The 114,294-nt window shown below is 34.9% G+C and overlaps 9 protein-coding genes, 1 non-coding gene and 1 pseudogene across 10 annotated transcripts; 8 read left to right on the top strand and 3 right to left on the bottom strand.

Annotated features, from left to right (window-relative positions):
• Positions 1 to 17,781: 17,781 nt before the first annotated feature.
• Positions 17,782 to 19,654, top strand: LOC109006044 (F-box/kelch-repeat protein At3g24760-like). The gene is made up of 2 exons (XM_035689954.1): positions 17,782 to 18,995; positions 19,193 to 19,654. Exon 1 carries the CDS (start codon positions 17,798 to 17,800, stop codon positions 18,944 to 18,946), a length of 1,149 nt encoding a protein of 382 aa, XP_035545847.1. The 5' UTR covers positions 17,782 to 17,797; the 3' UTR covers positions 18,947 to 18,995; positions 19,193 to 19,654.
• A 67-nt stretch (positions 19,655 to 19,721) lies between these two features.
• On the top strand, positions 19,722 to 23,620 carry LOC109006045 (ribonuclease P protein subunit p25-like). The gene is made up of 8 exons (XM_018985192.2): positions 19,722 to 19,994; positions 21,475 to 21,555; positions 21,638 to 21,726; positions 21,980 to 22,054; positions 22,256 to 22,359; positions 22,514 to 22,675; positions 22,789 to 22,851; positions 23,096 to 23,620. The coding sequence occupies exons 1-8, from the start codon at positions 19,872 to 19,874 to the stop codon at positions 23,197 to 23,199; spliced, it is 801 nt and encodes a 266-aa protein (XP_018840737.1). The 5' UTR covers positions 19,722 to 19,871; the 3' UTR covers positions 23,200 to 23,620.
• Positions 23,621 to 29,638: 6,018 nt separating this feature from the next.
• Positions 29,639 to 36,139, top strand: LOC109006043 (protein SULFUR DEFICIENCY-INDUCED 1-like). The gene is made up of 4 exons (XM_018985190.2): positions 29,639 to 29,873; positions 34,155 to 34,367; positions 34,469 to 34,624; positions 35,453 to 36,139. Exons 1-4 carry the CDS (start codon positions 29,757 to 29,759, stop codon positions 35,855 to 35,857), a joined length of 891 nt encoding a protein of 296 aa, XP_018840735.2. The 5' UTR covers positions 29,639 to 29,756; the 3' UTR covers positions 35,858 to 36,139.
• Positions 36,140 to 36,719: 580 nt separating this feature from the next.
• On the bottom strand, positions 36,720 to 40,403 carry LOC109006042 (vesicle-associated membrane protein 722-like). Its single transcript, XM_018985189.2, has 5 exons — positions 40,051 to 40,403; positions 38,020 to 38,161; positions 37,781 to 37,901; positions 37,633 to 37,695; positions 36,720 to 37,152 (listed from the first exon to the last, which is right to left on the bottom strand). Exons 1-5 carry the CDS (start codon positions 40,238 to 40,240, stop codon positions 37,000 to 37,002), a joined length of 669 nt encoding a protein of 222 aa, XP_018840734.2. The 5' UTR covers positions 40,241 to 40,403; the 3' UTR covers positions 36,720 to 36,999.
• Positions 40,404 to 50,866: 10,463 nt separating this feature from the next.
• Positions 50,867 to 54,704, bottom strand: LOC109006041 (uncharacterized protein At4g13200, chloroplastic-like). The gene is made up of 3 exons (XM_018985188.2): positions 54,407 to 54,704; positions 52,312 to 52,466; positions 50,867 to 51,328 (listed from the first exon to the last, which is right to left on the bottom strand). The coding sequence occupies exons 1-3, from the start codon at positions 54,633 to 54,635 to the stop codon at positions 51,095 to 51,097; spliced, it is 618 nt and encodes a 205-aa protein (XP_018840733.2). The 5' UTR covers positions 54,636 to 54,704; the 3' UTR covers positions 50,867 to 51,094.
• Positions 54,705 to 62,625: 7,921 nt separating this feature from the next.
• On the top strand, positions 62,626 to 86,405 carry LOC109006007 (annotated as a pseudogene).
• TRNAM-CAU lies at positions 78,899 to 78,984 on the top strand. The gene is given in 2 exon segments: positions 78,899 to 78,936; positions 78,949 to 78,984. It is a non-coding gene; the product is annotated as a tRNA-Met (tRNA).
• LOC109006039 (basic blue protein-like) lies at positions 85,895 to 86,387 on the top strand. The gene is made up of 2 exons (XM_035689981.1): positions 85,895 to 86,078; positions 86,185 to 86,387. The coding sequence occupies exons 1-2, from the start codon at positions 85,895 to 85,897 to the stop codon at positions 86,385 to 86,387; spliced, it is 387 nt and encodes a 128-aa protein (XP_035545874.1).
• Positions 86,406 to 87,045: 640 nt separating the features above from the next.
• On the top strand, positions 87,046 to 89,758 carry LOC109006037 (probable serine/threonine-protein kinase PBL26). The gene is made up of 5 exons (XM_035692902.1): positions 87,046 to 87,635; positions 87,832 to 88,034; positions 88,213 to 88,402; positions 88,619 to 89,010; positions 89,151 to 89,758. The coding sequence occupies exons 1-5, from the start codon at positions 87,515 to 87,517 to the stop codon at positions 89,526 to 89,528; spliced, it is 1,284 nt and encodes a 427-aa protein (XP_035548795.1). The 5' UTR covers positions 87,046 to 87,514; the 3' UTR covers positions 89,529 to 89,758.
• A 1,987-nt stretch (positions 89,759 to 91,745) lies between these two features.
• On the top strand, positions 91,746 to 97,574 carry LOC109006036 (thiamine-repressible mitochondrial transport protein THI74). Its single transcript, XM_018985181.2, has 4 exons — positions 91,746 to 91,966; positions 92,248 to 93,003; positions 93,098 to 93,515; positions 96,974 to 97,574. Exons 2-4 carry the CDS (start codon positions 92,437 to 92,439, stop codon positions 97,291 to 97,293), a joined length of 1,305 nt encoding a protein of 434 aa, XP_018840726.2. The 5' UTR covers positions 91,746 to 91,966; positions 92,248 to 92,436; the 3' UTR covers positions 97,294 to 97,574.
• A 378-nt stretch (positions 97,575 to 97,952) lies between these two features.
• On the bottom strand, positions 97,953 to 100,944 carry LOC109006038 (desumoylating isopeptidase 1-like). The gene is made up of 5 exons (XM_035684220.1): positions 100,795 to 100,944; positions 100,314 to 100,380; positions 100,118 to 100,215; positions 99,242 to 99,558; positions 97,953 to 98,604 (listed from the first exon to the last, which is right to left on the bottom strand). The coding sequence occupies exons 2-5, from the start codon at positions 100,320 to 100,322 to the stop codon at positions 98,192 to 98,194; spliced, it is 837 nt and encodes a 278-aa protein (XP_035540113.1). The 5' UTR covers positions 100,323 to 100,380; positions 100,795 to 100,944; the 3' UTR covers positions 97,953 to 98,191.
• Positions 100,945 to 114,294: the final 13,350 nt, after the last annotated feature.

Raw genomic sequence — 114,294 nt, 5'->3', positions numbered from 1 at the left:
ATAAACATGTACTTGACACATGACATGACCAAAACTTGACTTATGCACTTGACATTTTTTAAAAGACATGTAACAGATTCTTTGACTTTTTAGAAAAATATTCTCTTGTCATCATTTCATATCTTGTTAATCACATGATCTGGAACGTATCATATCATATCACGTGATCCGTATCATGTAGGCTCATTGCCTCGTTCTTATAACACATGTGGACACATCCCGGCTCTTTTATGCACTATATGTTCTTGCTAGTTACCACACCACTAACAGTCCGTACACCATGGTGAATGCGTCTTATTCATATTCATATCATGATAACATGACAATATTTCGTCGAGTTATTTATCTTAGTCATGGCACCCACTAGCATTAGGTGCTACATTGCTCTGGCATCCTTTCCAAAAAGATACATTCGAGGCACGCCAATGGCTCTTTGTTGACCTAGGGGTTACCACTCTATTCTTAAGTACCCCAGAGTGGAAATATGAGTTACACTAGGAAATTCTCCCGTCCTAACATTTGGGGTCGTGATAAAATATTTTAGATACTTTTTATGTTCTTTTTAAAAAGACAATTTACACAAATGCATGTGACATAAGACTTAAGAAGTGTTCCTTCTCATACTAGACACGTGACACGTGAGATGCCTTGCATGGAACTCATTAAGCATAACGTATGCAATTCATGGCATGATAGCATATGTAAAACATCAAAATAATTTCATGAACATGAGCAAATAAAACTTCAAAGGCATGTAACATAGAGAATTTTCACTTAATCATGTTCCATACTTGAAGCATAATAGACAATATTCATGGCATCGATGAATCGAACATGAAATCATGGAAACATCATATAAATCCGAAACTTACAACATCACAATAGCCAAAAACTTCAAGCAAAACCAAATTATGAGCATGTGATTCATGGCATTTTCAACATAGTTCCGAAACATATAACATTTCCTCATGATCTTATACAAATCGAAGCAATATATTCAACCAAGCAAAGACATAGATTAACATTCAAAGATGAGAATAACAATGAAATATTTATACAAATATATACGTATGTTAGCCAAACTAGGTTGAGTGTATACTTACAAAAATCTTTCGGGAAAACAAATAGCAAGCTATAAATGGGATGTGCAAATTGTTAGAACAAGGGTTTTAAAAACCCGAATCTATGTGTATGAGTGTGTGTGGTTTCGGGTTGTCTCTTGTTCTTGGAGTTCCAAGACCATTTGGTTCTAGGGTTTCTAGACATGAAGACCCTTCAAAATTCGTGGCTCTTGATTAGATCTTGAACATGTGTGTGTGGTTCATGTGGGTGGCCGAATGTGTGGAGGTTCTAAATCCTCAAGGTCTCGACTCCCTCTCTTTTCTCGAAAACCCTAGGTTATTTCAAGATGAAACAACCTTGAACTAAAGTGTGCTTTTCAAAAATCTAGAACTCTTTAGAGATTCATCATCTCCTTAAGTTAAACGTGAGTGATGTGAAGAAAAATAGAAAGTAAGAGATCATCACCGTAGCCTCCTTCTTGCTAGTGTCGTGGTCCTCTCTTGAATGTAGATAAGAGTAGCCTCTCTTGTTTGGATGGAAGGAAAGTGAGAGAAATGTGATAAATATTCAAGTGTTGGTGTGAAGTGGTATGGAGGATTGAGAGCATAGGCAAATTTCAAAAAATGATAAGGGAAGAAGAACCCTTGGGCGTGTGTCTCTCTTCCCCTTTTATAGAATTCATCTCAAGCTCTCATTGGTTGCTTGTGGTCCAATGCATGAAGGACAAGTGTAATCTCTTTTCTCCCTTCTAGCTGAATGTCTCTTCCTCTTCCATATCCTTGGATTGTTTTGGGAAGGTGGAAAGATTACTTGGGAGTGTGGCCCTTGACCTAGCCGAATGTTTTGTTCTTTATGCCCTTTCTTTTTTTGTCTAGATACAATGCATTTTAAGGTAAAAAGGTAATTAAATCTCTATGTCTCTTCATTTTCCAAAAGTAAAGCTTTGCATGTGTGACACTTGGCATAGGCGTGTGGTTTGCCCTAGCCATCCATCTCCTTTCTCAATTCTCATGTGTTCCTTCATTTTCTAGTGCCCCTTCCCTATGTGACTTTTCACTTTTCCAAGAATCTCTTTAGTAACCCTAAGGTGACAAGTGGCGTGTGTGAGTGTGCATTTGGATCTAGTGGCCAAAAAAGTAAAGGTACATTGGTCATTTTGCATAGTTGTCCCTTCATATTCATTCTAGAAAATCCTTACATGCTTGACAAGTGGCAATATTTGAAGAGAATCTCTTGGATGGGTGTGTGGGGTGGAAACCGAACCCTCCTTTTTGTCCCTTGGGCTTCCTCATGCAAATCCTTCTTGGAAATCCCCTTGTTCTTCCCTAGGTGCCACTTCCCTATGCAAGTTCATCTTAAAACTTCAAACTCATGCCAAATGGCATGGTGTAGGCGTGTGGGTGAGTTGGCCGAAAGTCTCTTGGCCTTCTCTAGGTTATTTCTTCTTCCTTTCATCTAGAAGATCTCTTGCATGTATAACATGTGGCATCCAAGCTAGGGTTGGCGTGCATGCCTTCCCAAACATGTTTCTCTCTCCCCCTTAGCCCACTATCACGTCCAGGTACATGGCGCTATGATGCATGACACATGGCACTTGTGACAAGGGCTTTTGGTCATGGGCCAAATGTTTTTAGGGTTTTTGGGCTTGGGTTTCTCATGGTGACCGAAATATACATGGGCTTAGTTGGCCTTCTCTTGGGCTTGGGTTGCTATCTACAAAACCAAGGCCTAAATCCAACTAGACATATTCTCCTGGTCCTAAAATAATACTAAGGCAACAAAACTAAACACGAATGTAATCTAATAATGTTCCGGGTTATCACACTGATGAACAACCTTGATTTGTTGACAGTGGAGCCAAAAACCATGTCACTGTTACCTTGGAGAATCTCACCTTTCAAGAGTTATTCAAGGGTGATGAAGAAGTAGTTGTGGGAAATTGTTCAAGTTTATCAATTCTAAACACTAGTTCCTTAATCTTATTTCACTCTCACAAACCTTTCAAACTTAATAATATTCTCACTGTCCAAAGTCTTGTGCTGATAACAGTTGATGGTTTAAGCTAACTGACACTCAGTTTTTTTATGAAGGACAACCTCAAAGGACAGATTCTTATCCAAGGACAAAGTAGAGATGGACTCTACTCTATTTTTCATTCCAAGCCATAAAATTTACTGCTTTTCTTGGAGTCTTAGCCAATGCCAATGTTTGGCACCATACGTTAGGGCATCCAGCACCTCCAATAGAGAGAAACTGAAAAAATATGCACACCTTCCAATTATTGAGTCTTTTAAGCATGTAGCAATTTGTGAGGCTTGTCAATTGGCTAAGGCCAAAACTCTCCCATTTCCAGCTTCTAATATTGTAACCATGGAGCCATGCTCTTCTAGCACAATCTAAACTTCCAAACACCTACTGGGTTGATGTCTTTAACACCTCTGTGCATCTCATAAATCGTCTTCCTAGTCAGTATTGAGTAATGAATATCCCTACTTCAAACTACTTCACAAGGCTCCTGACTAGTCCTCACTAAAAGTTTTTGGTTGTACTTGTTGCCCTCTTCTTAAACTCTACAACACTCATAAACTCATGTACATGCCCAAGAAATGCATCTTCTTAGGTTATTGTTCCAACTATCGAGGTTATAGGTGCCTTAATTCAATGTCTGGAAAATTATCATCAATCTAAATGTAGCATTTGATGAGCATTTATTCCCTGCTCAGGATTAGAATTCATCTCTACTGGTGTCCTCTGCAAGAGATCTGCCTCCTCTACATGTTAGTACTTCACAAACACTTGGTGTCAGCTCACCTTTACACCACACTTCAACAACACAAAGCCTTGATACTTTACTCACCATTAGCCTTACACCTGCTGCACTCAAGTCTCCTCCACCCCAAGACAATTTATCTTCTACTTCCAATCCAGAACCACCTTTAATAGCCACCATAGCAAAGGAACCAGTAGCCTCTACTGCATCTTCTTCTGATCTTGCGATAGCCACTAGACATCCAATGACCACTAGGTCCATGGATGGCTCTTGTTGACCCAAAAGCTTTTCAGACTACAAGTTTTACTCAACCACTAAACATCCTCCAATGGCCTTGCACTCCATGGCCTCTAACACAACTCTTCCAGCTACACCCTCCCTTTTCTCATAGGCCATCAAATCTCTCCAATGGACTCAAGCCATGAAAGAAGAGTTTGAGGCTCTACAAACCAACTACATTTAGACTTTGCGCCTGAGACCCTCTCACAAGAATGTAATCCACAACAAGTGGGTGTTCAAAACCAAGCAAAAAGCTGACGGGTCCCTTGACAAATTTAAAGCAAGACTTGTAGCCAAGGGATATGAACAAAAAGATGGAATAGACTACACTGAAACATTCAATCCAGTAGTCAAAACTTCCACCATTATAACCATATTGACCATTGTCGTACATTTCAAATGGCATTTGAGACAAGTTGATGTTTCTAATGCTTTCCTTCATGGCATTTTTGAAGAGAAGGTCTACACGGAGCAGGCACCTGATTTTGTTGACACACAGCATCCCAACCATGTTTGCAAGGTTAAAAAATCAATTTATGGCCTTAAACAGGCCCATCGGGCCTGGTCCAATAAGCTTGCTACGACACTCCTTGCTCTCGGCTTCCATGAGTCCAAAGTGGATTACTCCATTTTTTCCTTTTTAATCACTCTAATGTTCATATATTTGTTTTGATCTATGTAGATGATATCATCCTCACAGGGAACAATATCTCTACCATGACCAACTTGATCACTTGCCTCAAGAGTAGCTTTGCTATAAAAGATCTCAGTCCCATCAACTTTTACTTGTCATTCATGCATAGTCCCTATTCAAGATGAAAGAAGCTAAGCCAGCAAAGACACCCATTCCAGCAAGAGCTTAACTCTCCCAACACAATGGAGACCCCATCGAAAATGCTACTGAGTATAGGCAACTTGTTGGTGCCTTGCAATATCTCACCTTAACAAGACCAATTGTGTCAATTTATACACAACCCCACAACCCCACAACTATCCACTGGACAATAGCAAAATGAGTATTGTGCTACCTCAAAGGCTCACTCAACCATGGTCTTTTGTTTACTCAAGGTTTACTTGCTTTCAATCCCTACAGTGACTTAGATTGGGCTGAAAATCCTGATGATAGAAGATCCACCACTGGCTATGCCATCTATATTGGGCCTTACTTAATTAGGTGAAGTGTAAAGAAACAATCAGTAGTTTCCAAATCTAGTACAGAGGTTGAATATCGCTCATTTTCCCTCACCATCGCTGAGTTGTACTAGATCATAATGCTCTTCCAAGAATTTCGAATTCCCATTACCACGACTCCTACACTGTGGTGTGAAATTTTAAGAGCTTTATCCTTGCCCACAAATCCAGTTTTTCATACTAGAACTAAGAACATAGAGGTTGACTACCATTTCATAAGAGAAAAAATCGTCAACCGAGACATTAACACTCCGTACATCTCCACCATTGACTAAGTGGCTAACATCTTCACTAAAGGACTTACTTCAACTCGATTCTTGTTGCTATGTGCAAGCTCAGGATGACCACCTCACCCATTAGCTTGCGGGGGGATGTTAGAGGTATATCAGCATCAGATTCTGGCATGAATGTAGGCTTGATTGATGTCATTCCATCTGGTCATACACAACTAGAGAGCAACCTCACAACTAGAATGCTTGCATATAAGGAAATTTAGACCAATCCAAATGATATAAATATTATACGGTCATCCATTGCAATCACATAATTGATTCTCTTGAGAATTGAATATTTGAATACTTTCCCTTGTAATCCCTTTAATCATGGGCATACCTTAAATGCTAGTTCATATGTAACATGTATATATACTCAATGAGGATGTACTGTAATATTGTGAAGATTAATATATATCAGTTTCTTCCTTTGTTTTTGTAGTACAATAGATTTTGATTGAAAAATTGTTGGATTTGTAGCTTGAAATAGAACCAACCATAATTTGTATGTAAAAATCTCTATCGTCAATGACCACCACTCATCATTAACCATCTAATGTCGTTTGGATTAATAAAGTAGGTGAGGAGCATGCTACTCAACCATGAACCAAAGCTATATTAGGATCTTTTATATGTATATATATATGAATTATGATTGATAATCATATATTTTCGTATATATATATATATATATATATCTACGTATCTAGATTTGTTGATTACTTGCCAATTATTCCTTATTTATACGTAATTTTATGCGTAGGACATACGTTATATTGGCTTAAAAAAATTAAGCGAGCAAGACCAATTATATGAATATGATATTGTAGCACTATGATATATATCCAATTGCCCCCAACTAGGCCCATTTATTTTTGTGGATCCAACCATGTTGACAATTCTCATTTAAATTTTTGTGAAAGATTTAATGAAGAGAGTCCCAAACCCACTTGATTCATGCACGTGTAATTAAAAAATCAACCTGTCACGTAGCCACCCTGTCCTCTTCCCTTCAAGGCTTGTAAGGACTTCTTTAAGGGTCATCCGTCTTTTCGACACAAACTGCATTGTATTCTCCTCATCATGAGGCTATAAAATAATAGGGCTCTTTGTGCAAATTTCAGTTCTGAATCTCCCAATCTGTCTGACAAGAAGTCCCTTACAAAGTCCCATCAATTTTGTTGACCGAAAATCTCAATTATTTTGTAAATACTCACCCTCAAAATTTGGTTGAATTTCATTTTTTTTTTCTGCTTAATCATCTACCTGAATCTATTTTAGTTTGATCTTTGTTGGATCGAATGCCTTGGTTATGAACTTTTTATGATGCATTATTTTCTTAAATATTTATTTACAATGATTTTTGGGGAATTTTTATGGATTTGAGTTACATATTAGATATCATTTTCTATGAGATCATGTGCAAAATGGTTATATTATACTAGATTTCAGAAGCACAGATAACTAGTTAGAGGATATTTACACAATCTCTCTGTTAGAAGATAGATTATGCATAATCAAAAGAGAATTAGGAATGATGCATGCTATGAATATTTTTTAAATACTTTTTATTATCTCAAAATTTCTTACAAAAACTTGAGGTTCATAGCCTAATTTTTTAAGCACTCTTGTTCTTCAAATATCATTATGATATCCTTATCTAAAGAATTAGGCAATCGAAAGTAAAAACCCAATAATGACTTCAACTCCTTATTTTTTTTGTTTTAAGGCCCCTATCTTTATATTAGACTGCTGAACAATCCATTAGAGTAGAGAAATCTTTTCATTAAGTTTTTCAACTTCACCTATTCTAGATTGCAATTGCCGAGAAACTATGACAATGGATAATGAGTACTGAGTACCAAGAGTCACCAATTCATAAATGGTTTTGTCATCTAACTTATTAGTCAGATCTCTATCCCACTGCACCATGATACTTATGGTAGATGTCGAGAAAATTGTCGATTGAGGTGTAGAGAATCTCATATATTGATCAAAATGGTTGTTGGAAGAAGTTTGTTGAGTGATTGCTAAAAGATAAAATGTGCAAAATAAGAATGCTGAATGATTATAGATATGCAAAGAAGAAGACTAAATGCAAATTGGATAAGCTGGGGACTGCTTTTTAAAGACAAACATGAGAACAAGAAAAAACATCATATCTCTCATATCTTACTTGGTCAACATTACAAGATATATTGGACTCATTTAGTCAAAAGTTATTTTACTAGGCGAGCGAGATTAAGGCCCTATTTGGGCACTCAGATGAAACACAAGTGAAAAGAGTGTGTTTATGTATGCAAACATAAAACTAAACATATCTAATCTCATCCCAGTAGATTTCAAGTCATCGCACCTTTGTTCATTGATACATAAACATCTAGAGCTTTAAAAAATCTTTACAAAATATCATTTGTCAAAAATATCAAGTGGATTTGAAACTCTTGTTGCATTTAGTCGACAGAGCTAACCTCATAGATCTGCAACACTTACTTGGACCAGAGCAGCTCCAATTATTCAGCTCTCTATAGTTTCTACAAAATCCCCCTTCCTCTGTGCGCTACTTATTGTGATCATTTTTAATGATTCCAAAAAGGGAGAAGTTTAGAATTGACAATTAACATTATTTATGCTTTTGATATCAAGATATTTGTTAATACTTGATTTAATTTAATGTCCCTTGAATGATTAAGCTTGATGTATATATGCTTGGAGTTAAATTTATCTTATATCTATTGCTTGAAATACTAGCATACATTCTCAAAGGAGCTTAAGCATTATTATTGATATAAAAGTTTAAACAAGTATAACAGAGTCTCAAGTTGTCCACACAGTAGAGTCTTGAAGACCAAAGACATCAACAAATCAAACATGAGCAAGAAAATGAATAGGCTTACAATTGAAGTTCTAAGAGTATTTTTGTACATTTCTTTCAAAATTCGAAAAATGTTTAAGGTTCAAGATTCTTTTATATACTCATGAAAAATCAAATTGCATTTTTCACATGTGTATAATATGTTTCAAAATTTGAGATTTGAAAATTTGTAAGATGATTGATTGTCTTCTTACATATGCATAATATGTTGAAAGTTTTGAAAAGTGAATGATGTTCTTTTTAATGTATGCAAAATGTAGAGATTTTTGTTTGAAAAGTGATTGATGCTCTTTTTGACATATACAAAAATAGAAGATTTTGTTTGAAAATTTTGAAAAGTAATTGATACTCTTATCAACTTATGAAAAAGGTAGAAAAGTTTTGTTTGAAAAATTTGAAAAATGAATTATGTTCATTTTTTACATTTGAATATTTTTAGATTTGAAAATGAAGTCTCATATATTTATAAATACTCATTGGATATCTTCAAAATTACACAATAACTACAAGTCTTACAATATTCATTCATTGAAAGCTCTCAATCTCTATTTTCTAACATTGAGCCCCAATACTGGTTCAATTTGGGAGATATATAGTTTGCATTGTATTGTTATCCATTGAGTGTACTTTGATAGCCTATCCTATCAGCTCTTGTATAAACAGTAAAATGATGTGTGTAACCCTTGTGAGTGTAAATGGAGTTTTATATAGGGAATAACTAAATCATTACATGTAAGGTGATTGTAAGTGTAGAAGGTGTTTTACACAAATTATTTGAAGCAATTTTGCTCAAATGTGTAATAGGTTTTTATATCCACCTAAAAGATGTTGAATAGTGAATTTGGAAATCCTCAAGAGGTAGCTTAAGGCGAGGACGTAGGCAGTGAGGCTGAATCTTGTTAAAATATTGAGTTTGTATCTCTTTTATCTTTGCTCTTTATATTTATTGTTATTTAATATTCTATTCACATTTTATATTGTGTATTTGATATAATATTGAGAGAGAGAGAGAGAGATGACACGTGGATTTCCATTGTACCATGCAAGAGATCCAAACCAAATTACAACAATAGAAAAAAAAAATCTTTGCTCTTTATATTTATTGTTGTTTAATATTATGTTCATATTTTATATTGTGTATTTGATATAGTAGAGAGAGAGAGAGAGAGAGAGAGATTACACGTGGATTTCCATCTTACCATGCAAGAGATACAAACCAGATTACAACAACAGAAAAAAAAAAATCTTTGCTCATTATATTTACTATTTGTTTAGTATTCTGTTCATATTTTATATTGTGTATTTGATATAGTATTGAGAGAGAGAGAGAGAGAGAGATGACACGTGGATTTCCATCCTACCATGCAAGAGACGCAAACCATATTACCACAGCAGGAAAAAAAAAGAGTAAATAAAATGGCCAAAAGATTAGTGCCACTAAATCCTTAACATTGGTCTTATTAGATAGACATATTCCCCGACTCCAAATAATAAACATTAAAGGGACGTATCCCTTCATGGGGACAGCCAGACACGCAACACACATTCTCCCTAAAAAAAAAAGCAATGGATGTCATAGTAACACATCAGTTTGCTTGGTATTCAATGTTTTCATCAGATCCTATAAGAGAAGGAAATGTGAGATAAGCTTACACACATAAATAATGCACAACAAAAGCAGGCATCTTTGTTCATAAAACTCCCTTGTAGTGTTCAAGGAATTATGATTTTAATAACATGTCTCTTGCTTAGCCCCATGTGAGGTCTACAAGTCTTTCTATGCTCTAAAATATCTCCTTCCACACATGCCCAACCTTAATTTACAATTAATATTCGTACCATTTTGATAGATATATGCAGATAAAGAGACAGAACATCTGCTTCAATATCACTAAAAAGATGCATTATTTTTTGGATGAAGATGGAGTTTGCCTGGCTGGCCTAGAATAGGAAACAAGCTTGGTGGCTAATAATATTAAGAGGCTTTTACTTTAACAGAATTATAACGAAAATTAAATGCTAATTTATACTTAGTTCTCCTTAATAGGTGACTTACTCTTTTGAATAGAGCTAATAAACAAAGCTAGCTAGGCTTAGGATTTTAGTAACTTGGCTTATTACAGTTTCAAAGTTTTCAATAAATGTCCTCCATTCTAAATCCTAAGTCCTTGAATTCTCTAGAAGTTATAGAACACCCAAGTAATTCTTGGGTTGTTAAGTCCTAATCAAACAATGACCTATAAGACGGGGACCAACCAGATCAATGAACAGTGGACATACAAGTGTATGGAAAAGAAACATGCCACTAAGACTAAGCAGTAAGCACATTTTGGGACTGTCTTAAACCATATTGTTTCCCTTAACACTAACACCACATGGTCATCTTATATACCACTGAACCATCCCATGTTACAATGAATCACATGCCAACCCTTGTCCACTCACTGCCCGCTTGTCTCACCATCCCTTGGATTCTCTGTTCCATTTCATTTGTCTTCATCTCCAGAAAGGCCTCATAAACTAAAAAGGAATTTGTAGCAAGCAGACAACATAGATAGATCTCTTAGGGCTGTCATTTTGACCAAGATACTCATCTCTCTCTTCCGCTCCCCCGGCCCACTCACACACTCACATACACAAATACTATATAAAGGAGGCTTCTAAGAATTAGACATAGACATGCAGGTAAACTTAGCTCTTTCTTGACCAAATAGTCTGAAGTGTAGCATCCACGCCGCAAAGCTAATGTCCCTCTTGGTGATTGTAGCAAATTCTCCAATGGCTCTTTAAGGTAACATGTGAACTAGAAAGGCAGAGCACTTCTATTCCTTCCAACGAGAAGGAAATGATTAATGGTGAGCCAAAACTTTCAGATCCTTTACATACTTTACACTAATCAAGCACGCTTCCTAGGACTAATTTACATTTTTTCTGACAGATTGTGAAGCTAAATTGAAACATATACTATTGTTTAAGCATTTTAGATTGCGTGGAAGATTTGCAAGCAAGATTTTCAAGCCATTTATGATTTATATAGAAGAAACATTTCAAAAGATTACTTCCATAGCACCCTCAATTTAAAAAAGAAAAATACTTGGAAGTTTTAACAGAAGGCAGTTGGATCTACTCGATGAAAATGAAGAAAGAAGATGTTGATCGAGGACTAGGAGTCAGTCACAAGGTGGATTCTGCATCTCATGTAGGAAACAAAGTTCTACCAATTATAAGTGAGACCACATTGTCAACCTCCACTAACACAAATGACCAATGTTGCTCGGCGAAAAAGAAAGACAGGCTTAAAGGGGACAAAGCCAACACCATGTCAAGAATAAAGGAGCTGTTGAGATGGACTGCTATTCCAAAATCAGATAAGGGAGGAAAATTCATTGTTCAAAAGGTCAGTTAGCTAACCTCATGATTCAAGACAAGCCATTTTCTTTGCTCACTTTTTAGATTTGGTCTCACTTTGTCACATCCAAAAATTAATTCCTTGGAGAAATTTAGGAAATTTCTTTAATCATGAATCAATAGAATGACTTTTACAAGCATATGGACTTTAAAAAGGTCAAGGTATTTTCATTTGAAAACTGAATAATGTGAAAATCACATCATTTGTATAAAATCTCTGAACTTGTACACCGTTTTATGGGTTAAAAAAAAAAAAATCTTGGCTCCTAGAATGGATGGTCACAAGCCTAGACTAAAAGCTAAACAATGTCAACATCTTTCAGGTTCTTCACTTCCAAAATCGTGGAACCCCAAAAGCAGTGAACTAACCATGTATATATCTTTGTTTATTCCCATTGGCAGTCGTGGTGCTAGAGCTTTGAAGAAAGAGAGATAGATGAACTTCCAAGGTTAAATCCAATCAAAACTGCTTAGGCATTGTATTACACCTATTGATAGGTTGTTCTTCATTCATTCTAATTTCTCCTAAATTTCATAGGAATTTATTCTACATCAATGTAAGGCTCTGATGTGTACCTGCGCCGTAATGAAGATGGCCTACAGGGTGAGCTGCCTATTGTGATTAGAGACTGTCTGCCATCCATCTTACTAATGATTAGACATGGATAATCTTTAACTAATTTTTTTTTAACAAAAGACGAGGTTTATCCCTCTTATTATAAAAATTCTCGCTAAGGCGGAGGAACAACCATGAGTACAATGTGGTCAAAAAAATAAATGTTACATCAAGTTCGAATATAAGGAATCCCCAATTTATCCAAGCAAACTAAACCCCGTAGTTTTCCTTGCACATAACCTTCTCCCATAAAATCTATAATCATTCCATTTGTCCCTTATTTAGCCAGAAAATCCGCAACCATATTAGCTTCTCTAAAAATATGTCGAAACTGAACCTTAAGCAAACAAACAAGCATATTTACTTCCTCCCAGAAATCCCATAAAAACCAATATTTACTAATACCATAATTCAGTTATCCAACCACTATACTAGAATTGAACTCCACCAAAAAATCCCTTAATCCAAGCAAACAACACAACCGTAACCCATCAAGTAAAGCACGACACTCCGCAATTGTGTTCGTCGCTTGGCCATAAAAATGAGCAAATCCTGCCAAGACTCTTCCCTGTGAATCTCGAATAACACCTCCACCACCCAACATCCCCGGATTGTCACAAGACCCACCATCTACATTCAGCTTTAACCTTCCCACATACGGCGCCTTCCACTTTATCATGCTCGGCACTTTTGCAAGAATTGGTACAATGGGGCAATTTAATTCCTGCATCACTCATTAGTCTTTTAACTTCCATTTTTCTGAAGTGCCACCACCTACTAGTAATCTCTATCAACGTAACTTTCACAACCCGAATAATACTCCTCCAATTATAGTGTATATTTTCCATCTAAGATGTACGTCGAAATCTCCAAAGATCCCAAGAAATAATAATTGGAATGACCCCTCGAATCCAACCAACCTGAGAGGAACTAGTTGCACAACCCCACCATAAATTCATCCCTCCTTCCTAGTTTCGAATTCTTGGCACTTGCACCCCACAACTAGCAGCAAAATAACGCCAGGTTCTAGTCACACCCTCACTTTCCCAAAGAACATGATTTAATGTCTCAACTTGGGGTTCAACACAACAGCAACATTTTGAAACAAACAGAATTCCAAGCTATTGGATCACTGCATCCACAGGCAATGCTTTCCTTCTAGCCCTCCAACACATGAAAGACATCTTTGTCGACACGTAATCTTGCCACTACCACCTCCTCCATGGACAAATAATCCCCTGTTTTTTAATTAAATTTCAGCCTGACTTCGTTGTGAATTTCCCATTTGCGGAATGCACCCAAACACACATATCTTCCCCTTCCCTTAATCTAACGCATGCCTGCAATATCTTTTCCACCACAGATTCTTCAACAAAAGATCTCAATAACACCAACTTCCGCCCGTTTTCATCCAGCACATTACGCAACTTCAATTTCTCATCCCCAACCACCAAATGCTCCTCTGCCAGTGGCCAATCTCCCAACCAGTTGTCATACCAAAAATTTAGATTCCCATTCCGGATCTTCCATCTCGAATTACATAACATAGTTGGCATTAACCGCATGACTCCTTTCCAAAACCGAGTTCCTTTCCCCAAGGGCATAATCGATGAAATGTGTGAATTCCCCACATATTTGGCAGAGAAAAAAATTTGACCACAATGAACCTCCCATAATTAATTTCCAGGCGAACTTCATAAGCAAATAATTTTGAACCTCGACAAGATCCCTTATTCCAAGTCCACCTTCCTCCACCAGGAAACAAATATTCCTCCAAGAGATCCACTTTCTCTTTTTATTTTCCATAGAAGAATCCCATGAAAAAGTTTGATAAAATTCTTTTAATCGTTGACATAACCCCCGTTGGCAAATTCAACACTGAAAACATATGAATGGGCATAATGTTCAAAACATGCATGATTGGAATAATTTTACCTCCAAAAGAAAGCAATTTGCTTTTCCAACCCAGTAATTGTTTTTGAATTTTTTCCAACAACGGATCAAACATCTGTAATCTCATTTGCCCCACATGCAATGGAATCTCCAAGTATGTACATGAACAAGCGTCTGCCTCAAAGCCAGAAAATTGTTTTAAAACCTGTTTTCGTTTAATCGAGATATGCTTAGAGAAAAACAAGATTTATAAGGGCTAACCAACTGACCATACGTATTTTCATATTTGTGCAGCACATCCATCAACTTCTGAAAAGATGCCTTGCCACCATTAACAAAAATCAAGAGATTATACGCATACAACAAGTGACTAATCATGATTCCTCACTAGAATTAAATGGCTTGATTCTTCCCAACTGAAACTCCTTATGCAGCATTTGCGACAGTACTTCCTCTAATAAAATAAACAAATAAGGTGATTAAGGATCACCTTGCAGAAGTCCCCGAGAAGACTTAAAAAAAAACCCTGGCACAACCATTCAACATCACCGAATAGAATGGAGAAGAAATACAATTAAAAATCAAATTTCTCCATTTTTTTGAAAAACCTAATCTTCTCACAACCTCTAATAAAAATCGTCAATTCACTAGATCATAAGCTTTGGTCATATCAATTTTCAGCATAACATTTCATCCCCCTACCTTCCGATTAATTCCCTAAACCAACTCATGTGCAAGAGCCATATTATCAAAAATACTTTTGCCTCCAATGAATGCGAATTGTTCAAGAGAAATAAACCAATGGAGAAGAGGCGCCAATTGAAATACCATAACCTTTGCTATGATTTTATAGACCATCGAACATAAACTAATTACCCAAAATTGCCCAAACCCCACAGGTTCATCTACCTTTGGGATGGGCACTAAATTTGTCACCCCAAAAAGAGTCGTAAAAGGCTTCCTCTCAAAAAGTTCTTGAGCCATCTCCAAAATATCCTACTTAACAATATCCCAGGCAAGTATAAAGAAACTTGCAGAGAAGCCATTTGGCCTCGAGCTACCATCCGCCGAAATGAACCAAAGAGCTGCTTTAACCTCCTCCATCAATGGTGCTGCACATAAGTCCTCGTTCTCTTGTATAGAAACCGACATAATTTGTAAAGAAAACGAAGCCTTGTCAAACTGCATGTTGGTCACTGATATGAACCCGCAAGAATGAAATCCCTTGAACCTACAATCAATTTGAAAACTCTCCAAGAAAGTCAAAATCAAGTCAATTGATGGAGAATCTAGACCCGATGAGAACTCGTTTCAAGAACCTAGATTATATAAAAATTTAGACCCATTGAAGAACCCGTCTCAAGAACCCAGATTACAAAGGAGGAACGTCACAAATGTTGTGATTTACCTTTGATAAGTTCAATTAAGAACAAGAGGAGTAAAACTTAACTCACAATGAATAAATTCATCAAATTTCATAAAACTTTTTAACATGAGGCAATAAAGAACATTTAAATTAAAACCGGTCTAGGTTCTCCATCAATTGACTTGATTTTGGCTTTCTTAGAGAGTTTTCAAATTGATTGTGGGTTCAAGGGATTCCATTCCTGTGGGTTCATATCAATCACCATTAATAGCTCTTGAAAAAGTCCACAACACCTTGATGAACCTCCTCCGCAGACTGTAATATTTGTCCATTTTTTCAACCTCATGCGATCCACTAGCTTTTTTTTTCTTTACTCTCATCATCGCATGAAAAAATGTTGTGTTAGAATCGCCCTCCGTAAGCCATTTCACTCTAGGTTTTTGGCAACTCAAAATTTCCTCAAGATGCAACCACTGCAAATGCATTTGTTTATACTGCAATAATTCATTTTTATTGTACTGACTATACTCCACACTAACCGATTGCTCCAACCCACAAATTCGATCTTCAACTTTTCGAATTTCCACATCAACTCTCCCGAAGACTTCTAAATTCCACTTTCTCAAAACTTCTTTCAACAATTTCAATTTTTTACTCATGCGCACCATTGGACAACCTTCCACTCTCCCACTCCATACCTCTTTCACCAACGCCAAAAAATTATCATGAGAGCCCCACATGCGTTGAAAACGAAAAGGCCTAGCCACAAACCTCCTTTCACGAACTACAGAAACCATCGTTGGAGAGTGATCCGAAGATGTTCTCAGCAAATATACCACCCAAATATAACCAAATAAATTTAAAAATTCTATATTCACCAACACACGATCCAACCTTGCCCAAATCCATCTCCCCCTAACCTACCATTACACCATGACAAACGCTGCCCCTCATAAGGCATACCTTTTTTGTTTTGGTTGGAAAACATGGCTTATGAGAGAAGATTTTTCTTCTTTCAATTTTCAATCGCACGACTCCTCCCTATTCTTGACTGAAACATGCATGGGTAAAAAGAAAGAAATGCTCCGAATGAAGCGAACAGGCCGGGAGACCCAAGACAAGTGTCATGCAAGCATGCATGGGCCATGACATAAGCCCAAGGCGTCCAGAAGCTTTCACCAATGACATGTGCTTCTCAGTTCTCACGCTACCCCTAGCATATACTTCACAACCCAGTCGGCTATCGCACTTATTGCAATCCACTCCGCAATAGATTAGATCTCCTGCAAGCATGGGTGCAGGAAACCCCCGAACAGGCGATCACTCGTCTAAGTTCAGGAGTTGCGAGTTTCACAGACTCTTGTCCTACACTCGAGTAGGGGATTATAAAGGATCTATATTCAACTAATTAGGTTACCTTTGTGTCATGTAGGCAATTACGTATCCTAGTACGTACGCATGTTTGATATCCATATCACAAAGTAGAAGAACATGCCCCCAATGAATGGCTAACCAACTTGCCTCAAGTGAACGCTTCCCTCCAAAACTTTATTATGAGTTATGGTATATTTGTTATGTGGACTAATTAATGAGCAGGCTTTCTGTTTTGGACTGGAGTTCAGAATTGAAAGAATGTTTTGCATTCTGATTTCGTCTGCACATATCTTAAACAGGCTTTCCCTCTTTCGATTATAAGCATTATTCTACCATATTGTTAGGAGGTCGGCAAAAAACATATAAAATGAGGCTCAACAGCTGTGAGCTTGAGAGATTGATATAGGCAACATGCTGAAAATCGATGGAGAGTGGTTGAATGTTGTTGGCATGGCTAGTTAAACCACCTTGAAAGCACCGGGACCAATCAAAAGAAGAAGAATTACGAGGATACGTTGACTAGTTCAATATATAGCATTCTGCAATGGCCGAGAAAACCGATGCAAGTAGGGACCTGCGAATGCGACGCAGGGGTCAGCCAAACCTATCCACGCATTATATATTCTATTCATGCATATATATGCACCGACTCCTCCTCCCCTCCTCTTCAAACTCTATTCGCCTCCCGAAAATGACTGAATTTAGCATTCTGGGCTTCGACCTCACTGAGCATATCCTCTCCTTCCTCCCAATCCCGACCCTCCTCAGAGCAGCCTCCGTCTGCAAGCTCTGGCATTCCATCATCTCCTCCCCTACCTTCTCCTCTCCCTCCGCACGTCCCCATGCCTTAAGCCAGCCATGGTTCTTCCTCTACGGCCTCCACAACACCTCCTCTAAGAACCACCAGTCCTTCGCCTTCGACCCTCTTTCCAACCTCTGGTTCCGCCTCCCTTCCTCTTCCTCCTTCCCTTTCCTTTCTCCCACCTCCTCCTCCTTAATCGGCTCCCAAGGCTTTCTCTTCACCACTGCCCCCTTCTCCTTCTCCCCCATCCTCCACCGCTTCTCCTACAATATCTTCACCACCTCCCCTCTCAACTACTCCCGCGACAACCCCCTCCTCGGCGTCTTCCACGCCAATTCCGACAAACCCACATTCATTGTTGTCGGGGGTGTCAAGTTCATCGGCAACCTCGTTGATATCGAGGACCGTTTGGCCGTTGAGATATACGATCCCCATCTGGATTCCTGGGAGATTTGTCCCCCTTTGCCCGCCAATTTCAGCTCGGGTAACTCCTCATCCTTGTCCTCGGCCTTGTTCGGAGGCAAGTTCTACGTGCTTGGTATCTATTCTTGTTTCGTTTCGTCCTTCGATTTGGAAAATCATATCTGGAGCGACGTCCAGACGCTACGTCCTCCTGGGGTTAACTTCTCCTTCTTGCTCTCGTGCCGGGACCGGCTTGTTCTAGCCGGAATATGTAATTCTCCACTTGGGTCGTCGTTTAATCTGTGGAGGATTGACGAGAACACCATGGAGTTTAGCGAGATTGCAATCATGCCTCAGGATTTGCTTTACAGCTTGTTTGATAGTGATGAGGACGATAAATTTGCGAGCTTGAAATGCGTTGGGTTGGGTGATCTTGTCTATGTTTTTAACGAAGAGTACCATAAGAGATACCCAGCTTGTGTTTGTGAGATTAGTAGTGAGTCTGGCAAGTGTAAGTGGAGGAGAGTGCCTCCATTGCCTTCACCTGTTAATAAGTTTCACAAGGTCATTAGCTTCTGTTCCACCGTCTCGCTGCATAATATGCTTCGGGTTGGAGAGGAATTAAGTGATCGGTGAGGTGCATGCATGCTATGCCTGAGTACTGATCAATTCCTCATTTTACTTGGTTAGTATGAATGCATCCTTAAATTCCTTCTTGGCTTCTTTTTGATCTCATGCTTACAGGATCGTATTGGCTCCTGTGTTACAATTGATATCCATCATTACTACTTTCAACATTTTATATGCATTGAAGTTCTATCACTGTTGGATTTTGAGTTCTTTCTAACTTATAGTTTGTCACCTTTTCTCACTTCAATGCAGATAATGGATTTGCAAGATTCAAATACTTCAATGAGGGATAGATGATGTCTTGGTCAAAACAAATATGTAATGAAGCTGGAGCTGCTGGGTCATTTTATCCGCCTACCACCTGCATTTTGTTCTCATTCATTCAGCATTCCTAATAGATACTCATCGTTTACAGAGAAGGAAATCGGACCGAAGCAGGTGTTCGGACTGGTGCTTTTGTTTAATTCTATTGGCCTCTGTATAACTATAGTTACCACTGCAATTGTAATGTAATTACTCTCTCAAAAAATGCAATTAGTCTCTAAAAATTATACTGTAAGTATTTACGTATTTGATTTGATTTGATTGGTTGATTTTAAAATTTGAATATTAAAGAAGATCTTTTTTCCAATCTTTTGAATCTTCCACCGTTGGTGTACTTCACGTCCATTAGAAAAGCGCGTTGGCCAGGCCAAAGTTACTGTTACCCAAACGGGACGTAGGGAGTGAAATGAAAAAGCCTAACCAACTAAAAACAAGTGACCCTCAACTTTACTACAACAAACCTATCTCTGTCGCTGTGATTTTGATTTGATAAATTTAAAAAGCAAAACCCCCAAGCTTTTACTCTCCCTCTCTCTGCTCTAGGGTTTTAGGGCTTTTAAGTTTTAAGGGTTTCTCTTCCTGAAATCTGCAAGTCCAGAAATCTGTCATGGATAGGTATCAGAGGGTCCAAAAGCCCAAGCTCGAGTCGCCGATAAACGAGAATGAGATCCGAATCACCACCCAAGGTGCCATCAGGAACTACATCAGCTATGCCACCACTCTTCTCCAGGTAGGTACCATTTTTCACTTTTTGTTTTCTGGGATTGGATTTTTGCTGATTTTCGGAGGTTTTTTGTTTCTTTGTAGGATTTTGTTGTACTATTCGTTTAATTTCTGAGAGTTGTGGTTTTATGTGGCTACCCTCTATACATTGGCTGTTGCGGTTGCTGATAATGTATGAGATTGTGTTTCTTTCTGTTAGATAGACTATCAGATTCCTTTTTATTGTATTGTGGGAATGGGGATTCCTGGAATGGTGTGATATTTGTTTCCGTACTTGATGGTTTTTTACTGAGATTTTAATGGTTTGGTGAGAGATATGGTACGGTGGCCTATTTAGTTTCTGTGTATTTATATATTTGACTGGCTCTATTTGGTTTCTGCGGTTGATAATACATATCAAATTGTGGAATGTTTGTTTTTTGCGTGAGTCTGATTTAAATGATTTTAGTACATACCAGATTACTTTGTAGCCTCGACTGTCATTAAATGGTTTGTGCAAGTTAGGTGACACTAACATACATCTTTTGTTGATATTTAACATCGCTTGACTATATATTTGGATCTTTGTTCTTTTGGATTGATTATATTGTTGTCTGTTCTATCATTGAGGGTGATATTTCTGTTTAGTTAGACGAGAATCACTGGTGTTGTATATGATTTAAAGTGGCTCAATCTGTACTTTGGATTTCTACCTTTAAATGCAATGCCAACCTTACTAGAGCCATCCTGTTTTCCTGAGATAATCATGCGCTCTTGATGAGTTCCTCTCTCTGAATTGGAATGGAGGAATGACTTAATAAAGAGCCTTTCTCTTTTTACAGCAGAGTTTTTATCCAGTGCCATCACTGAAAAACTTTCCAACTGCTAGTAACAGAAGTCCAATCTTATCATTTATTGAGCAACCTGTCATACAAATGTTACTTCTGATATATATATATATTTAACTCAACCATGTGGGCAAGAACAACAATGTGGATTTCAACCCTGGCAGAATGACTAATATTGGTTTTGAGGAGTAAAGAGTCAACAGTGCGTTTCAATTTGAAGGAAACCAAGTGCATATACTCATTATTGGCTTGCTCTAGTGGTAGTTGTGATTTGCTATTGATTTTATGTATGATGGTCTGTAATTTTTTAATGAGACCTGTCACGATGGTGATATTTTGGTGTATTTTACCCACAAAAACCATGGTTTTGTCCTGGCTTTTGAAAACTGCAAGATTGAGAAACAGAGATGATACACACTGCAAAAGAGTTGGTTTCAGTTTATACAGACAGGATGCGATCAATCAATTATTTGTTGAAGCTTTTGTCTTCTGTTCCTTCTAAGGTCATTATATTTTTTAGTAATAAAAAAAAAGTTCATTATATTTCGGCAACTTGAAAGTAACACTTTCTAAGCCTTATCTATGTGAAGGTTTCTTAGTGCGTTATTCTTCTCTTAAAAATCTTGTGTATTTATTAAATTTGTGAGATTTTGTAACTAGGAAAAACGTGTTAGAGAGATTGTTTTGAAAGCAATGGGACAGGCAATCAGCAAGACAGTAGCCATTGCAGAGATTTTAAAGGTTGGTGTAATTAGCAAGATCTCTCTCTCTCTCTCTCTCTCTCTCTCTCTCTCACTAATTAGCTATTCATGTCCTGAAACAGAAGAGAATCCCCAGGTTGCATCAAGAAATTGCCATTAGCTCAGAAAGCATAACTGACATATGGGAACCCATTGAAGAGGGTCTTGTACCGTAAGTTTTTAAGTCGTCTTATTTTATATTCACTGTTCTTGAATTTGCATGCTTATGATTAATAATTCTTTTTTTTTTTTTTTTTTTTTGGGGGGGGGGGTGGGGGTTAGTAGTTTCTATCTTAATACTCTATAACTGAGCATTAATACTCTATGTTTTGGTAAGCTGAAATTGTGTACTTAAGGTTTCCACACTCTCGATAAACTTCTTTTATTACCTATAGAAAATGACTGAGCATTAATAACTGATGCAGTGTGGAGATGACTCGCCATGTCTCAATGATTGCAATCACCTTATCTCCTAGAGAGCTAAACAAAAATTCCCCCGGGTAAGTTTATATAAATCTTTGGGTCTCTGCTCAATGTATTTTTTCATGGACCAACCATTAGTATTTTATCCTATACTTCCTGATGTGATTTTTCAGAAGCCCATGCTGCCTCAAAGGCATATTATGTATAATATTTCTCATCTTGTTTTTCAACTTGGCTTTTATCAAGTGTCATGAGGATGTCTTAAATTTTGTCCACAGGTACCAAGCTCCACATTATGCTGAACAAACGAAGCCACAATCTACTTATCAGCAGCAACAGCCAGCTAAACAAGCACGTGCCACATACAATGCTGTTAATGAAGGTGATGCCAGCATCAAGTGAATATTTTGCATTACTTCTTGAGATAACCTTTTCTTTTTCTTTTTAATTTTTTCTCCCTTGTGGGTGAGGACTTCTTTTGTTTTAATTTCTCTCCTGATGTAAAACATAACGTGTTTCTTGCTCTTGATTTCTAGATTCATATGGCCGAGGACAGGGTCGTGGGAGAGGGAGAGGACGGAGTTGGGGCAGGGGTGGATACGGAAACTATCAAGGTGGATACGGAAACCATCAAGGTGGATACGGAAACCATCAAGGTGGATATGGATACCATCAAGGTGGATATGGAAATTATCAAGGTATACATTTAGAATATTGGACTATTTTATGGAAGTGGATGGATTATATATTGTTTTTTTTTTTTTTTTTTATTGGAAGTGTGACCTTTTTTCACCTGTGCTCTTATTAATAGATAATGGTGGATATTCAAACCGTGGCCGAGGTGGTGGGCGAGGCAGAGGTTGGGGTTATCACAGTACGTATCTTTATTTAAATGCGCAAGCATAACTTGTTAGTGCACCTTGTATATCGATCGATTTGTGCAGTTATGAACTTATTGGTGAGATTAATTTCTGCCAAGTATATATCCATGGATGTGCCACTTTTTGATTTTGTTGCAGGTCTTTTTTTTTTTTTGTGATATCAGATCATGATAGTTTACATGCTTGTACAAATTAAAATGATGGCTAATCATTTCGTGCACCTTGATTTTCCTATAGGTACTGGGTATGAAAAAGGTAGAGGTGGAGGGGGCAGAGGATATGGTGGGCGTGGCCGGGGACTGATGGGTGGCCGTGGACGGGGTGGCGGGAACCAGGCATAAAAAGAACTGTTCTCCTTGCTTTACCTGAATGCTTGCCTTGGCCTATGGGTTCAATCTATAATGGTTACAGTTCTAATAGCATGCAATGTGGCTCACAGTGTCCAGCATTATTGTGCAGTGTCTGTGTTTTCACTATATGGATATGGGCAAGGTTGTTCTGTTCATATTTTGCGTACAGCGGAAGATCAATATGGTTGGTTTATGATTGCCATAATTCATGTGGTTGCCAATACCCGTTTGTATTTATTCCATGTCTTTATTTCTTTTCTTCTCCATTGGTCTCCTTGTACTCCGTGCCATGAAGTCCGCTAAAGCCCAATAAAACTAGGCCTCTTGTGTCTACTTTATTAAGTGATGAACAAAGAGGAGTACCTTTGGACATGATGTGGTGTACACCATATAAAATTATTGAGTTTTACTATTCATTATCTCTGCATTTCATACATCATATTTTTTCTTAAAATATTTTTTGATTTTACTCTTTTTAAACTAATTAAATTCTTGTACTCATCATCCATATTTCATTTATTTATTTTTTTCTTAAAATAATCATAAAAACCATCAATTTAATAAGATAATAATCATAAAAAGTAAAAACCATCAAAAAGATAGGTTGTGATATTTAGAGCTATCTCAAAATTCCAACGAGAATTACGTTGATGGCAAATAATTCTCTGAGATGCCTTTATTCACTTAGTAAGATAATATTTATACTTACATCTAGGGGAAAAGTTTCGATCCGGATTGAAAAAACTGAATGGTTTGGTCCGGACCAAAACTATGAGTGGTCGATTTCGGTCTCACAAATGGTGGATCGAATGGGTTTTGGTCCGATCTCGGGGTCTATGATTTTTGGATCGAACTGGATCGGACCGAATTAGTATATATATTTTTAAAATATTTTTTTATATATTATATTTTTTTATATAGTAGTTGCATAAGTTAATTATGTAATTTACATCTAATCTATTATCATTAACCATATTAAATGTTAAATAATATCTGGTATCAATTAATAATGTATCATAAATCGTATGATAATATATGAAGATACATAATACATTCATACATATTCTACTATTTACACTTCATAAAAGTAATTAAGTAATTTTAAATACTTAAGTTGCAAGCAAGTATTAATAATCTATGTACAATGAAATCATTTGATATTTATTAACTATATATAAAATGTGAGAGTTTTTGTTTTTAATATAGGACATTATTAATAATTATGTATATTAAAGTCTAGGTTAGTAAGTAGTAGCTATTAACATCATAAATATAATTATAGTTAAATATTTTCTTTAATGAGTTAATTACATAATTCACATTAATAATTCACTTAGCTTTAATTTTAGTAATTTAAATATTTTTTTATTAATTTATTTGCAAAGAAAATGAAATAAAATAACTGGACTGGACCGATATCTAACGATCCGGTCCAGTCCACTAGGGGTGATCGGGCCGATCCGGTCCAAGAAAATGATGCATCATCCCCTAAACTAGACCAGACTGATTTACACCCCCACTTACATCTCAACTTTGTAAGTAAACGAGAACACAATTTCTACTTGAACTAAAACTCACAAATGACTACCACTTCAACAACTAGACACCAACTAGATAGGGACTGTTAATGTCATGTTTCGCACACTTTTAGATCAGACTCTGACAACTCAGATTTTTCAAAATGAGCCTGCAAAATATATGAGGAAAGACAACTAAGAGAGGGCGGCCTTAAGGTCGAAGAGTCTCCGATGCAAAAGTTAGTAAATTTTATTGGAAGTTTGTAAATAAGTGAAAAAGATTAGGAATCAGAGAGAGAGTTTTCTGGTACTTTGGACTTGTTATTTATACTATAAGTCTAGGGGACAGATATTGTCTGCCCCATGAAGTTCGCGTCCTTCGTACTGTTCCGTCCTTTAATACAATATGGCTCTGCAACAACGTCATTAATGTGGTGTGTAACTCGAGTAATGATGCTATTAATGCGGCTTGATTTTTCGATTTCCTTCTCCCAGATAGTATCCTTGGTGGTCCGTCGATATCCTTTTTGTCAAAAGATCAAGGGTTCCCTGCATATTATGCCCACTACGCGACGAGCACTCGAGAGCTAGATATAGGGGTGTAATCGGTCCGGTTTTGGACAAAATCTAGGACCGAACCGGTATGTACCGGTTTTGTATTTTTCAAAACCGATTACGCACCGGTTACCCTCCTAAACCGGTATTTCCGGTTTTACCGGTTTCCGATCCGGTCCGGTCCGGTTTTCCGATTTTTTTAAAATGTAAGTTTCACAATTTGTCATTATAAATTTGTTTATAAAAAATAAAAATAAAAAAAACTAATTTAAAATATATTATTTTATACTTTTATTATAAGTTATATATTAGTATTAGTTATAAACTATATATTTAATATTAGTATTAGTTATAAACTTTTAGTAATTTAGTATTAACATTTTATGTAATAATTTATAAATTATAATAAGAAATTATTTCATATATAAATATATATAATTATATATAAAACTTTCACATAAAAAATTATAATTATACATAATATATAAAACTTATATATATTAATATATATATATAATATTTTGTATAAAACTTATATATACAATAATATAAATATTTTTTTTATCAACCGGTCCGGTCAGGTCCGGTCCGAAAAATCTTAAAACCGGAACCGGCCGGTTTTCACATTCTAAGAACCGGTCCCGGACCGGACCGGTTTTTCAATTTCAACTTACACCCCTAGCTAGATACGACTCGAGGGGCATTTAGATCGGCGAGTCTCATCTCCTACAGCACACTCCCTACTGTAGGTTACGTCCAGAAGACCCTGCCCATGGGTCGGGTTGGAGACCTTGTTCGTTCTGGGCTAGGCCTTTGATTTTAATTCCCTTAGTTGTTATTCACAGGCCCACTAGGTCTGAGGGGGGAAAAATCTCTTTACATGACAATCACTAACGTTAATTGAAATCAATAAACATACAATCACTTACATTTATGATGGCTACATTGATACATGATATAAATAATAATAATTATCTTATAAATGAGAGAAAAATAATTATATTTGAACACTTTTACACTACACACTATTCATGTGACATAATTTTATTTAGAAAAATAAATTTTACAAATCAACAAAAAACACCATCATTTTTGCTGAAAACCAATCAAAGATCATCATAAATTTAAGAAATTAAAATGGAAAATAGAATCTATATTTTATTGTCACTCTAATTATTTTAAAACACAAAAATCAAAATCATCTTATTTTCCACAAGAAATTATGATGAAATTATATATTACCACACTGGCCTAGATCAGCTCAAATTAATTGGGACAACCTAAGATCATCTATATATAATATTATATATAGGTGGATGAAGTCTCAATATTATTTGAATAAACAACTTTGGATTGTGCATGGAGTTGAGTGTACATTAATTAATTAAGGAGGTTGGATGTTTATGGTTGGAGACGTTGATTATTTTAGCATATTTTAGTTACTTACTTCGTGGCTAGCTATTTCTTATCTAGTAAATAAATAAATAACGTCATGTCAATGATGATTGATGACTTAATATGTAAAGAAAAATACAGATTAATGAATATCTTTTAATTTAGTATCATAATAATTAAGTTCTTTTTTGGAAATTGTTCCACAGAATCATAAATATTAATTAGATTCTATTTATAACAAAGTAATATTTATTTTTTGGAGTCAAGATGATCAGGCCGGCTTGATCCTGATCTATTCCTCTCTCTCCTTCACATTTAATAAACAACATTTTAGCTAACTATCTATCATTAATTAAAAATGTTATTTTTTAGAGACCCCCGCCCTTTCATTTTATTAGTGCTATTCAAACGTTCATGTTTTCATCATCCTTTTAAATATTGTGTATTAAATGATTGTAAAACTATTTATCATTCGTCCAATTATTTGATGCCAAATAAAAAAGTGAAGAGATAATAACTAAAAAGATGGTAGATATAATTTTTCTTTTTAAAGATCTCTAGCAAATTTTTCAAAATTTGTAGTTTTTTTTTTTTTCAAGAAAGTCTCTCAAGAGAAACCGTATTAAAGAGGAAACAAGCTTAATATTATCATATATAGTGGTGTAATCTATCTAGTCTAGTTACGGATATTTGGATTGGATAAAAAATTTCGATCCAACCTTTTTTAGACTGAGGCCGGACTGATTACCCCTATAAACCAGACCATACCGTTAGCTATCGGTCCATTAGATCCAATTTGGTTCAGGCCAATGTAAAATAGGCCAAATATACAAAAAGTCCAAAATCACTTCGACTAATGTGTATTTTCGGCCCATCTATACAAAAAAAATTAAAACCACAATGTTTACATTTTTTAATATCAACTATTTATCTTTATAATTAACACATTTTGTACTTAAAAATAGGAAAAATTATCAAAATTGTCCACATCTATCCATGAAAATTAGCAATAATCATGATAAAGTTAAAAAAAATAGAGAAAATGAAAATAGGCAGATCATTCCAAAAGCTAATAGAATCGGTAGGTAATAATATATGAATAATACTACATACAATTGTGAAATGTGTAAACGTCGTATAATTATTTTGAACAAGAGTAGAATCTATTATTAAAAAATTAATTTTTTTATGTAAATTTTATATTTATTTATTTTTTTTAAAATAATTATACAGTATTTACATACTCAATACTATAAATATTATTTTATATTATATATAATAGTTGGAGAGAGAGAGAATCAAACTTTTGGAAGTATAGGAGGTTAATTTGCACATGTCTTTGCCTGCATGTCTCGGAGGCCATGAAAGATGTCTAGGTTCTGGCTAAAACAAATTAAAGATGTCCAGATTCATTTCTTCAGAAGGCAGAAAGAGACAGAGGGGCACCAAGACCAAGCCACACTTTTCTGATTTTCAAACGACAGCTTTCTCTTCCTATAGCTAGTTATTTATGCAATCATGCATGTGTCATTAATAATGCTCGTATTTTATGAAAAAAATGAACATATATATATATATATTAATTGATTGTGTTATGAAACTAATTAAATACTTTCAATAATTAATAATATATGCTTTTATTTTTAAAAACATAACAGTACGCATCTTGATGAATGAATGCTTATAAATATTATATATATATATATAAATACTTTGGATATTATACTGAGCTTTGCTGATATATAGATGATTTTCATATTAAGTAGTTGTATTAATATTCTTATTCTTATTATTATTATTATTACTTACGATTGCTCATGTTGTCTCGTTATTATTACTGTCATTATTAATTATTATCGACAAGATGATCAAGCTGCAGTTCGATCGACGGCAGAGGTTGATCCTCAAAATAGCCGGCATGCATGCATGGCATGATGATCCGTTTTGGAAACTTATTAGACTTTGACACGTACAATTCTCATACTCCATGCAAGCTGCATGCATGCTTCTCATGATGATCAACACATTAATTCAAGGTACTTACGTACGTAATTGCTCAATCTTTAAGAATTCCTAATCACTACCAAACCAACGAAAAAAAAAGGCCTAATTAAATACTTGAAGGATGCTGTCAAGAACAAGACCAACTTGTTTCAGCTACTTTAATTTTAGATTTTTCTACATATCTTTAATTAATTGTCGTCTTGCTATAAATTATTGGATGCTGATTAATGTGTATATCTACGGAAATCTTAAATTCAACATTAATTAATATTATTGAATTCAAACCAATTATACAAATTAAGAAAATAAATAGTTTTACATTCGTATTTATAATGGATGTTCTTTCACCAAATTAATATGAAATGGCGGATATTTTGATAATCAGAAGAAAATTCTATACTTCATATTATTATCTTATTTTTATCTCATTAAGTATGATGTGTCATATTTATTATTATTAAATAATTATTTATTATATATATTTTTTTTATTTAATAGTAATAAATTAGTTAAATATTATTTAATATGATTAAAATAAAATGAGAATATAATGTATAATATTACTCTGATAAGAAGGTTGAAGGCTAGGCAAGGCAAGCTTTAGAACCGTGTAAAATGCTAGAAAACTCGCACATATAAATTTCTTCAATGAGATCACATGAGAAACTGATCGTGTAAGATCCAAGTTTGACTAAATATAGAAGCCCAACTAAGTGATTGGTGCGTGGCGAGTGGTGACGTAAAGAGGAAAGATATACATGAAGGAAACTAGAGCTTCAACGTCATTTTGAGAAGATTGAATGATGGGAAGACACGTGTTCTCACAGACGAATCTGAGAGCAGTTCATTGGCTGTTAGTTCGGTACACAACCTTGTAAAGGTTTGGAACTTTGGCTCAAAACTGGTCCAGGTTCATTTTCGTTTCCCTCTACACTATTATTTCATCTACATGTTGGCTTCCCCACTCTCTCTCTCTCTCTCTCTCTCTCTAGGGAGTAAGACTAAGACCAGCTTTCATTTCTCTCTCTTTTATAATTCGTGTCTGGGAAAGGAAAACAGAGATAATAGCACAGAAAAATGGAAGGATGCTCGAAGAAGATCAGCTCCAAAGGGAAAAAAGAGAAAGACTTGTATCATATTATACACAAGGTTCCTTGTGGCGATAGTCCTTATGTTAAAGCTAAACATGCTCAGGTATGTGCTTCCAAGATCCCAACTTCATTTCTGTCTTCCATCGAAACCCATGATTCTTTTTTTGGTTCTTTCTTTGAGATTTGCTTTGTATTTTAAGTTTGCTTGAAGAGAAATCTTAAAACTGCACTCATTATTGGATTTGGAATTATTTCTGATGGCTCATTTGGTCGATTGCACATTGTTTCTCTCTTTCGTGTTAACTTCATTATACAAGTAATAAAGCAAAAATTGGCTTCATGAACAGTTGCCGACCTTTCCCAAACTTTTCCAGAACATATAGAAAAATCTCATTGCTCGGCATGGCAAGTGCATGTATATTACAGATTGCACACAATTTTGCAAACAGAGTAGAATTGTCGACATAATCAGCTTATTGTTTTTCAACTTCGTGTTAAATAATCCTCAGATTTCTAACATGAGAATCAGATCCATTGTTTTCATTTTCTTTAATGTTCGTTATTCTCTGTAGAACACAAAATTGATGAACTTCTTTCGGTTTTAAGCTTCTTAGAATACTGTTTTTTAATTGAAAACTTAACAACTTTGTCTTTTAGATGATCGTATTTTTCATGACAATTGTACTCTCAAACTTTTTACACTAACTGAAAAAAATAACCTTTTAGATCCGTGAAACTAGACACCAGAAGTTGTAAGGGAATAACATTATTGTATTCTTTCTTATAGAAGCAATACTTTTTTTTTTTTGTAAGTACAAATATTATATTTAGTAATAACAATAGGAGTAACCAAGTACACTGGACATATACAAGAAAGCACTTAACCCATACTAGAGAGCCCCTAATGACCAATAAGCCTGTGAAAATTAGAAATCTATCCAAAATACACCAAGCCCGAATGGGAATAGAACACATCTCCCCAACCTCAATCCCTTGTTTCCCATAAGACTAATACTCCACCCAAAACTCCCTCTACGAGACGAGGACGGATTCATAATAGGGCCCTTTAGTCTTCCCTCGACTTAAACCACCTCCCTTAGCGTCGTAGTTGATTGCCTAAGAAAGACGCCTGAACTCCTTGCTTTTCTTAAATCTTGATTTGGTTTCAAGCAAGTGGCCCGCCTCAATCGCAGTAAGTAGTGCTTTAAATTGGTCTTCACATCCTTCATATGAAATTTTCACACAATGCTAAATCTCATTAACCTTATGCAGAACCCAATCCGATGATGAACCCTCTATATTGTTTATCGGAGGAAGAGAAATTAAGGGAACAACATTATCCCCAGACACAATCCCCAACTGCACTCCTGACCCTTAACATTCATCCTCACAAGGCACCACTAACAAACCCATAATATTCTCCCCACCATATTCTATATTCAAATCCTGAACCTCCTCAACAGCTATATTGTTGTTGTCACCATTAACGGTTCCTTCACCTCCGGCATATGTGTTGTAGTTCCATCGACGAGACAATGCTTGTAGGTGCTCCACCCCCCGACTACCCTTTCTGTGCCACTTTGTTAGACCCTATTGCTCCCTTAGGAGGCATAAAACAGGTAAGGAAAGCACTACCTTCTGTTACCCCATTTTAATCTTCTGAAAGAGTCTCGTTTGCTTCTTCCAAAGTACTCAAAACCTTAGAAGGACCTCCATCTTCAACTGATAGTGAACCCTGGAAAAAGGTACCAACCTCATTTGCCACTAGTGACTGAGGGCAATCAGACGGCAAGTTGCTGATGTCCTGAGTGACATTGGCCTGAACAGTGATGCCGACGTCCGACAACCCTATCTGTGACGACGTCAATGCCCTTTGCCGGCAAACTTCAGGTCTTCAAACTCGTAGGATCTACCCCCCACCCCCCTTCGTCAGTTTTCGACCCACCACCCAAACCTGTGACCAGGTCCAACCCTCATCTACTTTAATCATAAGATCTCTCACATACTCCATAACTTCCGTCAATTGAGTTCTAACAGCCCACAAGACCCCCTCCACTTCTCCCACCCTCAAAACACTCGACAAAGGCACCCATTCCACCGTGCAACACATGAGGAGCATGCTTTCCCTCCACTTCTCCCAGTGTCACCTGACAGCCTTTGTCTCCTACAAGTGCCTTACCCTTTCCTTCCACTACGAAGCTATTCTCGGCCCTGAATACATGCTGGTGACCTCAACACCGAGGCGTACGAGGCACCTTTGACCAAGTAAGGCCTTCCCACTGTCTTTCCATCAACAAACTCTCATCTGTTTGCATGCTTCATAATAGAGGTTTTGGACCCAGTGACACTTCGAATGGAATGCAAAAAACCTTTCTATCCAATGTCATTTGCGCCTTTAGGGATCACCAACAAACCTTTACTCCTTCCATTTTAGAATTCTTAGAGTTGCAAAGAACTGGCCCTTGCAGCGTTAATATGATATTGAATGATGAGTACTCATTTGCCCATCCTTAGTTCCCTGAAGATTCCATCATGATAGAGGAGTTCTAAACAATCCTCTATCCCCTTAGCAACCCATGAAGTTGCCGTCTCACATAGACACATGAACTTAGTCATCCTGAGATGCGAAAGCTATTTCCTCTCTCTTTTGTAAAAATGAAAGTTCTTGATTCCACCTTCAACCACCTTTCACCTTCCATCTGAGAAGATTCAGTGTCGCATGTCATCATTCTCTAATCCGAAATCATAGGATCATCACCCAAGATCATCTCGCTTCGTCATCTCAAGGAGAAAAAATGTTATACGGGAATAAAATGCATATCTGATTTAGGTTTGCTACTAGACTACACTAGATCTGCGTCGACGAAACCTAAGGAGTGGTTTCTTGAGAAAATATTGGTTGCCAGAGGGAGGACCGATGCTGGAGTGCCCTCAGAGGAGTCGCCGGAGCCCGTCGGTCTTGTCTATGTTGGTGGCGGGGATCTGCAACTGTCTTACCTGAGCAAAACTGCCTGCATCGACGAAACCAAAAGGATCCTGAGAAATCTCGATCACCGAAGGGGGACTGAAGCCGGAATGCCCTCAGCGGAGTTGCCGAAACCCGTCGATCTAGTTTGTGGCGGTGATGGGGTGTCTAACTTGAGTGCCACACACCGGTCAATGCCTTTAAGCAATACTTCTAGTTCTTAGAAATTCTAGCTTGTCCCCTCAAAAAAGAGATTGTAGCTTGTCTATGTTGATGTTCCTTTCATGTGATACGGTTTGTTGGACTACAAACAGCTAATTGCTTATGAATCCAGCTCCTACATTTCTATACACTTACTTCTTTCACATCATTTTATGCTTATGGTTGGTCAAATAAGCGAATTTCAAGAAGTTAATATAGCATCTCCTTTCATTCATATTATGTAGGTAAATTAGCATTAGGTGACACTTTTCTTGGGCCAGATAACTATTTTATTTAAACGACTAGCCATGATACGAACAGTGGGGATAGAAACCCCAACAAACACCCTGAATCATCAACTATAAGGTAAAAAGAAGAAGTAGGAATTGTGCCAACAAGTTATCTCATGTTTTATTTGCCAAAGAGCAAAGAAAGGGTCGCCATTAAGGCGGTTGTCGTAACAATTCAGGAAATGGAATGGTGTGAGTCTTCTGCTACTGAGTCTTGTTGGCCTTTTTGTGTAGAGCCTAGTTTTGTTTGTGGCGGCTCGGTTTATGACCCAACCCAACAATGATCCATTGTGGCTTTTTGGTGGATTTTCAATGAGGCTTGGGCCTGCTTTTAGCTCTTGATTTGACCTGATTCACTTATTAGGGTTTACTCGTATATTGTATTATACCCTTGTACTGTCGCCGTACTGTTTTTGGTTATCATCTAAAATAAAATTCTCTGCAACTTTATGGACGTAGGCACATTACTGAACTACGTAAGTCTTGTGTCGTGTGTTTGATTCTACTTTCTGAATTTCTTTTTCTCTTATCATTCCTAACAAGCCTCCCTAGAGGACTAGAAAGCGGTGAGAGAGAGTGAGTGGTACTTTGTAAAGGGCTAGGTTGAAGCAAGCATTGATGAAGCCCAATCCCACTTGGCGAATTGCAGGAGCATGGAGGTTTTGGCAAGAGCTGGGTCTTTTGATCATAACTCACATTAAGTTTCTCCTTTTATAGGGTGGATGAGTGTTTTGATCGGTGCTCTCTTTTATCTACAAGAGTCCCTTAATCGATAATATGCATGCTAAACCTAGAACTTCACCAAGTTTTGAAAGAGAAATTTATGTCTTCTGGTCATGGTTTGTGTCATACACTTAATAAAAACAACATTAATTAATTAATTTAATTGGTTATTTTAGTTACATCAATTGACATGCGTAATTTGCAGCTGGTTGAAAAGGATCCAGAAGCAGCCATAGTATTGTTTTGGAAAGCGATAAATGCAGGAGATAGAGTCGACAGTGCGCTAAAGGACATGGCAGTGGTGATGAAGCAACTTGACAGAACTGAAGAAGCGGTTGAAGCCATCAAGTCTTTCAGAGGCTGTTGCTCCAAACAGGCCCAGGAATCCCTTGATAACGTTCTCATTGACCTATACAAGGTATCTATCTATCTATCTATCTATCTATATATATATACATATGATGCTATCCCTAATTATTAGAATGATCAGTGATCTTGGGTTTCCACTGATTAATGCAGAAATGTGGGAAAATAGAGGAGCAGATCGATCTGCTAAAGCGGAAGCTAAGATTGATCTATCAAGGAGAGGCCTTCAATGGAAGACCAACGAAGACTGCACGCTCTCATGGCAAGAAATTCCAAGTTTCCGTTAAACAAGAAACTTCAAGATTATTGGTATGGGTCTATTAATTTCTTGTTAATTTCATGATCATACCTTCATTGACGGCCTGATCACTTTCATTTTCTCAGGCTCCTAGTTCTTCTGTATGAGCATCTCGATAATTAGATCGACATCATGAAATAATAATATAAAGAAAATTGTTTTCGGATGAAACCATTTGTACAGTAGTGTAGCTTCCAACATAATGGTACTGAAAGACATGATCCAATAAGAGACAATAAGGTTAGAGACATCAAGTGGTAGTAGTATATGGTTCATGTGCTCGACATCTTCATACAGAATTTCATAGCCATGCCATTTAATACTCTCACCAAAATTTACAGTCAAATCTTATGTATTTATATCTGAGTGATTTTTTTTTTTTAAAATTATGTTATATATTACACTCTCGTATCTTACTTCCCTCGAATTATACTAATGTCATTGTCCATCAATCCTTAAATTAGTTCTTATTTTTCCATATAACAAATTTAAAATCTGATGGATAATGTTACATCAACGCAACATAACATGAGATAATACACTGATCATTTTTTTTATACGACGGAGATGGGAGATTTCGAATCAGGTTTTCTATTTGGAGAACCGGGTCACATGCTTTCAGGCTCTTGGCCACTCTAATCATTTTATGTACTATATATTGCACTCTCATTTTGCTCATGGCATTGGCATTGTCTATCAACCATTTGATTAGTTCTTATTTTTTTCAAATAACAATCTCAAATATGAGATGGTATTTTACTAATTTAAAAAAAAAAAAAAAAATCTAGTCACTTTAGTTTGGGCCATCATTAACCAGTTCTAAGTGATAAATTTCACAGGGAAATTTGGGTTGGGCCTACATGCAGAAATCGAATTTTATGATGGCAGAGGTAGTGTACCAGAAAGCCCAGATGATCGATCCAGATGCAAACAAAGCCTTGAATCTGGGCCTATGCCTGATCAAACAGGCTCGATATGATGAAGCATATGCTGTGATTCAAGATGTATTACAAGGTAGACTTCCGGGTTCTGATGATTGCAAGTCAAGGAAACGTGGCGAGGAGTTGATAATAGAGCTAAAATCCAGGCAGTCTTCACTGGATTCATCAGAGAAAATAGTGGGCCTTGATGATGATTTTGTCAAGGGGCTTGAGCAGTTGATGAATGAATGGGGCGCAGTTAGATCAAAGAGACTACCCATCTTTGAAGAGATTTCTTCATTTAGAGATCAATTGGCTTGTTAAAATATTTCCTTTGGTTATTTTTTTTAGTGGGGGGGTCTTGTTTTGTTCATATAAGGTGGGGCCGGGGGTGTGAGAGAAGAAAAGTATAGTACTTTGGGGGTAGAATAGAATAAGGTTAAGTTGTAAGTAATGGGCCAAAAGAAAGTATTAAGGCTCGATCTGTATGTTAGTCTAAAGAGAGGAGTTGTTTGCTAAACCAAGCTACTTAATTTGGTTTGGGTTTATTTGGGCTGTTCTGCTAATAAAATAAAAAGAAGTTCCAACATTCAAATATGCAGAGAAGAATGCATGCATGCTATTGTTTTATAGTTTCTAAGTGTGTTTAATTAGTTTGAAACCCAATTTAGGTGTTTGCAGGCAAAGGCATATCAAACTAATTGTTGCTTTGAGAGAAGGACTTGGGATATTCTGATCTAATTTATTTTAAGGCATGAATAGGGGTTGTTTATGCAAATATGGAAAATGAGAGAACTCTTTTTACAAACTTTTTATACAACTATGTTTTGAATTATAAGCATTTGTGTAACATAACTTATAAAAGTATCATCGTTTTACCTGAATACTCTAATTTTACAACATGGTTGAGCATTATGCCGTATAGGCTATGATGTGTATTAATTGGGTACGCTTCATGCTATCAGATGTAGACCAAGAATAAAGCTAAAATTCAACTTGCTAAGGAGCAAAAGTAGAGATCACTCATATTTTCGACTGGTGTTAAGAAAAATATGTGAAAATAATGTTTGAAGTGGAAAAGAGACTTATCAACTACTTTATAGCTTAGTAATGTTTATCCTCTTTTTAAAGGAAATATGAGAATAAATATTCTCAGTATATATATGTAAAGATCATAAGCTCCATGTGCCATTTGAAACAATCATCAAATGCAACGCAGTGGTTGACTCCATTTCATTGCTTCAACCTCAATACTAAAAAATGATGCTCCTCAACCGGATATGTAATGTAACACATGAATGACCTGCGACAAGCTTAACACACGACATGCGACAGACTTGCTTGAAAAACACTCGGGGATACAAACTATACAGGCATCATCGTACAACATACAGCAGAAAGTGGACCATGTAACCAAAAACAAAACCATAGGTAAACCAGCATTAATCAAATCGTAGAGCACCAATTCACTTGTGACCACAATTGAAACCACCACAAACGGCAAGAATAATGATTAGAATCAAGGCAATCAGGATACCAAGAACTATCAGCTTTATCTTCATGTTCTGCAACCACATCTTTCTTCTCATCTTGGTTCCTTGCTGCCTGAAATCCTGTGCCTGCAAAAACCACATAGATCAACAATCATATTACAACTGAAGTAAATGGGAGAAAAAAAAATCAAGTCAATTCAATATTAATAGATCCCGACGTTATGGAAATTAAAGTCCACCTTTTAGAGAGTTTCTGTCTCCCAAGGAAAAAAAAAAAGTTGTGGGAAAAGGAAGTATTTATGTTTAGATACACAGACTGAACAGAAAGTTAACAACGCAAAACGACAGGAATGATTGTTGCAGTTATAGATAAGGCATTGATATACAGATTAAAACAAAAGAAGAGCAATACCCATTACCAAAGACATCTTAACTTGGATTGCTCTTTCCATTAATTATATGTTCGTGAACCGTTGTAAACTAGAAATTAAGCCTCTCGATAAGTCGTTTCCAGTATATCTTTTCACATACCACCATCATTCCAAGATAAGGTGGTTAAAAACAAGATAAAAGGGGGAGAAGAAATGATGATATACAGTTGCTGACCTGAGAACGAAGGTTCTCTGTTTTATCCACCAGAAGCTCGATCTTTTCTCCACGATCAAGAACCTATGCAGAAACTTGGTTAATAAAATGACATGGACCATATAACCTTTGCAACTGGCAAAAGGAAGAGAAAGCAACCCTGCCTTACCTTCTCAATATTTTCCATCATAACTCCTTTAACTTCTGAGACCTGAGCTTTCACTTTGGCCAGCTTGCTGATCTCCTCCGGGTGATCTACACAATACTGCATCTGCTCCTTCAATTTGGGCCTATATCATTAGGCATTAAAGTAATTTATGACATCTAAAGTGAACATCCTATTTTACAGTACATATGTGATATAATTTAAAGGGAAAAAAGCAATGGAGAACAAGAAGACTTGATTACCCAAACTCCTTGTTGAGGCTACTGGCAACTGCAGTTGCAGCCTTTCCCCCACCATATCTTTGGGTAAAATCCTCCTTGATTCGCTCAAGGAAGGCAATTGGAATTTGTCTCCCAACAGCCTCAACTGCAACCACACAGTAAGCTGCAATATTCAAAAGATGAGGTTAGCTCCAATAAAATTATTGTGGCTACAATTAACGTCCAGAAGTGAGATAAAAGGGAAATAATTATTTTGAACACCAAAACATTACCTCAAAGGAAAACATTACAGAATGAGATATTACTATATAGCTGATCCCTTAAGATTCAAGTATCAAGTCTGTTCTGTCTTCTCCTTTTCACTTGTTACATATACTTTCTTCTTTTTCTTTTTTTTTTGTAAATCAGAGATTTTCCTTAGCTGGCACAAATATTTACCCAATTGAAAACAAAAGAAGACTTGTAAGAAAAGGAAATAGAAAAGATGTTTTGGGGGGGGGAGGTGAAGCTACAAACCCTTCTTGTTAAAACATGAAAATCTTTAAATAAGAGAACCTGATGAACAAAGCATTTTTACAACAGGGGAATGCCTGCAAGGAAGATATTTCTCTTTCCCTCTCCTGGTGGGTGGGTGGGTGAGGATACATGATTTTATAGTTAAGCTAACCTACATGTTCTGAAAGTAACAAACTTACCAACCCTTGAAACATATGTATATTAATATACATACATATATTTATATATATACATAACATTTAGAAACTATATAGTAGTACATATTAAAGAAACACTCCCCAGCCAAGTATTAATTTTTATTTCACTTCCTCATTCAGAAGATGGATTCAGAATTTACCAAGTCACCAGAATTCACTAAGAAGCAAAAACAAATATAATATGAACGTATGGAGAGAGAGGCGGGGGGACGTCTTCGCATGAATAGCATCACTAACAATTAAAAGGCTCACAATCAAGGACAGAAATAGGGCAGGAGGACTCTGTACATTTACCTCCTTAAAAGGTACCAAACATAGAATGTTATTATAACACGCATCTAATTTGCAACCAAACTCACGTGCAAACACAGGAATTTTTATGCACTGGATTTATGAGGATATTGATTTATATGGGTTTTTTGTCATAAACTTCATGTCTCAAACAAAGATTATAATGCAAAGGAGCACTGAATTTGACTTCAACCCACTATATTCCTCCTCTCAAATTGTCCAATGACCAATAAAGGTCACTGGATTCTAAAGAATAATGACACCAATAGCACGACATTATTACTTGTGTATGTGCATCACTTCAGTAGAAACCGTTTTTCCTGTTATAGTCTCCAAATTTGTTTTGAAGGATCAATATCCTTTAGAATTCTTGATATCTTCCTAACACTTCGAATTTCTCAAGTATCAACCATTATTTTCAAGATAGAACGATTGGATCCCGTTCTATGAGCATTTACGATTTTCACCAAATCAGCATTTACCACCTCGATATTTATAACATCTTAAAAGTGAGAAATACTGGTATGGCAATGTTTGAGATTCAAGAAGTTCACATGATAGGATACCCCAGGTTTGCTAAACGATTTTAATAGAAATGAATTAAAAGGAAAATGATACCTATTTAAAAAAATTTCTTTAAAAGTTGATCGGCAGGGGAAGTTGTTTCTCCTAATTGTTCTGGTAGCCTTAACTCTGAAAACTTGTCCATTCAGAAACTCCGAATGAACAGTTTCATTTTGGAGATATTTAAATGGCCAGATTAAAATTGATAAGCTCTAGCGGCAACGAAACAGCACCAAGAGTAAGTGTTAAATTCCCGATTTTACGATAATGACAGCCTCACTTACTCTAAAACAGAAGCTAGCATAAACAGATTCCACGTCTGTCACACAAATGAAACGCAGAGATCACCAAAGAATTCTAAATAAAAAACATATAAATATATGTCTGCACATAGAGGAAACCACAGAGAAATGAAACAAGGAGATGAAGGCGTAGTAGATCGGAGGGAAAGGAATCGAAATGAGGGATAAGAGAGGGGAAATACTGAAGCCGTTGTCGACGAGATAATTGAAAGTGTGTCCGTCACAGTTGTAGGTGAACCTGTTGTTGGAAGCGGGGAGTTTCTGGAGGCACTGGGAGGCTATGCTGGTGAAGTTGCCGCTGAATTCCGTGTATTCGGCTAGGATCACCGTCCCCCGCGCGACGAAGCTGTAGATCAACGATTGCTGCCCCATGGAATCGATAACCTCAACCCTAATCCTAGGAAAGAAAAGAGAAAGAGAGAGGGAGAGCGAGGTGGAGTAGACAAATCAATGGTTTTATTGTCGAAATCGAGAGAGAGAGAGAGAGATATGGTTTTTGCTTTTTGCTGAAGGTAGAGAATAGAGATGGTAGCGTGATTTTGTTTCTTTTCAAATTAGTTTAGCCAACCCTGTAATTAGAGATGAAATTACTGAAATGCCACGCACTTTCTCGTTGATATCTTCACTATCAACAGTAACAGTCTTTGTCGACTTCTTTGTGTTTTTATTCTAAAAAATGATCATTAATTTAATTTAATTATAAATGGGGAAATCCTTTCCTTTTCTATTAAAACTATTTGGACGTAACACTTCGTAGCTCTATGAATAAGTAAGTTTAAGGTTGATTTGGATGTTGAATTGAATTAAGTTAAAATGATAAAATATTGTTAAAATATTTATTTTTAATATTATTATTATTTTGAGATTTAAAAAAGTTGAATTGTTTATTATATTTTATTTTAAAATTTAAAAAAATTATAATTATATGTTTAGATGAATTGAGTTAAGTTGAGATGAATTTATGAAACAAACAAAGTCTAAATGCTACTCGTGTATTTTTTTTTTCCCCTATTATAATTATGGTTAGATAGTAAATACTAGTTTAATAGTTTGAATTAAGATATTTTATTAGATTTTGAGAAATGATAGAAAAAATTTTGAATAAAAATATTATAAAGTTAAAAAAATTATTTGAATATAAATTTTTAATATTATTTTTATTTGAAAAAATAGTATTATTTTTTGTGTTTTGTTTGAGAGTTTGGAAAAATATTAATAATTATACGAAAAAGTTGAAAATTTAAAATTGAAAGTGTTTTATATTTGAGTGATGTTTAAAAAATGAAAAATACTTTAGCAACAAAGTTATTACATAAAAGTAATCTCACAAACTAATATAACTTGATGTGATTCGTCAAATTATAAAGTTATTTTAATTATAAAGTAAATCTAACATATCAGATAAAATTACCTCAATTTATAAAAAAATTTTGTGAATATAGTAGTCTTTTTAAAAAATATCTGAGAATATCTATAAATACTTAAAAACAATTGTGTTACCAAGATGGGAAAAACCTACCATCATTTCAAAATTTTTAAGCTCAAGCATTAAACAGTTAGAAATGATTAAAAAAAAAAAAAAAAGATATAGAGAATGAAAAGTTGGGACTGTCACAATAATCCAGCTCCCTTGTTCTCTCTGCAAAAAAATTATTAGACGTTCTTATTAGCTCAACATTTTCACTATAGCAATGAAATGCTGCAGTAGATGAGATTGTAATATTTCTGAATAATCTGTATCAATTGGAGATCTCCTGCTCCGTTGCCTTGGATATATAAGACAATTGGATGAGAGAGAGGGATGAATGAGCCTAATTTTGCTCTTTCAGTAATTATACTCATACAACATATTTTATAATATATTTCACAATACATATAGTAAAATAAAGATATTTTTATAAAAATATTTCTCTTTTCAAAATATTATTATATAAAATATTGTGAAAAGTGATACGTGTTTATCATTTTTCATAAAAAAAAAAAAAATAGTAGCATTCTAATTTCTATGTAATTGAGATTTTATGCATATGATCCATTTTGGGCTCCACTAGTATTTAAGTCATAACCTGATCTTAATTTTTTTAGGAAAAAATTAATTATAAGTGATTATGCGCACTAATACGCGCACACATTCAATATGATTGGTCAGAAAATAGATTTTATTGAAAACAGTGCTAATTTGAATTTAGAATATGAAAGCAACAATATTAATACGCAGATTGGTATGTAAACTTACTTGTACATAGCAAAACTCATTTTTCTAACCGTAATATGAATTATGAAATGGTGATACTTGGTGGGTAGGGATGATGGTTAGGGCTGTACAAAAAACTGTGCCCCCGACCGATCCAATTTTTCGATCTGACACAAAATACCCAACCATTTTCAATGTTTCTGGTTCGGAAATTTTTACCCGTTTCAATGTTGGTGGGTAGGGATGACGGTTATGATTCTCATGTTCATGACCAAACCATGTAGGAATAAGCTGGACAAAATGTATTCTCAGAAATAATATTTATAGTCATGAAATATGAAAGTGCCGTACAATTTCTTTGAAAAAAAATGAGTAAATTAGAACTCACATAAAAAAAATTAATTTTTTAATAGTAAACCTTACTTTTTTTAAAACGATTGCGTGATGTTTACACATTTCACGACTATATATAACATTACTCTTCCTGTTATTACATCCCAATCAAGATGATTGGAGTGAACCAGACACTCCTCTCTTTCGAGGGGCCCATCCTTGACCACAGTGATGGAACCATAAATTGTGTGAAGGGGAGCCAACTTTTTTTACTGTGTGATACATTTATGTAACGAGTAATATTAGATATAGTCTTAGGGTGTGCAAGCTATACACACTCCTTTTAAAAAAAATGGGATCCATTATTAAAAAATTATTTTTTTTATGTGAGTCTTAGATTTACCTCTTTTTTCAAATTGAGTGGGCGGGACTTACACATCCTAGGACTGAAAACATCATTCTCTTATCTAAATTAAAAAGAGATTGAAAATTCATAAAAACATAACTACAAACTATTTTTTATATAGATCATTAACCTTAGATAATTTTTCCTGTATTTTCACTTTGGATTCCATGTTAAGAAGCTCAATATTGTATAACAAAAAATTTTGGGATCTATATTAATAAGTTTATTATTTCGTATAAATTTAGTTTTAATTGTAATTTTGGAGAGACCAGATCTTTAAAAATAAATAATATAAAGAAATTAAACAAAATTTTGAAACTAAAAAAAAATGGAGAGAGAGATTTCTAGGTATATTAAAATTTAAAAAAAAATTAGAGAGATATGAAGATTATAAATTTTTTGAGAGGGTCATTTTCTATATTTGTAGAATTCAAAAAGCTTTGGGGGGCCAATATCACTTGGGTACCATCCATTTATTTTTTTTTTCAGCTTTTTTGCTGAATTATTATAAAAATATATTGTATTAGGTGTGTGTTGGTTTATTTTATTTTATTTTTCAGAAAACATTGTAAGGTTGATAAGTCAATCATCCAATGGATGTTCACGTGAAACTTAGATTTACACGAGAATGTAACGAGCGTGACAGTGATATTCTACCAATCATATTGCATTTCGAAGATCATGTAATTTCCAGCAACAATTATTTTTCAAATATAGGTAGGTTGGAAAAATGTCAATAATTCAGAGTATTAATTCAGGTAGGTAGGTTATGTTTAGGTACTGAGGTATTTTTAGGTATTTTATAAATCAGTAATAAAAAAATAATGATATAATATTAAATAATAATAAATAATAGTAAAAAATAGATAAAAATAATAATAAATAATAATGAAATAATAATATTCTTTTTTTAAAATATAAAATAAAATAAATTCAAAACATAAAACATGTTCTGCATGTACTTGTGTTCTTGTTTTTACAACCTTTTCAATCGCAGGACGATTAGCACATGATTTCTGAAACTGGTGCCAGATTGGCAGCCAGGGAGGATAAGATTGTAGTACCTAGTCGAGGCTTTCCCTCGCATTTAACAAAAATCCTGTCTTTATGTCTAATCTAACGTCTATGTACCAGTTTTAAATATTGCCAAGAAACCATCAACACTGATACACTCACTATCAAGAAATTATAGTGAGCCTTTTATTATGATCTGATAATCAAAATTATATCATGTCATATATTCTTCATAATTTTTTTTTAATAAATAATATTAAATATATACAATTTTAAGATGTGCATGACCCGTTACTCATTTTAAGAAAAATAGTAAAATCAGATAATATATTTATTATTTTTAAGGATTACACGAGACTTACATATACTTTTTTTTATTCATTGTCAGAATCAAAATTAAGATACTCATGTTTATCAATTTTTAATAATGGAAGATTAAACAGTGTCATTAATTCGATGTGTAAAAAATATAATATATATATATATATATATATATTTTCTTTCAATATTTTTATGATGCCGTTGTTGATGAGTTGGTATCTGCGTGCGAAGTAAAGTGTCCAATTTAATTTGTTGTCGTTTTCACGATATCGCGCATAAGGTGAGAGTTTGGGGCGACGTCTACTTTAACCAGGTTTAATATTAGTTGTTGCCTTTGCAGCATAAGATTCCAGCCAGCTCACAAAGACTCAACCAAGGAATAATTAAAGATATCATTTTCCTCAAAAAAAAAAAAAACAGATATAAATTATCTTTATCTGAAATTAAATTAATCTGTCACACATTTCTAATTAAAATACATAGATACAAATGCTTTATTAGTATAAACTAAATAATATATGTGATTAGGTAAATCTTCTCAACCATAAAGTTTGGAGTTTCGCAATCAATGGAGTCATATAAATTATTGAATTTTAGAAGTTTCTTTTTTTTATAGTATAAATAGAAGAAAACCGTGATTACAAACTTCAACTATTGCACCAAGCCTTATTACAAAATTGAATATGACCTCATATACGACATAACTAAGGGATACCAGCTTTGTCTTCCGCCAAAACACGCCTCACCATTTGTGGTAACTCATTCAAATTATAAAAAATATGAAACTCTCCTTGAGCTCCTATTTTGCCAAGCTATCAACAATTTGATTGACCTCTCTTCTACTTTTTAGTTCTTCAAACTGTTCACATAACTCTCTAAACTGCCACGGACAATGCTCTATATTTTGAAGCCATCGGACCACCACTTGGGAATCAGAATTAACCTCTATAAGCAAATGGTTTAGTTGAATGCAAAGTTTTAGTCCTTCCACAAGTGCTCTAGTTCAGCCCTATTATTAGTGTCATCCCCAATGAAAGAAGAGAAAGCAACTAGTAGTTTCTCATGCTCATTTCTCACCACTCCTCCTCCACCACATTTATCCTGGTTCTCCAAACAACAGTCATCAACATTTAGTTTAACCATATCCTCCATTGGTCAGTTCCAGAACAAAAGTCTAATAGCTGGTTTTATGACTTCCACAAGAGGTAATTCAAGTTGTTCCATAAGAGCATTCACATTGGGTTCCCCATCAAATTTCCTATAATTTAACTAAAAATCACATTTTTTAAAAGTTTTTCTAAATTTTATTCATCTTTTAAAAACCTCTTATATCTCATTCCCCATCTCTATATCTATTTTATTATATAATATTTCTCTATTATTTCTTTATTACTTTTTTTCTCTCACTTCTATTCACAATCTTTATTACTAACTCTTTTGTCTTATTATCTTCTTTTCAAATATCACATTCTACTAAATAGTTATATGATTTTGACTATCGGATACAATATTATTTTTCAAAACAAAATCCGTATTATAAAAATAGTAATTTTTTTTAATATGTGCATTTTCTAACGTGATGGTATTTTTTAATATAAACTATTTATCAGTTTCTCTAATGGTCATATCTAGTCACGTATTAGTGATAAAAACATTTTTTATTTCTATAACGGTAACAATTTTTCTCCTTCCTCTAACGGTAAAATTTTGAAAACTTTCTCAAACGGTCACATTTTGAACTCCTACTTCCAACGGTAATATTATTTGTCTTTTCTAGAACAGTAAATTTTTTTGTCTAGTCTCAAACGATAATATTTTTTATCCTATATGTAATGGTAACTTTTTTCTCTATAAATACGCATTATGCTTTCATTCACATTCTCATTATCTCAAGTCTCATTTGATCTAAAGAACCGAAATGCAATAGTCTCCCCTAATCTCCCACTCCCTTCATCAAATAACTCGTACATTCTTTCACAAATTGCTCACATACTTATCATCTGAAGATGAGTTGGATGTTGTGATATCCCGTATTTTAGTGTATTTTAATTGAATGATTATTTTTAATTAATTTAAATATTGGATCTCTTGTTTCAAATTTATCAGATTTCTCATTGGATTTATTTTATAATTTTTTAGGTTGTGAAATTTATTATAATATGCTTTCTTGGTATTAATTATTGTTTGCATTTAAATTGCTCTTCACTTTAAATTAGTTTAATGTTGGACTTTAAAATTATTGTATTGTTGGATTATTATTATTATTTTATTTTAGCTAGTTACTGCGTTTTAATTATTTTATTCAACTTATTGTTTTGAAATTCTTTTCGTTGGATCAATTTTATAACCTAAATTGTGAGGATTGGACCTCATTTCTTTCCCTCACTTTTTTTTTTCACTTTATCCCTTTTCCCTCTTTTTCTTTTCCTTCTTCTCTTCTGTTTCCCCTGCTTTTCCCTCCCGCACACAAAGCTCTCCACCCCTCTCTTTCGGTCCGTTTTTTTGACCACCCACAGCGCCGTCGTGCACCGCCCGTTGCCGTCACCACCCTTCTCATTTTCTTCCCTTACGGCTGGCGACCTTCCCCCTCCATTTTCAACTCCTCCCTCGCCGCTATTAGCCTCCACGCAAGGCTTCAAGCCGCGCAGTCTTTGTGTTCCAGTGTCGCCATGGCGTCACCTTCGGCCGCCATTCTTTCACCACCTCACTGGCGACCTCCCAGCTACCTAACCCACCATTCCTTAGCTTCAATCCGCCACCCTTGAAGCCCCTCCATCCTCATTTTCGATATGAGTATTTTGGCCTCCAACCGCCACCAGCCACAGCCAACCGCCACCACCACTAGTCTCACCAACACCTCTAAACCCTTCCCTAGCCGTCCCAAATCTTCGTTTGTCCTCGTTCAAAATCTAGCATTTTGAGACCCACGGCCATAGTGCAATTTGCACTATTGCATGGTTGTGCTGCCACCTCTTACATCTCCTTGATCCTTCAAAAATTATATTTTAGTACTGTAAGTAATTTTTCAAATAATTTCTTGAGATTTAAATATATTTTTGTACTAACAAATCTTCTGCAGTCTAGTTGATTGTACCAAACTTTGAGTCCGAGGAGTATGAGGATTGATTGGAGGTGAGGATGAGTTGTATATTTAATTGAATTATGCTTGCATGCATTTATGTTGTGTTTGGCATTATGGAATTTATTGTGTCATTTCATGCATGCTCATGTATTGTGAATAAAAACTGAGTTTTCATGTGAGAAATGATTTTGGGTATGTTTGAAATGAATGGATTGAACGGTTTGAGAGAAAGGAAAAAGGAGACTGTAGGGAATGTGGTAAGCAGGGATGGTGGTAGAGTCCCACCTATGGTGCATGTGGTAGGGATGGTGGAAGAGTCCCGCCTATGATTCCTGCCTACAGTGCTTTGATAGCTACCCTTTGTGTGAAAATGAATTATAGGGATGGTGGTAAACAAGGATGATGGTAGAGTCCCGCCTACGGTGCACGTAATATGGATGGTGGTAGTCCCGCCTGCGATTCCCACCTACAACGCGAGCTGTAGGAATGGTGGTAGTCTCGCCTGTGATTCCTACCTACAATGCGCGCAGTAGGGATGGTGGTAGAGTCCCGTATATGATTCCCGCCTACAGTGTTCGATAAATGATTATGTTTTCGGTTTATGATTTAATGGTTACAAGCACCATTTTTCTGGAAAAATGGTTGGTTTATGTTTAGGCCATTTTCTGGTAAAATGACGGATATTATTCATGGCGTGTTTTGGGTCAAATTAAATTTTTGGCCTGCGTTGGAAAATAATCATTTTAGGGGAAAATGAGGTTTTTGGGTCACATTTGTGTTTCGTCACGTGCACACATATTTGTTGGTTGCATTAATACATTTTTATCTCTTGGGTTGTTTGGTTGATTACTTGTTGAGATTCATAATCTCACAGTATTCGATACCCTGCGGTACCGTTTTATGGTACCGTAAATTTTGATGCAGATGATGTTAATATAGAGCCTGAGGATTTGGCTTCGCCGGAGAAATGATTTGGAATCACTTGCTTGTGTATTGGAATTTATCTCCCACTTTTTGGCTATATATTTTGTTTGTATTATATTTATATTGGATAACTATTAAACTTTTTAAAGGCATTTTATATTTGGATATCTGTATTTAAATTTCTGGTACTTAGTTGGCTAACTTTTGATTAATTGCTGCGAATTTAACTTTTTGCATGTTGCACACCCTTGAGAACTTATCGTTGGGATGCGTGACCCGTGTTGTCATTATCCCAATATCATGATTCCCGCATTTCTGTACGTGGGAGTCGGGGCGTCATAGATATTGTTCTTAATGACGAGGCCGATGGATAGTCATCGAGGCATCGTGGCAATCGCCAACATCGTAAATTTATTTGGCGTGATCATATTCAAGGGAACAAGTGTCTGTTTCGCGAATATTTCGCAGAAAATTCAGTATATCCCTCGAATCTATTTCGAATGAGATTTCAAATGAGTCATCCACTATTTTTCCGTATTCTAAATAAGGTAGAGTCTTATGAGCCATACTTTGTCCAGATAAGAGATAATGCCGAAAGACTCGGTTTATCTTCTATGCAAAAGATAACTGTAGCACTTAGAATGCTGGTGTATGGGGTTATTGGAGAGTACTACAAACCTCCATTGCCTTTTCTGGAAAGTATCACAAACTGTAATATGATAATCTGGGTGAGGACTACCCCGCCATATCGATGGGGCCCTATTAACACTTGTGAATTAATCCGCACTATAACACCATCATCACAGCCTAATAACAGCCCCCTCCTCTGAGAGATACGAAACACTGCAAAGGACCCAACAATACAGAACAAATTACTATTGAAAAGAGTAATAAAACTGAATTGGTTTAAAGAATTGACTATGCATTGTTTGGATATAAAAAAAGCAATGTTGGGAAGCAATAAAATCACCCAACACAACCAAAAATATACAGACAAACTTAATGAATGAATAACCACAAACAATGATTCGACAAACTTAATGAGAAGCGGTTTCTCAAACAAAGCCCAAAATCAAAATTTTAAACGAGAGTGACAAAAAAAAAAAAAAAAAGTTGGTAAAAACATCTCAACTTTCTCGGCAGCTAAACAACGAAGAGATTGCCGATGCAGAGAGAGAGTTGTAAGCTCTCCATTGCATACTAATACCTTGATCATGGTGTTGGGAAGAAGAAAAAGGGGAAGATAGGAACAGAGAATGAGAGAGATAGGAAAAGAAAAATACAAGAAAATGAGGAAAGAGAGAAACGGTAACAATTTTGAAGAAAACCAAACTCAAACTTATAAAAATTGCTGATTGAGAGAGGCTGCGATTGTTGGTGTTGCGAGGGAGGGGCCAACCGAGAGAGAAGACACGGGATGAAGGTCAAACCGAATGCAATGGGATGTATATGGGGAATGACTATACACACCATAAACCCTAACCGGAAAATGGGGATTGGGATGGGGAGGAATTTTTCTTCAAAACTCTAAAATTTTTCCTAAATTATAAGGATAGAGAATATATGGGAAACTTAATGAGAATGCTCTAATACATTTATCAAAGCAAGATAGTTGATTAACCTTACTTATTTTAGACACAACCTCAACCAACATCCAGCTGATCTTATCACAGATGCTTTCGTGTTAGAAAAATTTCCTTCCAGCCTGGCCTGGCACCTGCGCACCCATAGTTGCCAGCTTATAATGGAGGGTAAGATCCCAGTTAGTATGCCCAGTTGGGAAGTCTGCTTAGCTTTATGGAACCACGAGTCCACCAAGTAAGTCCTGGTAGAGTCTCAAAACCAAGGTTAACACAAAAAAAAATTCCAAACTCGATATGCCATCTCTCCTAAGCTGAGAACATGATCCAGAGATTCAGCTTGTGGTTTGGAACAGCAGTCACATCTTGAGGCTAAACAAATCTTGAACTTGTTGCAGTCTTAGATCGAAAGGAAGGGCCTTATTAATGCCTTTCCACGTAAATACAGAAACTTTGATAGGCAAGTGTTTATACCATACCCATTTACACCACTCCCTCTCATCAGCTGCCAGGCTGATTTAACAGAGAATACCCCAGATTTTGAAGCTGCCCAAATCGGAATATCCTTCCCTTGTTTCAAAGTTGACTTTTGAGAAGCTATTTCATTTGCTTTGCCTTCTCCTAACAGAAATTGCAGCTTCTGTAAATCCCATTCATCATCCTTCACCACTTCACATAGTCTGAAATCTGGAATTGTAGTATTTTCCACTTCATTTGCAAGCCAGTCCTTGCCTCTCCAATCATCAAACCAAAAGGAGACATTACCCTCTCTAACTAACCATTTAGTACCTTTCAACACCTTAGGAAGGAGGGATATTATAGATTTCCAAAGACTTGTATCTTGTTTTGATTGCTTAATGAGAGAAGGATGTTTACCATTGTTATATTTGGCTCTAAAATACTCTGCCCATAGAGATTTAGAATGTAAAACCTGCCACCCTAAGCTATGATTCTTGATGACCCAAGCAAAGATTTTAGAGTTTCACATCAGTGATATTGAATGCAAAGAAGTTATAGAGAGAAGATGAAGATGCTCAATAAAATTTTGGAGATCAATGTACTAAAACCTACATTTTAGTGAGGTTTTCAAAGTTTTACATCACTAACATAGAACCAAAAGAAATTAAAGAAAGAGAAGATCAAGGAACTGAATGAATTTTGGAGATTAATGCACTAAAATTGGTTTTTTTAAGTTCTATTTTTTGCATAATAAATAATACATCGTATATAACTAATTTAGTTATACATAATTTTTTTATTTGATAAATTTAACTATTCCCGCGCATTGGACAGGTCGGCGACAAGTTTATTAACAAGATGGCCTAGATCAGAAGGAAAAATTCATTATACCATATTCCAGCTAGAGATGCACTCATAAATCATCATCATTTGACTTCCCTAAAACAGGTTCTACCCCATCGGAAGCACCAGGATCCGACTCGGCTGTCAGGGTATTCAGACCCGGTGGTGAAGTGACTGAACTAATTGAATCCGTGGCTGGGGCTATATCTATTGTAGTAGACTTCGATGTAAGGAGGCCTTGTGCCTCCATGGCCTCCCTTGCTGCTTTCTCCTTGGCTCTTTTGGCTCTTTCCAACACCTCTTCCTGCGAATAATAAACGAATAAATAGGCCATTTCAAACATTGAGGGATAGGTGTTATGCTTCTAATTCAAAACTAATAAAAAAAAGTGCCCTTAAGAAGTTGTTTCAAATAAAATGGTTGATCTCACGATTCTCATTGACCAACAAAGATTTCTTTAACCCCAATGATTTTTCAAATAAATGATAGGCATATGGCAAAATGGAGTTCTTGAGCAGTGATAAAGGTATTTTTCACATGTATAGCTATTGTTTGCTCATTCAGAATCCAATTACACAACTTCAAAAATAAATGGTTTTAGTTTGAAGTGGACTGGCATACAAAGTCGACTGATTACAACATTCCTAACAGAAACTCGAGTGAGAAATTTATCAAGGTCGGTTGTTCTACATTTGTGGCGGACTTTCAGCAGGGAATTGATAAACACAATCAAATTCGCAATTCTAAACCCCAAGATCATTTGGTGTCTCAATAAATCTAAGAGGGGAAAAAGTTCCTCATCTTGGCGAGTTATAATATCAGATTAATAGATTTAAAATAGAGCCCCCATAAAACACAGAAATCAAAATCCATTTCTGTAGCACAAGAAAGTCAATAACAACCAATTTCATCATGATGGTTAAAAATGGATTCTTTCATCACTTCTACATGCTGTTTCCAAGCTAAAGATACGGTTCTTTGCCAGAAACCACTATTATGGTCACCTTGCTATGCAAGTTCGTCCAAGGGATGGGTGTAATTAATTTTCCTTCTTTTTCCAACTTTGGTTTCCAATGGAATAACACCTGGTAAAGTGTAAGCTTTCTTCTCCGAAATATACAACAGCTTTTTATAATTACTACATACTTTTACTTGTCTACAATAGAAAACAAGCTATATGTGATTCCCAAGAGATTTGAACTGTAATAAAGCAAACAACATAAAAGAAGATAGAATATAGCTTAAAACAAGCAATGAATCTATGGCATAACTTGAATTGCACACTACCTGGAAATCCTGCACTTGCTTTTGTTGCTCGGCTTGCAGCCGACTAATTGCACCCAAAATCTCTCCCACTGTAGACTCAATTCGTTCATTTAGGGCTTCTGCTAGAGCTTTTCCCAAGAAAAATGCATCCAAAACACTCCTGCTGTCACTATCACCTGCAGGATTCAGTACCTCACTTGTTTGCAAGAGAACAGAAGAAAAAATAGCGTGCACTATAAATGTTATATAAACAGTCAAATCGTTTTTGAGAAAAGAAAAATTCTTCCAATTAATTTAAGTTTCCGTATTTATCACATCCTCTCTTCCTGGGAAGTGACTCATCTAAAGATAAAAACATCACCAACATATTTGCTGAGGCATTAAATCCAGGGCAGCTAAAAGCAAAAAACCTTTTTGCATCATGATTCATGAAAACAAAACAGCTGGCCACATGGGTGAAGTTGCAAGGTTTATACTACTATCCTTCCCCCTCCCCCCTCTCCTGTAGATCCACTTCCTTGAATGACATCCCAGCTTATTAATTCTACAAATTTCTTTCCCTCCACCTCTACTTGTCTATGAATTTAAAAGTTCATCATTCACAAAGTACAAGATTTACGAACTCCATACGAAGCTAAACTTTCAGGTTACTCAGAGCACTAGTAGTGAACTAGCCATAGTCAAATTTTGGCCAAGCTTTAGTTAGTGAACTTAAAAGACATCTACATCAAACTAGGCAAGTGTACAGTAATTTTAACCATCATGATTTTGGCTGGCCAAATCTATCCTGCCCAAATCCCTGGCCAAATTATTTTTTGGCCATAAAATATTCTTTCCACTGGAATTCACTCACTCCCGCGCAAAGCCTCCTTCTTCACAAAATGGGTTCCTTGCTCTGTGAAAACACTACACCATTGTTGCCCAATGTCACGGATTGAACACAGAACCAACTTTGCACAAAGTCAAGCGGGATCCTTTCTTTTGCCACCGTTGCCGCCGAACACATTCAGGTAATGTCCGTCGTCGCCGAACGCTGTTTCTTTTCCTTTGTCAATTCGTTTGCATTAGGACCCAGATTTCTATACATTACTCTTTTTTTCTTTTCCATTTCGTTGCTTGGTTGCAGTACTTCAAGTTCTTTTCCATTTCTTTGTCGATTTTGGGTCCACTTCAAGTTCCGCCAAACGCCTTCCATTTCAATGTCGATTTTGGGTCCAGCACTTCAAGTTCTAGATTTTGGTCATTTTGGTTCAGCAAGTTGGTACTATATTTTGGTTTCCAGTCGTTGAGTTGAGGTTTTCTTGGTTTCCAGTTGCTAGTGATATAGATCGTAGAAGTGTTTATATGTAAAATGAAAAGAAAGAAGGAAGCTTTATCTGATTTGGGGTTTTTTATTTAATTGTCCTCCTCCATTTATTACTGAGGATTCAGATCTTATAGACTTATACCATTAGCCATTCGGTTGTCCTAGAGTAAGTTCAATATTTTAATAGAATTAAAATAAATAAAAATGTCAAAATTAATATTTTACTAAAATAGTAATAGATTTAGAGAGTTTGTTATTTGGTATTCTTGAATTTATAAAAAAAAAAAAAAGTTATTTGGTGTGGTTGAAAAATGGCTAGCTAAATTTATAAAAGTAAATTTCCTAGTCAGAATTTGGCCAAACTTTTAGCTAGGCCACTACTAGTGCTCCTCCCACATTCAAAAACAAAAAACACAAAAAAAGGAAAACAACTTTCAGATATTACACAACAAAGTGAGCAGAAGATAAATACAGAGAAAGGAAGAAATCTAAGATGGAAAACTGTAATGAACCAACCTCTTAAAGTTTAGGAATTGGAATACAAAGTAATGTATCCCATCCTTGAAATCAAAGAGCAATTACCATATAATTATCGAACACACATGAAACATCAAGTTGTCTCATAGACTCAATCACAGAAACAACTCCCCTTAAATAGTTTCGTAAGAAACCTCCTCCAGATAGTTTAACAACTCACTACTTTTAACTTATGTCACCACACCAAAGCAACCAATTAATAGCCATTTTTATTTTTTACCGTTATTTTTTTCCAAAAAAAAAAAAAAATTGAAGAAGCAAAGGATATTGTACCAGAGCCAGAACCCCCGGGTCGGGTGCTGCTATTGCAACATATTCTGATTCTATGAGGTTCTATCGCTGCAGAAAATCTGAGACCTCTGGTCTTGAGATTTGAGGAAGATAGAGCACGAGGAAAGAGTGAATTGGAGGCATAGTAATGATGGGTAGTTTGTGGTATAGACGGTGAAGAAGAAAACGAGGGTGGGGAAGCTGAAGCTGAAGCCGAAACCCCACTACTCATTTTTTCCCACAGTATGTAAAAATCCCTGCTTCCTGTTCTCAGTCTCTCGATGTTTCTCCTCAAATCAAACGCAATAAAAGAGCATTTTTTTTTTAAAGAATTATTTTTTAAAGCAGAAATAAACATCATTGGATGGCCGCTCGTAGTAGAGGGTTGAATGGTCCACGAACAATGCCCAATAAAATAAAATAAAACGAACCCTCGTTATGGACTCTGTTTTCCTTTTGGAACCTGAGTGGATTTTGGTAGATCAGCGTTGGAGTTCTTGATGATTGGGCCTGAGTCAGATGAGAGTGCTTGCTAAGTTTAGGACCCATGCATTTGTGTACATGGGCATGAATAATAACAATTTCATGACTCTTTCGCAAACTTACTTTAGTAATGCTATACAACCTCCCCAACCTCCACACACTATCTTTTTTTTTAAATTTTTAAATTTTTTAATATTTTTTTTTAATTTTTTTTTGAGTTTATTCTTTTTAAAATAATTTTATTTTTCTATTCATTATTCATATATTAAAAATTTGATGAAAGAAAAAAATAATAAAATTTAAAAAATGTGTGGTGTGTGAAAGATGAGAGGTTGCGTAGATTTTTTCCTTTTAAAAATGTATAGGATTAAAACATGGGAGGTCAACCCCACGGTGAGCATGGCAGCCCAGCCCAAACAGAGCACTAAAGAATGGAAGAATAAGCATATATTGAGAATACGTACGTACGGGGAGATACGTATTTTCTGACTCGTTCACCTTCTCCATTTTTTTTTTCCACGCGTGGCGGCTGGAAACCCCTTCTGATGCAGAGGCGTGTGAGACCTACGCCATTATAAGCCGTGCGTGAGCCAAATGCGCCATTGATTTGGACAGTTTTCTTCCTTCATTTGACATATCATTTTGCATTTTGCCTTCACCTTCTCCATGCTTAATGCATATCTGCCTCCTTTCTAATTCCCCATTCCTTCAAATTTTCATTTTTTTTTTTCTTTCATTCTTCTGTTTTTGGCAATTTGTATAAAACGAAAAGGTAAAAGTTTGCCCTTACGAGTTTGGCATATCATTAGGGGTGTAAATTCAAACCGGAAAATCGAAAAACCGGACCGGACCGGAATGAACCTGACCGATTTTATCGGTTTTGAACCGGTTCGGTCCGGAACCGGTTTTTAAAACGTAAAAACCGGCCGGTTCCGATTCGGTTTCGGGATTTTTTGGACCGGACCGGACCGGTTGATTAAAAAAAATAAAAAATAATATTTTTATATATAAGTTTTATACAAAATATTTTTTATATATTAAATATTAACATATATAAGTTTTATATATAATGTATAATTATAAATTTTTATGTGAAATTTTATATATAACATATATATTCATATATGAAATAATTTCTTATTATAATTTATAAATTATTACATAAAATGTTAATACTAAATCACTAAAAGTTTATAACTAATACTAATATATAACTTATAACTATACCAATAGTCTAATATTAATACTATTATATAGTCTAATATATTAATAAAAGTATAAAACAGTTTTTTTTAAATTAATTTTTTTTATATATAAACAAATTTTTAATGACAAATTGTGAAATTTACATTTTAAAAAAATAGAAAACCGGACCGGACCGGACCGGAAATCGGTAAAACCGAAAGTACCGGTTTAGGAGGGTAACCGGTGCGTAATCGGTTTTGAAAAATATAAAATTGGTACATACCGATTCGGTCCTAGATTTTATCCAAAACCGGACCGGACCGGACCAGTTACACCCCTACATATCATGAAAGGCAAGCAGGTTAATTAATTAGTTGATTAAGATATTAATTCGATTTATAAAGTCATACATGCTACATATAGTCGTAGAGTACGTAAACGTCGTGCAGTCATTTTAAAAAATAATATGATCTATTATTAAAAAAATAATTTTTTTATATAAATCTCATATTTATTTATTTTTTTCAAAATAATTACAAGATACTTTGCATACTCACAATTATAATTACTATTTTTTTTTTTTGTTAGAAATTATGTAAAATAGTATGAGTTTTCTTAGTAAAAACAATAAACTACTGTTGATAAAAAATTCTCAAGAAATTAAAAATGGGACTTATAGCTAGGTAGGTAGGTAGGGACATGATTTGACCCCAATCACCCACCTAACAATAAAATTACGTACAAAGCAAGCCACGTACCTTGCCTATATATGCTAGGGTTTTAATAGGGCCACATACATTAACTTTTAATTATAAGCTCTTATCTTAATCTCCTTATACAGCTTCTCCATTCTCCTTATAATAAATATTATTATTTATATTGTTAATTTCCAATATATATACGTTCTAATATTGATACGATCGAAAAGCTACATGCACGTACAAGAAATATTACCAATGAGGATCAGATCACTCTATATATGCTCCATAAAATTAAATATTAAGCTGTCTCCACGATTACAAAAGTCGATGGAGGTCCTCATTGTCGGATCATGCATATATCCACCCACTTTTGCTTACCTCGATCCGTATCTCATGTTATATATATATATATATATATATATATATAAAAGGTCTCTTTGAATAATTCATGAGGGTATTGGCCAGCAATATATGTTCGATGATCAAAGCAAAATTAGCCTAAATCTCTCTCTCTCTCTCTCTCTCTCTCTATATATATATATAATATAATGCCTCAAATATCTATCTTTTCTTAGTTTCTAATTTCCTTCCTTCTTTTTGGGTACGGTTAGTTCGTGTTTTGTCGACTATTTTCCACCTTTATTATTTTGGTTTGACGTCTTTGCGTGTTTGGCTGGCAATATTTATTTGAGAAACGCTTTAATGATTTGGATATCATATATAGTACATGATGTCTCTTTTTCTAATTCTGATCTGCTTTCACTCAATATCATTCATCATCTCTCCCTTTCAATGGTTGAAAGTATCGGCACAAAAAGAGGCACCATGGGAGCTAGGGTTTTGGGTGCATGCACGAGTAACTTTGTTGTTTTCTTTTCGGAGATTAATAGTTCTAAAATAAAATACTTTTTCTTTTTTAATTACTCAAATTTTTCAATGAGTAATTACAACAAAAACACCTAATATTTAATAGGTTTACAAGAATTTCCCAAGAACATTATCTGAAAAAACTATCTGGAGGCTGTCCATATTACATGCAATTAAGCCTAATAAAAAATAAAAACCAACTTGCAGGGAATTGGTCAATTTTCACGGTTTAAATGCATGAAAGTTTTCCACCCAATACAATCATCATATGATCATGAATCGATGGAGGAATGAACATGCAACAAAATTGAAATTACACTGTAATTTTACCATGGCAATATGCTCCATTTATGGACATGATCATCGATCGGCATATACAATTTTATATATAATGCATGCATGCAAGATGTCTACTAGCGCTCCACACTATATATGTACAGCATCACCTGACCTGACACAAGTCAAGATCGATCGAATACTATGCACTTTGGTTTCAATATTTTCTTCCTTTTTCTTTTTCCCCCCTTCATCAAAAGCACCGACGTTATATTATATGCATGACATATGATTGGTAGCTAGTTGCAGATAGACAGATAGATTATTCAAACAGCAGGAAAAGATACTGTTATTATTATGAAATCATAGGGTGGAGGGGAGGGTACTCCCTCATGACTTTTGCTTGGTTTCAGCTTTATTGGATGGTGTGTCTGACAAGACAAAAGCAAAGTCCAAAGGCCACGAAATAATTTATGAGACAAAACAAAGCGTCCTCTCTCTCTCTCTCACACAGAGATGAGTAAAAACTGCTGCCATCTGCTCCTAACTGTGCCTCTCAGATTCCGTTCTTATCAGCGTCTTTTCCCTGCGTGAGCTCTGAAACTCAAATTGGAATGAAGTGAACTCCATGCAGCTATCTCTCCCATGCCAGATGATCTTCTTCGTCTTTCTTTTCAATCTTTTAATAGATTTATCTTCTTCTTTTCTTCTCTTTGACATTATTATAACACGGCCGGGTTTTCTTGTTTTAGGCTGTACGTGCTGGGATATTGTGCTGAGTTAAATTGAATTCGGTTCCTTATAAATAACAATGAATTAAATAGTAGATGGAGTCATGTGAGATCTATTTAAATTGAGTTTAAAATACATTTGAATATTAAGATGAGTTTAATACTTTTTATGAGAAGTTGAAAAAAGGTTATAGGTCTTACCTATAAAGATGTGTTAAGTTAAAAAAAAGTTGCGAGTCCTACGTATAAAGATGTTTTGAGTTGAAATAATTTTAATAATTTTGAGAGTTGTATATTTGGATGTTAGACTCAGCTTAAAATTAGATTAAGCTTAGCTGAGTTTAGCTGAGTCTTGCAACCAAACGCAGCCTTACAGTATTAAAATATGCATCAGTCACTATTTACTCACACACTCAACACCTGACAACTTTTTCTTTATTCTTTCATAGGTGTGGTGTATGCAAGTGGAGAAGATCAATTTTTCCTAAAATTAACCCACCAAGAAACTTAAAAAAAAAAGATCAATATATCTGTTGTTACTCGATCCCGTCTTTATTACAAGATATTATGAGTACTTCAATAAACAATTTTAACAATATATATATATATATATAGCATTTTGTGATATATAATTGAATATCATATTATTCATGCATATTCGAGAGCATTTAATATATAATTTTCCAAACAAATTGCATACGCAATTTTTGGACTCAGTCTCTCTAGATTTCAGGCCAGTTCTCTGACATCCACAATATCTTAAGCCAAAAACAAAAATAAAACATCATACAAGCCAAACAAATAATACACATAATATTTTTATATGTTTCATGTTAATTACTTCCATACCAACGATATTAATTACACATTAATCCTCATCAACATATGGAACAAATAGAAGGAAACATACACATGATGATAATAAAATAGAGTATCTTGCTATACATTTCTAGCAAAAAAGAAAGGACGAAAGATAAGATAAAAGGAAAAAATAAAAAAAGGCAACTAAAAATTATATATGAAGACGACGACAGAAGAAACAAACCCTGTCACTGAGGACAAGTAGTATTAAATGTGAACTTCAACAGCATCCATAAAGATGAAAACAATTATAAATTTGCCGTTACATACTCTATCGATCGATCCCATCCATCATTTCATACAGATGTGGCTGATGATGATGCATGCTTCAGACTTTTCCTAGTTTGATATGGGGTTTGGACCACTGGGAACCTCGTGAGCTTCAGCTCCAAACTCCCTTTTAGTAGTACTGGAAGAACTTGGGGAGGAAGTATGCCTGTTTCTGGTCTGCTTCGGGTGCACGTTTGTGGTAGATTTAGCTGATGCTGATGAGGGATATTCCAGCAGAAGCCTGATCTTCACAGGGACCGAGGAGGAGGAGGAGGCCGCCGTCATGGATGGATTCATTGAGTTGGATAAATTAACGAGCAGAAAGAAAATGAAGAGAATTGCAAGGAAGAGAACAAAAGGTTGAGATTTTGCTTGGATTTCAGAGATTGATGATGATGTTTTAGGCACTGCCATGCAATTATTTGGAAAAATTAACCACCCCCCAAGAGCCCACAAGGGTTCAAAATCCATGAACCAGCACCAAGGCTAAGAAGGGAGACAAACTGACAAAGAAAAAATGAAGAGAGAGACAGACAGAGGGAAAGTGAAGGAAAGAGAGAGAGAGAGGAGAAGAAGCTTCAGCAAAAGTGAATGGAAAGGAGGTTTTGAAATTCGATGCACATTTGTCTGAGAACCAAGAATCAATTTAACATGCATGGAAGTATATAATATTGGAAGCTACGGGAAATGGGTTGCGAAATTTACTAGAAAGACCATATATATCAGGCCAGGTTAGGGTTAAATTTTGAAAAAAAGAAAAATGATTCGAGATTTCTTGTTCTTATTGACCATGCACGTGACCAAAATGCCCTACTAGAAGTACTTTTTATTCAAAATACATGATCGATCTTTTAGGAACCTAGTAAATATTTCAAAATATTTTTTAGTATTTTTTCTTATTAATCAAACTGCGCGCATGCCATCAATCATGTGTACGTACAGTACTATATTGATCAATATCACAGCTATAATATTGGAGATTGCGATTAAATATATTTTTCAAGTCCCCCACTAATTTAGAATTAGCAAAAACATACTTATATCATTCATGCTGCATTATGTCGTTATCATTATATTTTCACTATGAATTTGGTGATTATTCATAACCATATACCAGCTGGGTGCATGCAGCTAGCTACTACTAAGTCTCATGAGCTTGTCTTCGATCTCAAACTTACCACTAATATGCAATTACTCTTTCTTTTTTTCTTTTTTTGTTTTCTTTCAAATATTTTTAAATATTTAGAAAAAATACACCACTTCATGACTAATAGTCACTTTCTTAATCATTAAGAAAAAAATTAATTAAAATATCCAAGTAGTAACTTTGAGGGAGTAAAATCATGAGACCATGTATCATTTTCCTATATCATATATATATATATATATATATATATGTATGATTTTGAGTTTCTCCATTTGTGTTGGTTAAACATCAATATTATGCATGAGTTAATATTAATTAAGCCAAATAGTTTAAGAAACAAGCATTAGTTAACGATCGATCGAGGACAATACTGTCATCATGCATGCATCTTGTGAAACTCGTACTAAGTACGCCAGCTCCATAAATATAAAAATCATGGGGCCATGATATATATATATATATATATATATATATATATATATTGCAAATTATCAAATACTAAAGAATCTTGAAAGGGAAAAAAGGAGATAGCACCAACTTGAGAGAAAAGGGGACGTGTTGGAATAAGGTTTGTGTGGCCTTAATTTCTTGCTTGGCCGGTTTCCCAAGAAATCTTTCTTTGACTTCTTCATCATCGGAAAAATAGCTCTGCATCATGATCATCTTTTAATTCTATAATTATTAATTAATTTCTTACTCTTCTTTTAATTTCTTCTTTCAGTAGTACTGCGTGATTAATTTACAGATCATTCATTCACACGGTAAGAATATTAATTATTAATCCATGCACGAATTAATTCAGCAATGTTTAGTGTCCAAGTTCTACACATGAAATTCACCATAAAATTAATTAGGGTTCAGAATATTCTTATTTATAAGATGATCAACAACGAATTAAATAGATTTGAGAAATATTAATATTGATGCATGATCTGGACTGACCGTTTTATAACATCGTTTTTTTATTATATATATTATTCTCTTTCGAAAGAAAATTCTCAATGATTCATGAGAATATTCGACTAAGAACAAATTAATGAGCATTATTTCTAGGAAAATCTTCAAAAATTCATGTCAATTTAGCATATATATATAGTAAACTTTAAAAAAAAATGGAAAAATAGTTCGAATATTATAAGAATAGTTTCTACTTTTATTTTCTCCCATTAGTTAATTAGAATCATCTTTGATAACTTTGGTCGAGGAAATTAAACAGAAGTATATATAACTTGTAACTCCTCCTCCTCGACTTTCACAAAATGCAAAATAATTAATTCATGCTTTTGATCAAAGCTAGCTGGGAGCTGCGCGCATGCATGCGCCAAAATCCATAGGCCAGGTGACTTTTAGAATTATATTATTCCGAGCAAAAGAAAGAAAGAAAATATTAGATAAAAATAAATTAATTAATTAATGCATGCAATAATAGATATATATTATAAATGTGTCATGTGGATATATGTGTGAGGAAAGCAAGCGAACGAAGCTTGAAAGGATCGAGATCATGTATTGGGTCTACGGGAATTTTGGTTTTCTTTTCACTCAGGCAATTAATTACAACAACACTTGGGAATTAAAGATAAAAATAATAGTAATAATTAAAAACAGCACACTGAAAGCAAATTAGCATTCAGATCAGCGCATGGAGCTGCTGCTCTCTTTGTGAAAAGAGGCCAAAGACAAATTTCTATGTCTCCCATGATGGGTGATGCATGGGTCCCCACTGCCTCGGTTTCCATGACGTTCAAGAGAGGGATGGTACGTCAAGGCCTTTTTTGTAAATATACTCCTCATTCTTGGATCTTTTACTTTTTTTTTATTTTTTTATTTTTAAATTGTCATGATCTTACTTTTTTCTTAGGGGGGCCAGACTCCTCCCAACACATTCAAATAATGAGTGGCTCATGATCATGCTTTTCGCCTATCTCTACAAGTACTATATATACCATTAATTTGATGCATATATTCATGCATATATATATATATATATATATTAATTGCAGATCAAGAAAAGGTACCCATTTTTTTTAGATTAGTTTTTAATTATGAGATTAACACTAATTATATATAATTTGTACTTAATTTCCAACAAAACACTAATTATTACAACAACTTTTTTATTATTCATGACTGGTTGAAAAGGAAAATGATTATCTTCCACGTGAGAAGAAAAAATAGAGTTGAATTTTTGCTGAGTTCATTGCATAATTTATAATTTTTAACATAACAATATTAATGAGAGTGATGAATAAATTAAAGAAGCCCATGCATTCGTTGGACATGACTAAAGCCACTTTTTAGACAAAATGTGTCACCAAAATTGCTATGATCGGTGCATGATTGGACCCTGTCGATATAAACTTTCCACCCACCTTAGCATATATTAATTAAATTCAATATTTTTGGTTGTAAGACAAGCTGCAAAGGGCAAGCTCGAACTGAACAATAATTTTGCTTTTATATTTAGATAAATTAATAAATATTTTTATACGTCAAAAATCCCTCTCTCCCTCTCAAAAATATTTCATATATAAATCTGTTCTCTATCAATAATGTTTTTTTGCTAAAATCCTTTAGATCAATTATGGCAATACATTAATTAATTTCTTACCAAGAGAATTAAAGATCGAATCTCTCTTTTTCATATATATTAAAAAAATATAACGTTTTCTCCCGCTTTCACGGAATAATATATCTTAATTAAATTATCCATGCAAAAAAGTTAAAAATATCCTTCATCGATCCTCTTACGAATTATGATTTCATTACAAATATATTAACGCATGGAGTCACTCATATGTCATGCTCTCATAAACAAAAAGTTGAAACAAGTAGAAAATGTAAATCAAAATTACCGGATGATCAAACCAATGTGCGCGCGGTAATTATTTGCAAGCTTCCACGACAATAATTTGGTGATAAAGTCAAACGAGTGGACATCAATAATATATATCTATATCTATATCTATATATATATATAGTCGCGCGCCTCAATGACAAGACAAGCTCTGTGTAAGATTATTGAATAATGTCTTTTCTTTGGTTAGGTAAGTAAAAGGGGGAAAAAAACATAACATATATAGCAGCAGCAGCAGCAGCAGCAGCTATCCCAAGAACATACTACTTAATGTCAAACAAATCGAGCTAATTTCTGACTGCATGCCACTTTGTGGATTAGGTTATCAATGTGATGAGAAAGATAAATAAATATTAATGGTGCCTGCAGTCTGAGGATATCATGCATGGATCGAGGTGACGACTGAGATATATAACATGGCGACAGCAAGCAGCTAGCATACATATATGCTCGCCAGTGCGCTTGGCCACAACAGAAATATGCTTGTTCTAGACGAAATTCAAAATGCATTTCTAATTTTCTGCTACAGTAATTTCATCGAGAATTTTTACTTTAAACCTCTTAAAAATTTTAAAAATATTTATAAATTCATTAAAAATATTTTTTTTAAGCATTAAATAAAAAAAACAAAAAAATCTGTAGTTTTTGTCGAGATGCATCTCGTTGCATCATTTCCCTTTCTATTATAGCGATATTAATTGTTTACACTCAATTATCCACTAGCTAGTTTTTGGCTGATCCCACGGCCTTCAAGTTTTTATTTTTTATTTTTCATTGTGTTTAACGTACATTACATATGAATTTTCATATAGATTTTGATGATCAGGTAGGTGGCCTGGAAAGGAATAATATCAAAGAAAGCAGATTTTGGTGCAAGCTAGGAAACATGACCTTGAAAAGCATATAATAATTACTTCCAATCATCGAATTTATTTCATTATATATATATATATATATATATATATATATATATATGAACACATGATGAAGTGCAGGCATGCAGTCATGTAGAAAGTATATGGCTTGGACAAGTGGCTTATTTCCCATCATCAGTCAAGAATTTGTCGGCTGGTACTGATCACTCAGAATGAATATTAATTATCATACATCATGTTGTAAAACTACTTTGGACCTTTGAATTATGGGATCGAATCACGTACGTAGATATAAATTTTGTTCAAGCTTTTTGTCTAAAGTAGGTTGCACGGACGATAAAATCAAGACTATGAGAATAATATTAATTGTTGATCTTTACTTTATGTCATGTGTTATAATTTGCATGATGACTAGGATATATATCCTAGCTGGTCATGTGCTAATTGTGACAATTAGAGGCGACAAAAGGCTAATTAAGGACGGTTCAAGATCAGATAGATATCATGTTTTTAATCCTCCATCTATATATATATATATATATATGAAGATCATTATACCAAAAGGCCATAATTGATTATAAATTTCCTGTGCAATAATGTATTGATCATGTTCACTAGCTAAGAGTCTCAAGCATCTTTGCATGCAAGCTCTCTAGAATCCATGCTAAGTATACTTAGGTCCCCTACATCGATATAATTACCTCTCTCTCTCTCTACATTATATATGTTCATAGAAGAAAATTAAGGTATTTATGTCGACTAACTTTTGAAGGGCATAGGCAAGTCAACATATTCATTTGATCGATCTAGCTTTGCAGCTTGTTACTTTGTTTAGCTGTACCCAACTATAAATTAAATCAGTGGCAGGAGGAGTACTCATGAAAAACAGATCATTAGAAATGGGTCATGATGTCTAATATATATGTCAGAATAGATAGCAACCCTACTACATATATATATATATATATATATATATATATATATATGTATGTTGCAGTCAGTTCTTAGATGCCGCCTGCATTAATGGGACCCAATTTTTAATTAGCTGTTTCAACCCATGCAGCCTGTGCTGAGCATGATACATTATGAGATTCTGATAGATAGACGTACGGCAACTACGATCTATCAATGTGTAATAATTACATATATATATATAATTAATTAGGTGCAAAATGTTATAACCTAGCTCGATCGAGAAGTTTCAATTCCTTGTAATTAATTTATAAGAAGAGCAGCAAATTATTAAATATATAGCTGATCATGATCAGAATCATGGTCCATGAACTCACTTACATATATAATTATCAATCAAGGAAATAATAATAAAAAAATAAAATTTGGGTTGAGATCAGGAGTCCTTTAGAATATATGGAAAGAACTCGTGAGTTCTAAAAGTATAAATAAAAAGAAGTTGATCAATAGGCCGTACGTATAGTGAGTATTCCGGCCCCTTGAAATAGAAAATTATCAATTAATAGAGCTGAATCCTGTACTTCCTATTTCTAAAACTGATCCCAAATAAAGAAAAGAAAAAGGTAGAGTGAAAAAAAAAAAAAAAACGAAGAGAACATTAAAGACTTGAAAGAGGCATCAAAATTAAAAAGCAAGCCAGCACAGGTATTCCTTGATTAATGATCGATCAGGTGTTCCATTAGATCAAGTCATCGACCCATGCAAAGCCAGGCGCTCTTATTTTCCTTTGCTTCTGAATGATGATCAACACATGAAGTACTACGTACTACTTGGACAAAGTGTGCCGCGCATGCATGCACCTAATTCTAGCTGATAGAATACATATATATATATTATATATGGTGCTACTACTACAAGAAAACTGCTTTTTTACGACCAGTTAATTCTAACAAAATGACTATTTACAACTAAAATTAGTTGTGAAAAGTCTTTTAGTCGCAATAAATTGATCGTAAAAATCCGTTTTTCTTGTAGTGTACGTACCTTTTATTAATATTTGAGCATTAATATCCTCTTGCTTTATATATATATATATATATATATATATATATACATATATATATATTATATATGGTGCTACTACTACAAGGAAACTGCTTTTTTACGACCAGTTAATTCTAACAAAATGACTATTTACAACTAAAATTAGTTGTGAAAAGTCTTTTAGTCGCAATAAATTGATCGTAAAAATCCGTTTTTCTTGTAGTGTACGTACCTTTTATTAATATTTGAGCATTAATATCCTCTTGCTTTATATATATATATATAATGCCCTTCAAAATCTGGATTGCCATTTAAGTAATTATATATAATATATATATAGCCAAATATACACCTTTTGTTTTTACAAATATAAAAATTCCTTTTGCATGTGGTCAAGATCAATTGATCAAAACTGCAGATCCACGTATGTGCATATAATATATATATATATATATATATATATATATATATATATGGGATTTTTGTTGTTCTATTAATGGAGTACGTACGTAGGTAATTAATCCACTACTTGAGAAAGTATCGCACGTAGAAAGCGCTTCTAACATCTTATTTTATTTCAACTTGGGAATGAAACAAAACCCTTCATGAAGAAATAAAAAATATTATTCCGGCCGCCCCCCTTAAAAAGATATCAGCTTCTTATAATAATATTAATTAATTTATAGAAAAATTAAACTAGATTATATATCATGCAATATTAATTGGAGATCATGCATCCGTACGTTTGATTAGGTTCGATCGGCCTTTCCTTTTGGTACAAATTTTATCCTAAAAATCTCATGTAGTACTACTGAAAGTTAATTGGTGATATTCATCCTAATCATGGTGAATTAAGTGCATACATGTCATGTATATCATGTATGTGCACATACACACACATGATATACTAATGTTAAACCAAATAAATACATAAATTCAACCAAAGCAATGATCAAACCAATTTAATTTAATATATGTAGTTCACAATCTTGCACGAAACTTCGAACGGCCTGCTGATCCTCAAACGCGCGCTTGTATTGATATGATCGATGAATTAGCTGTAAATTAAAATTGATATATTACCGGCGGCGCCCTAAGTTTACACTTAGCTAGGTTGCATCATCTGGCCGGGGACATCTCATCTAGTGAAAGATAAAAATGAAAAAGCTGGAAAATAAGAGAGTGACCGGAAAAGGAAACAAAAAAGGAAGGAACGAAGGAAGGAAGAAGAAGAAGAAAATGTTGACAATTGACACATGAACTCACATACCTTTTTACAGGATATGTAATTGACATATGAATCCACATGCATCTAGGAAGAATCCATGCAAGAAAGATCTTTCCGTCGATTTCCCCCAACTTTTTCCTCAATGGAATCAATTACTTATCAAGGTTCATTATCAACATCAAATCACTACAGTCCCATTTGCCTGACTCGTCTGATGTAGTGTTCCTTTCACCAGGCAATCATGCAGTAAAGATTGGAAAGTCGACAAGACCAGGGCCTGGTCCACATGACGGACATGCATGCATGCACAATAATTATATAATCAAATTATGTTTTCTAATTCTGCAAACCATGAAAAGGTACTGTTGTTGCATTGAAATTTGGTATATATGGTGAAGATATGATCATCTCCTTTTTTCTTTCCCCCCCCATGCATGCGCGGTTCCGATAGTGATGCTTCATCAACCTGTAATCATGCATATCTTTCTCCTAATTTTTCATGTTCTTGCTTTTTCCATTTGATCTCTGAGTACTCAATCATTTTAACTTGAGTACTTCTCGATGGAAGATTAACATGCATGACTAATTGCCTGCAAGCACGTACCGCTGGTCAAAGTAGTAGACTTTCTCACATGATATATGTTTGATCTTTTCCTTTTCTGATCATATAATTATATGATTGCATGTTTGCTTCTAATGCATACAATTAATGTTGTTTGGAGTTTTAGTACTTTTGAAAACCCACAAAAAAGCTCATCATCATGGACTGAAAGCTTACAATTTTCCAACAAAAATCTCGAACTTCATAATTCCAATATTGCCAAGTACTACTCATGATGAAGATCATAACCCTAGCTAGCTAGTAAAAGCCAAAAAATTCTAGTCCTAGAGGCTAATTATTATACCCTAATATATCATGTTATATATAGGTAGAATATTCAAATGTAACCTTAATGAAACCCAGCAAAAAGGCATCCCTCAGCTGCCTCTTTCTTTAAGCCCTCCATCTTCTGATGTAGGCGATATTCGACTCATTCTAGAATATTCCTTCTCTATTTGACGACTATATATAGACCAGAGCGAGCCAACTGACATCCACCCAAAAGAAAGAGAGAACATATATAGAAGAGAGGGTACGTACGTGGAGACAGAATTCAATCTGATTGAAAGAATTTATTCATACGTACTTACACACATACATATAATATATATCCCTATAAAGCTAATTAAGAATAATCCATAAGAAAGCTTCTCGAATACAACATTTTACTAGTAATTAAGTAGAGGCCCGGAGCTCAAGTACTGAAAACTGGGAAAAAGTGTTTTTCGACCTTTTTGAATGATCATGCATGATCGATCACCGTGTGTCATTTTTTTTTTTTTTTTTTGGGTTTGTACGTACGTGTTCGTTTGTGCACGTCCAGATATAGAGCCCCTAGGGCGCAATGAATGAGCTTGATCATTTGCGGACCTAATTAAGTGTTCGCAATAATGTAGCTAGCTAGGGCCTAGGTAATTAAAGGCGATCGATCGAAGTGGATGACTTGCTTTATAAAAAGTTGTGAACACCATGAATTGATTAGTGCATGATAAGAAGTTTCTTAACAAAAGAGATAATCGTATAAAGATCGATGCAAGGCACAAGGAATTAGCCAACCCAAATAATGGTCTTTTGCTTTTGTGATCTGCTCATGATTTAGTGCCATGAATTAAGGGCGATTTCGTTATTTCTCTTGTCGATCTAGTCATGATTTAGTGCGCACTAGGAAATTAATCAGGGCCATTACATCACTACAACAGGTTGTATTTTTTGAGACAAAAAATTATCTCAAAAAATATAATTTTCATCCCAAATTAGAATTAGAGATAAAAAAAACTCTCTCTCAAATTTGTCTCGAAAAGACCGTCTCAAAAGGTTTTTAAAGATGAAAGTCAAAAAATCATTTTTAGAGACGAAATTGAGCAGATCCAGTCGAAACCGTTCGAACGGATAATTTTTTTTTAGACGACCCAATTTCATCTCAATATATTGTTCGCATGGAATATTTATCCGTCCGAACGGAGACGTCCATACGAACAATATGAAATACTCATTCGAACTAATGTCTATATTTGATTCTGTTCGAACGAACTGGGTGTTCGAACAGATTTTATGCGTTCGAACTAATAAATTTTTCAAATGACTTGTGTTCGAACAAAACTTATGTCTGTTCGAACAAAAATTTTATTTTCGGAAATTATATCCGTTCGAACGGAATTTTGCACATAAATGTTGTTCAAACAAATAATTTATTGTTCGAATGTCCGTATATCTCGTTTGTCATTCGAATGAGTTAGTTTTTGTTCGAATGAGTCTATTTTGGTTTGAATGTGTTAATAGTAATTTACCGTTCGAACTGGTTATTTACCGTTCGAATTGTATTAATCATACAAATCACAATTTAATTAAAACTACCATATTAATATTACACATTGTAATTCAAACATCAATTGTTCAAAGTAGTGCAAACTTCATAATAAATGCAATTAAAGAAAAGATAAATTTGAAGACTATGGTAATGGCATAGAGTTTTGGGACATCATTGACTGGAATTGTTCAAACATTTTTTGGTTATTCAACTGCATCATCTCTTCTAATCTCGCCTCCAAATCCGCTGCTTGATCTAATAGGGTCAGCAACTCTTTTTTCTCAGACCTCAATCGTTCTATCTCAAGTGATGCTTCATCTAATTCTTTAGTCTTGTCGTCATTCGATTTGGCTCGAGAATAAGATGATGATGATGATGGTTTTACGCAACGTCCTAAACCCCTCAAATATTCAGAACATGATCCAAGAACTTGAGAAAAGATCTGAGCATCGTTGACAGATGATGCATCAGATGGATCCACATCAGTTTCCTTAAGAAATATCATTTTGTCCTACAAAAATAAAAACATTAAAGTTAGTATAAGTAACAAAAATATTATGTAACAATGAAATTAAAAAAACTTAAACTTACATAATTTGCCTCTGCTTCGGGACTAACCCAAATATAAAATTTTATGTGTATTATATGTTAATATTTAACGGTCACTAAAATAACTTACCATTTTGTTAGACAAACGATGAAAAGATCGAGAACCTGCATGATGGTTTACCTTTAAATTTGATATATTTGCTTTGTTCACAGTACTTTGTTGCTAAAAGAAATAAATATTAGTCTATATGTTTAATATATATTTGATATATTATTAAAAAAATACAGCAGCGATATTACCTGATAAGCAGAGTCCTCAAACATATTACAAACTTTCTCCAATTCGTTTGGTGGAATATTTTGGAATGGATTTTGGCACGCCTTTATTGTAGTACTGAACTTCTTATAATGTGCATGGCATCGACCTTTGTACCTCTGATATGCATTTGATATCATTTCCTCAACTGTTAATCGATCCTCTCTTTGGCCAAAATTAAGGTCAAACTTCATCCTTTCAAAAATTATAAACAATTACTATACATACAAAGTAACTTGAAAGTAACATGTTATATACTTAGTTTGATTGTATAGGATTTTTTAGAATGCTTAATTTGATTGTTGGCTATAACATCGATCCGAAAAAATACAAGACTGATTTCAGGATCAATCGAGCCAGATTTTTGCTACGGATAGCACGGGGGGATCCCATTGATCTGGCATTGTATTTATTCCTCCGCATTCGATTGGAGTCACGCTTTTCCAGTGGAGGTAGTCTACTATTTACACTGCTGATATCTAACCTCCTACTCCGATTGGGGGTTACAGTGTCGGCCACTGAGCGGAGGTCGCCACAGATGGGGCCCCTTAACAAGATCACATTCAGAAAGAGAAAGGGCACTTGCGGAAGACTACACCAGAACGGCCTAGTGATCCTCCCACAGATCTAGCTTCTAGTAGTGTTGCCGCTGTCGAGAGACAGCCTCCTGGGGCTACTTTGGATCAGGTACGAGCTCTGTTTGTGGAGTTCGTTGAACCCATCATGGAGAAGCTTAGGGATCTAGAATGATCTATTAAAATGTTGCAAGAGAATGTTGATATACTAAGGAATCAATAATTATGATCGTTTTAGTTATTATTTTACTTTTTTATGTTATATTGAACATTATATATTTGAGATGTAATTAATATATGATTTTTATTTCTCGTGTTTACTACTTTGTTTATTTTTTCCATTTTACTTGTCGTTCATGATAATATAAAAAATGATACTAACTTTAAAATTATATTTATATAAATTTAACATAAAAGAAATCATTATAAAGTTTTGAAGTTAATTACATAAAAGTAATTTATGAATTTATAAATATTTTAACTCACCGCAAATCATAATATATAATATATACTCATTTTTATATTTTGAAAATGATAACAAATTAATGGAAAAAATATTTCTTACTTTAATGGAAAAATATATGCACAAATCCATACTAATAAAAAAATTAATTGAATCTCTATCCGTTCGAACAAAGAAATTTAAGTTCTAACGGTTATTAACTTAAGCCGGAAAAAATAAATTAATTTCCCACCAATATTATTATTCGAATAGATTATATACTGTTCGAACGGAAATTAATTCCATGTTCGAATCTATTTTGTTCCTTTCAAACGATTTTCTTTTTTTGAGACGATTTTTTTCGTCACAAAATATATTATTCGAATGAATATTTTTCCGTTCAAATAAATTTAGCAGCTCAGGCATTTTTGGAGACGAAATGTAAATTTCGTCTCCAAAAATGACTTTTAGGGATGACTAACAAATTTCGTCCCTAAAAGTCAAATTTCTTGTAGTGCATGCAATCTTCCTGGAAAATGGCTGTGCGCATGCATACCATCCTATCATTAAAGAATCAAAGATATTTATCATTTATGTATACTAAAAATGTATTCATGACCCTTGACATCTTTGTCTTGCTTACCGGCCTTATACCTACCAGAAAATCGAGTTTGAGCTTTTAGAGACCGCATTATCATTGTAGATGTTATATGGAGAATTTAGATAAGATTTCTAAACCGGAGACTGGAGTACCTCTAGCAATGTATGTAAGAAATATACTGGCCATCAGGAAACCTTGATCGACAACAACTATCCAATCAAGGTTGATGCACCATCAGAGTTTACCAAAAATCCGAAGCAACTACACTTTAAGGGAGTGTCCCCGAAACAAGTAGTAAAATTCAAGTTTGATGAACCATGACTAAGCTCTAGCATTTCCATGCCAAGAGTTGGACAACCTTACAGCTTCCATAGGGATACTTTAGAACTACTGAGATAGAACATGGTACATGATGAGACTGACATTAATGTGCCAATTTTACATATAGTGCAAAAAGGCGCAACCTTGCCAGATCATGAATACAAGAGAGATACCTATCTAGGAGGAAACTTAAACAGTATATTTCCCCTTTATCTAGGACCCTAAAAACACATATTCAACAAGAACAAATGGAACTATTTGCTTTAGCAAGAACAAATATTTCCAAAACAACGATAGATTAGACCTTTTGCGGCGAGTAAGAATTGTCATAAATAACTACATATAAATAAGATTTTGAAACCCTAATTTTCCCACTCATCTGTTATTTCACTCTCCGCCTCCCCATTTCTCCACCCAACACCTTCTTCTTCGAGCTCCTCTTAGTCAAAACTCATCCACTCCCACAAGGTATTCAATCTGCTCTAAAGTAAGTTTCCAAAATCTTTCTTTCTTCTTGTTCTCTAAGACTCAAGCATCTAGTGGTTAGTTAACTCCCAACACCCAGGCCTCTCTCTTTCTGATCTCTAAAGGTTGTTTTTTTTTACGCTTTACCATATATTCATTGTTTTTGGAAAGTAAAAAACAAAAAAATTACATCTTCTTTCATTTAGATTATAATTTAGGCTTTAGTTCACAACTATGGTGGGGTGATGGATGAGTTTTTTTATTAAATAAATTATTTCATGTTTCCCATCATTGAGACCATTTTTTTAAAAGTTAATTGACTACAAACAGATGCAAGATGTCCGTTATTATTGTTTTTTGTGGTTTTTAAATTTTTCCTTCGTTACATTAAAATATTTATTAACTATAAAAATGTGATAAATGAAAAAATGAACCTTACGTTTGTTTATTTATCTGTTGTGTAGTTATTGAGCAATCCATATCTTCCAAATAGGGGATAATGGTATATTGCTTAAATATTGCTTAACTGACATAACAAACATGAGGCAATCTTACATTTGTTTATTTATTTATTTCACTTACATAAACCCTAAATCCAAATAACTTATTCCCCTATCTTATGCTAGAACATTCTCACGTAGCAGCTCAAAAAGCAAACCAAAGCTCAGTGTCGAATTCCATTTAACATTGACTAATATTCCTTCTAAGTTTACTCTAGTTGCCATTAAACTTACTTCATTTTCTGTTTTCACTATAGAAATCAGGCATTTTTCAGTGATTTTAAGATCGCCGCAAAAAAAATTACCTCAAATAGTCCTTATTTGAAGCAATTTTCATTTCGCCGATGAATTCCAAAGCAATGTATTTGAAATGTTGATGCTGAATTTACTGTTCACTTATTTGCAGCGACTTTTTGACTTATTGCAGCGATTTTAGTTGTAGCAAAAAAATTGTGACTGTAGCGGCATTTTATTTGCGACGAATAGTAAAATCACCACAAGTAAATACTTTGGCAGCAAATTTATGTTTATTAGCAGTGAATAAAATGCATCGGAAATGTCCTTTTTCAAAATTTATGAAAAATTGTACAAGACTATTTCCGGTGAATTTTTAGTCGTCCGCAAGCAACAATTCCAATAATTTTTAATATTGCCAAAAATGAACAATTCTACTTTAGCGGCGATGTTTAAGCTTTTGCGGCGAGTTAATATCGCCGAAAAATCTAATAAAATTAAAAACTCCATGTTTTATACTTCTTCTTTTCGCTCCAGCCATCTCCCTCCCTCCCCCCTCTCTCTCCCCAATCCCTCTTCTCCCTCAACCCAAGCCGCGAACAGCACATAACTAGCGACCCCACCACGCCACTGCCACCTCAACTCGACGGCCACCCCCTTCTTCTCCCTCAACCCGCATGTCGAAAATTTCTTTTTTCCTGAATCTAGCCTCACCTATCTCTCTCTCTCTTAGATTTCTCTATATCGCTGCTGCTAGGGGCGTCATTCGCCACCACTCACACCTCGACGCCATCACCAGTTCTCCATCGGAGCCCCCTTCTCCTTCGCGCCTAGCCCAGCAGCCCGAGGCCTATATATATATATATATATAATATCTGTAATTTTCCCCTTGCTCTCATGATTTCCCATTTGTTACATTTTCGAGTCTCAAATCTATGTTCATTGATTTCAGCTTCTTACGAGGGGCAAGCTGCCTTCCTGCCTTCTTTTCTAAAAAGCACTGCTGGACTTTGGATTAGATTAGATTTATTTTCAAGTTAGTTTCAAAGGAATAATTCATGATTGCTAGTAAAATAGGTTGTTTCCCATTTATGTTGTGAGTTTCACCTTCCTTTTCTCACATCTTTCTTCTATCTCTTGTGTATTTGAGTGGATAATCAAAAGGAAGGAAAATAGGAAATGTAAATAGGATTAAACCCACCTGTTAGAGCTAAAAGTACATCAGGAAATTTGTGATGTTTTCAAGAACTATCTCCAACTGTTTTTATGCTATGTCTACCCATAAATCATGCTTAATTCCAATTTTTCTTCAACGCTAGTTCATTGCTTGTGTAGTTGGGATTATATTTGAAAGGGGGGGGGGGGGGGGGGTTTGAAATAGGTATACAACTAACTTATTGGTTGTACAAGCTAGTGCAGAAAATTTAGCAACTTTAGCTCTGATTCCTCTTAAGTTCTAGCCCCTTAGTTTGCCTTTATCTCATCTCTTTAACTCAACCTCAATATGTGACATTAGGAATACCAAATGACCTTAAAATCTCATACCAAAATCAGCTCTAAGTAGCTAGAACTGAGGGGAACAACAAACATCACAACTCCTTTCTTTTCTTTCTACTGTTCAGCTTTCATCCTCTCCACCATTCCCTTGTATGTCAAGAGGTAGAAAAACCTTCATAGAAACCACGAAAAACAATAGTGAAGTCTATAGAAAAAGGAGAAAGCTCGAAGGTTAGAGAAACAACTTAAACTAGTTCAAGTTTGAGGTGAAGAAAAAAACTGTCATATATTATTACCATGTTTCTGGTTTGATTTAGTTGCTGCAAATCAGTCCCATTCCTCTCCTCTTTCAATTTCATCTTGACCTTAATTAATTCTCCCTGAATTTGTGTTAAACCCTTGAAATATCTCCTCATAGAGACGTCAAACAGTAGCTAAAAGTGATTTCAAAAGCAATAGTCGCAGCTGCAGGACAAAAGGAACATCTAAACAGATGTAATGTGATCTGTTGAAGTGTTGGTATAACTTCTATTTCTTTCTCTTCATTTTACACGTATTAAAATGGTGATTAGATGACTGTGAATGGAGCTTGATTTTGTACGATGTTGAAGTGTTGGATCAATGTAGGTATGTTGGAAGGTCTTGGGTTACACTAGGTGGATTGAATGATACATGTATGGGGGAAGGATTTGAATAATAGAGTATGCTTAAGTGGAGGAAATTTAAGTAAAGAGTAGTTTATGTTTAAGTTGCAATATATGCACTTCAAAAGAAATTTTTTGTGCATTTTTCAAGTAATTTATGTATTTTATTTTTGTGCATTTTTTTTTTTTATTTTGTGAAATACCTTTTCCGGTGAGTACAATTCACCGAAAATATTTATTAAACTTGTGATCACCACAAAAACTCTATTTTGGCGACAATAACTTGTTGGGATATATCATGCCGACGATAACTAAAAATTGTTGGAAATACTTATTTGTGACGATTTTTATAGTATTTGCAACGATAAGTAATTGCTGGAAAAAGTTTTCTCAGTGATTTAATTAGACCATTGGAATAGATCTCTTCATTCGCATCGATTTCTTAAATATTTTTTACGACTATAATTCGCTGCAAATATGTTTTTCCAACGATTTAATATGCAAACCGAATGGATATTGCGGCGTTTTATTTTGTATTAACTGCGAAAAAAACATTGGAAAAAGTAAGTATTTGCATCGAGTTTTGGTATTCACTGGGTTAAAACATAAGTGACCAAACAAATGTAACAGATGTGCAGCGATTTATAAATCGTTGGGAATAGTTATATACGACGATTTTAGCACCTATTACGGCGAATTTCAAACATCGGGAAAAACCGATTTTATTGTAGTTATGGATCTATTTCTTAAGTCCTACATATATAAGAAAATACTCATCTTGAAAGCTGATTTGGTGTAACCTAAATTTTTTAATAAGGCAATGCTCATATATATACTGCTCCTAAAACATGAAGTGGAAAAAAAATCATGGGGTTAATGAATTTGGTCTCCAGATATATTAGTTGCACTCTTAAGTTTCTATGAAATTAACTTTACAAAGCGTTTAGAAACTTTTATACTCTCCGGTACAATAGGTATATAATGATTGATATTTGATGGATGCTAAAAAGAACTGATATTTGATAGTTTGCTTGGTAAGACGAAGAGGAATCAGATATAGTGGACTCCCGAAGGACTTGTGTAAGGTGTATAAGATATCGTGTGAGTGCTTGAAATGCTTGTATTAAATACCATTAGTGAGTTTGTCCATGGTTTAATAGTATCAATAGGTTGCACTTATGGGCTTGAAACATGCACATAGTGATACACTTAAGATTGCGTTTGAATGTTGAGTTGAGTTGAACTGAGTTAAGTTTTTTTATGAATAGTAGTGAGTTGAGATGGTAGAGTAAATTTTGCGGGATCCACCTAATATGAGTTTAAATGTGTTTGGATGTTAAGATAAATTTAGGTATATTTATGGGAAGTTCAAAAAGGTTATGGGTCCTACGTGTAAAGAGGTTTTGAGTTAAGATGAATTTAGTAATTTGAAAGTTGGGTATTTAAATGTTAAACTTAGCTTAAAATTAGACTGTATTAAATTGAACTCAAATGAGTTTAATAACCAAACGGGGCCTAAAGGGTTGGCCTTTAGATGTAAGTTCTACACTCTGATTGTCTGTACTTAATTTGTTTAAATGATTGAGATTTGTTAATTGTTACTATAAAGTACTGTCAATTGCAAGTGTTAAATAGTAAATTTAGTGAAAAGGAAATAGAGCTTCCCATGCTTAGTTTTTCTCTAGATCCCAAAAATACTTATCAATCATTTAACATTGATAATATATGTGGTCTTGTAGAGAAGTTTTATCTAGAAAATTTTATTGAACAAGAAAAAGATCAAGTAAAATTTCAGTTTCAACATTACAAGCACAATATGCCTTATCATCCAGATCTATAAGACTTGTCCAAAATTTCTGATTTATGTCCAGTATTGAAAACTATTGGAATGACCAATGTTTATTATCTGATTGACAGATTGATTGAATTATCTTGACACTTCCAATTTCAACAACAACTATTGAGTGAGATTTTTTGGCTATGAATAAAAATATCATTAAGATAGGCTTAAGAAAAATAGAGGATGAATTTCTTGGTAATTATTTGGTAATCTATGTTGAAAAGGACATTACTGAAAGATTTAGCACGGATGCCATAATTGATGAATTTTATTCAATAAAAAAGTGATGAGTTTAATTAGCATAATTGATTATATTTTACATTTTTTATGCATTCAAATTTGAATTTAGAAAACATGTATTTTTTATTATATATATATATATATATATATATATATGGAGTTATGTCATTTTTTTGTACAAGCTTTAACATGTGCCTTAGCCCCCTAAATTATATTTTTAACTTCATCCATGCTAAAACCCTTTTATTAAAAAAAAGAAAGAAAAAAATTTTGTTTTTATATATATTTAAAAACTTTATCCCTTAGATCTTCTTAAATATAAATTTGCATATGCCATTAAAGTACGATATTCTTAAATTAGAATTTAAAAAATAAATTCTTTTAACTTATGTTAAATTAGTTAAATCTTTTCTAACCACCATCTAGGGGGTGGTGGCGCAGTTGGCTAGCGCGTAGGTCTCATAGCTATCTGAGTTATCCTGAGGTCGAGAGTTCGAGCCTCTCTCACCCCACGTTAGCTATTTTTCTGCAAATTAAACGCTTTGTAATTTGGCCCAAGGCCCTTAACCTTCGACGAAACCCAGACAGACACAGTAGGCCGCCTACAACCTCTCCCACGTTTCTTTCTACCAATATCCAACATCGCACTAGGATTAAAGGTGGTGGAGATGAGCAAAAGTAAGCAGAACCCTTTTCCCATTTCTCAATCCCATCTCTGATATCCTTCGAGGTTAAATGTTGCTTTTACTCGGTTTTATTGGAGCAAGAGAAAAATGGTACCACCGAATACAATATCGTAAAGAAGGTGAAGGAGCGTTACAAGAAGAAGGCCAAGGAAGCCAATAAGCTATCCCTTAAGCACAACAGAAGCTCAAGGCCCTCGAAGTCCGCCGTGCCCTCGCCCTCGAAGAGTTGGAGCAAAAGAAAGCCGCACATAAAGAAAGGATACTCTCCATTTCATACCCTCACATTATTGCGTACAACAGTGCTACTCATAAGTTTTATACTTTATACACTCACTTAAAAATATGTCATTTTATATTTTTATCTTATTTTATTTATAAATATATCTAGAATCATTTTCGTTACGTGGGTAAAAAAATGAAATAATATATTTTTAAATAAGTGTGTAGAGTGTGTTATTGCGTGTTATTTCTTATTACGTGTCTAAAATAATATATTTTATCTCTAAAATTTTTCTATTTCTTATTGCGTGTTATTTTGCTTGCTTTATGACTGAATTGGTTAGTTTTTATCCATGCGATATTGCACATGTGTATCTCGTTATTTTTTTTTCTCGGTGTGAATTGGGCGTTTCTGAAGCAAATTATACCTACCCATGAGAGATATTGGTGACATTCGATGTTTGTTTAGATGGATTTTGTGTGCTTGCATTTCATTCTCTGTGTCCAGACTACATATGGGTCTTATATAATAGTTTTGAAAAGGTAAGCATAGAAAGGAAAGAGAGGGAGGTTAGTCTAATATTTAGTTAAAGTGCATATGTTTCCTGAGGCTAATGTGTGCACTGTTCTGAACCCTCTCATCTTTGAATTTTTGGAGATGGCGTAGATTATATCAATAAGGTAGTGAAGAGAGTATTTAGTTTTGGAGCTTTTAGAACTGTACCTCTACCTGGTTTGGTGATTTGGAGGAAAAATAATAATAGAAATTTCGAGAGCAATGGAAAAAAAAAACTTATTTCTTCAATACTTTGTTTCTTTGGACATTGTTATAGACTTTTTTTTTTTTTTTCAATTTATAAGTAAAAGTAAAGTTTTATCGATATAAAAGGCATCACCTAAGTACACCACTGTTATAAACTTTTTTTTTTTTTTTTAATTCACACTGTTATAGGCTTTATTGGCTGAATTTCAGGATTTTCTTGTATCTTTTTTCTATTTCCAACTACTCTTGTATCATATGTACTTACTTTGGTTATTCTTTTCGGGTACTTGGGTTATCCTTTGTGCAAGCAACAAGTTACGGCCTTTGCTCTGTACTTCTAATCCTTTATTCAATAAAGTCTTGTATGTTTTTGAAAGCCTCGTTACGGAGTTGAGCTCATCTCTACTCATTATTATAATTTTTTTAAATTTTAATATAAAATATAATAAATAATTCTACTTTTTTAAATCTCAAAATAATAATAATAATAAACAATAATATTATAACAATATTTTATCATCTCAACTCAACTCAACTCATTTTAACATTCAAATCCACTCTAAGGCTCAGAAGAGGAAGTTGGGGTCGCCAGAGGATGACGATATCTCCAAATTGACTGAAACAACTTCTCCAGAAGAACAAAATTTCAGAGAGGAAAAGGGTAGCAGTAATCCCACAGGAGCTGGAAAACCTGGCGAATATTGATGCTAAATATTATTCAAAGATGTATTCAGTGGAAGATGATTTTTTCCCTTAAATATTGTTGAAAAATAATCTCACATTCTTTTTAGACAAGGTCTTAGACATGTTTATAAGAAATAAATAATTATCTCTTGTAGAACCGATTTTATGAGATGAGTTAGACTTATAAATTTATTCATGGTATTAAAACCTGTTACAGGACGAATAGAGGCCCACACTAGTTATCCTACGACAAGAATTAAAAAAAATACTAACATGCACTTCTGCACGTGAGTGAGAGATTGAGAAATAATCTCATATTGTCTATAGATAAAGTCTTGAGCATGTTTATAAAAAATAAATAATCATCAATTATAGAATTGATTTTATAAAATGAATTAGAGTCATGAATTTCTTCAAATATATCTGGAGATTATTTTTTCAATACTTCTAATATAACTTTCTTTGGTTATTGATAGAGATAATTCAAACAGGGCCTTTTACAAGGAGTTGGTGAAAAGTCATTGAAGCATCAGATATTAGTTTGGAGGTTCTTGATGCCCGTGAATCGTGATCCCATGGGTACTCGTGTTGATATGGAGAAGTTGGTGATCAAATCTGGCCCTAATAAGCATCTATTGGTAAGGTTTCTCTCTCTCTCTCTCTCTCTCTCTCTCTCTCTCTCCCTCCATCTAAAGCCGTTGGATAATTACTTGCGGTGGATTTAGAAATTTTGAAGAAGGTTAATAGTGGAAACAGTTTAAACTCATAAAATGATCTGCAAAACTTAGATCAGAAATTTGACTGAAACTGTCAGAGGCGTTCTAAGATTAGAAATATATAGCTCTTGTTATCCTTTTTTGTTACGATCTCGCTATCAAAACAATGATTAATCATGTCTTGGCTGCTACTTAAGTTTATGACTGTATCATACGCAAAACATCAAGAATATTTTGTCTAATTTCTTGTTTGTATGGTTTCAGATCTTATCCCTCGAGAAGCTGTTGAGAAGTGGCTCAAGTATCTTAGGGAAGAATTACCGACTGTTGCATTTAAGTGCAGTATGCAACAGCAGAGATCAAACTTAGGGTGTAGGTCGTCATCTAAGGCAGCAAAACCAAGCAGTCTTCTGCAAAGGAGTGACTGTCTAGGGGCTGAAACTCTTCTTGAATTGTTGAAGAATTGCTCAAGTCATGAGGTATCCCTATCAATTGTCTTCTGTGACTACAATTTATTTGTTCTACCAAACTTCTCTGACGCTATAGAAGATTTTCCATGGGAGTGTGGTGTTGTTGTGTACAATGATTATTTCCTGATTCTGTAAAGATTGATTTTGCTTACCCATTTGGTGAAGCTTTCATATTGAAAAGTATTTTAAACCAAAAAATAGCTCTTGATTGCAATCTGGCATACTTATGCTAATACACATTTTGCACAATGAGTTCATGGACATGATAACATCCAATTCAAATTTGTTTAGCTTTCTGACCTGCTGATTTAAGCACGTTTAGTTCAAGCATGTGGTTATAGATTTTATAAAATTTCCTTTGGGTTGCATTTGGATTTAGATATGAATTTTATTTTGGATTTCGAATCAACCATAATTTCAAATTCAAGATTTTGAAAAACTTAAAGGCTTGTTTGGCCTTGGTACAAATCCACATCCAAATTTTAGTGTATGATCCAAACAAGGAATTTAGGTTTCAAATCCTGATCCTCTTCCGAAATCCATCCATCCAAACGCACCGTTGAGGAAATGGAACAAAGAATTGATGTCTTGTTTTGCCAGTCTGATATTCCTCGTTTTGGTGCATATTTCTTGGACTTGTCAAAATATGATAAATATCATAATAAAAACAATTGCTTGAAAAAATAACAAACAATAACGATAAATCAAATTGTTGATGATCACGAGAATGGGATTCATGATGACCCATATATGGTTTAGAGGAGTTTGGAGCCGTATGATTGTGTTTAATTTTTTTTTTTTTCCAGTATTCAACCATTTCTTTTGAGGATGGATGTCATGGGTTTAGTCTGCCTAGGGTTCTCCAATTTTACTTAACAAAGCATTTTTGTGCTTATAGTGTCTTAATGGAAATGGCCATGCCATATTTTTTTAATTTGGATTTTTGTGTTTGGATAAATCCGTATTAATATTGTCCATTTTCATCTGTTCTGCATGGTTATCTTTGGCAGATCAAGAGGTCAATTACAGTGGGTGTTATTGGCATGCCCAATGTTGGTAAGAGTAGCCTCATTAATAACTTGAATTGGTGCCATGTTGTCAATTCTGGTGCTACTCCTGAACTAACAAGATCAAGAGCAGTCAATGGATGAGCTTAGAAATCTATTTTTCAATACTTTGCTCTATTGTTCGACCGTCAATTGTAATTGATTTGAATGGCATAACTTCTCATGATTCCTTGTATCACTAAACTAGCATGTGTAGGCGGTGCTCTTGTATATGTTCCATATACTTGGGCCATTGTCTATTTCTATGGTCAATAAGATTTTGTTTGCCGATAAAAAAAAAAAAAGAGATCAATGCAAGAAGTTCAGTTAGACAAGGATGTCAAATTGCTGGACTGCCCTGGTGTTGTAATGTTTAGATCTGGAGCAAATGATTATCTATTGCTCTTCAAAATTGCAAAAAAATCGAGAAGTTGGATGATCCACTTGGTCCAGGTGACTGAACTCATCCTTAAGTTTTGGCTGGTTTATCTGCTATTCTGCTTGAGTGCCTTTTCATGTGGTTAAGGAATGCTTAATTATACAACATTTTGCCCCATTACTGGTCCCCCCTCCTCCCCGCCCCTCACCCTGGGGTTGTGTTTTGATTGAGTTCAGATGCTGATCTATTAAAAATTTCCTCTCTTAAACACGAATGATATTTTGATTCCACAGGTTGAAATTCAGATGGGAGATCCCTAGACTTGTCATCACTTAACTAGATAATCACTACTGCGTGTGCCATCCAATGTAGTTGGTAAAGTCTATTAGCATCATCACCAGAAATCGAATCCTACTTCACCAGGGTATATTTTTTGTTTTTGGTTTTATTATTAGTTTTATCTTTTATGGTGGTGGGAAGGTGACCTGGGGTACCACCTTGCATGAGGTATGCCTACAGGCTCCCATGCCACTGTGGAAAAGAGGAGGTATTCTTTTTTTTCTAAATTTTCTGATCCATTTTTACTCCAAGTTTTGATTATCATTGCTTAATAGGTTGGTTTTTCTGGCAAGATATTCATTGTTTATTTGTCTACCTAGCTAAAGACAAGTTGAACTCAACAATATTGTAACCTGATTGACAGTTTGGACATTTTTCTATTTGCTTATTTTCCTGCAAATAATTTTTAATTCTCGACTTTTTGTAGGATAGGGATATGTTTCCAGCAATTCCATTCCAGGCAAAGAGAACTTGTAGCCACTGTACCTCATTTGCATTTTTATATCTGGAATTGATATATACTTTCAAAAGAGAATGAGTGTGAATTAATGAAACCACACTTATGTCAAGTTTTATTACATTTACCCTTTTCTCTAGGAAGGGGTCCTTTGCATTTTGAATTTTGTGGTTTCCATGTTTTATTATTACTATGTTTTGACTGGTAAATCTGAGAACAGAGAGAAATCCCAAGTTTACAGGAACGAAATACGCCCATGGTTTCCAAGAAAATGAGGGGCGGTTTAGTTTTTGAGAAAAAGGGTATTTAGACGACTGCAGTAAGTTAATAGAAATAATGTTTTTTCGCGATGAATTTTATTATCTCAAATCATATTAGCTGATGTGTCATATTTTAAGTGGTTGACCTATAAAGTTACTGAAAATATGTCATATCAACCAGTTTGACTGGAGATTATTAAATTCAAGATGAAATGTAACATTGGTTGTAAGTTTATAGTCATAATCTAAATATGATTATAGTTAGTATCTTACCTATTGTATTCACTAAGAAGGGTATTGATGAATTGGGTACACATGAATGCTAACTCAATTGCTCTGCAAGTACTGAAAAATAAGAGTTGTTACCCATTTCATAACAGTCGCTACTGTTAAACAACTCAGAGTTTTAGAGCTGCCCTGTGAGGCTCTCTATTATCATCATCATCTATTTTCATGTTTATCTGTTACTAGAGTTATCAAATAAGCATGTTGTGGCTATAAAGACTTGTAATCCAAGTACTTGTGTGTAGAGATGAGACTTCTCTAGCAATTGGTAGATTCTTTTGTCACTCATTTTTCACAGTTCCAGGTCATATGCATTGTGATAATTGTGTTCCTGCTGCATCAGGTTTACACAGAACCAACAGTTGCAAGGATCTAAATGCATGGGCTCTATCAAGTAGGGTCTAGTACTCATATTTAACTAAACTTTCTTTAAAAAAAAAAAAATACATCAAGTTTTATTAGAATTAGAGCAATATTTATACTACTTCACATGTTGTGAATGTGAGCTCTTCTTTTAAAAGGGACAAAAGGGTATGAACTATGAAGAACAAAATGAAGCTTGCTTAGAGACCCAAAAAAAAAAAAAAAAAAAAGAGTATTATAGTTCACATGTTGTACCTGATCACCCTTCAAAAGGGAATAGAAAGGACAGGAAAAAAGGGTATGAAGAAATTTCAACTGCCTAGTAGGAACAGCATTCGAATTGCATTTGAACTATTATATATGATGCTATTAAGATCAGGTATTCCCCATGAATATTGTAAGCAACCAAGCTCATTAATTTTATCTAAGGGATAGTACCGTTTAATCTCGATATATATTAAAAATGGAGGAGAAAATATAGATTCAAAAATTTACCAAGGAAGTTTCCAGGGATTCAAATCACTTGATTTTTCTGTTCCAACCACCAGGCATTGGACCTTAATCCAATAAATTTAGATTCCCAGCTTGCATGCAAATAAGCAGCAACTCCTGTATTTATTAAATTAATAGAGATGGAGGAAAACCCCTCCATATAAAGGCAACCAACATGCAGCTTTTTCCTTCAATCTTCACATCCAATTCCTCATATAAGAACTGCATCTTCTCTCTTTTCTGATTCTAACCCTACTTCCAAAATGTCTCACCAGGGAAGATGCACTTCTGTAGTAGTACTTGCCATCACTCTCCTCATGACTCTGAACTCTCTTTCCTCTGTATCTGCTCGACCAACTATTCATACTGTTGGCGATGATTCTGGCTGGACTTTCAACGTGGAAAGATGGACCAGAGGGAAGAGGTTCCAGGCCGGAGATATACTTGGTAACTTGGGAAAATCTATATTTTTTAATTGTTTCTTCTCTTAGAGCCATTCATCCAATTTTGTTACAACTTCTTGTCACTTGTTTGTGTTTTGTTATGTGCACAGCTTTCAACTATGATCCATCATTCCACAATGTTGCAATTGTTGGTGTCCACGGCTACACAAGTTGCACTACTGCTTCTTCGAATTCTAGGACTTACACTAGTGGAAACGATCGAATGATACTGTTGAGGGGATGGAACTACTTCATTTGTAGCATTCCTGACCATTGCCAGGAGGGAATGAGAATAGCAGTTTATGCTTACTAAAATAATATATATATATATATATATATGCAGCTTAAAATTCTCTAAAAAAAATAGGGAAGAACTGTCTCGAGTTCATCTAATTTAAACTCATGTCTGCGGGGAATTTGGAATAAAGAAAAACATTCAGTATCTCTGTTGATTGTAATCAAAGGAATGAATGAGTTGATGTTCGTTGATATTGTTCTTTTTTCCTTGTTAATTCAGCGCTTACAATAATTTTAAAAAAAAAAAAAAGTGCCACAACAGTACTTTAATTTCCATCCTCCCTTCCATGCATGCATGTGTGTACGTACTCATGAACTTTTAGATATTCTTGATCATGGCCGTCTATAATATATATATATATATATATATATATATATATATATATACTGAATGTTTTTCTAGCTTCTGTGCATGAATTAGCTCGATCTAAATTTATCACATTTGGAGGGCACTCTATATATGGCTTCCACAAAAGTACCATTAATTAATGCTAATTTGGTTCCCACGTACCCTGTAATATATATTATTCTGTCTTAGAAACCTTCAAATTCTCTCCATCTTTTGCGGCAACACCAAAAACTAGCAACCCAATTCTGTTGCACGCACCTGATCTCCCGGCCCTCCTCCATTCCCTTTCCCAGGTTCAATCGCAGCGTAATTTGGTGTAATAATTAATTTGTCTAGTCTTTAAAGTTTCATGGTGGTTCTGGTATTAGGGTTTTGGTTGAGCGAGCTTGCATGCATTATTAATCTGCATGTATTGAGTCCATGCGTGAGGAATTCAACTTTCTTCTTTAATTAATATATAAGCAAGCATTAGCAATTTGATTCAGTGAAAGCTTTCGTACGTACGTACGTAGGTGTATGCATCGATCATCATGTTTATAAAAACAAGCACAAGTTCTACAAACATTAATCATTTATGTATTCATGTGTTCATGTTGTGCAACTTTTGTTTGTATTTTCAAACAATTTATCAAGTACCTGATTTTTCCGGCATGCAGCCGCGCGCAGAAGTGGGGATTGTAACAGCTAGCTAGCAAGAACGTACGAGAGGGAGCTAGCATATATATATAAATTAAAGAGAAGCTTGAAAGGATCAGTTTAATTCAGTTTTTTTCTGGATTTGATTTGTTCAAGAAATGAGTTGCTTTTCATTTTGTTTTACATCCCATGAGAATAATGAGAAGAAAGTATCTAAGAAGACCAGTGGCAGAAGGAAGGGAGACTCGCCTGCTGCTGATCCTCCACACCCAGGGCCTGGTCAGTTCATCACTTTCTTCTTTCCTTTATGCATGGAATAAGGATTATTTACTAGCTAGGTTTATTAATTTATGGGAAGTTTCATTTTGCATCCTCCAAATTAATATTCTATATTTTCTAAATTGCACATCTAATTACCAAATCTAACACATATACAAGTACCAGACCATATTCACAAAACAGAGATGTTATACAGGAAACCATAACCCGAAGGTCGCTCCAGTCGAGACCACCAACAAAAAGGATTCCGATAAAGAAGTTCAGAACAACAACATTGCCGCCCAAACTTTCAATTTCCGCCAATTGGCTACGGCGACAAAGAATTTCCGACAAGAATGCCTAATAGGTGAAGGTGGATTTGGAAGAGTTTACAAGGGACAACTAGACAAAACTGGCCTGGTAAATGTTGAGATATAAAATAATAAAATCTACCTATTCTCGTCAGTTTAAATTTTTAGGACAAGCGGTGATTTTACAGGAACAAGCAGTCCTGTTTGATGTCTTCCCTCTAACTGGTTCAAATCAAAACTTGTAGAGAATTTTGAGTAGTGATCCTGTGGTAGTTTTTATTGATCAGGTTGTGGCTGTGAAGCAACTTGACAGGAATGGATTGCAAGGAAACAGAGAGTTTCTTGTTGAGGTGTTGATGTTGAGCCTCTTACACCATGAAAATCTAGTCAATCTGATCGGATATTGTGCCGATGGAGAGCAGAGACTTCTGGTGTACGAGTACATGCCATTGGGATCTCTGGAGGACCATTTACTTGGTACCACCTTCTTCTTTTTCTTTTTCAAAAGAAAGAAAGAAAGAAAGAAAGAAAGAAAAAATCTTATTTTCAAGTTTGTTTATTGACACTCTAAACACATCGATAAAGATGCAAATCTTGGTAACTATAAACATTTGTCCACCCTGCATCTTTGATAAATATCATCAGAAAACCAACCACTGTATAAACTTATGTGAACTAAACAATGATATTCAGATCTAGCACCAGAGAAAAAGCCATTAGATTGGTTCACAAGAATGAAAATAGCTTTACAAGCTGCCAAGGGCCTAGAATATTTACATGAGAAGGCCAATCCTCCTGTCATATATCGAGATCTAAAATCCTCAAACATTTTGCTGGACAACGATTTCAATGCCAAACTCTCTGATTTCGGATTGGCAAAGCTTGGTCCAGTCGGGGACAAGTCACACGTTTCTTCGAGAATCATGGGAACATACGGATATTGTGCTCCCGAGTATCAAAGAACAGGACAACTCACAGTGAAGTCGGATGTGTACAGTTTTGGAGTTGTGTTTTTGGAGTTGATTACTGGAAGGAGAGTCATTGACACAACAAGATGTACCGAGGAGCAAAATCTGATCACTTGGGTAAGTTCCCTGGTTTCTGTACGTACTTCGCCCATGCATTAATCTTTATCAAAACTTCTGCCATTTTGTCCCTTCACTGCTAATATTTCTAAACTTCTCATCAAGCCGACTGTTTTCTTTCTCTGTCTGTCTTTTACCAGGCACAGCCTGTTTTCAAGGATCCACAGAGATTCCCAGAACTAGCTGATCCGCTTCTTCACGGTGAATTTCCTCTGAGAGCACTACACCAAGCGGTAGCAATTGCAGCCATGTGTCTGCAAGAGGAACAAGCTGTTCGTCCCTTGATGACTGATGTTGTCACTGCTCTCAGTTTCCTCGGCAACAGTCCGAGTGACGGCACCGTATCTCACGGCGCCAGTCCTTCTCCACCACCGGATCACAACATGGCGAGCGGAAATGGGAATCTTCATGATGAAGAAAGTATAAGGGAAAGACAAAAGGCTGTGGCAGAAGCCATAGAATGGGGTTCTACTTCCAGGCACAATGCATCACGTAGTGGAAGTGCTTCTTCATTGTGATTAAAATCTAAAATCTGCATGGAATATTATATCCTTCAAATCATGAGGATAAACTTTTCTTTGTAAGACGTTGGTCTTTATGTATGCATGTTATCATGTGAGAGTTACTGCTTTATCGGATATCTACCTGTTCTCTATTCAGAAAATAGAAATCCACTTGAAAATATGTGGAAATTAAGGATAAACTTTCAATAAAACTGTCATATTTTTTGTCGCAATTGATTAAAAAAGTAAATTTTTAATGCGTTTGAAGTTTGAACTGTTAATTGTAAGATGATCTGATTGGATTAAAGTTAAAAAAAAAAAGAAGAGAGAGAGAGAGAGAGAGAGGATGTTTTAATAATAGGTATAATGCAATTGTATATAACGAGTAGTAACCCTATCATTACTTGTATACTAATTTCTTTTACATATTAATATAATGAAAAATTATTTTCTTAAACTGATATATAAATCATATTTAATAAAATATTTACATGGTATAATTTTATTTAGAAAACAAATTTTAAATTTTAAATTTTATAATTTAAATTTTAATATTTAAATTATATAAATGATATGTTGTAGATATTAACTTGAAAATAGAATAACTCTTAAAAATCGTGAAAGGAATAGATGTGTGTCATTACATGCAGCTATCATCGGAATAAATGGGCGCTATCGTTATACTGCACACAATTTCCTTTTTCTTGGAGGCATGCAGAAGTTTTGGAGGCACAATGAAGCAAGTTGTCTCAAGTTCCAAGCAAGATTGTTTAGGAATTTTGTACTCAACAATTCAAAACATAAAATTGGCGCATTGCACCCTCGAATCTAAAAACAAATTGACACGTGGCACCTAATTCCCTTCAGATCTGATAGTCAGAATGAGAATTGCCACTTATTTTTCATCCATCTTAATGTTAAGAAGTAAATGAGGGTGTAAAGTGTCAATTTCTCATAATTTGAATTTTGAGGATCCAATATCAATTTTTGTGGTTTGAAATACTAATAGTGTTAACGTAGTGTTTCAAGCGTCTTTGGGCTAGATTCTAGAAATTCGAGTCTTTAGGTCATCACCTGTACACTTTAAGCAAACACGAAGAATGGGAGCTCTGGTGGTGTTCGGGGAGTCTCCGATGTTAAAGTTAGTATATCTCCTTAGTAATTTGTGCGTAAACTTAGAGGGATCACATAAAGTTCTTTGTACTTGGGAATCGACTTTTATACTAAGTTTTGGGTGAGGACAGTCTATCCTTGACTTTAAAGGACTTATGTCATTTCTACTATTCATTTTTCAAAATCCTTTAATGTAGCGTGGTTTCTGGAGCGACGTCATTAATGCGGTATGGAGTCTGAGTAGTGGTGCCATTAACGCGACGTGGCTTCCTAACTCACTTTACTCTACGAACATTCTCTGTTAAGTCTCTGAATGCATGTTGTCAGGAAGACACAGGTTTTTCTTATTTCCTACCCACCTGCTTAGGCAAGTTCTCGATGGTAGTCTGTCATTGAGGTGGTGTTTGGTCGGTGAGTCCCCTCTGTCCTGACCATCTACTTTTTCCTCTAGAAACTTGATTCATGGGTGAATTATGCTCGTGGGCCAAATACCCTACTAAGGGCCCATTGACTCCCTTTAGCGGAGGCTGTAGGGCTCGATTGGGCCCTCGAACTAGCCTCCCTATGGTTCTTCATGGATTTGCTTCCAGGGCCTATGGGGAAAAACCCTATCAAATAGGGTTGGCAATTTTTATACAACCTACGACCTGACATAAACCCGATATGCAACAACAATAAGATTAGGATTAGGAATAATAGAGTTCGAGTCAATTATTAACTTTAATTTGACCCAATTAATAATTAAGTCGTATTAGACCAACTTGCAAATTTACAAGATCATCCGATTAGCCAAAAAGAAAAGTCATTAAGATCACTGTGGTCAACCTTTGTTCCTAGTGGTCAGCCACGTGATTTTTCTCAAGCATTTGAGCTGTGAATCACTCGTTTTCTTCATAGCCTTTGCCTTGTTATCCAATGGAAGGATCAAATATTATTTCTGATTATTCTTTTCATTATTATTTTTTCTTAGATCGAATAGGTATATATTGTTTCGGGTCACGTGGATATAAAAATGGATATCAAATGGACTCAGGAACAACTCCAACCCGACCCAATCCAATTGGCAGCTCTAGCGTCAAACTATGTAAAATCCAACGGCAAAAGTGTAATTTACTTTTTTATTTTTTCCTTTCGTTCGATCTTCTCTGGGGAGCCCGTCGGACCAACAAACGTCTATCTCCGAATTTAGTACCCAAACTTCTCCTTGTAAATTGGCCCAACATTTGAGTGAGAATGGTTTAAACTGTTTTAAGAGATCCGCGTGAATGCAAGGACCAAGAAATCAGGGCAAAACTTCGACAAACTACAAAGATCAAAATCAACTTTTATTCTTTGCCCAGGTACTTCTGATTTTTTTTATTTGTTCTTCTATCTGCTCTATAAATTTGTTGAATTCTAATTTAAGTTCCGTTGCATCAATATCAGTTTTATTTTTTATCTTATTGGGGTTGATCCGATAAGTTTTTGCGGTGAGATCTTTTCGAATTGCTTACATATATATTGTTATTTAGGATTTTGTGCTTGATACCGCAAGTTTATTATTATTGGTAAACGTTCCGGTTTCGAGTTATGTTCCCTCTGTGTCCTTAATGCTTTTTTTTTTTCTTCTTCTCGTTTTTAGGTGTATTTGGTGTGAATTGGGACTAGGGTACTGTAAATTTTCTGCTTGGAGGAGAATTTCCTTGATGAGTATTGTAGAAGTTGATTCTTTTTTTATGGGTTGGTAAGTGGTTCTCTAATGATCAGAGATTGGTGAGCGAATCATTGGGGGATCTTGAACAAGTTTGGTTAAGTATCGGATTCCAAAAGCATGACACATGAGGTTTGGAGATGGCTTTTGGGTTTGATTTACATAGTTGCCGTTGCGTCTATCTGGATAGCTGCTAGTTATGTGGTTCAGTCCGTTGTAGATGCCGGGGTTTCACCATTCCTCATAACGTACATTTGCAATTCACTATTTGTGGTTTACATTCCCCTAGTTGAGATTGGGCGCTATTTGGAGGATACTTATGGAAGTTTATGGTTTTGGAAAAAAAAGAAAAGTGGCATTTTGCAAGATTTACGGGAATCAGAGCAGGTTGTTCTTCTTGGGGAGAGTGATTTAGGTGCAAAAGCCATAAATCCATCTGTGCTTTTGGAAGAGGGGCAAATTAGCCATCATGGAGAAGGTATTGGTTCTGAAGCAGAATTTGTATCACATGAGATTCAAGCTGCTCTACCAGATCAAGATAAAGCCAATGGCAACTTCGATAAACGAGTTGACGCAAAAGGCCGTTGGACACGCACTAGAGTGGCAAAAGTTAGCTTATTGATATGCCCATTCTGGTTTTTTGCGCAGCTCACATTTAATTTCTCGCTGAAGTATACAACAGTCACGGTAAGCATTTTTTAAATTTGTATTCCACATCTCACATCTGATTTGCTCATGTTTTCCCCTTCTAGTCTAATTAGTTCCTCTTGTTTGCTTGCAGTCAAATACCATCTTAAGCAGTGCATCCAGCCTTTTTACGTTTTTGGTCTCTCTAGCATTCTTGGGTGAGATGTTTACCTGGGTGAAGCTCATCAGTGTTCTTCTTTGTATGGCTGGAACAATAGTTGTCAGCTTAGGGGACTCTCAAACCGGTTTAACTGCAGCTTCAAACCCCCTTCTTGGAGACATTCTGGCAATCGTATCATCAGCACTATATGCTGTGTATATTACCCTTATTCGCAAGAAGCTACCTGATGATGATGGAAAAAGCGGACACGCCAGTATGGCACAGTTCCTCGGATTTCTAGGACTTTTCAACCTCTTGATTTTCCTTCCTGTGGCCCTTATTCTTAATTTCACCAAGCTGGAACCTTTTGAAGTGCTTACCTGGGAGCAGTTTGGTCTAATTATTGGAAAAGGTTCGTGTCTAAGCTTCATCATTTTTTTTTTATCTCGTTTTCTTTGTTGTTCAGTTACGTGATGCAGTTGCTTTATTTATGTCGGTTGTCTTGAAAGAAGAAAAGTTGTCTTGAAATGGTGTGCTTGGCTATGGTAAATAAGTAGGTCATACCTTTGTCTGTCTATCCCTGTTTTTATGTTCTGGAGATGCCAGAGCATTTTTTTTTCAGGCATATTCTATCCTTGTAACATGGTAATTACTGGGTACATAACTGCCCAAATTAGTCTCCGATTCTATTTTGCTATCTTGACCATTCATTTTAGGGCCTCTTTGGGGTTGCAGTAGGAGTCTTAAAAAGTGCTTAAATATCCTTAGAAGCTATTTAATAGAAAAATTAGGTTGTTTGGGTATTACATATTAAAGCACTTTTAATCTCAAATAAGCTAAAAAATACGTTTTATTTTTTCCTCAAACGTGTTTTTCCGGATAATGCATAATAATGTTGGAAAAGGATGATATGGTAGGAGGACTCTATTGACAATGTTGTTAGGGACATTAATTTTTTGGATTACCATAGGACACCGTATAGCTTTGCATGGTTGTAGTAAGTGAACTCATGGCTTCATGCATCCTCACAAGGAACCACTTCTCTCTTTTATTCTTATAGGTTTACCATCAAAATCCAGACGCACAATCTTTTTTTTTTTTTTTTTTATAGGTAATCAAAGATATTATATTCATAGAAAATGGCAAAGTCCAGGTACACAGGAAGTATACATGAAACTACCTAGCTAGAGGTTACAATAGAAAGAAGAAGATCATGGACACTTAGTCCGTTACAAACTATGGCCCCCGCCCATAAGAACAATGACTTAAAAAAGAAAATTTTTAGCTCATCCATTGTTCTATCTTGATCTTCGAAACTTCTAGCATTTCTCTCCCTCCAAATACACCAACACATACATATTGGTACCAATCTCCAAATTGCCGCTACTTGCGAATCGCCGTGTAGTCCTTGCCATCTTGCAAGGAACTCCACCAATCTACCAGGTATAACCCAAGACAAACCAACTCTTGAGAAAAAATCATCCCACATAACCTTGGCCACCTCGCAGTGTAAAAGCAGATGATCAACTAACTCCTCATGCTTCTTACACATACAACACCAATCTAGGACTATAACCCGTCGTTTCCTCAAGTTATCTGTAGTGAGGATCTTGTCCAAACAAAAAAAAACTGCTTTTGAAGGAGCTTTTGTCTGCCAAATACTCTTCCACGGGAACATAGACATTCCGGAGTTCGTAAGCTTTTGGTAGAAAGAACTGACAGAGAAAAAACCTTTCTTAGAATGATTCCAATGCATCTTGTCTCCGGTGCCCCCTGAAATACTTGCGGAGTGTAAAGCCGCAAAGAACTCTGTGATAAGCTCCAACTCTCAATCTTGGGCTGCCCTAATAAAATCAATATTCCATTGAGGGGTGCTGTTTGAAACAACCAGAAGGTCGGCGATCGATGCCTCCTTTTCTCTAGCGTGCGCAAAGATAGCAGGGAAAGTATCTCGTAGACAATTTACCACACCATTTATCAAACCAAAAAGGGACACGCGAACCATCGCCCACAACAAACTGTTCATGTCCTCAAAAGGTACCCCAAAGGCTCCTAATGTATTTCCACAACCCCACTTCATGAGTGCCTCGAATCTCATTCGAACACCATTCTCTCCAAACTTTTCCGAATTGTGCATCAATAACCAACTTCCATAAGGCCTCCCTCTCGTTTTGGTACCTGTACAACCACTTACCCAAAAGAGCTTGATTGAATTTCATCAAGTGGCGAATTCTCAACCCTCCCCCAAAAATTGGGGTACAAACCGTCGACCAGTTAACCAGGTAGAATTTGAACTCTTCCCCCAAACCACTCCATAAGAAATCCCTTTGTAACTTTTCAATAAGGTTAGTCACCTTTGTTGGAAGCGGGAACAAAGACAAAAAGTAGGTGGATAAGTTTGAAAGAGTGTTTTTAATCAAAGTTAGCCTACCGCCTTTCGATAAGTATAGTCTCTTCCAGGTAGCCAATCTGCGCTCCACACTTTCGACCACATCATTCCAAATCCTTACAAATTTAAAGGAGGCACCCAAAGGTAAGCCAAGATACTTCATAGGAAGCGAAGATATCTTGCATCCCAAGGTAGTAGCTAAAATCTCCATATCGGGGACAGCCCCACTGGCACAATCTAGAAAGACTTGGGCAGTGGCATTTGTATAGGATAATTCCCAGGGAAAAGCTATGTAGTATAAGATTTTCTATCTATCCTTCGGTGTGATTTGAAATTGTAGCCATATGAAGCACTATTGCGACCAATCCCGGAATTGGCTTGTTGATGGATGTTCAGCGACTGTAGTCATGTTATTTCAATTGTCCATGACAAACTTGATTGAAGTAGGTCTACACTTTAATTGGAAATTAGAAGCTTGATTATCAAGCCAAGGTGATTTATGGTTCCTGCAAACTGGCTCTTTCCATCCTCTATGAGTTTGTACTTTGGAAGTCCTAACCTTGGGTTATTTTCTTGATATTATATTGGCAGAGTAAACTGTGTCTTGTCTTTCTGAAATTGCTATGGGGCATCAATTTTAAAAAGTTACTCCCAAGTCCAGATGTCAAAGCACCAATCATTGCGTGCTGTTCCTCTCAAGTAAACACCAATATTAAAGATACATTGCTGTGATTCCAGCTAGGGTTAGCTACAAAGTGTGCTATTAGTTTTGGTGGAGGTTAAGGTTTGATATGTGATCATGATTTGCCCATAAGACTAGAAGGGTGGATTCTACTATAACTGTGTAGGAAGAAACATAATTTTAGAATATGAAGTGAGAAGATAGTTTAGAAGCAATAATGATGCATTGCTAGAAAAAAAGTCTAGGATTAGAAATAAATGCATTTTGATAATCAACTGCCTAGATCTCATACCAGCAAGTAGAAAGATATTAATATTTCAACCATGATACCAAATCCGTAATTGCATTCTTAAGAAATGAGATGATGTTGCTTGAAGGCGTAAGATGACACAGGGAGGGCACAAATGCTTTGGTATCCTGTTTGCGTTCGTTGTTTTATTCATCAGTTGTACAAGGAAAATAGTTTCTATTGACAAATGGAGAACATAATAACTGATGCCATTTTTACCAGCCACCTTTGAGCCAAATGGCACTTCCACACCTGACTAGAATAAGGTTGTGGATGAGTTTCTAGGTTCAAGTCCCGTCAATGAGTTAGAGAGGATGCCATTTTCTTTTGTTTAAATTAAAAAAAAGCTGAAGTACTTTCAATGGCCACAGTTCTGTATCTGCTTACTCTCGTAGCAAATTGTCTTTCCTTTTATCAAGGGATCGATTTTAGAATTTATTTATCGCATGTGGTTTACAAAAATGCATTCAATGTAAACTGAAGGACGCTGATTTTTTGCATGGTGTTTAGGTTTGTTAGATAATGTGCTGAGTGATTATTTATGGGCCAAGGCTGTTCTTATGACGACTACCACAGTAGCAACGGCTGGACTAACAATTCAGATCCCATTAGCAGCTATAGTCGATTCTGTAATGGGCAATGCCCCTCATCTCATGGATTACCTTGGAGCTTTTGCCGTCATTATTGGGTTTGCTGGCATCAACATTCCTTCTGATGCATGTGGCAGATCAAAAGACGCCAGTGTTGAGCTAGAAACTGAAAATTTCAGCTCCTCTACCGATCAAGATCGCGTGCCATCAATTGGTCAAGCTGCAGCGACCATTTCATAGCATTCTGTGGCGCTTCTCTTTAGTGTTTACGCCAAATGTAGATTCAAAGGTTACCTTGCAAGTGCAAATATATTCTATTATATAACATTTTAACAGAAGTATATATGTAATTTTACCCCCCGCCCCCCTCCCCACCATTCTTTTGGGTTATTTATTTTTTGAGACGGGGGTGAAAATAGAGAATCATGAGCAGTATGGGGGTAAGAAATTATAACTCTTTATTTTTTCCTCTCAATTTAGCATCATAAGAGAAAACAATGGATGGATGTATCCTTTGCTTATCATGGATCTGGTAGCAAATTAGCAATGTTAACTTCTTTTATTTTTTTTTCTCATGAATTATTTTCCAAAGGAGGACTGTCATAGCATAAAGAGATTATATAAAAGTAGTTTTACAAACTGACGTAATTTTATGTGATTTGTTAAATTTATTTTAAAATAAAAATAAATTATGACAGATTATATAAAATTATATCAATTTGTAAAATTATTTTTGTATAATTTAAAATAGGAAGACATTTCTTTATTTTCCATAGCTTTTATTGGTGAGGGTTCATGCCCATCCATCTTCTTTCTTTAGTTTTATTTATTTATTTATATTTGTTGTTCACCCCATTTCCATTCATTATTTAGGAAATGTACGCAGTGAGAGTTGCTCATGATACCAAACTCAAATTAGATTATAAAATAAATCTAACATTCAATTTTCAAGTAGATGCAATCTTCTTTTTGGTTAAAGCAAAGCTTTAACATTAAAAAAGAGGCACACCCACAATTGGTCACAAATTGATGAAGTCCAATTGTTAAAAGGTCAATACAGATACTGGGTCTTTCTTTCTTAGACCCACTCTTTGAAAAATAAGAGTACAACTCTTTGAAAGAATATTTTCTCCAGATGCTAACTCCGTGGCATTGCAGCACTCAGGTTCCCGTATCTTTGCATAACTCTTCTTGTGGCAAGCGCAGCAGCCTCACTTGCACGTAATGTCCCAGTCGCCATGATTGCAGCAAATTCTTTGCTTATCTCCTCCTGCACCATGCTTCTCGCATTCACAAGGGGGTCGTTTCCAACAACCCCATTGGCTGCTGCTTTCTGTTCTACAACGTCAACAGCTGGTGGCACTGCATTTTCCACCGTCTTTGGCTTCTCAGACTTGGTGCAGTGCTCTTCAGCTTTCACTTTGTTATAACTCTCTTTGCGATCTGGGGTCGTCATCGGTTGCAAAGGCTGGGTCATTGGAGACCTAAATTGTGGAACTTGGGGGACAGCACCAGATTTCATTGTTGTCTCCAGATTCTGTATCATGGGCACTGCAACATACATTCTTGTAATTAACGACATTGAACAACACTCCCACAGGTTAACCATTTATACAAAACCTTCTTTTCCTCAATTTTGGTAATACAATAAATCTCTTTATCAACAAGACAAGACTTTGAAATCTATTCAGATCCAGTATACCCATTCTTCAATCCTAGAAAACCTCTAACCTTCAAAAGCTCAATCCCTCTAAGCAAGAGGATGGCAGAAGGATTGCCTCAAACAGAAAACTACTAGCAACCGGAGCCGTTGATTAAGCCCTGAAACCTACTTTCTTTTCTGACAAAATCGGCCAAGCCTAACTGGTCATGTAATGTTGATGTTGATAAGTGTGAGGGACTTTTGCCGACAGAATCCCCCGGCAACCTCTGTAACCAATGCATCACAGCATCCAAAGGTCACCCTTGTCTTATTAATTGGAGGAGTGGGCGGTGGGTTTAAGGGGGGGGGCGTGTGGAAACGCCAACCACTACATAAGCCCATAGTGGTTTGTTGGATTATTAACACAGGAATACACAACACCAACCCAGCTAAGTTACTTGGGATTCTAAAAAGAAAACTAACAGATTGCCACATCCCACCAATATCTCATTGGAAAGAGAACAACAAATGAGATAGATAACTTACATATAAGAGCGCCCATTGGACTATTCATGACTTCGTTTGGAAGCTGCAGAATGTAGTCTGGAATGGTTGCACCAACCAAAAACTGAGCAACCTCATTGCTGAAGTTATTGCAATTGTGTGTAAGCAAACTATATGTTTCAGCCGTATATCGGGGGCTGATTTCCTGAAGATACATCTCAAATACATCCTTTGGCACATGTGTCACTCCCAATTCGAACACCCTAATTGGTGTACCATATGGTGTCAATCCAGCAGGAGCCTGTTGTATGCCACCCCCAAAGTAGTATTCATTACCGTAAACAACAACTCCTGTGTGCCTGTTGTGCAAAAGATATTAAATAAAACACTAAGATTAAACCACAGTACAACTTGCTTCCTCTGAAAAAATAAAGGAAATATGAATCGAATGGCCATCACGCATATCCAGCCAAAATAAAAGAACTGATTTAAAGAAAAATAAGGCTCAACATTAGATTTGCCACCCACATATTCCAAGTTTCCAATGCTTCCATCCTTTATCAATTCATCCATTTCATCAGTACTAATTTTCATCTTGAAAGAAGAAAAAGAAATTTTGGAAAAACATATTCCACCAACTATCCAGAAAAGTAAAAACACTGATTTTTGCTGGTACACACTTCAATTGGTAATGGTAACAGGATGACTGATGGGGCAGCCTTATTGAGACAGTCAAGCACCTAAAATTCCTGTCTCCATAAAATTATAATCTTACCAGAAAAAGCAATTGAATTCAACCACCATATACACCTCGATCAAAGAAAGCATCACAGAGCATTCAAGATTCCAATCATCTACATTTAGAACCCCATAAATCCAGATATCCTACTGTTACATCCTCCAAGCTAAAACACTCACCATACACCCTCAATAGCCTTCCCCAAAAAAGTTGTGGAAAGCTGCCGAGCTAGTCCTTGGCTTAGGTCATAAACATTCAAGGTAACCTTGTGACCCTCCTGCCACGAGTTCAATGAATGAGTACATGCAAAACACAATGACACAAACAGAAACCCGGGTGTGTGGTGAATAAGCTAAAAACAAAACAACTGCATACCTCGGCCATGATACAACGATTTCGACACGTTCAGCACACAAAGCTCTGTAAGACCAATTAGTATAACCTATGTAACAAACCAAAGCACAAAACCAGTCATGAAAATTACAAAAACTCAGAATTCCATTTATTCAATTATCAAACATTGAATTCGGGTGATCAAGAAAAATTGCATATAAAAACGATTATGACTTTCATAGAGTGAGGTTTTAGAAGTTAAAGCAAACAACGGAAAAGGTTGCATCGATTTAAGCTTCCGTTGACTCTGCATTCATATTGTTAGCCGACAGAGCAATAAAAGCCCGATTTCATATAGGCCCCCAAAGAAACAGGATCTCGCAAAACCAAATTCAAATTTCCGAACTCGGAAAAAACAATGAAAAAAACTTTTTTAATGGATCGGAGGAGACGAAACTGAGAGATCAACGAGGGTTTGATGTATTCCAGTAAAGGATATCATAAGGGAGAAAGGAAAATGTACCTCAGACCAGGAGGAGCGAATCTGGAAATGCTTTGCGTGGGGAAACGATGGCGTAAACCGGAACCAGCCAAGGCAGATTGCGAGAGCGGTTGGGAAGTTGGGATCCCTCTCTGTTTATATAGGGTATCCAGATTCCCTATCAGTCCCGCTCCGATCCATATTCCATTCAACTCTACGACCTTCTAGATTCTACCATACACTCTCCTCCAACCACGTGGCGTGGTCGTTGTTTGACATTTAAAAAGTAAATGCCTGCTTTTAGTCTCTCATTGTTTTTTTTTTTTTTTCTGTTTCTGAAATGATTATTCTCATTGTTAAAATAATAAAAGACATTTTCATTCTCAAATGATTATTATAATTTTTTTAAATTTTAATATAAAATATAATAAATAATTTAAATTTTTTTAAATTTAAAAAAATTATTTAAAGAATTATATTCTAATAATATGTAATTTAATTTTTAACTTTTATCTCATCTAACTAAAAAAAAATTTAATTTTTTAAGATTTTTTGGATTTTTTTATACCATATTCATCAACCATTTATTTTTTAAAAAAATAAAAAATTATGAAAATTATCATATTTTAAAATTCAATAAAATTTTATACCATAATAGTGAATCAAGATATGCAAGAGGCATAAATCATACTTATTACTTTTCAATTTGAAAGAGGAAAAAATAAAGAACGATGAAAGTTATCTTTTTAATTTGGATAACCATAACCAAAAAAAACACACAAATTGTCTGCCCAATTCTCCGTGCCTAATAGGAGAAAACATTGAAACGCATTATTTTCCAATAAAAGTATTAAAAATCTTTACTTTTAGACTTGAGTTCTATGGGCAATACCACTAAAGAGTTATTAACTTCTACTATATTATATATATATATAAACATATATATATATATATATATATAACAAGACCATTCATTAATAAGGTTATAAAAACAGTTACATACTGTTTTTGTCATACCAAATGGACAAATATTGGAACATCAGCCCACCACATTTTAAAATTCTCAACATACCAAGCATAATGGACAAGCCTATCTACTACCTCATTCTCAATACGATGCAATGTTGAATCTTATACTTAGCAAATAGTTGCAGCAGATGCTTTGTTTCTTTTAGCAAATACCCAAGAGTTGAAAATGATTTTGCTTCTTCTTGTGATTCATTAACCATCAGCATATAATCACTTTTTAGAATTAATTTAAAAAAATACAAATGAGCACATAGTTGTAAGCCTTGAAACATAGCAACAAGCTCAATATTTTCTGGAACATTCACATCATTCTCTACTTTGCTAGCAGCTATCAGAATGTCCCATTTCTCATCTCTGAGTACCACACCTACCCCAACCTTATGTTGGTCAAAGAACATTACTTCATCTATGTTCAATTTGAGGTAGCCAGTTGGGGGTAGGGGTGTAGAACCGGACCAGATTTTTTTTCAATCCTGTTCGAAACTCAAAAATCTGGGTCATCCGGGAGGTCATCCTCTCGGATTAAATCCGGGCGGATAAAAAAATATTGTGCCCACCCAGATCCAGTTACGAATCCAGTTTTTAAACAGGATATCCATAACCGGTTTCTCTTTTGAAAACATGGTTTTAAATTTGGTCTTATGCTCCTCTCTCTCGTTTCAACTTTTGATATTTCACTCGGCACTCGACAGACAACTCTGTCTCTCTATCTCTCGAGTTCCAACTTCTAAATATTAGAAACCCTAGCATCACCGCGAGGACTGCGGTTCACCGTTCGCCCATCTCTCTCTCAACGTCGTTTGCCTACGGTCTTCTCTGTCTCAACTTGAACTCTCCATTTTTATCCATCTGTGTTAGCTTTGTTCCTTCCTGAAAAACACTACGAAAATCCAACTTCCCCTAAGCCCGAAAACCTAACTTTGTCTCTCTCTCTATCTTCTCTTTCTTTCTCTCACTCTCTCCCCGAAAACCCTAGCATCCCTCAATGAAACCCATCACTCACTCTCTCACAGTGTAGCTTCTCCCAAATCTGGGTTTACATTTTTGTTTGAGTCCATATCCATGTGAGTATCTCTCGCTTTTTAAATGTAGGTATGGATAGATTAGATTTGGGTTTTCATTTTTGTTTGAGTCCATATCCATTTGATTTGTGAATCTTGGTTGCCATTCCAGATTTGAACGTTTTATGGGGTTTTTGAAATTTTGTAGTATAGATTTGGTTTAGATTAGATATTGGTTTACATGTTTGTTTGAGTCCATATCCATATGAGCATCTCTCACTTTTTAAAGTTTGATATGGATAGATTAGATCTGGGTTTTCGTTTTTGTTTGAGTCCATATCCATTTGGTTTGTGAATCTTGGTTGCCATTCCATATTTGAACGTTTCATGTGGGACTTGAAAAAACTACCATACCTGCAATTAAAAAACATCCAAAAAGAAGAATTGCAAGAATCATTAGTGATGAAGTCGAAAAGAATTAGAACACCTTAATCGACTATTAATCACTAAAATCTTTGAGGAGGCTCCTTTAGTCATGTAGGTATGCTTGTAGTTTCTCATAGGGAAACACTAGTATGGATTGATTGCTATACAAGCTCTTTAGACCATCTTTCAGGCAAAAGAAAGAAAGAAATCCCTTGTGTTTCTTAATGATATTTGCAAGGTTGTTCTACAGAAGTAACTCCAAACCAAAAGCTCAATTCTACAAATAAATAAGGAGGGCATTCTGATGTCCAGAGAATAGACCAAACAACTTAAATCTTAAAAGCACTTGAATAGAAGCAGTAATAACCGTCCAAAAAAACAACCCAAGATAGAAAGTACGGAAATAAAGTAAACCAAAAGTTTCCTATCCACTAATGCAATACGAAACAGAGATACCTAGTAACAACCACCAAAGAAAAAAAACCCCAATTGAAGAAGAAGAATCACCTTGCTTGCTGGTTTTTCATGAAGTTCCGACCTTGTTTAAGAAAATCTATAGTCTCTCCAAATACTGGCCAACCCAATGTACCTGGAGGTAATCCTTTCTTCCTGTACCTCACCTTATTCCATCTCAGCAAAGCAGAACAGATACAGAGCACCAACACCACCCCAAGAACTACCATACCAATAGATTTGGTTTGTGCGAAATGTTTTTGTCTTGGTTTTGAAGTTCTTGTAGATCTCTTGCATATCGGACCCGTTCAGATAGCGAATGATTTGAATCTCTTCTTGGTTGTTTGTTCTGTCCTTTCTATTTCTCGATAATCTTTTGGTTTGGATCTGGGTATGGAGTTTTTTCTCATTTTTTCTCTATAATATATGCATATTAGTTGGGATATGATTTTCTTTCTAATTTCTTGATTTCCAGTTCTTTGTTTCCCACAGCTCACAATGAAGAGGATAGGGGGCTGGACTTCAAATGTTCTTTCCACAGTTTGCTGCTGCTTGTGAATTTTTCACTATTTGTTCCTTGTAAAGTTGATGTTTTGCAATACGATGCAAGCAACAATATAAAGTATAAAGTATGTAGTGAATAGGCAATAAAAAAGTTTAAAAAATGCCTATAAAAATATTCATTATATAAAAAAATGTCCATAAAAAATAATAAACATAAAAGCCTTTTAAAAAGTGTTAGAAAGTTTTTCTTAAAAAAGGCATTTTAAAATTTGTAAAAACATATTTTTTTTGGTATAAAATATGGATATCATCCAAATCAGGATTAAAAAAAGCCTTTTAAAAAGTGTTGAAAAGTTTTTTCTTTTTTAAAAAGCAAATGGTAAAAACCTATTTAAAAATAACAAAAAAAAAAGTATAAAATCTAAATTTCCGGTTTGAAACTGGATATCCAGGTAGAAATCTGGATATCCGCCCGGGTTTCAATCCGGTTTATCCGGACGGATATCCGCCCGCTTTTAAAAAGTCGGATCCAGATCCGGATCTTCCTGGATATTAGGATCCGGATCCGGATACACAGCCCTAGTTGGGGGTGGCTTCCAGAAGCAAGCATTATTGGATTTTGTAGTTGATAAAAATATCAGCTCTTTGTGAGTTTTCTGCAAAGATAATGCATAGTCAATCACACTTATAGGTTCAATAAGAACTTCTTTAGCTTGCATCTTATTCCTTCTAAACCAAAAATCCCAAGCTATTAGGAAAAAGGTGGTCAGTAATATTGCCTTTCTCCAGCACATACAATGCAATAGTCATTATATTCATATCCCTTCCAATATGCTTCATTGCAAGTAAATATTTCTTCCACAAATCTCTAATGGGAGGGCAAAATATTAAAGCATGTTGAATATCTTCCGAATAGGATTTACAAAACCAAGACTCATCTTCAATATCCATATTCCTTCTCCTAAGATTAGATTGAGTAGGTAGACTTTCTTTACAAGCTCGCCATGCAAAAATCTTGATTTTATTAGGAACTTTCATCCTCCATAGTACTTTCCACAATTGAGTTTGGTTGTGAACTCTGGAGCTTTTCCCATGGTTTCATCTAAGTTGTTCTTTAAAAACTGAAATTGCCATTCTTTCCTTGTGTCCATAGCTATTAGTCTTCATTTTGTCTTTGACAAATGATTATCTTCAAAATATCAACAACTACAATTGGAAAGAATAGATCTCTAACTTTGTCAACATTTCACCACATGGTCTCTTGGTCAATAAGATTAGCCACAATATCTTCATTGTTATCTACCTCTATCCCACTCATTTCCATCTGTAGAGTCTGATGTCCAAGAATCCATGCATCTGTCCAGATCTTCAATGATTTTTCATCACCTACTCTCCATCTACAATCTTGGAGTAACAACTTTTTTGCTTCCTAAATTCCTCTCCAAGCATATGAAGAATATCTTTAAAACCCAATCCTCCTCTGAATTTGGACTCAGGCATGTGTTCTCAACTAATCCAATGAACTCTTCTCTCATTTCTTTTTTGTCCCCACCAAAACCATGCCATCATACTCTCCAATTCAATAAATAAGCTACTTGGTAATTTAAAGCAACTCATCACATAAGTATGGATAGAAAGTTTCATTGCTTTTATAAGTATCTCCCTTCCTCCTTAAGATAACAATTTTTCCTTCCAGCTTTGTAGCTTTTGCCAAACTCTTTGTTTAATCTCAGCAAAAGCTTTTGACTTTGATCAACCAACCACTAGAGGCAAGCCAAGATATTTTTCATATTGCTGGACACAGTTTGCACCCCACATTGATCTAACTTCTTGTTGAACTCCCTCTGTTACATTCTTGTTGAAGACCATAACAGTTTTTTCTTTGTTTATTTTCTGTCCCAATGCAAGTTCATATTGCTTCAATAGTGCTTGAATATTTATGTTTGTATTAGCATCTACCTTACAAAAATTAACACTATCATCTGCAAAAAAAGATGATTTATTCTAAGTGCTCCTCTGCAGATTCTAATACCCAACATAGATTGATTTCTTTCAGCTTCATTTAGCAGACTTATTAGCCCCTCAGTACACAACAGGAATAGGTAAGGGGATAGAGGGTCCCCTTGTCTTAATCCTCTACTAGAAATGATGGGACCATTTGGCACCCCATTGATCAGCACAGAGAATGAAACAGATTGAACACACCTCATAATCAAGTGGATAAGTTTACTATCAAATCCTATCTTCTGTGTTATCCTCTCCAAAAAGTCTCATTCGACTCTATCATAGGTCTTACTCATATCTAATTTCAGAGACCTATATCATGTCTTCCCCACTCTTTTTTACCTCAAATTATGTATTAACTCATATGCAACAAGGACATTATCAGTTATTAATCTCCTAGGTACAAAAGCATATTAAGAATCATAAATTATACAAGGGAGCACTTTTTCAATCTATTTGCAATAACTTTCGAAATAAGTTTATAAGTGACATTGTATTGACTTATAGGACGAAAATCAGCAACCATCACAGGTGATTTTTTCTTAGGGATTAGAGTTATAAGAGTATGGTTTAAATCATTAGGGAACACACCTGTATTTAGAGCTTGAAGCACAGCAACAGTGACAACTTTTCCAATGATATGCCAATATTTTTTTAAAAAGATAGGTGTCATTCCATTAAGTCCAGGGGCTTTTATAGGGTGCATTTATTTCAATGCTTGTGTCACTTCTTCAGTTGTATAATCCTTTGAGAGTTCCTCCATTTATGCCACTAGAAACTTTCCTCTCTATACCTTCCAAAAAGTCCAAAGAACCCCTCTGATCAAATGCTATAAAAAGAGATTGGAAATATTCCACCACTAGTCTATCTTTTTGGTCTCCTTCTTGCCATTCACCCCACTCTTTTTGTAGCTTCCTAATGCGGTTCTTTTTTCTTCTTTAGGAAGCTTTAGAATGAAAATACTTCGAGTTCTAATCCCTTCCTTCAGCCATAGAGCCTTCGACCTCTGCTTCTACATTATTTCCTCAATTTCTAACCACATATGAACTTCTTCCCTTGTAGAAATATTATCAACAATCTCTACACAGGTTGGATATGATTCTTGCATCTGTTTGAGTTTCAGTCTTGCCTTATTTAATTGACTCTAAAAATTTTCAAAAATATTTATGTTCTAGATAGGGGTGTAACGGGTCCGGTTCGGTCCAATTTTGAAGAAATTTTAGAACTGAACAGGTATATATCGATTTTGAAAATTTAAAAATCGATATGGACTGATTCATCATCAAAACCAAAACTTTCAGTTATTCCAATTTCTATCTGTTTCGGTCCGATTTTCTAGTTTACCATTTGCATGTGTGACATTATATATGTTTAATATTATAATTTTTTTAATACTAAAATTAATTGTGAGAATTTAGTATTTATTATTAACAATTACTAATTATTTAATGTTCAATTATAGTAATATAATATAAGTAGTGTCTATTTTATTATTGAGATTAATAAACTTGAATAATAATATTAGAATTTCATGTTATATTAATTAGAAATGTCGCATATAATATATATAATAATAATATAAGAATTATATATAATATAAAAAAATTAAAAATATATATGTACCGGTCCGATTCAGTTTAAACCGATTTTCAAAATATAAAAACCAGTACCGCATCGGTTTAGGACCGGTTTTTATTTTTAAGAACAGTTACAACACCAGATCGGTTACAAACCGGTTTGGTTCGGCTTGGTTCAACTGGTTTTTTTATTTTTTCTTACACCCCAGTTTCTCGCTGCAACATTGTATCATCTTCATTACCTTCCCATATTACTCCTTGTTGATCCTTTCTTCCATGACTCTTCAATTATCTATGCACATATTTCCTCTCCTACCCACATGACTTCAAATCTAAAGGGACTTTCCTTTCTTGTACACAATCCCACCATCAGTAGTCATCCATAATGGTAAATGATCTAAGTAAGCAGCTGCACCATGAGTAACTACTGCTTGTAGGAAAAGTTGGCACCATTGGTAATTTGCCATAAACCTATCTAATCTCTCACTGATATTATTTGTACCTTCTCTTATATTACGCCACGTATATTTAGGGCCTCTAAATCTCAAATCCCTTAAAGCACAGTCAGTTAACACATCTCTAAAATCAAACATCTATTTTTCAAATCTATTTCTGCCTCCACATTTTTTTTTATTGATCTAAAACTTCATTAAAATCCTCAAAAACCAACTATGCTTTCCCATCTATTCGTGACATGGATCTAATTAAATTCCATGTTTGCATTTGTCAGGCAGTATCTAGATGTCTTGTGAGGTACTAATCTTTTGAATTATCAACATCATTTTCAATAAAAGCATCAACATAAAATTTAGAAAAACTAATCACAGATAAGTTCATGTTTTTCTTCCACATTAACGCTACACTCCCACTTCTTTCATCACAATCAACATAAAGGCAATTGACAAAACCAATACGATATTTCTTGAACGAACAAGATGTCGGGATTTTCATTATTGACAATGTCTCACAGTGTATGAATTCCCAGTGGGTTTTCAAACTCACGAAAATTCTAGCTTAAAATTTTCATAGTTCCCGATAGAGCTGTGACCCACCGATATCTTTGGTTGTGCTTCTTCAAGTTGTACATGTTTCATCCTCACTATCAGGACACATTATGGTGTTCTCGTCAAGTCATCTTCCACCACAAGCTCATCCTTTTTCTTCTACTTCTTCATATCTCCAGAGTATCTGTCTTCATTCTAGGTTTTTGGAAGTTCATTTTTTTGTTTTATCTTCCATCTTGGACAACCCAATTCACTTGTATTTTGGATCAGCAATGCAATTGGGCTTTGTTCTTGACTCATATCTTGGCTTGGGCTTATCATATCTTGGCCTAAGCCCATTGAGCTATTAGGCAAAGACTTATCTTCTTCTTTCCAATTCAAAGATTCCATCGTGTTCCTATTTTCGTGGGATTCTACTCCCATAACTGTAGCTCTAGATTTTCTACTACCATAATCTTCACCAATTATTCTGGTGGTTTGAGTGGGAAATTTACCATCTACATTACCCGTTTCGAATCTAATGTCTTCCACTTGTTTTGCAATTTCACAGCAGTTTCCCAATTTTGCCGTAATTTCCACCTGCAATGGCTTCTTCCCTGTTTCACTTGTCAGAGTGTGCATCAGAAAAGTTTTTTGGTCAACAACTTTTTGTTTTGTCTATTTTTCTCATCCCTTTCTGCCGGTGCCACCAACACGCAACCATTGTCCGTAAGGAAAAACATCAGTCTCATCTGATTCCTACACAGTCTTCTATTCCCCACAATCGCAATGCCCATGTCCCAATCTTCCGCAATAGTAACAAAAATTTGGTAATTGTTAATAGTTAAAGCGAGCCTAACACGGATCTATTGAACCAATATTAATATTTTTCCTTCTGAGTAGAGGCTTTGATATATCAATACATACCTGAACACGCATGAACTCTCCCCAAGCCATTTCCCCTTTCTCAAGGTCAACTTCTTCTACTTTTTCGAGAGAACTTCCAATTAAGTTGCCAATATACTCGTTTCTAACCATAAGCGATAGATCATGTATTCTTACCCAGAACAGAGCTTCAGACATATGAATCTGGTGTACCTGTTGTTTCCCAACAAAACCTTTTATCAAAACCAAATGCTTGCTGAAAGACCATGGTCCCTCCCATTTCGCCCTCTCCTTATCCCTGATATCTTCAAATTTAGCCAGTATTAAGACTGATCCCAAATCTTGGAGTTTTATGGTTTTCACTAAGCACCAAATTTTCTTTATGGTTTGTTTGAAAGATTTCCTGTTATAGTTCCTGAGAATTGCATCTTGCAATAGATTCATCTCCACTTCGATTTCCTCTTGTTCCTACTCTGTCAGATAGAGTTTCTCAAAGAGCCTCTCTAGATATTCCTCCATTGTGTACTAGTTTACCACTCAATGCTAACAGGGTTCTTAGGGAAAAAGCTCAACGAGATTTGGCTATGTAAACCCCTGTACACTAATAGGAAGAAGACGTCTAATCTGAAAAAAACCAAAAGAGAGGAAATCCTATTTCCTTCCTTCCTACATAATTTTTAACTTCTTCTATACTTGAACGAGAAACTGTATATACACAAATGTGTAAGTCTGTGCAAGTCTTTTATAAAAAAAACTGGACCCACCATAAATACATAAAAAAAGTGTAAAAAATTCATTTTTTCTTAGTGGGGTTAAAAGGCTTGTGTAAGAATTGTACATTTGGGATTTGCACCTAGTATTACTCATTACATTGAATTAATTGTTGGTCATTGAGTGCTTTTTAAGGCTTATCAGTTTTTTATTTAAAAAAAGATTTATTGATAACGTTGGTCAATGCATAACGTGATCTTAATTTCTTATTTTGCACTCAATAGACTCTTTCAAACTCCAAGTTATTTTAGTTTTTATTGCCTTTTGTATTAATGTTGGCTACTCAATTATTTTGTTGTCATTGTCTTTTCATTCTAGTATATGAAGGTTTTATGTCTGGCATTAAATTCTCATTGCCAGAATATACATAACCACGGTAGTGTTAATAGTCTTCAAAATATCTTTTTACATGTCCTATTTCTTCTTCTTTTTTCGGGTAGGAAAGCATGTTTCATTAATAGCAAGAGATTACAAAGAGTTATTATCAAGCCAAATTGCTTGGGATACCATATTTCAATACCGTCAACATTCCAGGCATAACAGGCAAGTCTATGAGCTACTTCATTACCTAGTCTATGAACATGTTCGACTTTGCAAATACTAAAGGACTTCATTAAACTCTGTGTTTCTTTCAGCAAGTTTCCAAGAATTGATAAAGAATTATAAGTTGTTTGTAGCTCTTTAATCATCATCAGGCAGTCACTTTCAAGAATGATCTTTGAAATGCCTCATTGTATGCAAAATTGTAGTCCCTGAAACATAGATAGAAGCTTAATGATTTCAAGATCGGCAACTTCATTCTCGACTTTACTAGTGGCCATGACAATATCACCTTTCTCATCTCTAGGTATAACTCCAATACCTACTTTATGTTGATTGAAGAACATAGCTCCATCTACATTAAGTTTGAAATAGCCATATGATGGTGTCTTCTAGCAGCATAGAGTTTTTAGATTTGAAGATAGGGTAGCTTCCAAATCCTTGTGAAATTTCTACAAAGATAAGGCATATGCAATCACATATCTAGGTTTATAACAGATTTTTTCACGTATCCGCTTGTTTCTTTCAAACCAGAATTCCCACGCAATTAAGAAAAATGTTGTCATCCATTGTCCCTTTCTCCTTAGCATCAAAGCTAGTTCCAATATACTCTGGTGTTCCTCAATGTCTTTCAATATAGTCAAATAGTTAGTAGATTAAAGTAGGGATGAGCAAAAATTCGACAATCCGACTCCGAATCCGACTCTGCTCCTGCTCCGCTCCGGGTCCGATCCAACTCTGACAAGTCGGAGTCGGAGTCGGAATTTTTTTCCTATTGAAAATAGGAGTCAGAGTCGAAGTCATTGAAGAACCAACTCCACTCTAATCCGCCTCCCACACTCCGCCTCCGACTCCGACTTGGCCCTCCGACTCCGCCTCCAATTTTATACATATTTTATAAAAATATATGTGTTTTTCTATATATTAATCATTTAAATTTTATACAACTATATCCTATATATATAGTTAGTTAAACTCAATAATATACTAGTTAAATAATATATTTATACTATAATATATAGACTAAATTGACTAATAAATAAAAATAATTTAGTATATGACTATATGTAAATATCATACTATTACAAATCTACAATATTACTACCATGTTACATGTAAGTTGTAACACTAAATTACTAATGTATAAATATAATAACATGTAATACTAATGTATATATAATATACTATAAACACTAAGATGCATAATAACATCAACATGTAATACTAATGGATAAACACTAATGTATAAATTTAGAATAACATATAATACTAATGTATAATAGCTAAAGTATTATTCATATAAATTTTATATAACAATATCTTGTATTAATTATATTTTTTTTACTTAATAAATTCTCAGCATATTCCTTTTGATAAATATAATATTAGTAATACTAATATACATTAGTATATTAATTAGATTTATGGTCTAATACTAATACTATTAATAATCCACTTTAAGTCTATATATAAATTACTATATAAATCACTATAGTATTAATTACTAATACTATATTACTATATGATACTATTAACTATAGTGATATACTAGTATTGGTATACTAATACTATCAGTGATATAGTTAGTATAGTGATTTATATTAATAGTATTATATAGTTATACTAAATTAAAATCACTATAGCAAATACTAATATATAGTTATGCTAATCACTATAACTAATACTAATATTAATATAGACTATAATTATAATTTATAGTATTATACCTATACTAAATCACTATAACTTATACTAATATAGTTCTACTAAATCACTATAATTAATACTAATATTTATACTAATACTATTATAGACTATAGTTATAACTTATAGTATTATACATATACTAAATCACTATAACTTATATTAATATAGTTATGCTAAATCACTATAACTAATACTAATATAGTTATACTAATCATTATAACTATATATATTATTAATATCACTATTAGTATAATATAGTATTAATAATAACTAATACTAATATAACTATTAGTATAACAAATATCACTACTAGTATAACTAATACTAATACTACTATACTAATACTATTAGTGTATTACTAATATTTATATATATATATATATATATCAAGTATAAGAGATTAGAGATTTAATATATATATATATATAATATTAAATCACTAACATACTAATAGTATGATACTATAGTATTAGTAATTATACTATAAGATATAGTAATAGACTAATAGTGTAATATAGTAATACTATATTATATATAAAATAGTAATACTATTTTTTGAATTTTCATTTCATATACGGTGCCTTTTTTTTTAATATTCATATATAATAATATATATATCATATATTTTTTATGAATCTTCATATATATATAATATAATTAAAAATAGATTCATAGTAATTATAATAGTATACTATAGTAACTATACGGTGCCTTTGTTTATTGTAGTGATTAGTTGGATGTGGATATGAAATCATGGATGATGGGAGTACATGTAAAAATAGGACTTTTTTTTTATTTTTAATTTTGAATGTATGTTAGTATGTCACTTGTTTTATTTAGTTGTATTTTTTATTATAATCAAAAGTTTAATAAGTTTGGATTGTAATTTGGGGAAAATTGAAATTTGAAAGCCCACAATTTTTTTTTTTTTTTAAAAAAAAGTGGATCAACTATGAAGTTAAAAAAAATTAAAAGAAAAAGTCCAAAAATCTGACTCCGCTCCGACAAGTAGGAGTCAGAGGCGGAGTGAATTCTCTACATCTCAGAGTTAGAGGTTGGGCCCTCCGACTTCGAAACTGTCGATGCTCAGCCCTAAATTAAAGCATGTGGAAGGTCCTCCAATATATTCTGGCATGAGCAACATGTTTCTTCAACTTCAACATGTTTTTGCCTCAGGTTGTATTGGGTTGGTAAGCATTTCTGCAAATTCTCCATGCAAAGATCTTGACTTTATGAGGAATTCTCATCTTCCACAGCACTTTCCACAAGAGATTTTGTCAGTTGGAACTAGAGCTTTCTCCCTTATTCTCCTCCCACTTTATTCTAAAGAATCTGTAAGCACTTTTTTCACTAAACCTCTCATTCTTTTCTTGGCTCCATATCCATTTGTCTTTATTTTATCCTTGACATATAATGATATTTAGAATATCAGTAGCTATATTTGGATTGAATAGAGCTCTAACTTTTTCAATATTCCACCAGTGCATATGATTATCAATGAGGGTATCGACAGTATCATCCTAGTCCTCACCTTCCACCAAATTCAACTCCTGTTGTAAAGCTTGATGTCTTGAAATCTAGGGATTTTTCCAAATTTCACTTTTCTTCCATCTCCTACTATTTACTAACATCCTTGGATTTTGGCCCATATCCCTATCTAAG

The sequence above is a fragment of the Juglans regia genome, chromosome 1 (assembly GCF_001411555.2).
Source record: "Juglans regia cultivar Chandler chromosome 1, Walnut 2.0, whole genome shotgun sequence".
Lineage (NCBI taxonomy): Eukaryota > Viridiplantae > Streptophyta > Magnoliopsida > Fagales > Juglandaceae > Juglans > Juglans regia.
This window is presented reverse-complemented; position numbering and strand designations above follow the sequence as displayed.

Bases quoted from the DNA above. Each gene is read 5' to 3' on its own strand.
- LOC109006044 (XM_035689954.1), top strand. From the start codon at position 17,798: ATGACTGAATTTAGCATTCTGGGCTTCGACCTCACTGAGCATATCCTC.
- LOC109006045 (XM_018985192.2), top strand. From the start codon at position 19,872: ATGGATAGGTATCAGAGGGTCCAAAAGCCCAAGCTCGAGTCGCCGATA. The intron at 21,727-21,979 runs GTAAGTTTTTAA...TAACTGATGCAG, and splicing joins ATTGAAGAGGGTCTTGTACC to TGTGGAGATGACTCGCCATG. The intron at 22,852-23,095 runs GTACGTATCTTT...ATTTTCCTATAG, and splicing joins CAGAGGTTGGGGTTATCACA to GTACTGGGTATGAAAAAGGT.
- LOC109006043 (XM_018985190.2), top strand. From the start codon at position 29,757: ATGGAAGGATGCTCGAAGAAGATCAGCTCCAAAGGGAAAAAAGAGAAA. The intron at 29,874-34,154 runs GTATGTGCTTCC...CGTAATTTGCAG, and splicing joins TTAAAGCTAAACATGCTCAG to CTGGTTGAAAAGGATCCAGA. The intron at 34,368-34,468 runs GTATCTATCTAT...TGATTAATGCAG, and splicing joins TTCTCATTGACCTATACAAG to AAATGTGGGAAAATAGAGGA.
- LOC109006042 (XM_018985189.2), bottom strand. From the start codon at position 40,240: ATGGGGCAGCAATCGTTGATCTACAGCTTCGTCGCGCGGGGGACGGTG. The intron at 38,162-40,050 runs GTATTTCCCCTC...TGAATATTGCAG, and splicing joins TCTCGTCGACAACGGCTTCA to CTTACTGTGTGGTTGCAGTT. The intron at 37,153-37,632 runs GTCAGCAACTGT...TGGTTTTTGCAG, and splicing joins CAGAGAACCTTCGTTCTCAG to GCACAGGATTTCAGGCAGCA.
- LOC109006041 (XM_018985188.2), bottom strand. From the start codon at position 54,635: ATGAGTAGTGGGGTTTCGGCTTCAGCTTCAGCTTCCCCACCCTCGTTT. The intron at 52,467-54,406 runs GTACAATATCCT...TGAATCCTGCAG, and splicing joins ACCCGGGGGTTCTGGCTCTG to GTGATAGTGACAGCAGGAGT. The intron at 51,329-52,311 runs GTAGTGTGCAAT...TATTATTCGCAG, and splicing joins AGCAAGTGCAGGATTTCCAG to GAAGAGGTGTTGGAAAGAGC.
- LOC109006039 (XM_035689981.1), top strand. From the start codon at position 85,895: ATGTCTCACCAGGGAAGATGCACTTCTGTAGTAGTACTTGCCATCACT. The intron at 86,079-86,184 runs GTAACTTGGGAA...TTATGTGCACAG, and splicing joins CCAGGCCGGAGATATACTTG to CTTTCAACTATGATCCATCA.
- LOC109006037 (XM_035692902.1), top strand. From the start codon at position 87,515: ATGAGTTGCTTTTCATTTTGTTTTACATCCCATGAGAATAATGAGAAG. The intron at 87,636-87,831 runs GTCAGTTCATCA...GATGTTATACAG, and splicing joins TCCTCCACACCCAGGGCCTG to GAAACCATAACCCGAAGGTC. The intron at 88,403-88,618 runs GTACCACCTTCT...AATGATATTCAG, and splicing joins TCTGGAGGACCATTTACTTG to ATCTAGCACCAGAGAAAAAG.
- LOC109006036 (XM_018985181.2), top strand. From the start codon at position 92,437: ATGACACATGAGGTTTGGAGATGGCTTTTGGGTTTGATTTACATAGTT. The intron at 93,004-93,097 runs GTAAGCATTTTT...GTTTGCTTGCAG, and splicing joins TGAAGTATACAACAGTCACG to TCAAATACCATCTTAAGCAG. The intron at 93,516-96,973 runs GTTCGTGTCTAA...CATGGTGTTTAG, and splicing joins TGGTCTAATTATTGGAAAAG to GTTTGTTAGATAATGTGCTG.
- LOC109006038 (XM_035684220.1), bottom strand. The intron at 99,559-100,117 runs GTGAGTGTTTTA...TTTGCACAACAG, and splicing joins AAGGCTATTGAGGGTGTATG to GCACACAGGAGTTGTTGTTT. The intron at 98,605-99,241 runs GTAAGTTATCTA...TGTATGTTGCAG, and splicing joins TCCAATGGGCGCTCTTATAT to TGCCCATGATACAGAATCTG.